At 42.4% G+C, this 144,179-nt stretch overlaps 1 long non-coding RNA gene across 1 annotated transcript; it reads right to left on the reverse strand.

Annotated features, from left to right (window-relative positions):
• Nucleotides 1–3,517: 3,517 nt before the first annotated feature.
• On the reverse strand, nt 3,518–110,406 carry LOC122172848 (uncharacterized). The gene is made up of 3 exons (XR_006173404.2): nt 110,296–110,406; nt 46,807–46,878; nt 3,518–3,648 (listed from the first exon to the last, which is right to left on the reverse strand). It is a non-coding gene; the product is annotated as an uncharacterized LOC122172848 (long non-coding RNA).
• Between the last annotated feature and the right edge of the window lie 33,773 nt (nt 110,407–144,179).

Here is a 144,179-nt window from a genome sequence, read left to right on the forward strand (position 1 = left end):
GACACATCATTGTGAAGATCTGTGTTTCTAATGTGACTAATGTGGTGAGAGATAGTAGGTGAGCACATAGTAGCAGAAAAATGCCCAAAGCAAAATATCATAAAACAGGCACAAAGTCCCGCTTAATCTCATAGTTTGCAGCTTCTCAGGTCTCTCAGTGGAAAACACAGAGCAAATGCCATTAAAAGGCCAGTCAGAACTGAGGAAATTCCATGCAGTGGCACTTGGAGGAATTAAATTTAAAAAGTTACATTACCAAAGAGTCAGTCATAGCGGCTGCCTTACCACTCAGCCTGGTCACTTCAGAACAGGATCTGAATTTAAAACATCCCAGTCTCCACTCTACAGGGCAGAATAAAATGAGAGAGAGAGAGATTCCATGCAGTGGCACTTGGAGGAATTAAATTTAAAAATTGATTTGCTGCAATCCTCTATGCAGTCAATAGAAAATAGGCTGCTAGCGACAAAGAACAGGCTGGAGAATGTGACAGTTAAATTACTAATCTGGGAAGCAGGACAGTAAAAAAACAGAACTGATGCAAATGATATTAAAGCAAAAGTTCAAGAACGTGAGAGTATCAGCATTTGCAAAAGCCAAACCCTTCTTTCTGAAAATGACACTGCTGTGGGGTGGTGTTCACAGATAGTGGAGATGAAATTGATATCCTATATTCCATGCATGACTGGCCTCTTATTGAGTAAAGAACCCACATCCTTTTGTTAAAAGTCTCAGGTTACACAGAAAACAACTTTCAGATGAGATATGTTTCAATGTAGAAATTCTTAAACAGAGAGATTAAAGACTAAAACCCAAGATATCTTCAGTTATCACTTATCATATAAAACAAAGTAACTATGAAGTATTACAAGTTACATTTTTTTCCTTAGGACAAAGCAAAATGTCCTCATTCAAGTTCCATTTTTGGGACTGTCACAGGAATTGCTAGTAGAAAATCTATATCCTCAGGACATCAGACGATTGTACTGTTCCCGTCTGACCTTAAACTCCTTGAAATCAAAATTATTCTCTGGTGCCATCTAACGACACTGAGAGGTTCACATGAGAACCAAGCTCCCAGAGCTTTCACAGTAATTCTATTTTTTCTCCACAATAGTGTAGTGGAAGTTTGCTATACATAGTAACACTTATAGGTGTGGTTTTTTTACAAATATCCTCCTCCTTAAAACACACTTCTTCCAGAAGGCCTGTAAAACTCAAACCTTTCCCTGCAGAGAAGTATTAATATACTTAACTGATACAAATACTTACAAAAGTTGAGAAAAATTAGGAATCCACAAGATATACCTTAAATGTATCTGTCAGACACTTCTGTTGGGTACCTGTGATATTGTGCAATATCTCTGACTGCAGGCAGGCTCAGAACCCCCTTTAGCATATAAAATATGACTTTGCAGTTGGAAGGCTGTCTGGGTGCCTATGGTGCAAGCAGGGGCGGTGGGTATAATTGGCCAGAGGAGACTAAGTCTCCCTGAACAGGAAGCGGTGCACCTCCCTTTGGAGGCATGCCGGACGGCTGCCTTTAGAGCGCTGCCTCTGAAAGGGCGCTCGGGCCCTAGCTCTGTCCACCCTGCTTCCCTTCCTACCCCTCCTCTGCCTCTTCCCCTGAGGCCCCACCCTCGCTCCCCCTCTTCCCATCCCCACTCCTCCTCTTCCTCCAAGGCCCCCCCACCTACTGCTCATGCCTCTCCATCCCTGGCGGGCGGAAGGGACCTCAGAGGAGGGCACGAAGAGGCGTGAGCAGTGGGGAGCCGCCCTCAGGAGAAGGGGCAGAGAGAGGTAGGTGGGGGGGGAACTTTGGGGGAGGGGGCGAAGAGAAGAGCCCTGTGTGGATATAAATTGGTATCTGCGGAGCTACAGGGCTCTACCAGGAACCGCAGTGCTGAAAGCAGCAGCATGTTGGGCCACCGCTTCCAGGAGCCAGTGCCTGGGACTGGCAGCTCCTCCAGCGTGGCTGTAAAGTGGGGGTCCACACCCTGTGCTCCACCCCAAGGCCTGCCCCTGCTTGGCCTCCTTCCCAAGGCCCCGCCCTGAGGCCCGCTCCACCCCCACCTCCAAGACCCCCCCACCTCTCGCACCTCTTCGCTAGAGCCTTGCACAGATACAAAATTTATATCCATGGATATAAATCAATATCTGCGGAGCTGCAGGCTCTACGGGGAAACACAGTGGCAAAAGCAGCAGCATTTCAGGCCACTGCTTCCAGGAGCCAGCATCCCCCGCCGGCAGCTCCTCTGGCATGGCTGTACTGCCTCCAGCCCCACCCACTGGGAGAGCTGCCAGTGAGCCTGGTGCCCACCCTAGTGGGCATGGGTGTTTCACTGACAGCATCGTAGGATAGTTTGGAAAGGTGCATGACACACACATCTTCAGGAATACTGGCCTGTACAGAAAGCTGCAAGCAGGGACTTCCTTTCCAAACCAGAAGATTCCAGAGGGGGGCGTTGAAATGCCCATAGTGATCTCGGGAGACCCAGTATACCCCTTACTCCCATGACTCATGAAGCCTTACACAGGAAACCTGGACAGCAGCAAGAATCGCTTCGACAATAGGCTGGGCAGTGCAGAATGACCGTGGAATATGCCTTTGGCAGATGAAAAGTGCACTGTCACTTTCTTTATGGCAGGTAGGGTGACCAGATGTCCCAATTTTATAGGGACAGTCCTGATATTCGGGGCTTTGTCTTATATAGATGCCTATTATCCTCCACCTCCCGTTCTGATTTTTCACACTTGCTATCTGGTCACCCTAATGGCAGGTTAGACCAAAATGAGGAAAGCATTCCCATGGTAATAGCAGACTGCTGGGCACTCCATAATATTTATGAGGCTAAAGGTGAAGTGTACAGCGGGTGACGGGGGTGGGGAGGCTTTGAGGCAGCATTTTGACAATGAGCACTAGTAATGTGTCTTCCTATACAGCACTCTGCCATGCTTCGTTAACTTGCCACCTTGCATGAAAATTTTGATGATTCCTGACCGTGATTTGTAGTCAGCAAATGATCAAATTGCCACTGTATATTAATTCCAGCAGCAACAACCGTGTGCAGGAGACAAATAAAGATTGGTTATCTTTCAGAAAGTTTGTTTTTATTAAATAACAATTAACAACACACACACAAGAGTTCGTGGGAAGGGAGATAACAGTGAAGGGCAGTGTAGGCTCTCATAGCTGTGTGTAAGTCCAGCTATCATTTTGGAAGCAGTCTGAAGGGGTGGAGTGAACAGGGTACAGAGATGTACCAGGAAGTTGTAAGGAGTGTGTGAGAGGAGTTTGGGGAGGGCTTAGAAAGCAGTTCTGTATCGGCTGCGGGGTGGAATGGGGGGCGAGCACGCATGTGTTCTGTCTGGAGTGTGATTAGGGACTTCAACATCTGTGTTTGCTCCTCCATCACTTTTATCATCTGCTCCTGGTCCTTTAAAATGCACTCCTCACTCTCCTTTCTGTCCTGCCTTTCTATTTTAAAATTTCTCCTTGAGGGTCTCTCTCCACTCCCTGCATTCTCTTTTTTCAGCTTCTGAGGATTGGAACACCTCTTTGAACATGCCCTCCTTGCTTCGCTTTGGTCGCTTCCTTATCTGGCAGAGGCACTCTGCTGGTGTGTAGTGGGTTCCCCTGAAGGCCACATCTGCAGAAGCACAAGAAACAATACACAGAAGTATGATTGTTAGTTCATACATAGCATTGAATCATAGTAAAATACACCTCTTGTAACATACCAATCACTTTCTCACTGTCCCTTGGCAAGCACACATCTCTGCGAACACCCTAAACATGGTGAGTTCGGCCCCGGTGAGAGTTGGGTATTCAAGATGAGGCAAAGGGTCTAGTTGATTTTTTAAGTGGATCATTGCAGGCAACTAGGGACAATACTGTAAATTCTGCCACCATTTTCCATAGGCAAAGGTCACTGAGGCCAATATCTCATTCCTGAGGGTAAGTGTGCAGCTTCAGACCCTGTCCCTATGTTGCTCACCTGTGTGCCACACAAGTGATTGCTGAGTTGTGAGGGAAAGTTTCCTACGATGAGGGAAGGAACAAAGCAGTTCTGCCAAGGAAACTCTGACAGAGGATTGCTGAATACCTGCAGGAAAGTTTCCTAGAGATCTCTCTGGAGGATTCCTGTGAAATCTTGGTGTGCATTAACACACTGTTCCACCGTACTGCTTAGCTGTAGAGGGGAATTTGGAGCACACTCAAACAGTTAGTCTTGCACATTTCTATGCCTTCACCCACTTCTACAATATACAGATCAAAGGACAGCTGTATCCTGTTTCCTGTATCGTCATATAACCGAGCAGCATCAACTCAAAAAGATCACTTACCAGGGCTCTCCTCTTCTGCATCATATGCCAGAGACAGGCTGCTGGGACTGGCTAGACCATTCCAGAGTGGAAAGAGGTCCTGACTTACCACACCACCAGACAGCCCTGCTGTGTGCTCCACATTGTCCTTCAACTCAAACTCCTTGTCCACAACTTTGTCCTCAGGGTTAGCTCCATTGTCCACTGCCTCCAGCCTCGCCAAAGTATCCATGGGGTTCTTGCCAGTGGAGGTGGGGTCGCTGCCAAGGATGGCATCCAGAAGTGGCAGGTCTTTGGCGCAGCACCAGAGCAACTGTTTGCCTTCCTTGCCTTCTGGTATGCCTGCCTCAGCGCCCTTATCTTCTCACAACACTGCATTGTGTCCTGTTCATAGCCCTTTTCCAGAAAGCCACGAGAAATCTGCCTGTAGGTACTGAAGTTCCTATAGCTGGAGCAGAGCTAGGACTGCACAGCCTCCTCTCCCCACAGATCCAACAACTCAGCTGTGGTCCTAGTGGGAGAGCATTTGCCAGGTGGAGCTGTAATGGTCAGTTGGGAAGATGCAATGTGAGCACTCCACGCGGCACAAACAGGAAGTGGAATTTCAAAAATTCCCGGGCCTTTAAAGGGGGAGGAGGGAATGCCAGTGTACCTGGGTGCAGGTGCAGGGCAGTGGAGTTTGAACAACTGACCAGAGCAGTTAGGATGGGCATTGTGTGATATCTCCTGAAGGCCATTTACAGTGACAAAACCAAGTACGGTGTCTACACTGACACTCTGTCAATCTAACTTTGCCACAAAAAGCTCTACGCCTCTCTTCGAGGTGGTTTTATTTTGTCAGCAAAGCAGGAGAGTTTTGCTGGCAGGAGGAGCATTGTAATGCGTACACCTCCACTGTTTTGTTGACAAAAGCTGCCTTTTGCTGACAAAACTCTGTAGTATAGACAAGGCTTGAGATGCTGTAGTATTCCCCTACGTGCTGGGTTGTCCACCCCACACAGGAGTGGAAGGGGTTAATGGAGGCTAGATGGGTCAATTAACTGGTAAACTGAAGGCTAAGGGGAAAGCCCTAATTAAAGGAACAGGCTCACCTGTGCAGGAACAGGTGGGGCCTGTATAAAGCCAGGCAGCTGGCTGCAGACAGGGGCTGCGGGGAAGTAGACTGAAGTCACCCCCTCAGTGGAGGGAGTTGGTAGGCTGTCAAACCTGGGGGAGGAGCCAAATAGGTAGGAAGTAGCTCAGGAAAACAGCAGCAAAGGGTAGGACAGTACAGAGAGCTTGGATGCTTGTTATAAGGTCCTTGGGCTGGAACCCTGTGTAGAGGGCAGGCCTGGGTTCCCCTACCAATCACTGGAGATGCCTGCCTGCCAGCAGGTCTGGAAAGACTGTGAATTCCCCATAAGGGGGGGACCTTAGTGACCTGGCCTAAGGTCCAAGACATGAAGAGGAGACCGCAGTCCCTAGAGTGAGAGGGGCAGCATGGCAAGACAGGATGGGGGAAGACATCACCAGAGGGGGAGCGCAAGTCTGGCAGAGCTAATTCCCAGGATGGCCAGCACTGCTAGGGGTGAGTGAACCCCATGACACCCTATAATCAGGAATGGATCACAGAATCTCTATAGAACCTATAGAAAACTAAGAACAACTGTAGTACAGCTAAACTGCTAAGTAACCACACTACAATGGGTGCCATTAAAAAAGCCTAACAACAACAAACATTGACCACCGGGTGATAATTGTTGGTCAATGTTTGTTGTTGTTAGGCTTTTTTAATGGCACCCATTGTAGTGTGGTTACTTAGCAGTTTAGCTGTACTACAGTTGTTCTTAGTTTTCTATAGGTTTACAAAACATTTTGAAATGTCTTCCTTTAAGCTATCCCTTATGCATTTGTGAGAAGAGTCCTGAGAAAAGTAGTGCTAATGAAAATCAGAGGATGTTAGGGACAACTCTGTAGATCTGTGCAGGCCTGTGGCCCATTGAAGTCAGAGTTCTGTGCGGGTACCATGTTCCACCCCAGAGTTGGCTGTGTTTCATAGGTAAGTGAGAGTGATCCTTGTATTTCTATAGATATACACATCTGTAAAGCATTAGCTGATTCTCTTGGTGAAAAGAGCTATATAGTAAGGTACTTGCTCTCTGTGACCCATAAGGTACCTCATATTCAAATGTGCTCCCAATATTTTGCTTAATTGGTTTTGTGGAATTTGACAGTGCAAATATCGCTGATGGGATTGCTCTGAAAATCTATCTTAAGTCAAATAGCCCACCTACACAGAGGTAAATAATTATTTCTTTAGATAACCACATCACACAATATGTCAGAATCATTATTTCATGTTCATAGATAACTTCAGCACTTTGAGGCAGCTAGCCTTGCAAATGAAGAAAATAAAGAATATGTAATCTTGATTTTTCTAATGGCATTCTATTCCAGTTGACTGAATTCAAGTTCACCCTGAAAAGTGACTATGTAAATCTGGAAACTTCTTTTTCAACAGACCTGATTCTTATATGTATTCAGAGCCTTATCTGCTTACTCTAATAGCAAAAATAAACCTTCATTACTTCAGTATTTACTTCAGTTAGCGCTACAGAGCTGGCGCCATTAAGATACAGACTCCTACTCATTCTTCCATCTTGTACAACATCAACAGAACTGTAAACTAAGTTCCAATTGCTTTCAGGTGGATTAACTTTTTGAAGGCAATAGAGATGCATCAATTCAACTGGGGAACAGTGGATTCCTGTGGTGTAATTAATAGCCTAAATTGACCTACAGCTCGTTTATTACTAGTGATAAACAAGAAGGAAAGATTTAGAATCCAGCTTGAGATTGTAGTGCCAACACATAGGAGAAATTGAGCACATTTTATATGGAAATAATTGAGATAACTATGTTTTATAGACTCCCTGTTAGGAGTAGAACAGTACTTTTAGGGCAAGGAATATTTACATGGGTATTTTCACACACACAATGGAACCTAGATAGGCACAAAGGCGATTGCTAAGAAATAGCATGAGTAGAGCTGCAGGAAATTTTTGGTTGAAATGTTATTTTCACTGAAATGCAGATTTGGGTCAACTAAAACATTTGGCAAATTTGGGTTGAGTTTGTTGAAGTGTTTAAGTTAGGGGGAAAAACAGAAAACATTTGAAATGTTTCATTTTCACATGATCATAATAAAATGTTTCAGTTTTTCAATTTGAAATGACTTTTCACTTCAAAAATTTCTTCGATTTTTATTTTTTTAAAGCATCTAAAAACCTCAAAAAAGTTATCATATTTTACTTTTCAGTTTGCTGAAAACTGGTTGTTTTGGGTCAACCCCATATGATTTTTTTGCTATTTATTTTGCATAGCCCAATGAATTAAAAAAGTCTGTTATTTGCATAACGCTAGGCATAAGAAAACCTATAGTGGTTGCCATTTAAAAATTCAGCATTTGCTACAGTTCTCTCTGAGGTATCTGAAATAATAATTTTCCTTAGAATAACAAATTATTGTAATTGAGGGTATGTGCTAATTGCAATCTAAGCCCAGGTTTAGTGGGACTCAAACTGTTTTAGGGAACCCTGGGCTTGAGCATCTACCTTGTATTTTAACTCTATGGGCTTGTCCACACTGGGGCAGGGGATCAACCTAGGAAATGCAACTTCAGCTACGAGAATAGCGTAGCTGAAGTTGACATTTCCTAGTTCGAACTAAGTTTTACTTACTGCAGGTCCACGTGGCGCAGGCAAGCTCCCCTGTCGACAGCACTTCCTCCTCTCGGCGAGCAGGAGTTCCGCAGTCGACGGGGGAGCGCTTCTGGGATCGATCTCTACCCGCCGAATCGGGCGGGTAGTGTGGACCTAGCCTGTGTTAACACTTTTCTAACCTGTGCTAAAACCTAGGGCTCTGGCATCCACATTGCAGTGCACAACAGACCTGAATCAAAGTAACCATATCTCAGGGTCCCTATCATGCACCCTCCCCAACATATGGTAACTCTAGCCCTAGGGCTGTGGTGCACTGTGGGAAAACTTTACTCCTTGCTCTGCACATTAGCAGGAAGTAGCTTGCTTTGCAAAAGGCTTAATTATTTCACTCTCCATTCCAAACCCAGGAGGCCTTGGATTATGAAATGAAAGCTGGCACAAGTGTGTTAGTTGTGCTTTCCGCATCCTGTGTGCTTGCTTTTTAGCTAGTAATTGCTGGAGATGACCTGTGAAATCCTGTTACTTTCCCCATTTTTCTTTGAATATCAGCCAATATTATGGTAGTCATGAAGAAGAGAGAAACTGTAATTCCAGATGATGCTATTACATAAAGTTGTCAGTGGTTATTAATTTATAGTTCACTAGTAAGGCAAATGGAAAGGCCAGATAAGCTTCATTTCCTTTGGCATATTGTGTTTTTTTCCCCCACTGGCATAGAAATGCTGCTAATCACCAATTAAAACTGCCCATGCGTTTTCACTCATTTGTAATCATTTTTTAAAATTAGATATTATATTAGTAAGACACAATCAAATGTGATGACATCCCAGTTGAGCATTAGAGGACTCAAAATAACATCCCTGTGATCTTCGGGTATCAGGAGTTCTATTTTGGATGTAAAAAGGGAATAGGGGAATTTCTAAAGGGATCTTTTCTGGAATGAGATTCTAAAAGGATTAAAAATTGCATCTTGTACCTAAAGTGAATCCTCATTTCCACAACAGTTGTTGTTTCAGCCTTGCCATCCAACAGTTATGATAGTAAATACTATGCCTTAGGGTGGCATCTAATTAAACCAAGCAATGCAACTAACAGTGTTCATTTAGAAGTTGTATCACTTGCAACAGACCTTGTTAATTCAAGGTAAATTACTTTTAATTTATGGATTTAATTTTGGATTCTCTCACTTCACATTTCAAGTGTGTGCTGGGTCCTATGAGGTTTATACAAGTTTATTTCATGAACATGGGCAGTTCAAAGCTCACCAAGCTTGAAATTTAGTTAGTTACTTGTAATTGAATTTTCCCTGGTCTGGGTGCCACAGAAATGATCCTTGTAATTACACCTGGCCCACAAGAATAGAAGAATAAGAAGATGACACATGTAGAGAGCTACTTTTATACTGGAAATGGAACTGACTTTTCAACAGAAGGAGGCTGAATTCTGTCTGTAGCCATGTGATGCATGATCAGACATTTCTCCATCCCCTTTCACTGAATTCAGAATCATCATCATGAAACAAACTAATTGGAATATAATATAATATAAACTGGTCTTTGAAGTGGGAGTGGGAGGAGTCTAAAATGGAACAGAATGAAGACGACGCCGTTATGTTATCGTAAGTGATGCTTCATCAAAAACAAGTACTTACAATGAGTTTTCATAGGGCCCTAGCTTTTGTTTATGATCCCTCCCCACCCATGTTCACCCCTACCCCAATGGCTCCATTTGCCAACTCCTGACTACTTGGAACCTCTTTGCTCTCACCCTCACATACAAGCTCTGATCACCCCTTCCTGGCTTTGATACTCTGTGTCCTCTGGTGAGCCTTTTTCCATGCAAGCAACATGGGAGGGGAAGTGAGCCCTGCACAGCTTCTCTGTTGTGATAAGGTTACAGCCCTAGGTAAAGACCAGGTACAATGTTCCTGAAAGCCAGGGGGCGCCATGCTCTCTGCACCATTTTGATCTTACTAAACACGTATAAAAAGTTCACCATATAATAATAATAATTAATTAATAAATAAATAAATAAATAAAAACTTGCTCTTATACAGGGCCGGCTCCAGGCACCAGCTTCTCAAGCAGGTGCTTGGGGCGGCTGTTCCGGACAGGGGCGGCAGTTCCAGGTATTCGGCGGCAAATCAGCGGACGGTCCCTCACTCCGCCTGGGAGTGAAGGACCTCCCGCCGAATTGCTGCCGCAGATCGCGATCGCGGCTTTTTTGTTTTTTGTTTTTGGTTTTGGCTGCTTGGGGCGGCCAAAACCCTGGAGCCGGCCCTGCTCTTATATAGCAGTTTTCATCAGTAGATCTTCAAGTGCTTCATGAAGAAAGTTGGCATCATTATCCCCGTTTTACAGATGGGAAAACTGAGTCATAGAGAGGTGACATGACTTGCCCAAATCACCCAGCAGGCAGTTTAGATGTAAAATAATTAATTAGCTCCCTAAAAAAGATTTAAAGGGGAATAATGAAGTGACCCTGTGGAATTTTATGGGAGGCCTTTCCTATGCATAAAGAGCACCATAGGAGAAACCATGAAGGTATCTGTGGTAAAATTTGACTACTGGACAATCAAGTTTGGAAGCATACGCAAAGCAGAGATGGAGTGGGGAGGCGATAACTCACTAACATAGAGAGAATCTGCAAGGTAGGGCTAAGCCTTAAAAGTGAAGAAAGGGAATTTGATGAGGTGGAAAATGCGGAGCCACTGGAGGGCAGGAAGGAGGAGGTGACCTGGTGGAAGCAGTAAACCTGGATGTTGAATTTTGCCACAGCGTTTTGAATGGATTTACGTAAGGCAAGGCTGACTTTTGTCAGGGCCAGAAAGGAGGAGATTGCAGTAGTTGAGCCATGAGATAATGAGGCCCTGGATGATGTGTGGAAAGAATGGAAAGGCTAGATCTTAGATATTCAGGAAAAAATTGTGGGGCATGGGCTACAATTCCGAAAGATTTTCTTATGGTACTTTCATATATACAACAAAACCACAGAAAAATGTAATATAAGGAATCCCCCTGCACTGGCAGAAAGATGGATTGGATGACCTATCAGGTCATTTCATCTCTCATTTCTAATTTTTTACTCAGAAAAGTAATCCCATTGGAGTCTCATTACTTAGGGCAGGTCTACTGTACCGCTTAAGTTGATCTAACTTACGTCACTCAGGGGTGTGAAACCCCCCTCTAACCCCCAAGCCATGCAAGTTCGTGCTGTCCACACCAGTGCTCTCCCGCTGACTTAGCTTCCACTTCTCACCAAGATGGAGTAATTATGCCCGTGGGATAGTGGGTCTTCACCAGACTCTCTACAGGACCACAGCTTCATCAGTGTAGCTGCACCGATGTAGCACTATCGTGTAGGTTTGCCCTTAGTTGCTCCTAACATGCCACAAACCCCAAATAAAATATTCCAACTTTTTAAGTTGCAAAAAGAGGCACTAATTTAGATACTTAACTGAGCAGCACAAATCTCTTCTTTTCAGTTGCTTTTAGGGGTATCAGTGGCACCTCTGAAAATAATTATATTTCTTTATCTATGCAGTTTGGCATGTCGTCATGCATGAAAATCAAGCCCTTAAAGATCAGATCAATGTTTTGATTTGATTTAGTTCTCTTTGTAGCTTGCAGAGTAGGGTTATAAATATACTGTTTTCCCCATCTATTAGAGCATCTTCAGGGTCTTTCATTACACTTTCTTCATCAGATTACTATTTTTTGTAGTAGCACCAAAACGTGCAAATCACGATCGGGCCGAACAGCGCCAGGCACTGTACTGACATAGTGGCCCCTGTCCACGGGGGCTTAAAATATACCTTGAAACAAGACATAACAAGTGCACAGAGGCTTAGTCATGTTGCTTCTCTACTTATCAAACTACATTGTGTGGATAAATCCTCATGCACCATTTTGTGAACAAATCCCTTACACTGCAGATCCCAACCAACACCTAAAAGTCCAAGTACATATTATATGAAAAATATTCTTACAATTACTTTTGTTTGTCTCCCCCCTGCTTGTTTTCTTCTTCCTTTCTAATACTCCTCTATACAACATTTCTTATTGGGTAAGTAAAAAAAAATCCAGGTAATGAATCTGGGAAATGAGCTGTGCAACTTCTTCATACATAAGAAATGCTCCTAAACGGTAATCAATAACATCAGCAGATGAAGAGCTAAGTAGGCAGAACAGCGTCAAAAAGTCCATGGGATTGCACAGGATAGATGACTAAGTTCTGTCAGAGAGATGAAGAGGTTTCAAAAGTAAGGAACATTCTTCTTGATTTTCAAATTAGAAACAATTAGTTCAGGAATATGCCTTCCATTTAACAGCATGCCCAATTACAGTAGGATGCAGAGTCCATTATACAGTAAGGTTCTTAGTATTTTAGCCAACCTGCTTTTTTTTCTGATAAGAAATGCCAACAAGAACATGGCTCAGATTCTTTCACAGGCTGTGGGTATTACATATTAATCCACTAACTGCCAGTCTTTTGGGTTAGCTGTGCTGTGCTGCTGCTTCTGCTGCTAGCACTAGAGCTGTGAGAATTACTGAATTTTTGGTTCCCCGGAAGTTCTGAAAAATTGGGGAAAAAATTGTTTCGGGTGAATCTGTGAACTGCAACCACTGGGAGCTGTGGGGGGCCATTCCTGCGGATGTTCAACGTCTGCAAAATGTCTCACAGCCCGCAATCAGCTTACCCTGAAGGGCCGCATGTGGCCAGCGGGCCGCAGGTTGCCCACCACTGGTCTAGATAATACTTAGTCCTGCCATGAGTGCAGGGGACTGGACTAGATGACTTCTCGAGGTCCCTTCCAGTCCTATGATTCTATGAAATATTAATGAGGTCAATGTATTTTTTTTTTTCAAATAAGTGTCAAAAGGAAAAATGTTAATAATACGTCATACCCAACTAACTTGACTGAGGGGAAAAAATACTTGATCATTGAAACTGCTCAAAGTTTTGCAATATGGCTACCTTTTTCTCTTTGTCTTATTGACAGATTGTGTGACAGTGTAAATGTATTCTCTATCCTAACTGTGCTACCTACTGTACCAATTTTTCCACTCTAATGAGATAGTAAACAATACCTTACTTACATCCAGTGGTTTTATTTGCCCAACTCTATACCCTCTGTCTTTCTCTTCTTTACCTATAAAAATAGTTGCACTTGGGAAGAATGATGTTGGAAAGATTAATAGCCCTTAAAATTCACAAATCTCCACAGACATCAAAACAGAGAAATATTTGATGAATGCCGACAAGATTCCTTTCAAAACTCCCTTGGTCCAGAGCAGGCAATGCCAGGAAGGAATCAGGCTGCAATAGTTATAATCTTGAAGAGACAGGGCCCTGGGAATACTATTTCATGCTGAGATACTGGAATGCTAGATCTTCAGTACCATAATGCCTGTATCTTCATTACAATGTAGAGTAAAATGTGGGTGATCAATCACTGATAAAATAATAATAATTAGCTGGTGAAGGCTTTAATGAGGCAATATCAGTGATTAATCACTTTTTTGTTTATTCAGCCCAAACGTGGCAAACCCAAATGTGCCTACTGAATAGCAACGCTTATTACAGTATTTCAGTATAAATGGTCTGCATTTTAAATCACATAGGCCCACCTTTAAGTAATTATTATTCACATGAATAACTTCAGTGATATTACTCATGTAAGTAACGGTTGCAGGATCAGACCCTTAATATAAAACGATACTTGTATGCCCCTGTATTTATTGCCAAAAGGGAGCTTTGTGCTATCTCCTCATTTTTCGATCGTAACCTAGCAGTAAATATCATCATGCCAAAGGTGAGCTAGGCTGAGGCTCTGCGGGATGCAATAAGGAAAAGAGCGGGATAGCCATGGATTTGTACATTTCTGATGATGGCTTCAGAAGCAAAATCTATTCTCATTCCAAAAAAGAGGCATATGATTATATGACTCTCATTTATAAATTTACTGGTCCTGATTCTCCTCTGATTTCTGCTGATGTAAAGGTGGAGTATCTCAGCTGAAATTAGTGAAGTAACATCACTGTGCATGATTCTTTATGTACCTTAGGAAGACAAGGTTCCTGCAAAACAGAGAATCGAGCCCTTAGATTTTAAGCTCTACCTCTGCCTAATTCCCCCAAAGAGTCCATTCAATTTGTCATCGGTTCTTCCTCATAGTGCCCCTGTGTTAATGATCTCATACTCTCGTAAATGTTTGGTAACAGAATTCATCTGACCAGGCCACTGTCCATGGTTTTGACACTTGGGGACAGGGCTTTGATGGCAAAGAGTGATATCAAGTCAGTCTTTTACTTATTTGGGTCATAGATACATAGAAAGGCCAGAAGGAACCTTTGTGATCATCTAATCTGAGCTCTTGTATCACACAGGCCATAGAAACTCCCCATAATAATTCCTAGAGCAGATCTTATAGGAAAAAAACTCACCCAATCTTGATTTTAAAATTCTCAGTGATAGAGAATCCACCACGACCCTTGGTAAATTGTCCCAATAGGTGAATTACTCTCACAGTTAAATATTATGCCTTATTTCCAGTCTGAATTTCTCTAGCTTCAACTTCCAGCCATTGGTATACCTTCCTCTGCTAGATTGAAGAGGCCATTGTTAAATATTTGTTACCTGTGTTCCTACATATAAACTCTAATGAAGTCTGGTTCTGCTTCAAAGGTTTTGAAGTTGGACATACAAGTGCCTATGGCCTATGTAGTATCCTTATGATGTCCTGCTTGGAGAACCCAGAACTTTGAGCCATTGTTACCCCTTTCAGCCTCAGCAAGTGAGAGCTTTGCTGCTGCTAAGCAGTGTGTCACACCAGTCTGTCTGCCTTGCCTCTTCAGGACTCTGCCAGTCCAAACTTTGCCTTGCAGGTAATAATCATTGAACCTAATTCCTGAGTTCTCCAGAGGCATTTCTCTGTAGTGTCTAGGCCCTCTCACTGGACCAGTGGTGCTGGAACACTTTTTATAGTGGGGGTGCTTCGCCCCCACCCCTTACACCGTCTGCACCCCCTGCTGTCCCCTAGAGCTGGGGCTGGGAGTAGGGCTGTGCCTCCGGGAGGGGGGGACTCGGACTGGGGTAAGGGGGCCGAGGCTGGGGCCATACTGGGATCAAGCGTGGAGCCCCGGGTGCAGAGCCGGCAGCCGGGATCCTGTGCATGCGGCCAGCAGCTGGGACTCCAGTCCAGCAGCTGGGACCCCGCATGCGGGGCCAGGAGCAGAGCCCCAGGCGTGGACTGGCAGCCGGAACCCTGGGGTGCAGGGCCTGGAGCAGAGCCTCGGGTGTGGGGCCAGTAGCAGAGCCCCATGTAAAACCTGGGAGTGCTGCAGCACTCCCCACACTTGTAGTTCCCACGCCTATGCACTGGACAGTCACAGAAGATATTTACATTTGTTGCCTCCAAAGAGACAGGGCACTCATCAGCCTGTTGGTTTAGCTGAAGACCCACACTTTACTTTAATCCACAGCCCTGAGATGGTTTTCTAATAAAATAAGAGTAAGTTTATTAAGACAGAACAGAGATTAAATTGTTGATAATTAAGAATAAAAGAAATAAATATGGTTAAAGTAAAACAAAACAAACATGCTTTCTAGTGACTAAAACTTAATTTCAGAAATTTTCATTGTCTAAGCAGGTTTCTTACCTATAGTCAGTTTCCAGCTACTCTTGCCTTCCAGGCCTAGAGGACCCAACTTTCATAGGCTCCGAGGGCAGTGGCTTTTTGCTTGTCTTTATATTCCCCAAAGGTCAGGGTCTCTGTCGCAAAAGCCAGGATGGCTTCCTGGGGTGCAAAGTCTGTCCCCGGTCGTGATTATTAAGAGGTCTTTTTGCCCTTGCTTGTTAGCTTGATGGCTTTTTCTCCCTTATATGTAAATGTACTTGCATTGTCCTCTGCCTGTGTTCGAGCTGGTCAGATAAATAAATACACATTCCTTTGTCTCAGGCTGACTGGGCATATGCACTGCTGGCCAAACGCATTTTAAGGACATGTTTCCAGCACACCTTTATAACATTGTATATACACCAATACATACACCGCACAATGGTTTTTGGGACCAGCATGTTACCAGTTTGCATATGACACCTTACACTGTATCTAAAAGGTGTCATGTATGACAATGGTGTGTTGGGGCAATGAATGTGTCAGGCCTGATGTGAGTTACAGTATGGTGTGCCCCTGCCAGAGGGTATTGAGGGGCTCCCAGGGTCACAGTCCTGCCATCTGTATGTTTAGTAGGCCCCTGGAGAGGGCACTGGAATGGGAAACTAGTTTGGTGTCTGAGGTCTATTTCACTGCAAATTGTTGTTGTCTTGTCTCATGGTAATCATATCAGGTCAGGAAATTTGAGAATGAATTCAGCAACTCGTACAGGGTCCTTGGTAAGGACTTGATCAAGGTGTCCAATCTGAAAAGCTTCCCTTTCCTTACATTATTACATTCCAAAATGTAAGCAGATGTTAAAGTCTGCTCTTGACACATCCTGCAGAATGAATTGATTAGTTTCCTATCTCTATTGATTTTCCTGCAGTGTGCCGACTGCAGTCTCATGATAGTGGATGTTATTTTCTGAGATGCTTCGATATCAATCAGATGATCTTTCATCCTTTGACCATTTATTTCAGCCAATATTTTCCTTGATAGGGTGTTGCTATCCTGAACCATTGTCACTCCAACCTGAGTTTGCAATCTTCCAATTTTGGCCAGGTCATCAGCTTCCTCACTCCTGCATATGCCAGCATGTGATTGAATTCACTGAATAGCTAATTTATTGCCTCACTTTCTGAGCCTCATTATAAATTGTATTGTTGGTAGTACTGTAGTGGAATCTCTTTATTATGAAAGTGCAACTTACATATTTAGATTTTTTTTGTTACAAAACTGCATTTAAAAACAAAATGTAAAACTTTAGAGTCTACAAGTTGAAGCATGAAGAGGCATATGAATGTTTCACATATCTGGCAGGTAAATATCTTGCAATACCGGCTATAACAGTGCTATGCGAACGCCTGTTTTTACTTTCAGGTGACCTTGTAAATAAGAAGTGGGCAGCATTATCTCCCATAAATGTAAACAAACTTGTTTGTTTGTCTTAGCAATTGGCTGAACAAGAAGTAGGGCTCTGTGGACTTGTATGAGGTGAATTGAAAAACACCACTTCTTTTGTTTGTTTTACAGTGCAAATATTTGTCATCAAAAATAATATAAAGTGAGCACTGCACACTTTGTATTCTGTGTTGTAACTGAAATCAATATATTTGAAAACATCCAAAATATTAGAAACATATTAGAAAAACATCCAAAATATTTATAATAAATTTAACTTGGTATTCTATTATTGTGCAATTAAAACTGCAATTAATTGCAACTATTTTTTAAATCTAGTTCATTTGTTTTGCGTTAATCACATGCATTAACTTCAATTGAGAGCCCTAATTAAAATCTCCACAAACAGTAGGTTGGCAGCAATTTCCCAATGCTGTTGCAATATTCTCTTTAGCTGTCATCAGGCTGTCAATTGGGCTGTCATCAGGATGATAGACATTGACAACTCTTAACTCCTGATCCCTAAACCTGATAATGATACAGTCTGTGTCCCCTTTGGCTAGACTGAATTTGATCGGTCACAGAACTGGAAATAGAATGCATATCTGACTTCAGTCCTGTGCTTTAATTATAAGACCATCCTTCTTTTCTTCCTCTGCATGCATTTATCCAGTAGACACAGCACTTCCCTAAATTCTTCCTCTTAGATGCAAGCTAAACACCTCTTTTATAATCTTTATTTTCTCCAGTCACATTCAGAGTCTCTTGATAAGGTCACAGCAATGCTGTGATCATAATCACATTCTAGCTTTTCTCTGCTCAACAAAGTTTTCCATGTTCTTGATTAAAAACTGATCTCTCACTGTCAATAATAATAACCTCTTATAGCTAAGCTCATTTGTGACATTAAATAGCAAGCCTTGTTATAGGCATGCTGATTTATGAGAGGTGTGTGTTTACCACTTTTATTTTCTGGCACAGAGCATGAAATTTATTAAAAATGCAAAGCAGCAAGATGAAGACTAACAGTCTTGACAGTGTAGACTGGTTAGATATACTTTGGTGTTATACCGCTAGTTTATATCACTCTGATTCAAGTGGTTTACAGAGAATTTATGCTTGGTTCACTTCATCGGTCTCAGAAAATAGTGTTAATTTTCACACCAGAACAATATTAAACAGCCACAATGCTTATGGGTGTGTGGTATTTTTATGAATGTATTTGTTTATTTCCGTGGTTATTATTACATCTATTAATTAATAATTGTTATAACTGCCTGATGCTCTCTGTGTTGGAAAAGTTGTAGCATATATTGTCATGGGGTTTTTATCCCATACGTGCCTGGAAAGGGGTGAATATGGATTGAGAAGGGGGCTAATGAACCCAGCAGGCCACAGCATTGGCCTGCTAAACCGAGGGTTGAGAGTTCAATCCTTGAGGGGGCCATTTAGGGATCTGGGGCAAAAATCTGTCTGGGGATTGGTCCTGCTTTGAACAAGGGGTTGGACTAGATGACCTCCTGAGGTCCCTTCCAACCCTGATATTCTATGATTCTATGATTCTAGCAGATGGCTAAGTAATCCCCTGACTGAATGAGAGAGCCCAACTGAAGAGGAAGAAGTTGGGCTAGATTTATAAAGAGAGGAAATTGGTAGCAGAAGGGGTTGCTGGGAAATGGATTGCAGTGACTACCTGGGAGGCGTGTTTGGAGCTACAGAGATGAGTAGTCTGTAATTGCAACCTGGGAGTGGTGATGCTAGTGCATCCTAGTGAACCCAGAGGTGGAAGAGTGCCTGATGGTAAGGAAAGGGCTCAAGGAAAGGCAGTAAGGTCCAGGAGGGAACAGACCTTGACTCCTGGCTAGACGGTCCCTGAGCTGGAACCTGAAATAGAAGGTTGGCTTGGGTTGCCCTGCCAGCCACTGAGGGAGTGGCACTATGTGGCTGTGAATGAGAACTTCCCAGCATTGCTAAAGGAAGACCTTTGGTTCCCCAGAAGAGGAAAATGTGTGTAGTGACTGGGCCAGGAGGCTGAGTCACCAAGAGGCAGCAGCAGCTTCTGGACCGAAAGAGGGACTGCAGACTGAGATGAAGAGATGGTGTGCAACTGTGGGAAGGGGTGTTGCCCTCTTGAAGCTAATCCCCACAGTAACCAGGAGGAGATGCCATCTGCAGTGAGTAGAGCACCCTGTGACACACACCTTAGAAGATCTGACAACTACAGGATCTTTACCCCTTCTATATGTGTATTAAACTCTAATTAACACTAATGACAATTACACATGCTCATCAAGGGAAGGCAAGATTCTTAAGTGATGTTTACATCTGAACGGTCAAATGTTAAACATTCAGTATTAGACATGAATATTTAATATTTATGCTTTTTTCTTTAACCACATTAAGTTTTTAGCACTTGGGACTGTGAAACCTTTCAGTTACTAATGATCAAATTTAAATATTGATCCTCTATGAGAGGCTAAAGATAATACTCACTTAGGACAAAAAATTTTGCCCTGTGTGCATGGGTGTATGGAGATCAGGAGGAGAGGCACAGAGAGAACAAAGTCAAAGATTCTGCTCTGGGTCAGAGTTTTGATTTGGGCCCATCTCTAGTTCAAAAGAAAAAGTAGCAGCTACTAACCAATGCCATTTCCTGCAGCAGTCATGTATCCTCCTAGGTCATTCATCTAAAGACTGAGCCTAGTGTATAACATGTGATGCGGTGGCAGTCTGAGCTTGTATGCAAAATGCTGGGCAAACTTTAACCAAACGGAACAAAAAGGGGAAAGAACAGTTCTAATCAAATCATTTATATGTGGGGCAATATGCATTTAATTACTTGGGTATAATTTATAAAGTTGTTTGAAAAATGGTAATTATGTTTTGTGGTGGGGTAAATTTCCACAAATGGCTTATGAAATTTTTCACTTACAAAAATGATTTTTCCACCTTTTCTACCTTCCTGTCCCTACTTTTCAGTGAGGAAAAAGCGGGGAGGGAGAAAGTGAAGCAGAGAAGGTAAGATGAAAAACCAAAAGGTGTCAGATTTTGAGTCTATTTGTCAAAAATTAGAATAGCTACAAAAATGAGAATGTTTTAATAGGCCAAATTTTGAAAGAAAAACTTTGGACGGGTCAAATAATTTGTTTCAAGTTTATATGTTCAAGGATTTATATGTTCCCTGAAATACCTACTTGATTCTTTATTCTCTAAATATTTTTGATTCTTTTCCCTCATGAATATCTAAGAGGTGTCTAGCAGATGTCTTTGCTAGCTGGCATAACGGTCCTTATGTAAACGTTTTCCTCTCTGTCTCAAGTAATGCCAATGGCAAGCTGTACTGTAGGCTGGAGGAGTCCTTTCTTCACTTTATTAGAAGCAAGTCATCATTACTCACTCAAGCTGTATTTGGCGGAGAGAATAATCTCTCCTCTGCTTTGACTGGTTGGAGCTATTTTGCTCTGTTTCTTGCACATATTGCATTGTGGCAACACCCCACACTTCATAATTTTTTTGTATGACCCATTGTTAATTATGATCATTAGAGTAAATGTGGGTCTTAGCAAAGGCTTAAGCACTGTACAATGCAGCCTCAGCATGCATTCCAGTCAAACAGCTGCTATCTCTAGACATGTGTGGGTGTTATACTACGTGGTATTTTCTGCGTACTACTTCTCTGTAGATGCCATCTATGCTCATATGCATGGAATCATAAGCAAGAGCTTGGAAACACAGATTAACATTCATGATGGTTCAAGATGCCATTCGTTATTTGAATTCATAATTAAGGCTGGATTTCTACAGGATTCTCTAAGGGGAAAGTCTAACTTTTTCCATAAAGTTACAAAACATTCTGGATGATTAATCATTTTGGGGGCATTTCTTAATTCTTCATTATGTGTAGTTTGACAGGCAGGAAAAATGTTATATGCTGCTGGCTGTTATTGACTCTGTAATAATACAATAATTAGACCTGCTCTGAGGCCACCACCAGCCATCACCATAAGGGCTCACAACATTATTGTTAGCAGAAGGGTTGACCTGGAGCAAGTGAGAAGACTGTCCTGCCATGCCTAACACCAGACAGTGCCTCTGGGTCCCAAGGTTGGCCTAGGAGTCACTTCAGTCTTTGTTTTCCCTGCATTCCAGGGCTACCTTAATCACTCTCCATTTACCCTCTATTTCAGGGAGTAGGGCTGTGCTCAGTGCTGCTTTCTCAGAACTGAAAGAAAAGCATTCACTAGTATTTATTCAAACCAAAATGCCAATGAGCTTTGGTGTCTCCAACTCCTTTTCTCCCTTTCACAAACATTCACACCAGTGAATTTCTGCTGACAAATGCATTTGTCAGAAATCTCATGAATATGTGTGTATATATGTAGCCATCTTGAAAATGTTGGGTGTTTGAGAATTATTTCTACTCAGACTGAATGATGATGTGTGATTTAGGTGACCAATCACAGGACACAGAGAATTACTGATTGTAAATACTCCAAGTTGCGGTGAGTTTTTTTGGGAGGCTGATACATGTTTGTATAAACCCTTCATCAAATTTTGAAAAATGAACAGATCAGTCTGTGGATAATTTGTGAACAGGGATAAGAGCTAAATTAATGGAATAAACTGTTGGCTATGACTGATATGCCTGGATCTCTTCTCCATTAATTGGAAGGGGCAGGGTGCTCATAGAGTGAAGTTTTGTGGCTAGCTGCCAGCCTCCCAAGACACTCTCAACATGTTAGATCCAGAAACTAAAGAAGGGGACCCAAGATTATTCTGGAACAAAGACTCTTGCATGGCAGTGCAAAGCATTAGTGCCAAGCTGGTGGGGTCCTCTGTCACTTTTTAAACAAGGGTTGGAATTACTAATGGGGTTAAATTATTCTGTGCATTTTGTCATGCTGAGCTGAACAAAAGTGTCATTGTCTGCATGTTTCAAAAGCAAACATGAACAATACAGTAAGAAAATAGTGTTTCATTGTTCAGTGCTGGCCTGATGTCTTTTTTTGTATTTCGATTCATCATCCTAGTTCACGAATGGAAAGAGCTGAAATTCTTCTCTTGCGGGTGGGGGTCGGGGGGAGGGGGGCAATCCAGTCCCCGTGAAGTCAGCAGCAAAGCTCTCACAGGGCTCCAATGGGAGCTGTCTCAATCCTTGCATACTAATGCATGGCTCTTGATGACTTAAATATGAGCCCCGCACATGTGTCATAGGGCACAAATTGAGCCAAACAGTGGAGGAGAGTAGGGGTCAGAGATGAATTTTTTTTGCTGCTTCTGTTAGGATTATATTAATCCTGTGAATTTTGTAAATGTAATTATTTTTCTTTTTAATCATTTAACAGTGCTTCAAATGGTAGGAAATGCCAACCTACCTTTGAATGAGCTGCCTTTTGATAAGGTCACCTCAGGGCTCAGATAGCAGTGAGTGAGGAGCTACAGAATTCTAATTAGCTAATGTATGTGAAATGGATTGCTGCCATTCTGATTAGCCTCTTTAGTCAAAATAATATTGTCACTATTCCCATCTGTTGAACAGGTGCTGCTTGTTCCATTCTGTAGAGAGCAGAAGTGGAGGAGGAGGAGGCAGCTTTGAAACCCATATCCTGTGGAAATGCCATTGCAATTTCCAGTGCTATACAGAAGATTTTTATGCTTCCTAGTACTTAACTTCAAGGGATTTTCAGGGCTTGTTTAACTTATTTTCTTTAACTGTGGTGGGTCCTTCCCCCCTTCCCCCCATCACCAGCAAGGCTAGTGAATTCCCCCAATTAGTCATGCTCTGCACTTAGGGAGGGGAACAGCTAAGTGGCTCCCAGAGGAGGTAGGTCTCTCTGTCAGAAAGAAGCCCAGGTGGATAAAGCAAGGTGTAGAAGCAAGGTAGGCTCCTACAGAGGAAGCCCTGAGATAAGGTTTTGCAAGTTGAAAGAGAAGAGTTCAATAGCCCAAGGAGGCAGAAGAGTTATTCAAATTTATTTGGACTTGTTCATGATACCTGGAAAGGAGTTTGAACTTTGTGATTTTGCCACTGGCTCCAGACCTCCAGTTAACAGCCAGCAGGAGGGACTGGAGCCAAAGATACCAGTGACATTGCACTCAGGCACAAAGGGGCACTTCCAGGATGAGGGTGCCCCACTACAGTAATATTATTCCCAAAATGATCTTTAGCAAGCAGGTAAATTAAAGTTAGTGGAGAATTTTACACACCGGGTTATAGTGTGTGAAGCGTGGTGGTGATACTATTAATTATAATGATAGATCAGCTGGAACCAAGCTTAGACATCAGTGATAAGTTTGTGTTTTCATTAAGACCGGACAAAGGATAGGGACCAGACAACAGTCTATTGGTGGCATAGACCGGGCTGTCTGGCCTGCTAACCTGTCATGGCCAACTGTAGCCCTAAGGATTAATCTGCTTGTCTGTATAAATATATCTTTCTTATAAAATGAGTATTTGATGTATTGGATTTATATTAAAAGTAAGTTTAGCTGTAATGCAAGAGACCTACCTACAGGTTAAACTCTGTATGTTAAAGCTAATGCGTAGTTAACACCTTTTTGAGACCCTTCCCAGGAAAAAGTGAAATTAGGCCAAACACCCACGCGGATGTCTAGAGACCTTTACCTAAACCAATAGTAAAATGGGGTGGAAAATGAGGGGTTTTGCCCATATTCTAACGTATTTACCACAAGTGCGTACATACCTGTCATTCATACGCACATGCATACTAGCCTATGGGTAAGTGTACCCTAACATTTCCATGGGGGAAGAATGAAATATGGGCACAGGAGGGGGGATTTCCGATTAAATACCTTATAAAAAGGCAGGCAGTTTGCCATTAGACAGGCAATCTACCCATCTACATACTCCTGTCTACTCTTCATTGTCTCCACCTTTCAACTACGTATTGATACTACTCATCTTCCACACGACTATTAACTATTGATAGGTCATTCTTCATTCTTTTCAAGACTGTAAGTTAAAAAGGGATTTAATCTCATTTACATTTTTAATTTAGATAAGGCATATAGAGTTAATTTAAAAAGCAAGTCACTTTGCAATAGCTTCCTTTACAAGAAGTGTAAAAAACGCCCAAGGTATTGCTAGCACCAGATTATTATCAAGAACGGGGTGTGGGTATTAATCCATTTTGCAGTGTATAGCCTTATATTCTCTTAAAGAACTGTGATACAAGTGTAACTCTGTAATTACTTAATATCTTCATTGATTTTAATAACAAGTCTTTATGATTACATCTGTTTCTGTGTAAACTTCCTGTCACGACCCCGAATTTCCTTTTATAAACTCTGTGAAGCCTGATTCAGGACGAACTCTATCTTCTGATTAAACAAATTGGTGAGCCAAATACCCATACTAATTAATATTTACAATAATTATTAAACGATTAAGCATTAATAAAAATGATTAATTAATTAAAGAGAAATAAAATTAAGTGGATAAATAAAATCAACACTACTAACCTACCGCAAATCAGGCTACACAACGGACTTCAGTGGAGCAGCTGCCTTTTGCTTCAGTCTTACAGAGGCATTAGCAAACAAGTTTTGGCACTGCTGCACAGTGGTCACTTTGGCCTTCAATGGGTTCTGCATGCATTTGTCTCAGTTGTTTCACCTGCCCCATTTGCACGCAGGCAGTATGAGAATTTTGGCTGTTCATCATTGATTCGAGTGACATCAGCGTCTGTATCCTTCTCATGCGACAGAACAACCCTCTTTAGGGATAGCTCTGTCCTCCCTAAAATGGGGAAGGGGTAGAAAAGAATTCCTAAACATCGCCCACTTCATTATCGACTTGCTAGTATGCTGTATCTAGCTGGTCATCCAACTGTGCGGTAAAAAGCAACATCACACACAAAACACTGAATTTTGCATCCTAGTATATCCACACTCTCTCCAATAATCAAAGTAGTAGTATACTACCACAAGAGTAGCTCCTATTGCAACATTTGGATAATTCTGTTTCTTTTCCAGGTGGAAGCTAGGCAATGTAGAAGCACATGCATGCACGCACGCATTAACTTAACTTTTTCTGCTCTCAAAGTTTCAGGGCTCAGTTCAGTTAAACTTTTTAGATGGAGGTTCCTGTTAGTTCTTGTTTTATCTAAGCTAGTTAAACCTAATGATTATTTCAGGAACATAATCAATCAGCAGCAGATGCACCCTTAAGGAACAGATGAAGACCGCAAGGGTGAGGGGGGGAACATCTCTTCCACAAATGTGCTACGTGGTCTCCGACAAGTCACAGTTCTCCATTTCAAGTTCCCATTTCTACTGTTGATAAATTGTATAGTCAATTCCTTGATCACATTTTGGTATGTAATGAAATTGTAGTCAAGAGACCAAATAACCAATCTCAGTCAGGTTTATTGCTAAAAGCCCATCAGAATATAGTACACCTCTACCCCAATATAACACGACCCGATATAACACGAATTCTGATATAACGCAGTAAAGCAGTGCTCCGGGGAGGCGGGGCTGCGCACTCCGGCGGATCAAAGCAAGTTCGATATAACGCGGTTTCACCTATAACACGGTAAGATTTGTTTTGGCTCCCAAGGACAGCATTATATCGAGGTGTATAGGAAAAAGGTTCAGTAAGATACCTGTCTGTGGGAAGCCATCATGTGCAGCGTTGTTAAATTCCCCTTACACAGACGGTGTGCGCCTATACAAGTAAATGGTACTGTATACAACATCTTAAACTAGGTATAATCAGCTTTCTACCTTGTTTTTCTGGTCCCATGGTGTACCCATGACCTCTTTATTCTGAACACATGTTTTCCAGGGGTGTGAAGGCACTTCCTAGGTTTGTACCAGGGCAGAATACACATCTCTTACCCTTGTCCTTCAGGACATTTCAGTACTGGTCTGCCCAAGTAACTCCCTTCTTGTTGCTATGTTAAAGCACTCATCTATCCTAGTCTTGACAACTTCCCTCTTTGCCTAGGCCAAAACTTACTTCAGTGGATGCAAGGGGTTATGGGATACTTATAAGTGATCAGGGTTCTACAAAAAGCATAAGCCAATTTAGGCTATATAACTGCTACTCTATTACTATTATATACATAGTACATACAAACGTGTAAAATGTGTTGGTATTGTAATCTATAGCTAAATATGCTAGTCCTGCATAAATTAGTCAATAATGCAGTTATTAAATACCTCGCTACCCATTTCAAAGGCATGCTGTGAGGATTAGCTAATTTATGTGTGCAGTGCTATGTTAAGTGACAAGCTGATCATGAAAATAGTCCTAATTGTTAAAAAAGGAGGGAATGATATCAGAGACCATAACATTGTTTTTGTAAATAATGCTTTTCAGAGGTGTCTATGAGGCATCTGCAGGTCTCTAACCAGGGTCGGCTCTAGGTTTTTTGCTGCCCCAAGCGTCAAAAGAAAAAAAAACCTCCAGGAGTGCGACTGCCGCCCCGGAATGCCGCCCCTGAAATTGTGCCGCCCCATGCACGTGCTTGGTTTGCTGGTTCCTGGAGCCGGCCCTGTCTCTAACTAATTTTAATGATAGATTGATCTGTTTCAGATGTGGTGACCTAGCTAACAGATAAGCATTACAATATTTTATAATGTAGGCCAAAAATAAAAAACCCCAACAAACCAACATTGCAGTGTCTCATTTGCAAGAGCTAGAGATTTCAATAGAAAGGAATTAATTGACTGACAAACTTCAGTGTTAAACTGAGTTTTTTCAATATGAAAAGAAATGGACAGTTGCAGAAAGCAATGGGTGAGGATGTTGCTATTCTTGGTAGGAACATTACTGTGGTCATTATATAATAAAAGCTGTTGTGTGTGCTGGGTAAAGATTAAAGGGGAAAGGGAGGATTAGAAACCTGATCACTTGGTTGAGCAGTAAATAGAAGAACACAGCAAAGGAAAGAGCTAAGGCTTCTAGGAAAACCAAATGGGCCATATGCTACAGTAATTTAAAACAGTGGCAAAAACATTGTCTCAGCGAGTAATTATACATGCAGAAAGAATCCACTGGCAGGACCAGTGTGGAAATATTGCTAAAGGTTTTTGGATGTAAAATGTTAGGAAGAATAACAATGTAAATGGCCAAAAAGGGACCAAGTTTAAATGGAAACCACACTCATTGTAGTCAGGGTAGTGTGTTGCAGGTTTCCTGTAGTAAGATGAGCTCCATGTACCATGTGTAAATTATCATTAGTTTCAACTGTCATTTTTAGCTAAAGTGGGGATTTCTGAGTCTCCTGCTAGTGGCAGCAATATTACAGAAATATGCTAACAGTCTGGTCCTGTGGCTATCTGAGGACTCCAATCAGTATCCAAGCTGGCATTAAAACAGAAGGTGTTCTGTGTTTCCAGAGCCTTGTTTAGTTAGTCCACTATAAACATTGCCTCTTTCAGTATTGAGCTCCTTGTGGGCAGAGGAGACGTTGGCTGCTCAGCAGAGAAGCTGGAGCAGCTAGCTGGTGTCTGAAAACCAAGAACTAATTAGGGGGAGTTGGTCAGGCTGTTATGTTGACCAGCTGGTATCCCACCCCAGGTCCACAAGGTTTCTGAATCCATGTTGCTTGCTGAAATAAATGTGATTCAGCAACTTAATACAGTTTAATAAATTTAAACACAAAATAAAGAAAAATCACAAAAGCTAAGCTGTTAATAATCAACATAATTAATAGAGCAATACTGTAACTAAACAATATCAAATAAAGGTCAAATCATCAAATTACCATCAATACTGGAATTAAGTAATCAAATTAGTTAAATCAGGACATTAATACAACAAAATCAATCTTTATCTCTTCTAAGAAGGTGGTTGTTTAGTTATGAATCCCCAACTAAAGAATTTTACTGAAGTTAATCAAATCTGTAACTTTAATCCTAATAGTTACACTAAATTTATCTAATGTCTAAACCACAACTTTCTTAGATTTCAATCCTAATAAGGTAGCTAACCCTTTCCCTGAGATTATAATATAGACTTCAACAGAGCACTCCTGGCTAAGCAGAGGTTTATCAACTCTTATTCACCAGAAATTACAGATGACAATTTCCATTCTTTCAGGGCTTTTCAATATAGAAGATACTTTAGAAGATGACAGGAACAATGTTGTGATCTACAAAGCCGAGTTACGTGCCTGGGCTCTCTAGACAATGAAAGGCAAGAGATGGCCATCTCAGAATGTGATTCACAAAAGCCAGCTTGCATGGCATAGAGCGGTCAAGCTAGCCAATGACTGATGTCCAGAAGAGGGGTATTTCCTATGCTCTGCCCATCTCTGCAATAAGCACCTAAGTCTGAGCTGCAGGGAGGTGCAAATTTCTACTTGGCTATCTATGAATGGGAGTCAGTCTTCTGGAGTTAGCTGTCTTAGGTGCCTAATTTGTTTCTTTCAGGAATGAGTTTGGTGTGGAGCAAGACAAGCGCCTAACTGAAGGAGAAGGTGGTGGTGCTTCTCCTGCCCACCTTATAATTTTTAGCCCAGTGATTGGAGCACTCACTTGAGATGTGGGAAACCCAAGTTCAATTCCCCTCTCTGCTAAAGAGGAAGCAAGGATTTGAACAGGAGTTTCCCACTTCTCAAGAGGGTGCGTTAAACACTGGGCTAAAAGTTATATGGTGAGTGATAGCCCCTGCACCACTACCACCACCATCTCCTCTTCCTCAGGCCAGATTTGAATGGGTCCCAATTGAGTAGGTGTGCACAGAGGCCATCTACCACATTGGGACAGAGTAGCTGCCCTTTTTGGGGAATTAAGACCTAGTTTGTCTGAGGCTAGGTCTACACTACGGGGGGGCGGGGGGGGGGTCGACCTAAGATACGCAACTTCAACTACGCAAATAGCATAGCTGAAGTTGCGTATTTTAGGTCAACTTACCTGGCTGTGAGGACGGCTGAGAGTCGACTGCTGCTGCTCCCCCGTCGACTCCGCTTCCACCTCTTGCTGCGGTGGAGTTCCGGAGTCGACAGCAGAGCGATCAGGGAATCGATTTTATCGCATCTACACTAGACACGATAAACCGATCCCCGATAGATTGATCGCTACCCGCCAATCTGGCGGGTAGTGAAGACATGCCCTGAGTGCCTTATGAAGGCCCACATGGAGGTAATTGTCTTGGTCCCAAGAAAGGTTCCCCAAGCTCCATTAGAGAGGAACTCCAAAGGGAGTCAAGAAGTTCCTATGGAGAGGAGCTCCAGAAGAGAACTTGAAGAGTAACTAGCTAAAGACACAAATTTAAAGCAAAAGAAAAAAAAAAGTTAAGTACATCGCAGCAGGAAGCTTGCCAAACTGTCAGTGGTGTTACTGCCTAAGTGAGGTGCTGGAGAAGTACTAAATGAAGTGTGGAGAAGCTAAATGAATTCTTTGCATTGGTCTTTGCTGCAGAGGATGTGGGGGAGATCCCTACACCCAAGCCATTCTTTTCAGGTGAGAAATCTGAGGAACCGTCCCAGATTGAGGCGTCAATAGAGGACAGTTTGGAACAAATTGATAAATTAAATGGTAAAACACCAGGACCAGATGGTATTCACCCAAGAGTTCTGAAGGAACTCAAGTATGAAATTGCAGACCTACTAACTTTAGTCTGTAACCTATCATTTAAATCAGCCTCTGTACCAGATGACTGGAGACTAGCTAATGTAACACTGATTTAAAAAAAAACCCACTGTCCCTTTAATTTCAGCACCAGGCAGATTGGTTGAAACTATAGTAAAGAACAGAATTATCAGATATATAGATGAACACAATGTTGTGGAAGAGTTAACAAGGCTTTTGTAAAGGGAAATTATGCTTTATCAACCTTTACTTGGAGTGTGTCAACAAGCATGGGGACAAGAGTGATTAAGCTGATATAGTGTATGTGGACTTTCACAAAGCTTTTGATGTGGTCTCACACCAAAGTCTCAAACAAAGTAAGCAGTCCTGGAAGTGAAGATAAACTGTAGATATACTTCTCACTTGATTTGCCATTGCAATATTATATCCTCTGGGGTAGAACTCTGCAGCTGTGTAGCAGTGCACAGCAGTACTGTACAATAATTAACAGCAGAGAGCAAAAAACATCATAGTCAGTTAAATATAGGCCAGGGGTCAGCAACCTATTGCATGCATGCCAAAGATGGCACGCGAGCCGATTTTTAATGGCACGCTGCTGCCTGCCGGGGTCCTGGCCGCCGGCCCCGCTCAGCCCGCTGCCGGCTGAGCGGGGCCGGCGGCCAGGACCCCGGCAGGCAGCAGCGTGCCATTAAAACTCCTGCCGGGCCCGGCCCGCTCTTCTCCGCCCCTCCTGATGGCATTTGCACATGCTTTGCTGACCTCTGTCACTTCCGGCGGGAGGTTGTGTTTCCGCGTTAGCGTGTCCAGGAAGTGGCCCTGCCGGCGGGGGCAAGAGGAGGGACCCGGCCCCACAGGAGTCGCAGCCCCCACAAGGCCTGTAAGTGGGGAAGGGTCTTGGGTCCCAGTTGCGCCTTGCGCCCGCCCACCCCGAGCACAGCCGGCCCTGCTCCCTGGACTCAGCCAGGCTGCCCCGGGGTTGGAGCCCCGGTGCCAGGATGAGCTCGGCTCTGTACTGGGGCAGGCCGCATCCCACAGCCCGAACCCAAGCCCGGGGGCTGCGGCTCGCCACCTGCTGGACTCTGGGAACACCTGGGTCACACCTCTTTCACCACCCCAGGTCACTGGACCCCACTCCCCTCCGGCACTGAGGGCAGAACCCAGGAGTCTGGAGCCATAGTCTCCATCTGCCCCCCCAGCCCCTTGAACAACTAGAGCCCAGCTGGAAACCTAGGAATCCAGAGTCCTCGTTCCCAGCACTCCTTCCCCGAGCGTCAGACACCAGCCCCTTCCCAGAGCCCAGGAGTCCCAACTCCACCCCGCTCCCTGCCCTACCCCTCCTCACACGCCCCCTGCCCTGACCCCTGCACCCCCCCACGATCCCAGCCCTGACTCCAGCACCCCCTCACACACCCCCAACCCTCTGTCCTGACTCCTGCACCCTCCTCACACACCCCCAGCACCCTGCCCTGACTCCTGCACTCCCCCACATACCCAGCCCCCACACACCCCATGCCCTGATTCTTGCACAACCCACCCCCACCCTGAACACCAAATGGGAGCTCCTGCACCCCCCCCCACATTCCCACCTGCACCCCTTGCACCAAATGGGAGCTGCCCAGGTAAGCACTCCACACCCAAACCTTCTGCCCCAACCCTGAGCCCCCTCCTTCATTCTATCTCCTGGCCAGACCCTACACCCCAACCCTCAGCCTGCTCCCCCAGTCCTGCGCTCAGTGCACTCCTCAGCTCAGTGCAGAGAGAGAGGAAGAAAATGGGCCAAAACCAGAGAGAAGGTAGGTACCCACTCTATGTGGGCAGGGCCGGGACCCCAGACCGGCAGCGGGCTGAGCAGCAGCAGGCTGAGCCGCTCAGCCCACTGCTGGTCTGGAGTCCCGGCCACTGGCCCCGCTCAGCCCGCGGCCGGTCTGGGGTTCTGGCTGCTGGCTCCTTGCCAGCCGGGGTCACGGCCGCCGGTCCCACTCAGCGCCTGCTACTGGCCTAGGTGAACGGAACCCCAGGCCGGCAGCGGGCTGGCGGCGTAAGCTCAGCATTTTAATTTTAATTGAAGCTTCTTAAACATTTTGAAAACCTTGTTTACTTTACATATGACAGTAGTTTAGTTATATAATATAGACAGAGAGAGACCTTCTAAAAAACATTCAGATGTATTACCGGCATGCGAAACCTTAAATTAGAGAGAATAAATGAAGACTCGGCACACCGCTTCTGAAAGGTTCCCGACCCCTGATATAGGCTATATTTAGAGAGACAGCAGCTATAACTGAGTCAGAATTTAGCAAAGAGGTGAATAGTGGTGTCTCCCAGGAATCTGTCTTGGACCAGCCCTGTTCAACACGTTCATGAATGATCTGAAAAAGGGGGTGAACAGCGAGGTGGCAAATTTTAAAGTTGATACAAAACTATTCAAGATAGCTGACTATGAAGAGTTACAACAGGATCTCACAAAACGGGGCGACGGGGTAACAAAATGGCAGATGAAATTCAATGCTAAGTGAAAAGTAATGTGCATTGGAAAATTTAATCCCAACTAGACATGCAAAATGGAGTCTAAATTACCTGTTACCACTCAAGAACGAGATTTTGGAGTCATTGGGGGTAGCTCTCTGAAAACATCTGCTCTGTGTGCCATGGCAGCCAAAAAAGCCAAGAGAATGTTAGGACTCATTAGGAAAGGAATAGCTAATAAGACAGTAAATATTATATTGCCACTATATAAATCCATGGTATGCCCACACCTTGAATACTGCATACAGTTCAGATCGCCCCATCTCAAAAAAGCTATATTCAAATTGGGAAAGGTACAGAGAAGGGTAACAAATGATTAGGGGTATTGAACAGCTTCTATATGAGAAGACATTAATAAGACTCAGAGGGGTAGCCGTGTTAGTCTGAATCTGTAAAAAGCAACAGAGGGTCCTGTGGCACCTTTGAGACTAACAGAAGTACTGGGAACATAAGCTTTCGTGGGTAAGAACCTCACTTCTTCAGATGCAAGAAGTGAGGTTCTTACCCACGAAAGCTTATGTTCCCAGTACTTCTGTTAGTCTCAAAGGTGCCACAGGACCCTCTGTTGCTTATTAATAAGACTGGGACTGGTCATCTTGGAAAAAAGAGATTGAGGCCTATAAAATCATGACTGGTGTGGAGAAAGTGAATAAAGAAGTGTTATTCACCCCTTCACATTATACAAGAACTAGGGCTCACCCAATGAAATTAATAGGCAGCTGGTTTAAAACAAAACAAGTACTTGTTCACACAACCTGTGGAATTCATTTGCAGGGCATGTTGTCAAAACCAAATGTATAACTGGATTCAAAAAAATAATTAGATAAGTTCATGGAGGAAGGGGCCATCAATGGCTGTTTGCCAAGATGGTCAGGGATACAACCCCATGTGCTGGGTGTCTCTAAATCTCTGACTGCCAGATGCGGGGACTGGCCAATTGGGGATGGATCACTCAATCAATTGCCCTGGTTGCTTTATTCCTTCTGAAGCATCTGGTGCCAGCCACTGTCAGAAGATAGGATACTGAGCTGGATGGAACATTGCTCTGACCCAGGATGGATGCTCTTATGTAAGAGGCATGAGTCAGAGAGCTGAGCAGGGAGCATACAGGGTGAGCTCTCTGGGAAACCCACCAGAATGCAGAGCCTGTAAGAGGTGCTCCTAGAGACGGCTGCAGTTAGCAGGCATCCAAAAGGGCCTGGCCTCACCCAGGGGTCTCTCAGACACTGGCTAGAAGCCAGTTCTAGAAAGGATCTCTTCTGTACTGGAGAAGAGTTGCAGTGGACAGATCTCTGTGGACCCCGATCCCAGAGAAGGATCTTATACTTGTAGGGGCAAGAGGCCTAACACAAGGGGCAGAGAGCCTGGAACTGGGAGAATCCCTGAGAAAGAGCCTGGGTAGAGGTGAGCATTGGACTCAGGTGGGGGACAGATGGACTAAGAATGACCTAGTCACCCAGCTGAGATGTTGGTGTGAAAAATTTGGATTAAAATTAGAATTTCTGGGGGAGGATTAGAAAGTGTTCAGGGTTTTTTTTGTGTGTGGAAAAACTGAAAAATCAAAAAACATAAGTTCTCATTCCTTTGCTGAAAATCACACAAAACAGTGTTTTGGTTTGTTTGTTACTGAAAACTTATTTCAGTTTTCCGATTTTCCATTTTTAATGAAAACACAAGAACTCAAAGAAAAATGTTGACTAACTTGAAAAACACTTTATTTTAATTGAAAGGGTTTTTTTTATGGTGGGAAAAACTTCCTGATCAGCTTTTTAATTAAAATTGTATTTATCTTATTTTGTTTAATGGACTTAAATCTACAGGTTATGCACAGTGCTAATCTATGTAACCACCTCAAGTAAGAAATGCATCAGCTCTGGAGCAGTTTGGCAGTCTGAGAGTTTGGATCACCCTTCCGCCAAGGTACAGTCTATATGCTGGAATGGGGACTTAGGCACTGTGACCAATTTGTGTCTGACTAATTCAGTCATTTAGTAAATGGGTGCATGAAGAATGTAGGATTGGGCCATTACAGATTGGAAAACAATAGTGTAAATTAATGTGTTCTAATTAACATTTGTTATTGTCTTTTATGTAATAGCCTGCACATTCTGAAGGCAAGAGAAATTACAGGCTCACTATTTTTTTAATAGAAGAAAATGTGAAAGTTAACAACTTCAGTCCACTAAGTGATATGTTGCATAAATAAATAGAACAATATTGTAGAAGGAATATCTTGAATAATAGCATCTTGAACTTGTTTGACATCTTTATCTTGTATAAGACCATATTAAACTTGCTTAGTAAAAACAGTTATTGAGGCTGAATCCTTCTCTGTATTCTAATCTCGATACCATTTAATTGATCGATGAATAGGTCTAATGTTTTGCAATAACAATTTATGCAAAACCACATCATCCCTATATACTTATTCTGTATGTAGAAAAACATTGCCTGAGGCTCAGGCTGCTGCCTGTATGAGATACCGTTAGAGAGAGAATTTATGCTAGAGTTTAATACAAACTATGCCAAAATCCAAGGAATACTAAACTGAATATATGGAAGTTTATTTCAAAAACTATTCTTGCCTACTTTATTCCATTTTTGGCCGTTTTAAATTCCATATTAAATTTTAGGTATTTAAATTTAAGTAAGATGGTCAACATAGACTTTTCTTGAAATTATTTAAAAAATATATGGAGAACATGATAGATAATTAGTGCTTGCTTACTTTCCAGAGAAACTGTTTATTTTTGGCATGTTTTCCTGCTGGAATAAAAGTAGCATCTTCTAAGCAACTCTCTAGTTCTTCTCCAAATCTTTAATAAGGGCCAAATTCTGGCATGATGGACTTTTCATTGTAGTCAATGAGAAGGTTGACAGTATAGTACAACTCAGCTCTGATGCATTCTTCCTGTTGTGGATGCCATCTTGAGTAGCAACATTTCTATTTACAAACACCAGCAGGGGTGCTGGAACAATTTGTACAGTGGGGGTGCTGAGAACCATTGAACCAAACTGTAAAACCTGTATATGATGGAAACCACTTCAAGTCAGGGGGTGCAGCAGCACCCCTAGTTCCAGCACTTATGAACACCAGATCTGGAAGGTTGTATGGTTTTATCCATAATGTCTTTCTGGGCAGACTTCCCTCACCACCTTTTGCTTTTTCTCCACTGCTTTTCAAGTTTTATAACCACCCATTGCAGTATCACCAATATCAAGTATTCTCTCTCTCTCTCTCTCTCTCTCTCACACACACACACACACACACACACACACACACACACACACACACACACTTGTAAGATTGCCTTAAAAACCATGAGATTTTTTTTTTTATCTTGTAGTGTTGAGCCTTTAGGAGGTCACATTTTGGCTTAAAAATCATGATTTTTTTAATGTGTGTGTGCCTTTTGGGTAGGACTCCTAGGTTGTGGTGGTTGTTTTTTTTTTTTTTTTTAATTACAATAGCGAAGTCCTCTTGAACCCAAGCAGGGTGTGGGTGTGAAAATATTTGCAGACGAAAATGTAACCTGAAATGAACACCGAATGCATGTGCGCACGCACATCCCTTCTGCTTCCTCTTGCCCCTCTCCCCAACAAACCCATACTCCAGCTTCACTTTGCCAGACCCTCTCCAGGAGACTTACCCAACCATGCTCTCTTTACTACCCCCCTTTAAAATAATGCTGTTACAAACTGAAATAACAGCAAGCAAAAGGCAAACCAAAGGAGAAGAGATCTGCTTTTAGATGAGATTTGATAAGCTGTGGAGAGGCAGAGAGATACAGGGAGGTCATTCCAGTTGGCATGAGTTCCAGCGAAGCCTCCCGCACGTAAAGTAAACAGCTTGTGTGAAGACACAGATTTGGATTGATTTCCAGCAAGAGGTTTGTTTATGAGCAAACATGTTCCATAGAAGTATGAGCTGGGGAAAAGAAGGCAAGAGTTCCCAATTTATTGTGATAATGAAAGGAACTGCTGCAAAATAATCAGGCTTTAAAAAAAAAAAAGAATTAACAATGAGTGTTTCAGTCTTCATCTTGGAAAGGTTGGACATGTTTCTCTCAAGAGACTCTTTAAGCTAGTTTGTCCCTAAAGGTTAGTAGTAGCCTGGGTCCAATCTCGAATTTATGATTGTGTGCAGGTGTAAATTGACATATAGCCCTGTGGTAATAAAAATGTGACTGCAGAAATGTATTGTAATAAAACCAGATGACAACTAGAGGGCTAATGACAAGTTGTTAGTGAGTAGGTCACCTCCAGAATAAATTTGTTTGGACAGGAAAATGGTTTCTGTACTGCTCCCTTGACAAGTGGAATTTCAATAGAAGTGTATATTTTTAAAATATATTTTAATAAAAATGATTGAAATCCAAGACATGACTTGGATTTCAATCATTTTTATTAAAATGATTGAAATCCAAGACATGACTAGCAAGGAGGGTTTGCCTCTGGTTTTAATTCCAGACAGTTATTAATCAGAAATGATCTGGGCAGATGTTGTTGTTGTTGTTGTTCAAATGGATTATATGTTCAGCCAAAAAAAAAGTTTTCCCCCAATACTGTTTCCTTTAAAGCACTGTGAGAACGATTCGTTCCAGCTGTGATGCTGCTGCACCAGGCATTTCTGGGGAATTAACACCCAGTAAAATGGCCATTTCAATTTCTCATTGTTTATAAATGTTTCCTCAGCAGCTGTATCATTCATTGTAATTAAAAGGGTTTTAATTGTCTATTATAACAGATGATAGACACATCTTTACCATATAAGGAAGAATAATAGTTCAAAAAAGCTTAGGATTGTCAAGAACTAGAAGAGACCAACAATACTGTTGTCGTCATGGTTCATGTAGTAGCATTCTTGCCTCTGAGATCACGAGGGTTCACCTGAACTCATACCCCATGCTGACATGGCAGTGCTGTGGCAATGTGGAACTGGCCAGAGGCTGGGAAAAATCATTCTGGGTTCCTTAAAACATTCTGGACGCAGTTCTGGTTCTCAGACACATCTGTGCATTGCCCACTGAAGTAGTTAATGCATAGCTGAGAAATGAATTTGACCCCTTTCTCTCAATGAAACGGGTTAAATTAGCGATAAGCGAACCAATTTAAATGAAAGAACAGATGCAGCTCTTTGCCCAAAGCTGGGATTCTGCATGCAGTTCAGTGTTGATATCAATTTAGTCCTACAAAAAAAAGGTGTGTAAGAAAGAAAAAAGCTAAGGTTGCATAAGTACACAGAAGGGCACAGTGGCCTTGCACTCAGGAGACGTGAGTTCTTTTCCTGGCTCTGTCATTGACATGCAATGAGACCTTAGGCAAGCCACTTCTCTCTCTGTGCCTCATTTTCCTCACCCAACCTTTTGTCAGTCTTGTCTATTTAAATTACAAGCTCTTTGAGGTAGGAAGTGTATCTTACTCTGGTTTTGCACATTGGCCAGATAACTTGCAAATGAGAAACGAGACTAAATTCATCAAACAGAATCTTCATAACAACCCATCCACCCAGTCTGTAACTCAGTAACCCTTTTTACTGGTGCAGACAGAACTTGTCTGAGTCACTGACATCACTGTACCTAAAATAGCCTCTACTTCATTCCTTCATTGATTACAAGTAGTCCCAGGGCTAGTCCTAGACCTACAGATATCAAATTAGGATTTCTCTCGAACAGTTATGTTTTGTCAGGAGCATCTATTTTACAACTTTTTCTATCATTATTTAAACTCCTTTTACAATTGTGTGCTAGTGATTGAGAACATCTGACTGCAGAGAGATTTCGTCCTCTGACACTATTTAATTAAAGAACAGAATGTATAAAGGAATATTTGTTCAACAGTAATTGCATTTTGATTGTTTCATATGGGGAGAGGTCTGTTTTACTGGAATATGGATATTTTAACATTCCATGTTAACAAAATGATGTTTGCTTGGTGCTTGGTTTTTCTATAAATAGGTTTTGATTCTTCTCCTCCCTCTCCCCCCCCTGCAAATAAAGGATGCAAGTACAAGAAATTATAAAGGGGTAACTGCTTATGACTACTTGTAACAGTAAACATTTTCTATTGAACTGTGGAAAATATACTTAGATTAGTTTTATATTTCTCTGTAAAATACACTAAGGATGTGTCTACACTGCAACTGGGAGTTCTGCCTAAGTTAGCTCTGCTTCAGTTAGCAGTGTAGTGAGTGATGGTTAGCATAGGAGACGGCTCAGGCTGGCTGGATGAGTATGTATGTTCTCAGGGGGTCTGGGTTGGTTTGTACTCTGGTGGCTAGCCTGAGCTGCTACCCCAGGCTATGCTGCTATTTTTAGCATACTAGAATGTGTCTGTCTACCGGAGCTGGGAAACACATTCCCAGCTCCAGAGCAGATGTACTCTGAAACCTCTATAATAATAGCCCTGCCCTTTGCTGCTATAGGTAATGCTAGGATTCGTGTTTTATAAGCCCTGATTTTCCAGAGGTTTATTTTAACTTGGTTTGATTTAGAAGGTCTGACCAGGAAGCTGAAATTGTAGATATTGGGCCTGAGTCTCCTATCTCTCCCACTGGTGAAAATCCAGAGCAATGAAATTGACAAGACAGCCAACGTTCCCAGCCTTATGATTGTACACAGCTATTAATAAGTTCTCAGACAAAGCTCTTGATTTACAGGTCACTCTACATCTCCATCCTCACCTATGGCCATGAACTTTGGGTAATGACCGAAAGGACGAGATTGTAGGTACAAATGGCAGAAATGAGGTTTCTCCACAGAGTGTCTGGGCTTTCCCTTTGAGATAGTGAGGAGCTCAGCTATTCAGGAGGGCGTCGGAGTAGAGCCGCTACTCCTCCAGATCGAGAGGAGCCAGTTGAGGTGGTTCAGACACCTGATAAGGATGCCCCCTCGGAGGCTTCCATTGTAATTATACTGGACATGTCCCACTGGGCGGAGGGCCCAAGGCTGACCCAGGACATGCTGGAGAGATTATAATCTCCTGGCTGGCCTGGGAATGCTGAGCAATCCCTCAGGAGGAGCTGGAATGTGTTGCAGAGAAAGGAGGTCTTGTCCTCCCAACTCTCCATGCTGCTGCCATGACCTTTACCAGGAAAAGTGGCATAAAGCAGAAAAGTTACAGACTTGGCCTTTAATCCAGTTACCAGTGAATTGTTTTACTTTCACATCATCCAAAATGTCATCAGCAATAAACTGTTTCAGTCTTCATTCAAGGGGAAAAGAATTCCAACTACTTCCTGGGCAAATCTGTCTTTTGCAGTCGACTCTGAAGACATTCATCTCTACTCTAGTCAGTCCAGCTTTCTCAAGATGATCTACAGAGTGCCCTGAGTAGAAAAAACTCTTGCTCAGTACGAAGAGGCATCAGAATTAAACAGTGCAAGAATATTAATAAAAAATTCACAGCCTCATGTAAGCTAAAGACTGAACATGTGGATGGTGATATCCAGGGGAGTGGAAGGGGGTGGACTTTGAATTAAAACTGTAGCTGGGAAGTATTCAAGATGCATGTTATAAAGTACTACTACCCAGGGGCATTCTCTAACATATATATGGGTTTCAAAGCATTGCTCTATACAACCAGCAGAATCCAATTTCAAAAGGTACTTCAGTGCCCAAAAGAGTAGTCTTTTAGGGTTTATCTGTTTGGTTTATTTAGAAGGCACAGCCTGAAGTCTTCTTTCACCAAACAGTGATAAAACTGCACCTGCTCCCAGCTGGGAAATTGAAATAAAGAAACAATTCTTTTAAACAATTATTGTGATGTTATGGAGAAAGGGGGCTCATCGGTTGTATTTTCTGTATTTATTTTTTACTCCCAGTTTAATATACTGTGATATTTACACAGCAGTGCTAGGAGTGACTCTGATTATCACTGCTCTGGCCTAGAGAGAAGTGGAGGTTGGCTTTGTGCCAGTTGTGCCTACCCACTTTCGCCTAAAGTAGCAGAGTCAGATTACAGCAGTGGGATTTTGCAATATAAAATAATACAATTTCCAGGGCAGTGTTCACATATTGGCTCCAGTTCTGTGCTGCAAAGTGGTTGCTTTGTGTTGTGCTGCTGGTGCATAGTGTCCCTAAAGCCAAGATAATCTTCCACAAGAGGATATGCAGAAAGCATAGGGGGTATAGCTAGGGTTTTATTGTACTCCAGCAATCCCTGGGTGCCACTATTGGCTCCTTGGGACTATTAGCAACTAGCTCAAGTGAGAACAACGCTCAGCTTCCTGTAATTTAGTCAGGGGACCAGCCTGATGCACTACTGGCCCAAGAGTTTTGCACTGCTTCATTTTGTACAGCTGGGTGATCTCTGTCATAGAGGAAGCTGAAGTTAAGTGAAGCACTAACCAGAACAGGACATGTTCCAAAGTTAGGGAAGGGCATAACAAGGGAGATGTGTTACATCCATGAGCAGCAGGCTGGATTTGTAGCTGGAAGGCAGCAGTTGGTTGCCACTGGTCAGGTAGGTGTTGGAGAAATTAGACGCACCAAAAAAGAAGAATAATTTATAGGCAGATGGAGAAAACGGCTTGTTCTGTCAGTATTCTTGTTTCTTTCTATTTTACCTGAAGAACAGAATTACAATCTCACAATCAAGAACACACAAATTAATTCCCACCTTCCCACAAAGAAAGAGATCATTAAAGGCAAAAGCATCTCCTTTAGGATGTATGCAATAGATGGGTCAGAAGATACCTGGAGAAGGCCCCTGGAGAACATAATTTGAGGTTTGCCACTGGCAATGTATGTGGGCGGGGTGGTGGTGGGGAAGAGGAGTGGGTGGGTGGTACGATTTCTCTATCTCCATCTTCCTTTCCAACCTTTTCCAGGCACCCACACTGGAGGACAAATAGATTGAAGTATCATTCAAATCGGAACTTCAGGCCATTAGGATAAATGAATGATCTTTATAAAGTCTGAAGAATACAAGAAATGAATTCTTGGCATCATTGAAGTAAATGGCAAAACTCCCTGTAACGAGGCGGTGGGATGCCCCATGGAGGGATGAGCCTCCCCTAGCACCAACGTGGGCGGAGCCAGTGGATCCTGCGCCTGCCCCCCAGAGGTCACGGCACAGGACAGGAAGTAGAAAAGCCCAACTGCAGAGCTCACTTGAAAGCCAGCCACTGAAGAGGCCAGATGCCTGTAGCCTAGCTCCAGGTTGGGAAATGCCAGCAGGCTGCAGCCAACCCGAGGACTGGCGGGGCCAGCCAAGCCTGCCCCTTGCCAGCTACCCCAAGGAGCAGCCGCGCCTACCCCTTGCCAGCTACCCTGAGGAGCCGCCGAGCCTACCCCTCGCCAGTTACCCGGAGGAACCGATGGTGCTGGGAACCTCCAAGGACACCGCCCTAACCCAGGTACCTTACGAGGGGGAGTCAGGAAGTAGCCCGGGGGCAGCGGACCCTGGTCTGGCCGCAGCACTGCCAGAACCAATGTCAGTGTGTTGCAGTCAGGATCTCCACTGACACAGCAGCAAGTCTTCTGCCGCTGCTAGGGCCCCGGGCTGGGACGCAGTGGAATGGGTGGGCCTGCGTCCCCCCCTGCCACCCCGCTCACGGGTGGCAGTCTCCCCCTCGCACCTGATGCTCAGAAGCCTGAGCTCCTGACTGTTTGTTTGCAGCCCCGCCCTGACTCAGGGCCTGGGCTTCTCTTGAACTATTGGCTCAGCCCCTGCCTAAGGGCCTGAGCTCCTACCTGTCTGTTTGCTGGCCCGCCCTGACCCAGGGCCTGGGCCCATTGCAAACTATTACGAAGCGGTGGGATACCCCACAGCCTCGCGGCGGGACGAGCCTCGGCCGAGCCCTTCTACACTCCCACTGACTTCCACAGGCCTGAGATTTTTCCTAAGGTAAATGACAACTGTTGGCCAAGGAAGAAGACACAAATGGCTTTAGATAGTTTTAGAGTTTTCTCCCTCTAATTCAACAGAAAACCTTATTAACACAGCATGTTGGCATTATCCAAAATAATCTGAATTACAGCAGGTGCAGTGGGTCAGAGCAAGGCCCTCTGCATCGTTCAAGCTTCTTGATGGGGCTGTGTGGTGTGTTGAGTGGCTACAGAGGGAGACCTCTGCATTACTTATGTGCCATGGAGGTCTCCACACACTCCCAGTAAGATGCACACAGCTATAGTACATGGACAATATAATGCCCTTGGAAGTCTAGGGTCGACCATACTACCTCACCTATGATGCAAGCATCAACTGTTGTCTAATACAGTGAAGTCCTTAGTGGATATTTTAAGTGACACAATTAGACCAAGAACTAAACTATTTTGTAATCATGGTGTGTTTCACTGTCTTTCTCTCCATTAAATTAACTTAATAGATTTCTTCAGAGACTCGGTTCAAATAAATACATTTCTTCTGATTATGTAATATCAATTTTTCTCTCCAGCAATGAGATTTGCAGTCATTAATATTTAGCGTCCTCCACCTGCCTTTGTAATGGTAATTCTTTATATGATAGTTGAGTGCCTTATAAAGCATCAAGACATTACACTTTAAACCTACTACATAGTTGCCAGCTTAAGACTTAAAGCAGTATTTTTCATACATTTTACTAAATTTGAAATATCTTTCATACAATATTGCTGCCAAGTCCCTTTGTGCTCTTACTCCTACATAAATTCCAGCAAAACATTTTTGTAATGATCAAAAGAAATGTCTTCCATTTTTGTAATACAAATATTGTGATATATTTGATTTGAGTAGCGTAAACAGCAGTTTATTTTCAAGTAGTATTTATATAATAATCTAATCCACTGTGTACTGTAAGCAGAATGGGTTGTGAAATCTCTTTAATATTTTTCCTGTAATGCATTGCTTATATATGTATGCAGTGTATACCTAAATAAAAGATCAGATGAATATACTATGGCAGAATTTACTCAAAGCCTAGGATTAAACATTGGTTGTAAACTGAGACATTTATCTTAATTTAGTATCAGTTACTTTTTTCTGAAGAACCTCTTCCCCAAATTGCTTTTCTTGCTTATGATGTTATAAATATTACATGTTTGCACAAATGGGTGGAATTTCTTAGACCAGCCCAGATGTTGTAGAAATTACGCCTAGAAGACTGTAAATGTCATTGAAGCAAAAAGGAAATACAGAAAAACAAGCCAGGAGGCATAGAGTGGAGGCAAGTATTTGTGAACTGTGGCACACCCTGTAAGTACAGATAGGAATTTTTAGATCAGTGAGAATCAACATTTCTGAGCTCAAATTCCAAAGGTGCATTTTTTGATGGTTGTCTGTAATGAGGCTTTTATTATTTTTAATTACAACTTTAATGGGGCTTCTATTTGATTTCCTTCCTTTTGTTCTGGCTCTCGTTCTCACGTGTTCACTTGTCCACCTTCAGAACTTTCATCAAAGTTGTTCCTCATCTAGCACTTGGTTGAATTAGTCTCCATTTGCCCCTTCTTCAGTGGCATCAGGCCATCTACTGATTTGGAGGATGTGGATGTGAAGTACCTCTTGAGCAGCTGGTGCTTTTTCAATTGCCTGGAACGCCACAGTTGTAAAAAGATCTATCACTATTCTCCTGTTTGTTCAAGGAACCTATTCTCTCTCTTTTCAGTACCTTATGATTGCCCTATTAGTAAGAGCTCTTAAAGGCCCCTCATATTCCACACTCTGTTCAGCACATGATAGACAACTGCTTGCTCTTAATGCTGGGTTTGCCTCTAGTTTTCATCCTAAATTGCAGCCATTCGAGGAGCAAACTGAAACAGACAATTGTATGCCTGTCTACTGCATTGGCCTATAACTAGTACTCATGGGGTTGAAAATGGATAACTTAATTTTGTAAAAATTAGATATATTAGAATATTTTTAGCCCCCACCTCATCCTTGAGTCTCCTCCCAATATTGCCAATCTAGGATTGGCAGGAAACTGGAATGGATGACTCCAGGAAAAGTATTTTCCATCTCTGACTTCTATGACATTATGTTCTTGCTCCCTTTGTTCACTGCAGTAGTAGATCTCATAACCGTCATTAAATTGACTTACTGTATCATACCTGGTTATATACAGTCCTACATTATTCACATTGACCAAGTGTGTAGTCAGGCACCCTCCCTTTTATTAAACAGCAATATTGGTTGTGTGTTTTAAAGCAGAGCTAAACCTGCCTGAACTTAGGGTTATGATGTAAGCTTCTCTTCTGTTATTTCTTTATACACAACAACGCCACAGCCAATAATTGCATCAAACTGAGCTAACATAGATCCTACAGAACTATAAACCCTCATAATCTGTACAACATTAAGATACCTAATATAGGTTTTGGTGCCAGGTGAGAGCAGATATCTATGTACTGGTAAAGGGATAATGAACTGCTACAATGTAATTATTATTTTGTTAATATTCTTTGTAGGTAGATATTACTTTACACAGCTGTAGCACCTTTCCTCTAAGTTCTTAGAGAGTTTTGCAAAATTCATGAGAACCTCACAATTATAGTTGTGCCTGCACTGCATGGAACATCAGAGTCCCCCTCACCCCCCGAATATTGGTGAGTTCAGATTCAGAGATGGAGCTGTACTTGGGATGGAGTTACAATCAGTTCTCACAGCATCCCTGCATATAAAGACCATAAACTGTAGATATACTTTTCAGTTAACTTGCCATTGAAATATTGTTTCCTCTGGGGTAGAACTCTGCAGGCGTGTAGCAGTGCACAGCAGTACTAGACAATTATGCCTATGGTGTTCTTTGCTCTCTGCTATTAGACTACATTTAGAGAGACAGCAGCTATAACTGAGTCAGAATATGGCACAAACACAAGGCATCTATTCTTCTAAAAAAACAAATGACATTGGATTTTTCTGATCACAAATGGACTTCGCTTTACATATTAGCAGAAACATACTGCATTACTTCAGTGCTGATCCAGAAGGAAGAATGTCTCCTTTAGAAACTAAAGGTTCCTGGGAGGTCTCCCATTCAGGTATTGAGTTGGTTTGTGAGATCTGACAGGAATGAGCACAAAAGAGCATGGCTGCACTCCTGAGCAAAACTTTTGTACTTTCCAGGAAACATTTGACTATTTTAGGTATGTTAATAAAATAGGATTTTTAAAGATTTTCTTTTACTTCAGGTATCTAAGTGATCTCTCTCATGACTTTTCCTGTCTTTGTGCTCCAGTTGTATGTATACAAGTTATATAAAGAGACTGTGAAACATATATGAATTTCAGTAGGTGTTTATCCCGCGGAATACTTTCTGAGCTGTGGAACGTTTGACTGGCGCCCCCTAGGGGAGCTGTAAGTGTAAAGATATACTACAAAAAATTTTAAAAATGAGGAATGTGGATTTACAAATAAGACAAAGTTTTCAGAAATGTTAGGTGCATAACTGAAACCAGCCACTAGGCAGAGGCCCAGTGTTCTCATTCACCTTGGCAGCATTGCTGGGAAGGTGTTTTTGAAAGGCTGGCCTCGTTTTGCAATGCTCATCTAGTATGCCAAAATATGTTTTCAGTAAATAAGCTTCTCTTCTTTGCCATGTCTTTTATTTTCCTCAAGCACATTTTCTAAGGCTAATACAAAGTAAATATCATCACACCACTTACAGCATCCTACGCCACTAATGGAGTGCAGGATCTTAGTTTATACACCCAGCCTAAATGACCTTCAGGGGAAACTTTCAGATTCTGGGTAAAATTATTTTTAGTATTTTGGGGAGAAAAACATAGGATACCAATACCATGAGTCCTCACTATAAGGAGAAACCAAGAGCAAGTACAGCAAGAGTGATAAGAGAGTGGGGAGAATTAGCTAGCCAAATTCTAAGATTCTATGACACATTCAGGGCCATACCTAACTACTAGAATTAACTAAAAGCCACTTAAGTCCCCCACCCTCCAAAAATGTTTTTCATTGTGGGAAACATAATTTTAGAATTAAGTTGAGGTTCCGCTGTGGTGCTTTGTCAACAATTCTTGGCCTGCTAACCTTAGAGCGAAGAACCATTCTAATAAAAACCACTCTGGCCAAGATCCATGGGAGTTAGGTGTCTAAATACCTTTGAGGATGTGGGCCTCTGTTCCTTTCCATAGCTTTAGGAGAGGCAAATATGTGATCAAGCACTTTCATAGCATACCTGGTAACAAAATTACACCCACGTTAAGAAAGGGGTACTAAATAGTCACCAAGGGAAGTTACGTTAAGGATGGCTACATATAGGGATCAATATGATGGTCATGGAACAATGCAAACACAATGATAGACCAATATCTACCCTAACTGAAGAATACTGACTAAAGCCACAAATATCCCCTGACCATAGTCTGATAGTGTATTGTAAATGCCTAGATAGGAAGATAACTAGAGCAGCTAGTTCTGGTTAAAACAGACTATAGAATCTCATCCTTATTGTAGGTTGTTTTGTGTGCATATTATGCATATTTCATGTGAAGTGACTACCACTGAAAACTAAATATAACAGTGACTATAGTATATGCCTATTCACTAACATCACATTTTTACAGTAGGTGTAAGAGAATAAAGAATTCAGATCAAGAGAGAAAAAAAACATAACATGCAGTCAACAAAAAGAAATGAGAATTGAGCTGGGCAATTAAACTTGTAAATAATGAGAGCCTTCTAAGCCACCTACTGTACGTAGTCATGTGCTTTTCTGCATACAGATATGTCACTCATCCACTATCTCCAGCAAGATGGGCTGCCCCTGGAGTTATAAGAGAGAGACAATTGCACTTCATTATTGTAATTGGACAATCATCATTATCACCACCTTTCACTTCTGAAGAGAAATTAGAAAAAGAACGGATATGTGTAAATCAGATAAGATTATAACATACAGTTCTTAATCACTTCTGAAGCAGAGAACAGACCCAATGTCATCTGATCTAGGTGCTTAGTTGCATATAGGGTGACCAGATGTCCTGATTTTATAGGGACAGTCCCAATTTTTGGGTCTTTTTCTTACGTAGGCTCCTACTACCACCCACCCCCATCCGGATTTTTCACATTTGCTGTCTGGTCACCCTCACTGCATAATTCAAATGAGTATATTCTGATTATCAAGTACATTCTCCTTGTGAATACCTGAATGAATGCTTGCGCAGAATAATCCATGACAAATCCATAGTCTGGATTGATCCACCTAAAGTATTCATTAAATGATCTTAAATATACAAATTCATAAAAAATTGTGCTCTGTTTAGAGACAATTCATAAACAGTAAAAAGAACTACATTTGGTGGCTATATTGTTTGCGGTCGACTGTTCTAGTGTCAGAGAGTAGTTTGCGTATTGATCGAAAAGACTGAATTTTTAGACTTGTGTGTTTTTGTTTGTGTCCTAACAATGCCAAGCTACCACTGGCCTGCATTTCCTGAAATATAAAGTTATGCTATAATGCTTTCATAAAGAATAATTAGTGACCCAAATCCATCTTTACAGAAAACTTGACTAATTATTCACTATGAAAGACAGAGGGATTATACCACGGGGAGCAGGTTTATAAATTGACAAATGACACTGTTAACTCCAATTACAATATGTCATTTGATCTGACATCTTGAGCCTTTGCAATTTACAATTTCCCTTGGAAAACTGCTGTATACTACTGATTCAAGCACCCAATGGAACATGTGCTAATAACAAGCATTATCTTGTCATGTTTTAAAATGAAATTGAATTTAAAACAAATTACTGTAGGCAGGCATGTGCCGCACATGACAGCATCATTTGGGTACAGGAAGAACTAATGGCATTTATGCTTTTAAATCCAATCCAATGATTGTTTACCAGGGAAAGGTCAAACCTAAGGTCACTTACAGCTACAATGAATCTATGCCATCCTTCACTTTCCAAGAGAAAAAGAGCACTACACACTAACTTTTAAGGGGCTTCCTTATAAAATATTTTAATAGTAAATGGGGATTTCTTTCTGATACAAAATATAACATCTATTACAGCGTTGTATGCACACAAACATTTAACAGCATTCTTTCCAGTCTTTTCTACATTACTACAAAGGCTTGTTGAAAAGACATTTTTTCCCTTAGATAAATAACATTTCTAATAGGCAATATGGTTTTGTTGATGGAAATAATACAGTTACAAGATTTTATTTTGTTATATTGACAAGGTTTTTGTCACTGCATATATTCAGTGGGACTTGTAGGTGTTCAGTGAAATTATACCTTATTTAGATGCCAAACTTTAGGAACAAAAATTTGAAGATTTAAATCCAGGCATCTCACCTTTATCAGCTATAGAAAGAAGACTAGTTTAATACATTTACATTTCTAAAAAGGATCGGAAATAGTTTTTTTTTTAATAATGCAAATGTCACATTTTTAAAGACTACTATCTTGGGATGTTTCACAGCAAGAAGCAATTTCTCTGTCCTATTTCAAAGCTAGGAAGTTCCTTTTTCCAGTGGTATAATTCTTCTTTTTCTAACTCTGCAAGATTGCAAGATAACAGACCTTCAGTCCATCACAGATCCACAGAATTGAATATTGTCTTCCCAGGCCATTGTAATTTTAATGAAGAAAATCAATATTTGAGGGAAGCAATTTGTTACAGATAGATTTCTTTTTTGCTTTAAGGAAAGTCCAGGCAGTGTTAGAATTAGTTTAGGGATAGATAGATCAGTGGGCAGAATGGAGGTAAATCGATGAAATGTGCATGATAAAGGCAATTTATCTTATGGGCATTGTCATTGAATATGTGTGTGTGTGTGTGTGTGTGTGTGTGTGTGTGTGTATAAATATGGAAAATGTGTAGGGAAACTAAATGGATCTTTTTTTCTTTTGTCTCTTTGAAAAACAGTTCAGACCAGAAAATGAACTGTCATGCAAAATAATAATGAAGTGTTCATCCATTAGGCAGGATTGGGATTTGAGTCAGACCCTCAGGTGCGGAGGAGCTAAGAGAAGATAGCATTAGTCACTAAACTACATCTACTGGACCCCAAGAAATGTCAGAGATTTTGATTTTCTAGAAGGTCAAAATAAGATTCAGTAAGTGATGAGACTCAAACTGATTTTGTTTTCTCTGAGGGGGCCACTCTTGGCAGATTCTGTGAGAGGGGAATGAACCATACACTGCTATCTTTAGTGTTCTGTAGTGCTTTTAGTGAGATCTATGTGGACCCTGAAATACCTTTAACCAAAGTAATCTTTGGTCACATACTTTCCAGAGGTGCAAAACGCTAAATATTTTGGATTAAATTTAACATAGATTTAGAGAGTAGAGGGCTTTGTTTGATGTATGATTGTTATTAAAAGATGTTAGCACTTTCCATTGGCTAAATGGCTTGACCCAAGAGTACAGGGCACCTTATCAGTGGAAACCCACACTTGCATTAGAAGAAACAGAGATGAACAAATTTCGGAATAAATATATTGGAGGAGATTTACAGAAGCATATATGGGATCTAGGAGAACAGGTCTCATTGAATGTCAGTGAAAATTTCCTCCTGGGATACCATCTTGAATGCAGCATGAATGGACATTGGTAAGCAACTATACAGTAATCTGGTTCAGTTTGCAATGGCAGTACATGGCACGCTATCTTGGGGTGGATAATGATTAACACACTAGTGTACCTCACACTCTTCTTTCCTATGTTAATGTCAAAGACTTCTCACCCAGTTGACTCATTCCCATGTCTGTTCAGGGGCTACGTGGCCTGAAAACTGTAATGAACATCCTAGGTCACTCCACAGCAGTGTAAGCTCTGTCACAACTCTAAAACAAGGGGTCCTGCTAAGTACCAGGGCTGTGATACATATATTCTCCTTGCATCCTGGATAATGAGAAGCAAACAGATCCAAGTATATTGAATGTGCAGGGGTAACATCGTCCAACAGCGATCTGAATCAATTCACTTAGTAAAACAGCAACAATGATGATAAATATAAGGCCAATTTCAGAACCACTGTAAACAACTCCAACTTCAGTTAAGTCTGTTTTAATCCTTTATATTATAATCCAGTTCTGGTGGATGTAACTCACTGGTTTTTAATCACAGCACCCATAGAACCTTCTTTCCCAAACTTTCCAGTATATATGCTTCTGATCACGCAGGTAAAGGAAGGCTGTGTAAAATAATTTACCCTTTCTGCTTAATTTTTCCCCTCTTTGCCCCCTGTTCTATTATGACCCTCCTATTTCATTGTCTTGAGCAAAACCCACTTGCAATTAAGTCAAAATTACATTCAGCCCATGTCTTGCTGTAGATGCAAACTGAAACCTTTCACAGAACTGTTCTTCCACTGTCATGTCGCTCTAGTCACAAAGCAACATATTGCTACTACGACTTAAAAAAAGAGATGGTTTATTTATCTAAAGAATTTTGCTCAGTAATATAAGCTCATGGGATGTAAATCTCATTTTCAGAAGGATCCCGGGGACACCACAATGGTTGTACTTCAGTACAAATTAAACTGTATATTTCTGGGCATCTGAGCTAAAATAACAAACAACACAAAACAGCCATAATTTCTTTTGATCTTACACTGACAAAAAACAAGAGTTCTGTTTCTTTCATTTAGAAAAGCACCAAATACTATAAACTTCTAGGCTGTGTGGTTTCCTGCCAATAGCTTCATAAATAACCAAAGAACATAATGATCCTGCTGCTTTGTGCTCTCTGAGCAAAAGCAGGTCTGAGTTTCACACCTAAAGCTTCTTTTCCCTTCCTCTGTAGGGTTAAAACATGTAGGTTCAAATTTGCTATCTGTCTGACTCATGAACTCAATTGAGCTACACCACTGATTAGTTTGTTCATGAATCTTTAAGAACCAGACATGACTACAGACCAAAATGATACACATTGGACCTGATCCAATGCTACTGGATTCAGTGGAAGTCTTTCTTCAGCGGGCATGAGATTAGGTCATTTCATTGTTTGCTGTCTAGATTAGATATCACATTAGAGAATACACTGAACATGAGCCAAATGCATCCATTGGGTTCAATGGAGTTATATCAGGAATGGCTTTTGGCACTTGTCTCAAGCACATGCAAGGATCCCTCTGGCTTGATTTTCCTCTCACTTACACTAGTTTTACACCAATTTAACTCCATCGACTTCAGTGGAACTACTTCCAATTTACACAGCTATGAGAGGAGAATCAGGCCCTCTAAATCTCTGAGTTACTTGCTAAGAACCACCTGAATGTTGCTGAACACACCTGGGCTATGGAAAATATATAATCTCAGATCCTTCCTCATGTATGGGAATGTCATTTTGACAATGCAAGGGTACAGCTGAATGCATCAAAGAAAGGGTTAGTGGGTCAGATCCTGGCCCTGCTCCTACTGCTATGTACTACTCCGACAATACAAGGCAACTGGAAAGCCAACAGATCTGTCCCCCTGTGAGAAATCCTCCTACAGGGAGACATGTCTGGGAGACAAGGTTAGTGGCTGGGATGTCCCTATTCCCCAGCAATCCCCTTTGGGGTCATAGGCAACAAAGCATAAATCTCACTCTTAAGCTGCCCTGTTTTTTTCTGGGGATCAATGTGGCCTCCAACCAGGAATCAGGTGTACCTTGGACATGACCCCTTCTGAGCTGTGTAGTTTGAGCACAACCCAGGATATGAAGGAATATTATTTTCAGTTTGTAAATGTTATTCAGTTTTCTTGCTATTAAAGAAGGAGAACTTCCTTTGTCTTCATGGATCTGTGTTAAATGGTCAACCAGACAGAGAAACTTACTCAGGCCTTGTCTACACTAAAGGGAAAAATCAATCTAAGCTATGCAATTTGAGTTACATAAATAGCGTAACTCAAATCGACATAGCTTAGATCTACTTACTGCGGGGTCCACACTATGCAGTGTCGACGGGGACACTCTCCCATTGACTCCACTTACTCTTCTCGATCCGGTGAAGTACAGGAATTGACGGGTGAGTGATCTGCAGTTGATTTAGTGGGTCTTCACCCACTAAATCAACCGCTGATGCATCCATCGCCACGCATCAATCCCCTGGTAAGTGTAGACAAGCCCTCAGTGTTCTACAAATGCACTGGGCCCTGAAGCAGAAACTACCAAATGATAACTGGTTATTTTAATCAGATGATAAGAGGTGGAATCATTCTGGCCTGATGCTAGATAGTAAATAATATGATATACCGTATGTTGGTCACCATTCATCATATACTCAAGTAAGACCAACTCTCTGAGAGAGGGGATTTTTCAGAAGTATAACAGCATCCTCTGAATTTTAGGAACTGTCTTGCCATGGTATCATACCCATAAATGTAACCTATGCCTAAATAACAACAATGGAGTTCCTTTTACAGGAAAACAACATCTTTTCACTGGCTTGAGAGAGTTCATTAATATGCCAGCAAACAAGTTTTGTATTGTAGAAATCAGATGAGGAATAGTTTTTATAGCCAACCACTAATCTACCAACTGTAGCTGTGTCTTTGCTTACCGAGTATTAAGAGAGCTTGCTCCAGAAGACAGGCGCTCATGTTGAAAACTGATTAGTGTAGGTTCCATGTTTCTGTTCTACATAATTAAATCATTGCTGGCTACATTCTGTGTTTCCACGGTTATGCTTTGGTATGGCTACAGAAAAGCAAATTGCATTGCTCTTTTAGAAAGAAAAATGCCACTTTCTGCTCTGCTTAATGCAAATGAAATACTCATCCTGAGCATAATGTCAACTATATTCTTAGCATTTGCTGGCACATAGAAAAAGGATGGTCAGTACAAGAAATCTGTCAGATTTAATTTGTCAGTCTTAATGCTAGGGAAGGAGTGTCCAAGTTTGATTTGGCTATCAAACTATCTATGTTCCTCCACCCAGAAACGTCTAATGAATTATATACAAAGCCAAAGTTAGTAGTAAGAAAGACTTTGCAACCATCTTAACTTTTTGAATGCTGGTATTTTCCTTGGGAGGACATAACTATAATGCAGTCTGCTCTCTTTAAAGGGTCAGTTTGTGAAAGGCCTTTAAGTAAGTATCCTGTGATTAGCTAAGAGGCAGGTCAGTCTAAAAGTGAGCTGTTGTCTTGTGGAATCTTCCAGCAGACCTTCTAGTTGGCTTTTGCTCTTGATCTTGTGCACTAGCTCCTTACGCTCTCTTTCCCACCCCCTCAATGTGTACCCACAAAAGGGCCAGGTGCTATGGTCTATGATGGGGTGTACAAATCCAACACTGGGGAACAGAGGAATAAGGAGTAGCTCTGGCCTCAGTGGGCTCCACCCAGCTGCAGCTGCTGAGCATGCTTGCAATGGAGGAGAAGCTTAAATGGGCTCAGCACAGCACATTTAAGGTGGTCAGTGCAAGGGAGCAGGCCTGGACTGATAGCTCCTGGAAGGATATAGCAAGAGTCCTGTACTGCCCAGAGCAGACCCCAAGATGGAGCTGCAGACTACTGCCAGAGAGACAGTGGAGTGCCAGCCAGTGAGTGAAGGGAAAGAACAGCCAGACCCCCACTGGGACTCTGGAGAGGCAAGGGAGGGAGGTGCAGTAGGAAATGACTCAGGAGGTGATACCATTGGCCAGGTGATGCACCTGAACTGCCAGCCCCAGGGTCCTGAGTTGGAACATGGAGGAATGGGAGAGCCTGAGTTCCCCTACTTCCCCTGCACAGTGTTGAACCATGAGGCACTTGTACCAATTGCAGATTTGAAGCCCAAGATGTTACTGCCAAACCACAGACTGGAGCCACAAGGTGGGAGTAGTGAGCTAATGCTCCAACCACTAGGGGCCAACCCTGTCCAATCACAGGGGCTGATCTAGCTCCAGTTGAATTAATGGGAGTCATTCCATTGATTTTAATGAGCTCTGCTCAGACTCTATTTGATTAATGCTGTCCTTTAAACTTACTAGCTCCAAAAGTGGTTCACTAGCGATGGAGGTGACCTACAGGAATGTATAAGAAACACCTGCAGAACCATGTGAGTACTGTATAATTTATTGGCATTTAACGAATTAAACACTGCACCATGCTGCTGCATCCGGTCACTAAAAAAGGTACTAATGGAAAGAATGTTAATGATCAGTTATATGACATGATTTTCAGTGAATCAAAACCAAACAAGGGACTTTATTTTACTCGATTTCCCATTCAATGTTATTTTATCTTCACATATGGATGTGAAAGCCAGAAATCCACCAAAGGTACAGACAGACACCTAATGCCCCCAAAAGCAAATGCCTTAGAAAAATACTAGGTATTAAATGTAATGAACTTATAACAAATGCCAAGATTCATCACAATTCCTTTTATCTAAAGTTATCCATAAAAAGAAGGTGGAAATATTTGGGACATGTTAAGAATGAAGTCAAAGTGTCTTGCAGAGGCATGCACAAGGGGGGCTGCCCCCAGTAATCATCTCCACCACTGCTCCAAGCTTCTGCCCTGGCTCCCTGCCGTGGGATTCCCTCCCCTGAGCCTGTCCTCCCCATTTTCTTCCAGTCAGGCTGAGCGCAACTGAAGGGATATGCCTGGGAAAGGCACTGCAACTAGCGCTCCCGCTGAACCCCACTAGATGTTGCTTGGAGCAGGGAAGCCAGGTTGGCAGCACAGCTCTGCTAGAGGGGGCACTGGTAAGCCTGCTGAGTCTCATCTCTTTCTTGCCCCCAGTCTCAAGTAAGTGTTTGGAGCCCATGTGGGTTGCGCAGAAGGGAGCTCGGGACAATGGGGCGGGTGAGGCAACAAGGCCCGGGAGCGCTGGGAGGATAGGTGGGGAGCTCAAGGAGACAGCAGAGGCTAGGGGGGTGGGGAAGGTAGTGGGGCACTGGGTGAGGAGCTGGTGTTTAAAGAGCCCCTCCAAAAATAATCACATTTAAATCCCCGTGCACGCCCCAGAGCGTCTGCCATGACATGCTTGCCATTCTGCAGTTGGGGGAACATTCAAAGGGGCTGACTAAAGGAATCTCTTTGTTGAACACTTCTCAAAGAGGGAATGCTTACAGGATGTAACATAAAGAACATGCAAAGAGTGGCCCAGTATAGACAAGGATGGTGCAGCCTCGTTGATGCCCTGCACAAAGTCTGGTAGCACAGGCAGGATTCAGAGTCCTTATTTAACTTTCACTTAATACAATGAATTTCCATATTTGTAAAAGTTAATACGACATCTGTTTGTTTATTTTTAAGTTACTGTTGACCTCAAGGAAGCCCTTTTTTGCTTCACAGCTTCCCACATATTCACTCTGAATATGAATTCAGGGATGAACTGTGACTTTTTAGAGAAGAAGAATGAGACATAATTGTCACTTACTGCAAACATTTAAGTCAATTAAAAAGTCATTTTTCCTTTTTGATAACAGCACCTTAAGAAATATTCTGAAGAGAATTAATGAGTCCCATATCCATGTAAATCTGGAGTAACAGAGATCAGAATTTTGCCCAGGGTATCTTTCTGTCGGTCATTCAGCCATTGAGAATAGTTACAGAAAAGAACTATTATTCATCATTAAAACATCCAGCTGAATAGTATTAACATAGCTATATCTGTGCAGTTACTCATACAATAAACAAACCAATACTCATGAGAATATACCAAGAAGTTTTCATATGGAGATAATAGTGAAGTTTGAGACCCTTCACTACCAAGTTTTATAGAGAAACACAAAATAAGACCAATTTTCTAATAATTAAACAAAACCTTGTTTGCAATGGGCATGTTAATAGTTCAGTTTTAAGGCTGGAGTTATTAGCTGAACTTCTTGCAAGAATATTTTAGAGGAGGAAGAGGATTGTGGAACATATTTAAAAAGCCGTTGCAAATTTTCCCATCATTAATGCTTGCCTTGGGGAAAATACCTTAAAATTACTTCTTAAAAATAATTCCTTAACAACAACACTGCTATGGGAATGAAAACAATAAATAAAAGTATTCAATAGTCTCACTCCTACCTAGGATACTGAATGCGTTTGCAAAGCTACATTCTGAATGAAATTTGACTACAAAATCTCCTACACACTTTAAAGAAACTTGAACAGTTATTATTGCTGTAGATGAAACTAAACATCTTCAATAACATTTCAACCAGTTTGGCTGCTTCAATGAAACCAATGTCAAAACAGGAGATGGACCAAGCCTACTTTCATATAGTTTAGTGTATAGAGGTTCCAGATGCTTTGGAGGAGATTTAGCTTATAACCTACAAGATGGACCCATGTCCCCCATGGTTTGTGAAAGTATGAGGAAAGATTGTCATTCCATTATTAATGGAGATTGCTAGTGCCACACTTTGTGATGGTAAAATGCCTGCCACTTTAATAAGTAAGTCTTTGGTTGAGAAGCCATCCTCTTGATATTAAGAATCAAATTTTTCACACCATGTGGCTAGATCCTCAGCCCCACTATGGCTGCTCTTTGGGTGACAGAGGGGAAAAGTGGGTGCAAAGAGAGCCGTATTGGGACTGGGTTTGAGCCAGGGTAGGGCATGGGCAACAGTAGAAGAAGGGAGGAAGCGGCTGCTTCTTCCCATGTCTGTGCCTCCACTAGCAACTGTAGGATTTTGCTGAGAGTTTTCCTCAGCTGATAAGTTGTAACCCAGCAGGCACCCTCTCACCACCCACGGGTGAGTTATACCATACCAGTGGAGCCATACCACAGAAGACTATTTTGATAAGCTTCAATTAGTGCAGAACTCGGCCACCAGTTTGCTTACTCGAATTGGCTCACCGGAGTATATTATACTTGTACTCCATGCCTTTATGCTTCCATGTGCAATTCCAGGTGTTCATCATTTTAAACTATAAGCCCCTTTATATTTTGTGACCTGGCTACTTTAGAGAGAGCTCCCCTCCCTCTGTGCCAATGAGAGGGCTGAGTTCGGTTGAGATGTTGTGTCCCAGATGTGCTCACTTGACAACTGGAAGCAGGATGTTCTGAGTGCTCCTTCCCCTCATGTGGTCCATCAAAGCCAAGATTTATTAGCTTACATAGCAATACAAATGTCTTCTTTTTAGTCAAGCCTTTCTGAATGAGTTTGAAATTAAGTTTCTCCCTTTTTTGACCACTGAACTATAATTGCACCAGAAACTATGAAGGCACTTCTGCAGTGGGATTTGATGTGCTCTGCGAGCCAAAAATCTTTCAGAACTTCTCCAAAGTGACCATAAATGGAGGTATTATTACCATTTAATATAAAGATCAGACACTACCCAAGATATTCACAGTAAGAAATTGCTGCTTACAGTAATCCATATAAATATAACCAATATGCTCAAAGAACATGAGAGCTGGTAGACAGTGGACTGAAACTGAATCTGGGAATGTTTGAATTAATTTGTACTCCAGATGCAGGCTTTGCACTCGTCCACTAAGTTATTGCCACTTTTATTGGATAGATAGAAACAACTCTGTTTCTACCATCTAAAAGACATGTATCTCTGGGGTTGCCAACTTTCTAATCTCACAAAACCGAACACACTTGTCTGCCCCAAGGCCCTGCCCCTGTCCTGCCCCTCCATTCCCCTTCCTCCATCGCTCACTCTCCCCCACCCTTACTCACTCACTCATTTTTCACTGGGCTGGGGCTGGGGGTTGGGGTGCAGGAGGGGGTGAGGGCTCCAGCTGGGGGAGCAGGCTCTGGGGTGCGGCCGGGGAAGAGGGGTTCAGAGTGTGGGAGGGATGAGAGGCTGGGCCAGGGGGTCGGGGCATGGTATGGGGATCAGGAGCACCGGTTCTGGGCGGTGCTTACCTCAGGCAGCTTCCGGGAAGTGGTGATATGTCCCTCTGCCTCCTAGGCAGAGGCGTGGCCAGGTGGTTCTGCACACTGTCCCTGCCTGCAGCGCGGCCCCTGCATCTCCCATTGGCCACGGTTCCCAGCCAATGGGAGCTGCAGAGCTGGCTCTCAGGGCAGTGGCAGCGCGCAGAGCCCCTGTGGCCACCCCTGTGTTTAGGAGTCAGAGGGACATGTTGCCGCTTCCTGAGAGCCACGCGGAGCTGGGTAGGGAGCCTGCCAGCCTTGCGCCAACCGGATTTAAATGGCCTGGTCAGCGGTGCTGACCGGAGCCACTAGGGTCCCTTTTCAACCAGGTGAATTTTGAGTCAGACAGAAAATTTCTGCACAGACTCTAACCTCACAGATCAGTGAGAAAATAAGAGAACTCTTGGACTACTATAGTATGGACTAATGACAATCAGCAACTATTTATAAAGGGGAGAAGTCATGCTTACAGAGTTTAATTGAAATCTTGGAGAAGCTAATGACAATGGCTTGGATGAAGCAATAGATTTCAAGAAGACTTTTAAAAGGAGTGATGTGAAGTACAGAAGACTGTTGTTTATGATAAGTGATTATGGTTTTGATGGTTTAGTGAAAATTCTATATTGAGTAAACAGTTTGCTAGGAATTCAAGGCTAGAGAGTGATAATGGCTCAGACAATAGGTCCCAAATCCTCAAAGGGTTTTAAGTGCCTTACACACATTGATTTCAATTGGAGATAGGTGCCTTAATACCCTGGAGGATCTATGCCAAAATGAAGAAAAATATCAGCCTCCATCATTTATTATTTATCAATAATATATTTATTTATTACATACACATCTCTAGGATGCACATTGATGTAGTATCTTGGTGCCAGTTATGTGGTTCTAAAGAAATGGTAGATTCTTGCAAGTTAGACTAACAATGTTTCTCTTTTATCGCATCATTAACATGGTGCTTATAAACTATTGGTATCCCAAGTGGAACTCACCACTGGAGAAATGCTGCCAGCCATTTTCATTAGAGGGCTTGCTGAAAAATGAATCTTCCATCTCACTGAAAGGTGGCAAGACTTGGGCTCAGCCTGTTCTTTGGGAATTATTGTGCTTCCTGAGTAAAGGCCCTTTGCTGGAAATACTCTGCCTCTGCCCTGGAAGTCCAAACTGAGGTTCATCAGTTCTGGAATCCACATTCAGCATAGTTGGCATGATAAAAGAAGCATTCCCTTGGGTAACTAGGTCCAAGACCATTTAGGACATTAAAGATAAGAATTAAGGCCTTTGAATAACATATTAACAATGATTTGCTCCATTTAGCAGATAGGTCACTGCATGCTCGATTAGTGTAATTTTCAGGTATCCTCCGTACATTAGACCTAGGTAAAGGACATAATAATTCATAGATTCATAGATTCTAGGACTGGAAGGGACCTCGAGAGGTCATCGAGTCCAGTCCCCTGCCTGCATGGCAGGACCAAATACTGTCTAGACCATCTCTGATAGACATTTATCTAACCTACTCTTAAATATCTCCAGAGATGGAGATTCCACAACCTCCCTAGGCAATTTATTCCAGTGTTTAACCACCCTGACAGTTAGGAACTTTTTCCTAATGTCCAACCTAGACCTCCCTTACTGCAGTTTAAGCCCATTGCTTCTTGTTCTATCCTTAGAGGTTAAGGTGAACAAGTTTTCTCCCTCCTCCTTATGACATCCTTTTAGATACCTGAAAACTGCTATCATGTCCCCTCTCAGTCTTCTCTTTTCCAAACTAAACAAACCCAATTCTTTCAGCCTTCCTTCATAGGTCATGTTCTCAAGACCTTTAATCATTTTTGTTGCTCTTCTCTGGATCCTCTCCAATTTCTCCACATCTTTCTTGAAATGCGGTGCCCAGAACTGGACTCAATACTCCAGCTGAGGTCTAACCAGCGCAGAGTAGAGCGGAAGAATGACTTCTCGTGTCTTGCTCACAACACACCTGTTAATACATCCCAGAATCACGTTTGCTTTTTTTGCAACAGCATCACACTGTTGACTCATATTTAGCTTGTGGTCCACTATAACCCCTAGATCCCTTTCTGCTGTACTCCTTCCTAGACAGTCTCTTCCCATTCTGTATGTGTGAAACTGATTTTTCCTTCCTAAGTGGAGCACTTTGCATTTGTCTTTGTTAAACTTCATCCTGTTTACCTCAGACCATTTCTCCAATTTGTCCAGATCATTTTGAATTATGACCCTGTCCTCCAAAGCAGTTGCAATCCCTCCCAGTTTGGTATCATCTGCAAACTTAATAAGTGTATTTTCTATGCCAATATCTAAGTCGTTAATGAGGATATTGAACAGAGCCGGTCCCAAAACAGACCCCTGTGGAATCCCACTTGTTATGCCTTTCCAGCAGGATTGGGAACCATTAATAACAACTCTCTGAGTACGGTTATCCAGCCAGTTATGCACCCACCTTATAGTAGCCCCATCTAAATTGTATTTGTCTAGTTTATCGATAAGAATATCATGCGAGACCATATCAAATGCCTTACTAAAGTCAAGGTATACCACATCCACAGCTTCTCCCTTATCCACAAGACTCATTATCTTATAAAAGAAAGCTATCAGATTGGTTTGACACGATTTGTTCTTTACAAATCCAGGTTGGCTATTCCCTATCACCTTACCACCTTCCAAGTGTTTGCAGATGATTTCCTTAATTACTTGCTCCATTATCTTCCCTGGCACAGAAGTTAAACTAACTTGTCTGTAGTTTCCTGGGTTGTTTTTATTTCCCTTTTTATAGATGGGCACTATATTTGCCCTTTTCCAGTCTTCTGGAATCTCTCCCATCTCCCATGATTTTCCAAAGATAATAGCTAGAGGCTCAGATACCTCCTCTATTAGCTCCTTGAGTATTCTAGGATGCATTTCATCAGGCCTTGGTGACTTGCAGGCATCTAACTTTTCTAAGTGATTTTTAACTTGTTCTTTTTTTATTTTATCTGCTAAACCTACCCCCTTCCCATTAGCATTCACTATGTTAGGCATTCTTTCAGACTTCTCGGTGAAGACCGAAACAATGAAGTCATTAAGCATCTCTGCCATTTCCAAGTTTCCTGTTACTTCAACATGCATGTGATCAAAACATGGTTTTCCATGACCAAATTCATCAGCTGATATGTAAGGACAATCTCTCCTGGTCAGCGTAAGCTGAAAGAAGGCAGTTCTGCTACAGCTGATATCTGGGCATCCATGATTAATAAGATGTCCAGGAGGACGCCAAGTTTGCACACCACTTTAATGATAGAACAGGGTACACTCTGCTGTAGGTGAAGTTTTGTCTACTACTAGTGCCTCTAACATATGTAGTTTGGTTGCATCAGGCACAGAGATGGAAATAACCTTGAGAAAGTTATCATGGAAAGAATGATGGAGGGTCATCGTAGTAGGGGACAAGCAGTGAGGAGATGGATAGATGGTGTGCGACAAGTCACTGGGAAGTCAGCTGAGGAGTGCTTGAAGCTAGTGATGGATCGAGAAGGCTTCCAAAAATTCTGCTATGATGACACCAATATTCAGACATAAATAAATGGATTTTACTTATTTAGTTCCTCTATTTGTTTCAATCTTTCAACCAATCTCACCTGTATTTTTACAGGATTGAGTATTAGCCAACAGCTGGACAAAAGGGCAATAGAACTGTCAATATTTGTTACCTAACAGATATTTGTGTAATTACCAATCCTTGTGAGTATGGTACCCTCTTCTTTTGAATGACATCAGAGTGGTGTAGGTGTGTTTCATTCTCACCCTCCCCCAGTCATGAAGGTTTTTATCTAATTTTTACTTTGTTTTTCATTCTTTGTATCCTTTCCTAAAAATTTCTCTATCATATTGGTTGTTGGTGAAATTTAAATCTAAAGAGAAAAAAGTGGTTTCAACTGTTCTGTCTGAATTATTGTGCTACTGGTTACATTCACATGCATGAGTAAGATTGCATTACTAAATGTCCCAACAAGCTTGTCTTCATTGCCAAATGATGAATTAATTCATTGGTGAATGCTGGAGTAAAAACTAAAACATGTTTGAGGGGTTTTTTTAAATTAGTTTCTTTGCTCTCACTGGAATAATGAAATCCATTTACAAACCAGTACAAGACAGAGAATGTTTTAGAGAGTCCATTTCCACTGCCCTGAAATAAAGAAACTAGGAGCTGTTTATAGTGATCAGCAGCAGCAGTAGCATGGGTTCAAATGGCAATTTAGACATCACAGTGAGAGGCAAAAGGAGTGGCAGTTCTAAACTACAAATAACATCCCTTTTGTGGAACTACTGAGATATTTTTAAAAGGTAAACCTCAATAACTAACATACTGAAAAATGATTCACTAAATTACAGGGCACCCATGCTTTAAAATCATGTCATTCTGATTACTGTCTTTCTTTTCTCCACTTCCGTTCGTTAGTGTCAGCAAAGTACTTTGAAAATGTAAAGTGCTATATAAATGCTAAGTATTTCTATTATTCACTGTTGGCATGATTTTAGCAGATAGCATCTCTGAAACCATTAGAGTTGAAGATTAATTCTTTCTGCTATTTGAAGGCTCAGACACCAAACTCTTAGATGGTATTTTTTTTATTCCTTTGTTCTTGACATAGTTGCGGGTAAAATGTAATTGGCTAATTAAGCTCTACAACAAGTTAATCTGGTAGCATGTGACAGAGTGTTGGTCGTAGTACCCTGGTCACTGAAGTTGCTTCATGGCTTCAGACTTAATTGGAATCAATCAACATGCTTCTGGTAGGGATAACTGACCTCTTGGTAGCAATTGTTGGGTTAATGAGGTAATTGGTTTAGCAATGGGGAGGATATAAAACTGAGAGGAACTAGCATTAAGGGGCAGAGTGTAGAGGATAAGCTGGGTGGAAGAGAAAAGCTGTGTGCATGCCCTGCTTTATACCTATGGTATGTCCTGCCATGTTTAAAAACTGAGTTACACAGGGTAAAAAAAGAAACAGACTATTTAGATTGTAATCTCTTTGGGGCAAGGGAGAGCCACTCCATATAGGTCCAGTGCACAATGGGACCCTGATCTTGGCTGTGGCCTTTAGGTGTTACTGCAATATAAATAATAAGTTAAAAGGGAAGGTATGACTTTATTTGCTCTTATGTTTATAATACCAGGCCTGCAGTTTCCACCCTCATTTCTTTTAGAGAAGGTCACCTCCTCTCAGGACAGAAAAGTATAGAAAGGAAACCATCTCTATACATAGAAAGACTTTAATTGTTATCCTAGGTGTGACAATCAGGGTCCAGACACCCCAAGGGGAGAACTGGGGGTCTGAACCCCAAAGAATAAGTAAATGAATCAACTTGTTGTGTACAATGTTATTGTGCATAAAAATGTCAAATAAGGTCTCTTACGAAAGCTTGTAAGGTTCTGGTCTTCATGGTAATGAGATGTGGATGGGTTATGGTACTGTGTGTGTGTGTGTAAAATAAATGTAACTAATGCAATATCAGCATTGCTTCACAAAAGGGTGATAACACAACCAGGCAATGTGGGGCTGCCTCCCCAGATAGATGAGAATCCAAGCACCTAGCATTTTACAGCCAGGAAGAGACAGATGATGGGCTTTTAGGGTTAATGGGAAAACACTGACAGCCTGGCTAGAATTTCCCCTCCCTAAGTAACCATGAGGCCCCATGCCAGGAGAGGGGCCGAGGGAAAGCCCTTTTAAAAGAAGTTTTGAAACTGAAAACTTTATCCAGAACTGTGGGACAGTCTCGAAGGTGAAGGCCTGTCTGTGAGGACTGGATCCATCTATGGCAGGGTTATTCTGGGAAAGAGTTCAAAGGCAATAGATAATTTCCTTTTCTAATACAAGTTGTCTAGAATGTAGAAGTGTAAAGCTTATGGTTGCATCATTATGTATGTTTCCTGTGCAACTTGTACATGGTTACGTCTCTTACTCTTTCATCTTTGAATCTGTGGGGTTTTTTTTCTATTAAATAAACTTTTGTTTATTTTTACCCCAGGCAGGTCTCTGGAGTGCAAACTGCGGAGTGTGTGTGCCAAAGTGAACTGACAACTGGGAGGCTGGTATCATATCTTTGGCGGTGACAAACCAGAGGGGAAAAGTCAGTGTCTGGTTGTTAAGAACCTGAAGGTTGGATCTGAGGAGATTTGGGACTGGACAGGCTGTTGGTGTCACCCTGCAAGGAGTAAACAAGCTGGTGGAAGCCAGGGTGAAACCTTGTGCTTGTGATCAGGCAACTGGTGTCAGGGATCTGAGCTGTAGAAGCACAGCATTACGGCGCCCCAAAGCTACAGGGCAGGCAGTGATAGGTCTGGGTGATCCCCAAAATGTCATACTAGGTGCGCTTATAAAAACTAACACTAAACATTGGCCAAACCGGACAGTCTCTATGCAATAGAATAAATGGACACAAATCAGACGTCAAGAATTATAACGTTCAAAAAACAGTCAGAGAACACTTCAACCTCCCTGGTCACTCGATTACAGACCTCAAAGTCGCAATACTCCAACTTCATTTTCATACCATCTCCAAAGCCCTCTCCAGCACATGACTGGTAACCCTCATTTAAAGACTGCAGGATTTGTCGGCATCATTTTCAGCATGGTACCTGTTAATACTGTGAATTCATGGTGCTGCTTCAATTATCCTCATTCTGGTTTCCCTAATTCCAACTGAAGAAAGCCCAAGATTTCAAACTGGGAATGGAATTTACTTCTCCAGCCAATGAATGTGGCTGGATCTGACAGATCTTTCCATCACTGCATGAATAGAGATGTGGGGTTGAGCAGATTTATAAAGCATAATCCACACTTTAAAAAAAGGATTAGCCTTTAAATGTAACAAAGGATTTATAGCAGCCTGGGGAGAACCGTATTGCCTAGAAGTCCTGGAGAAATAAAAATGCTATATATGGGCAAGTAAAGGGACAGTGAGATAAGGTAGGGGTAGCCTGCATGATATCAGCAACACTAAATTGCCAGTTAGAGGGGAGGGTGGCTGGTGGGGTTGAGTGGGAGTGCAGCAGAGAGAACAGAACAGTTTCAGTAAAGATGGTAAAGAAATTAAGCAGAGCAACAGAGCTGAGCTGTCAGAAGAGGAGGGGCAGAAAGGGAACGGACTGAGCAGAACGATGGAACTGATCTGCCAGTTGGGTGGGGGTAGATGGACCTAGATCAGGGATTGGCAACCTTTGGCACATGGCCCATCAGGGAAATTCTCTGACAGGCTGGGACAGGTTCGGCTGATTGCAGCTCCCACTGGCTGCAGCTCGCCATTCCAGGCCAATGGGGGCTGCGGGAAGCGGCGCGGGCTGAGGGATGTGCTGGCCGCCACTTCCTGCAGCCCCCGTTGGCCTGGAACGGTGAACCACGGCCAGTGGAAGCTGCAATTGGCCGAACCCGTGGATGCTGCAGGTAAACAAACTGTCCCGGCCCGCCAGCAGATTTCCCTGATGGGCCACATGCCAAAGGTTGCCAATCCCTGACCTAGATGATGCTGGCCACAGAACTAAGGCCTTTGGAGAAGGGGGTGAGACCAGGGAGACATAAAGCACTTAACCTCTCCGTCTCAGCTCCCCTTGTGTAGAGTTTGTTAGTATTACTTTCTTACTGCCTCAGAAAGATAAATTAGCTAAAGGTCGTATTACATTATAAAGACAAACACTCTCTAAATATTAGTAGAAATCCTTGCTTAGCATTAACATCTCCATAGATTATTTTAGCTGCCATACACTCTTATTCACAGGGTTTTCCTTCCATATTGCAGGGACTCAGTTGTTGATGTCTTAAGATGACACTACAGAGTATCTTCCATTGGCTTCCAAGACCTCCCAGCTTGAAGCTGACATATTCAGTCGCCAGCTTTGAGGTTTTCCACCATCTGCTTTTACAATCCATATGAAAGTTGAACTTTCTGCAAGGCACTTTGCACACCATCCCTTCTTTCTAAATCTTCCTTTTTTTAGACCTGTTCCATTTTTCAGTTTGTTGGATCTTTCTTCCTTTGGTTTGCATTTCTTATTACACTTTCCACTGACATTGCAGATATTTGGATTAGTTGCCAAACCTGCTTCTGAGAAAAAAATAAACTCTTATGAAATCAAATGCTATTCCAGTGATACTCTGGCACCACCTATGTGAGGGTTTTTCTACGTTTGAAGCAGAAGTTACAGCAATTTGGAGCTCTTGATTTGATTCTTAAGATTCAATCAATGGGTGAATCCCTGGGGATTTTTATGTATTCATAGTGAGTTTAGTAGCAGAGAAGACCTTCCTTTTTGGGAAGGTCACCTTCTGCATCCTATTTAATGTTCACCCTCTAAGATGCAGGGAGAATGCAGCTTGTTAGTAATTTTATCAGTGACAGTTGCTAACCTGAATTGCTTAATATTGTCATTGTTGTTAAGAGTTTGTCTTATTTTAATATTGAATGCATCCATTGAACTGTGGTAAACTAAACAAAAATAGAAGTTCACAAACAGGAATCATCCCCTACGTGCATCTTGTCTCTGTTGTAATCATCTTTGTAGAAGTTCATTTTGTGCAGAGAGACAGTGATCAGGAAGTGTCAAAGGGCCACCATCTATATTGTCTGAAACTTTCTGATTCAGGCCACACTAATGAAATGCTTTCATCCAGCTTTGTCAGGAAATTTGCCAAAATGTCAACACTGATTAATCTGTCTATTCATCTAACAGTAAAATTAGCACATTGTGAAGCCATCATTTCAAACTGGAGCTCATTGCTAGGAGAAGTCATTCTTATTCCAAGGTGTTAGCCTCCCGATTAAAATAAAAAGGAGCAGAACAAACTACGGGTTGGTGGGTGAATAAGTCCAAGCCCCCAGTTATCTCAGTAACAACAAATTTTAACATATGCACCTGGTGTTTATAAGATCCAGTGTTTAACAACTATAGAGCTGATGATCAACTCTAACTACCCCTCTAGAAGCACGAGAGCACCCTGAACCATCTGGAATTCTAACGGTGAGAAATAAGAGTTTAAAGAGCAAAAGCAGCTAGCAGGGATGGGAACTACAGAGTATCCCATGTGATTTGGCACATCCTATATTGGCTATAGGTATTACAGCACATGAGCCATACAACATCACATATTGAAGAAGACATGGTAACAGGCAAACCTCAAACAGTTAATAAATTTGGTTCCGTTTAGACCATTTGAATGCTTATATCAATATCTCATGTGCAGTAATTCCTCGTTTTCAGCCCAGCAGAAAGCACCTATGAACAGCTTCTCGAAGAGTATCTTAGTATTTCTACTTCTGGCACCAGTAAGAATCAGACAATGTAATCATGCATACATGTGTTAAATATAATCTAACTTTTCCAAACTTCAAGGGTTTGGATTTCTTTCTTTCTGAGTTTTGGATGAAGGTTCAGGTTGCATGTTATTTTCTCTAACCCATGCCACCTATCCCTAACCAAGTAATACTGTAATACTGGCACAATGACTCTTACACCTCCAAAAGTCTGTGCGGGTGGGTTGTGCTACCACTGGCTATAGGAACTAGGATGGAATTGTGAAACTTATTACTTCTGGACAAAGTTTAAAAGACTTTTACAAAGAGGAAATAACTCGAATCAGTCAATGGACTAGGATAATATGCAATTCAAATTCTTTTTGAAATCATTTAGTCTTCATTACTATGTTTTTCAAAGACCTTAAGCAAATCTCTCTCACTCAGTGCGTGGGTGTTTGTACTGTGTGGGCTGTAACTGCTGCTTTTTCTCAAGAGTCAGCTGTTGCCTAGAAGCAGTAGAGGAGAATGAAGCTTTGCTTGTTAAGGTATAATAATGCTTGAATCAAGAAGACAGCCCACACCTTTCATTCTAGAGCCAAAAACATGATTGTAGGGTTTGGGTAGGAAGGGAAAAAAGTTGAGAGAAATCATCTTTGCAAAATGATGATGATGGACTGGAACTGCTATATTAAACTTCACAGAAGAGCTACAAAGTAATGTATACTTGTATCAGGAAGCTTCCACATACACACATTTACAAAGATCCAAATCTTGGGAGCAGATGCAAAACATGAGATAGGGGCTGTACTGCAGGGATCAACGTGAGAGAAAGAACCTTTCCTACTCCGTCTGTAGCAATTGTGAAATATATTCAGCTGTGGTGAGGTTGCAGTAATCTTTTGCTGACTGCATCTGAGTCTGCAATGGGCAAAGGCAGGTGGATGTGTGTGTAGCAATAGTACTCTGTCTATGCCTGCATCTCTCTCCCAACCCCACACCTGAAAATCTCTTGTGTGCAGCCACACAGGGTGTCCTCGTTGGCCCCTGCGGAGCCAACCAGATCTTGTTCTCTGAACAGCAGAACCAAACTTGCTACAGAGTGATTATAGTCCCCCAAATGAAAATGTCCTGAAGCTTGCACCGGAGAGCAACTTTAAAATGCCATCGCTGAGTAATAACTAGTAATCAACCTGCTAGCTGTTTACAAACTATGGAGGCAATCCTTTTGTGCTTTAAACAACTTGTTCTTCCCTGTGTATGTAAATCACCTTTCCTTTTCTCTCTCCCGCATGGCTAAAACTGATTTTTAAAATTATTTTCTTAACTGTAGCTTTCCAGCAATAAGAGTTAGTTGCTCACTGAGTTTTTCCTGTGTCATAAGACTTTACAGAGTTTTCTTAAAGTTTGCAATATTAATACTGTAAGCAGAGTTTGAATGAGCTCTCCTCTGACATCTAGTGGTGAGCTGTGGAAAAAGACTTCAGGAGCTGATCTCGTTTGCATGGACACACCCACCCTGCCTAGGTGCTCAACATGATGGGACTGCTTGCCTAAATGATCACTTGTGGCTGGTGTTTGATCCCCAGTTTCCTTGTTATTGGGGCAGGAGTAATAAAGTGTTGTTATCCTTGTTGTGTGAACCTAGGGCAGCAGAACTTTACCTGGCATACCCCAACGGAGGGACTCACTTTCAACTGAACAGCACTCGCTAGGCAGGGGACATGGGTTCCAAAGCCCAATGAGTTGGGGGAGGACAGGAAATTGTATTTGGGCCTTATTTAAGGGTCCTAGGTATCATTTGACCTTCCCCCCTTGCTCTCTCTGTGGTATAATAAAAGAGCTAATTTAGATTCAACTGAGAGTCTTGTTACATGCTGCAGAGTGGAAACTGCTGATACCCAGGTCGAAGTATTAGACCTACTTTGTGACAGTGTCTCTATTGTAAGTAATGCCCAGTGTACACCAGCAGTGAGGCTCCCCTGCTAACAGCTGAAATCCCTGAGAGCTGTGTTAAGTGGGAGGCCCTGAAGATATCTTGGGTGGCTGGCAGAGAGGTGTGGCCAGTAGAGAGGCTGGTGGAGAGGTGTGGCAAGCATCCAGCAGGAGGTCTGGTGGAGAGGACCAGAGCAGAGCCCTGCAGAGAGGTGAGGCAATCAGCCATTGGGGCAAGGAGTGAGTGCCAGAGCAGTGGAGCATGTAAAGTACCTCCTTACACCCCCCACCCTTCCACACAGGGTGGGAGGTGAACTCTGTGGATGAACCTCTGAACTCTTGGGCTGCACTGGCTGAGGACAATAACTGTGAGTGGGGTACAGAGAAATGATGGGTACAATAAAGGGATGTTTGGGTTGCTGGACTTAAGAACCTGAGGGGAAAAGGACACTGCCCAACTTACTTGGGGGTGGGTCTTTTGCTCATGGTTAATGTTTATGAACCCTACTTGAGGTGTTTTCCCAAATTAATGCAGAGTTACTTCCCTCCTTTTATTAAAAGTTTTTGCTATACTCAGACTTTGTGCTTGCCAGAGCTTTAGAAAAGAAGGGGGAAAGGTCCTACTGACCAGCAGAAACAATATGGAAGGGAAATATATGAAATATTGGGCTCAGGCAGAGGGATTAGAGTGCCTACTCTGACAATGCAGTTACTCAGCATGTGTCTTTCTTTGCAAAGGCACTAGGTTGATGATCAAGTTATCGTCCCAAAGTTTTTCAGCAGCACTACATGTAGTTGAATATCTTCTTGAGTTTGTAAACTACCAATACAACAAGTTACCCTTTTCCTAGCAAGCAATTGATAATAAGTTCATCTGGTCCTTTCAGCAGTTTACATCAAAGGCTTATTTTTGTTTTTTGATGTAGGGGGAGGGCGAGAGTTACACACACCTTTTCAGCTGCAGGCCAAAGCATTTGCAAAATCATGAACTATCAAATGTTAAAAATATAATGCTCATTTTCTCTGGCTGTTTCTAAAGTCTCAGTACCTCTCTCCTATCATTTAGGCTATAGTTTGTTTAATGATCAATTTTAAGTAATGAATTAAGCCACATGAAAACAATGTTAAGGAAAACTGGTCAAGGGTAAATAAAGCACTCCCATGGGTTTTACTGAGCTAATTATCCCATTAACTAACAGGCAGTTAAAAAGCACTGGAAGGAAATGCAAAGGGGGAAGTCAGCAGACCTCTGAGGAAGCAAGATCTCAGGGTGGTGACTGAATTCTTTCCCTCCTCCCTGGAGAAAGGGCTGAGGACTAGGGAAAACTGCAGATAGAATTGCTGCATGGGACTGTGGTGGTGGGGGGCAGTATAAATAAAATCCACAGAGGTGCTAACAAAGTGTCCAAGGCTGCTTATGTGGGATCTCAGGCCAGGAGTGGAGCCTGCTCTGTTACAACGACTTATCCGAAATCTTGGATCCTGAACTTTGGGGCACAAGTCAGTCTCTAATCTTTACTACTGTGCATGGTCCAACAGTGACGTTTGATTACGGTGTTTTCATGAGCTCTACTCCGTTTCCCTGCTGCTTATAGCTAGCGGGAGCTAGGAAGTGTTTCTCCATTAAAGTCTGCCAGCTGATCTGAGATGTTACATCACTGTGGGGCCTCTCTACTGGAAGAATGCAGAGGTTTTTTTCAACATATTTAGTAATAGTTTTTCCACAATTATTCTGAGTAAACTACTACACATACAGCTTCAAAATGCTACCAAACACAAACAGGTAGGGAAGAGACTGAGAGCCAAATTCTTTGCCACTCCAACTGGTATGTCTTCAGGGATTCCACTGCAAATGTCATGCCAGCAGTAATATCAGGCGAAGATTGTGTTGCTTTTGTGAATGTGTGCACCTTAGGGGTAATAAAATGGAATGTGACTTATGCAGATAGCAGAAAGGAATAAAACAAGCACTTAAAAAGAATCAATACAGCCTGTGGAGAGCAAAGAAACAAATCCCACTAGTGCATGCAAAACACAACTCTAACACACAGGGAAGTAATAATTCATAATATAACTTGATCCAGCTAACTATATTAAATTGGACTCAGTTCACACCCTTAATTGACTATTTTAAGGAAAAGGTGTTTCAGCACAAACTAATTAGATGAGAAGCAATTAGAGTGTATAGAAGCTAAAGCAGTCTGTTAATGAAACAAACACTTTCAGCACAGTCGTGCAATAGGTCTAAACTCAGACTTCATCAGTCAGGACTGAAGAACTAGAAATGACCCCGAACTAGAACTTCAAATCCAACCCCCTGAATTTGTGCATATGGGGAGGAGGGGGGGAGGGAGCTTGGGGACTAAATCCCTAAATACAAACTTTAAAGATCCTGCTCAGATCCAAAACTGGAAAGGGAACCTATTTACAGTTCTGGTTAGAAAAAAAAAAATCTCATGAGACTTGATGGTCTCACAGCATTTCTGTCCTTTTCATTCAACATCTCAAAAGAACAGTCCTGTGCAATTTTATCAAGTCTAACCCTATACTCAAAGCTGAACTTTGAACATTTTCTTAAAACTAATCAGGATCCAAAAGTTAGCCCTTTAATCCATCTCATCATACAAAATCTCCATGACATTCTACATTAGTTTTGACCATGTTCATGGTAGCATTTTGTTTTAAAATTGAGTCAATAGGCCTCCTCTTATCATAAAAAGAATGATAGTTAAACCATTTACTGTCCATAAAACTGTAGCAGATTTCCATGGAGCGTTCTTAATGTCTAATATATAAATAAGTTGAAAAGATTGTTCCCAAGGACACCCTGAAGTAGCAATTAGAGAGGTAGGAGGAGATTCAGTATAGAACCAAGTCATGAAAGGAATGGGAGCACAAAATTTCAAGAAGATCATTGTTGACTGTGTCATAGGTAGCTGATAAGCCAAGGCGGAAGAGGACAGAGTACTGGTTCTAAGCTTTGGCTAAGAAGAGGTTATTAGAGACTTTGGCTAAAGCAGTTTCAGAAAAGTGCAAGGGGCTGAAAAGATTGGAGAGGATCTAAGATGGAATTGCAGGAGAGGAACAATTGTAAACTCAGCTTAGAAATACAAGGGAGGAGGGAGATGGGGTGGTATTTGGAGATGCAAGTGGAGTTGAGGATGTTTTTTTTAAGATGGTTCACCCAAAGTCACTATTGCACTTCTTGTTCAAAGGACAACTTCATTCTTCCAAATAAATAATCAAAAAGGTCTTCATATGAGAAAGGGACAAAAATGTCTGAGAAAAGCTGTACACAGCTCCTGATGGCTTAGTAAGAGTAAAGCTTTTGGTTCTTCAGGTATAAATGATGCTCCTGGTTTGAGTTTTAGCTATACTAGTGTTCAGGATGCATGACCAGTAAATTCAGACCACAGTATAAGAGACTTTACTGATTGCACAAGGCCAATCTACTGTGTGTAGCAGACTTATGCTCTGTGAAACAGGCACAAAGGGGGACCCTGTAATATGCACTAATCAGTGTGTAACATGGTGTCCCCTGAGTCCATGGCCTGGAGCAGTTAAAATCTCAGATGAGCCCACTGTCACATGATGGCCACCATATTGACTGAACCAGGGGCATGCAGAACTAAAATTATGCGCTGCTAGAGACTGAGCAAAAGAGACAAGGCCCCCAACGGGGGCTGTAATAGATCCTCATGTTCTGAGTCAATCCACAGAGGATATAACACACGCACACTCACCAGTGGGTTATGTAAGCACAACTAGTCAGTTTGTAATATGGAGAAGAGGATATTGCTGGTCTTGACTGACGATGCAGTTGTCTTCTCACAAAACATTCGGATATTCTACAACTGGTTGCTAAATGGAAAAAAAATTCTCAAATTTTCCAACCAGCTCTATTTTGTTACCAACTATTCCTCAATTCATTTGCTGCATCTATTCCCTTTTTATTATTATTATTATTTACTTATGGTCTATTTTAAAACTAATTTTTATCAGACCTCTAACTCATCTCTCTCTGACAGGTTAGGCAATGTAAGAGTCACTGATATTAATCTATATTGAAGAAGAATTGGGGTACAGTACAAGTTGGGAAGATGAGTTGTACATGCCTGAAATCTTAATTAAGGGTAATTTCAGGAAACATATTCAGCAACGTGCCAGATATGTTCATGCCGAGCTACTGTTTTGACTTGATAAACCAGAATGAACTGTAAAACTTAGAATAAAGAAGGGGCTGAGCACTGATGTTTTAGGTCCCATAGAACACTTGAAGCCTGTTCTGTTATGATAAGCTTTGTGTGTGTTTGGGGGGGGAGGGGAGAGGGAGCCTATCGTAAATGCACCATTTGGTAGAATTCACAGATGTACCAAAATGTATATTTCTTGTTTTACCTTTGAACTTAGTTTGTGATGCTGTTAGGGAGAAAAAATATTGTGCACTAACAGTCAAAATCAAGCCAGCATATAATGAATGCTTCTCTTTATTTTTGTAATCATAAATCAAACAAAATGATTTTGCTTAGAGGTATTCAACTGAGGTAAACCAGAATTAATAGTAACAGAAATGTTGATAATACTTTAATGGGAAAAATCTCTTCTACCTTTCATCTTGACTCTGAGTGTATCAACCAGTTTAAGTAGTTGCAACTTGCATTTGAATTTGGTGCACAGTTAATCATCATTAACATTTTCCTTTTCAATCACACTTTTCTGTACCCAGCTGCTAATAAGAATTTATGAGCCAATTCTGCCATGATTTAGTGTCAATGAAGTTACACAAGTCATGTCTCTTAGGAGAGCTCTTATTCTCCATTTTCATTGTGAATATTCCTCCTTATCTTCTGAAGATCCAATGGACCAGCAGGTTTGTTAGTCTCTCTGATTGGTTCTTGCTGCTGTTGACATCAAACGTTGCACTCCTCTAGGATATTTCTAATGGGAACCCCTCAAAGACTATGGCATGTCTCTGAGGGAAAAGCCCCTAGGCCTTTCAAATCTCAGGCCTTCTGGAGATTCACAGGTGCACTATGCATTCTCGGATCCGAATAACAGAACCTTCAGCATCTACTGGAATGTGCCAAGCCGGGTGCTATTTGTTCCAGCAACTGGTGTATGTGGACTGTGGGAGGGAGTACATTGCAAGGAGGCTAAAAGCCAGTTTGGAAGAAGGTCATAGGAAGGGAGAGAGCAGGGGATTGCTGGAGGATTGCGAGAATGAGGGGGTCTCACAGCGAAATCAAGGGCACTTCAAAAGATGATGCTTGAATAAGCATTGTGCCTGGCAAAAACTTGTCTGAAACAAATTGATCTTTGAAACTTTTCAGGTTCATTAAATGCTATTTTCTATTTTGGGCCATCTTTACTTGTGGTGGTGTCTTTTTTCCTCTTGCATACATCACTTTGGTCACCAGAGGTGAATTGTAATGTCAGTCACATGGAGTTCCTCCATTGTGTGACTATTCCTTACCTAAACTGTTGTTGTGACTTCTGCTGTCATTCCAACAAGTGAAGCATGATTTCTGTTAATTTCATTTTAACTCCACAAAAGTGTTCCTTTTCAAACACTGTAGTATATAAATAAAGTAAATCACTACAATAGTCTTCCTAACCGGACACAGCTGCAACAAATGCCCCACACTTGGACTTGTTCAGCATAGTCTAAGTGTGAAACCTGCAATAAATTAGCTCAGTTTGATGAATGCACAATATTGTAGAGGTAGGAGAGCATGATTAGAGTGCAGCCTTTAATATATAATTGTACTGTTTAACTCACCTAGAGTTCAACTGATGGTAACCTGAGTTTATCAAGGACATATTGTAGGTAAAAGAAGCTGGTGGTAAAAGTAAGGTGTAGCATTAATGGTATTGGTTAGAAAAGGTACCTTAATGCTTCATAAAAATGTCTATGTTGGAAATGTCAAAAAGTGGTTCAATAACAAGCTGATGAGACGCTATAGAACTGAAATAGTAAAACATAAATCTAAAGATGGGTTATTCAATTCTGTTAGTAAAAACTGCATCTTGAATTGTAGGATCTGATATTTCCCCAGTACAACACAAAAAAGACACACAAACTTGGAAGAGGAATAATGAGCCGAGCTGCACTACTACAAGGAAGGAGTGGCAAAAGGATAAGCCAAAAACATAGTCAAGAATCTACCTATTTCCTCTTGATGCATGTGCTCAGCTCCTGTAAATGCTATTGGTATTTACACATATTCATCTAGAGGCAGCTGTATCCCATAGACTAGAAAGCAGACGGTGAAGGGGTTATTTAATCAAAGTATCCTTTACCTCAAATGTACAGTAGACAAAATGTCAACTACATTACCCTTTTCTTAGGCCAGAACAGATTAAATGACAAAAACTCTGTCTGAGAATTAGAGAGAAATAAATTAAGAGCAGAAGTTAGGAAGCAAGGTTTTGCTCAGCGAATCTTCAATGAACTGAAAAGGTCACAGGCAAGTCATATCATTGGGCAAGAAAGTGGTACTATTAAAAAAGTAGACCAATGCCATTCTAAGAGGAATTGAGATCTGAATGGGAGGACCCTAAAAGAACTTTTGCCCAATAATCTTTGCTCAACTCTCATAAAAAATATTTCTTCAAATCTAGCTGCAGTTTTTTGTGACTGAAAGTCATGACCATCTGATGGCTGCTCAGAGGCCAGTGCAAAATGCCTTCATAGTCTCAGGTCACTTCCTAAACGACACCTTTCTGACACAAAAATATAGCTGTTTTTGAACAGACATTCTATGTGAAAACATTTTTAGCAGAAAAGTTTCATTTTAATCCAACATTTTAAATGCAATTTTAAAACCAAAAAGAAGGAAAATTTTGAAAAAAAAAATCATTTGGCAATTATTGGAGAAATGTCTTTTTTTTAAACTTCCTGCTTATTGTCCTTTTCCAATGAAAAAATGAGTGTGGGGGGGGGGATTTAAAGAGAATTAAAAAAAAATCACAAAACCTATGTATCTTTTTTCAGCCAGCTCCACACAAAATCCCTCCTCACAGGTTGGACTCTTATTTTCAGTTTTAGCAGAGATGTGAAGTACTGAAATGCCATAGACTGAACTATGTGTCTCCTGTAGACGTGGTCCTCAAGAACAGGATTGAAGCATGTTGGCTGGGCAGGTGTGAGAAGCTTGAACTTCTACATTCCTACCCTACTTTGTGGAGAAAGGACTTCAGTTTCCAGTGTATCAATTCAGCACCTTACGCATATGCACTAAATTCATTTTTAAATGGTTTTAAGCCATGGGGCAATGACACCAAACTGACTGTTTTATACTGTGTATTCTCATGATGCTAGCACATCGTTCAATTATGTGACTTCAGATATAGAACAATTATAAACAACCACAAGCAAATTTTTGTGGCATTTTGTCCAATAGGTAAGACTTGCTCTCACACAAGCCCCTGTGCTAATAATATGAATCTATATAAAATATGCAATTTTTCCTTCTATGGGCAGCTTGCCATAAAACAGTCAAGTGGCATTAATTGTCGAAAGCTCAGAGAGCTGATGATTTCTGAGAGCGCTGCAACTGCAGCAAGGGTTGGAGTGAAACCATATTGCCAAGTCAACTGTCTTTTCTGCCAGTTCAGCAGCGCCCTTCATTTAGTGACCCTCAACTCTGCACCTTAGGTTTAGGCAAAGAGCCTCTTTTGAGGATGACAGTGAATATAGCATCTGGCCTGACCATGTGGCCATGACCCCCCCATTCAGAGAGCCAACACGGGACTAGCATAAACTCACTGTTCATCAGCATGCCAGAAAGGGTCCCAACCTGGCCTCTGAACCTAAGTTTCCAACATGTCAATGTACAATGCTGCCTTCTGATTTTTCACACCCTTGAGCGACATAGTTATACCAACCTGATTTCCTAGTGTTGACCAGGCCTTAGTCTCTTTTTCCTTCCCTTGCATGCGCGTGCAAACACACACGCAAACCCAAGACTCAGCAAACCCCTTTCACCTACTCAGTCCAAAACTCCTGGCCCGGTTCACAACCCCTGTTTGTTTTAGGTGAGGGGCTTGTGATCAATTTATTCTGACAGTTGTTAACTGAAAGGTGTGTTCACACCTAGTGTCAGAGATTTGTGATCTAAGCAGTCACCAGCATCTCTCAGCATAATATTAGCATGGCTCTTGGCTCTGCTGCAGTGTTTGGCCCCAGCCTCGCTATGCATGGGTTAATGAATGTTGGGTTAATGCATGGGTTAATGAATTGATCTCCCCAGTGGCTTTACCATGTTGTTTGGATGTTTCAAGCACTGTCATCCTTTATGGTTTTACAGGGTCGTCTTAGATTTGTTTTCAATTTCAACTGGATCCTGGCAGGGAGATGCAATTGTGACTTTTAAATGATACTTGGTTGTGGGGTGGAGCTCAGGGAGAAGACCTTGTTGCTTCATAGCACCCTGTACAAAGTTGGCATGGGAAGAAAAACCAAAATCTTACTAGCCCTGCCTATACTATAGGTTTTTATCCAGGACCAGCAGAGGTTGAACAACCAGGTTTGCATTGCAAGATGGTCTTGTTAATCTGGCAACCAGTAATTTATACAACCTGCTCCTCTTTCCTGGATGTGGCTTTAGGTAAGTCGAACTAGGGAGCCCATAGCAAGGCCTGAGAGAGGTTAACTGGCTTCCAAGCATGCATCTCATGGCACTCTCACTTTACTTAGCACAGCTGGTATCAAGCAGGAGCTTTTGCTAGTCACTAGAGCTCACTGTGGAGCCTGGTTTCAGAAACACCCTGAGGAGGCCTAATTGCCTCTCCTCTGTGTGCTGCCCTAGCTGGATTCAAACAGAGAAGGAGCAGCGAGAGGAGCAGTGGTAGTAGTGGCAGCACTGTGTGGTCAATTGGTGGGGACATAAGATGAGGGGGCTCAATACTAACCACAGGCTCCCTCAGCTACATCAAAACCTCCTGATGCCCATTTAGCATTCCCCAGGCCAGACAGCAAATACTCAGCATCCACCCCAGTTCCTTGGGCAGACCCCACCTCCCTTCACATACAGCAACCTCACTCATACTCCAGCACTCCCAGACAGCATCCACTCATCCAGCCTTGGCACCTCCCAGCTCCTCCACATAGCTCAACTACCTCTAGATAGCACCCACTGACCCAACCATCCCAGCACCCATCCACCTACCTCAGCAATCCCTTCCAGCACCCCTCCACCTACCCCAGCACCCCTAAACTCACTCTTTCCTACCCACTCTCCTGATTGCTCCACACCCAGCTGCCAAATTTTGTGTGGCTCTGTGTCCCATCCCCATCACTGCTTGAAGTGGATGGTCACATTCAAATTAGCTCACTCATAGGCGTGCACAGCCCATTTCATTAGGGTGTGCACCCAGGGAGCCCCGCCCCTGCCCTAGTCCCACCCCCCATTCATTCCCTCCTACTTCCCGCCTCCTGAGTTCCCTCCCTCAGAACCCCCAACCCCCCCTGCTCCTTGTCCCCCCCCGCCTACCCGCTCATGGGACCCCTGCCCCTAACTGCCCCCCAGGACTCCACCCCCTACCTAAGCCTCCCTGCTCCTTGTCCCCTGACTGCTCCCCTAGGATCCTACCCCCACCTGTCCCTTGAGTGCCCCGACCCTTATCCACACCCCCACCCAGAGACAGACCCCCGGGACTCCCACGCCTATTCAACTGCTCCCCACCCCCTGACAGGATCCCCAGAACTCCCAACCCATACAACCCCCCCTGCTCCCTGCCTCCCCCAACCTCTCCACACCCCTGCCTCCTGACAGCCCCCCCCCCAGAACTCCTGACTCATCCAACCCCCCCAGCTTCTTGTCCCCTGACCCCCCCTCCAGAACCCAGCCCCCCAGGACCCTCCTTGCTCCCTGTCCCCTGACTTCCCTGACCCCTATGTACCCCCCACCCCCTGAGAGACCCTGGGACTCCCATGCCCCATCCAATCCCTTCTTCTCCCTGATTGCCCCCTCTAGAAACCCCCCGCCCCTAACCACCACCACCCCCGGGGATCCCACCCCCTATCCCACCCACCCTGTCCCCTGACTGCCCCCACCCCTTATCCAACTCCCCTAGCCTCCCCAGGAAGCCAAACACTGCCCCGCGGGAGCGTGCAGCCCTGGCCCCCAGAGCGCTGTGTGCGCAGCAGCATGGCTCCAGGGGAGGGGCCGGCGGCTTGCTGCGCTCGGCTGGGCGCTCCGGCCAGGAGCGCTGACACCGTGGCTTGCCACGCCGAGGAGTGGAGCCATTTGCCCATGCCTGCATTAGGGTGTGCCTCGGCACACTTGGTGCACATGCCTATGAGCTCACTGAATAATTTGCAGAATGTTTCACCTCTAGCTGTATGAAACTTTGCTGCTTTTTCTGCTACGTTCAGGGACCCTGTTTCTTTTCTGATCATTGGCTGTTCTTAAAGACTGCCAAAAGCTCTCAGGAACGGTGAACTGCAGTGGTGCTAAGCTGCTTGTTCAGACAGAATTCCGGTGTAGTTCTACTGTGCCCTGTCCCCTCCCCTACATCCATCCACCTGCCCTGCATTATATTTGTTTCAATATAAACACAAATCAGCCTATCCTTGACTCTAATCACCAAGCAGTCCATTATAATTAAAATGTTTTTTTTAAATGCAGCAATTCCCCCCACACATGTGAGCACACACACACACCATGTCATTTGGCTGGAAATATTACAAAGCCATCTTCCCCACTCCTCAGGTTCCCAACCCAAATTCCCAGCGCCATGACTCTGGTGGTGTTCTTGTTTAACTTGTAAGGTTGTGACTCCTACATATTACACTTGAAATAATTTGATTTATGTAATGCATTACAATATTAATGTTTAATATTTGGGATTCAATATAAAATAACTTGTTGAGATGTACATAAAGCTACACCGACTTGCATGTTGTATTGCATGTCTCAGACTGGCAGTTGTGTGCCTAACTGAGCATTCAATAGTATGTGCATTCACTTTAATGCTCTCAATAGGAGATCATAGAAGAATCATAGAAGATTAGGGTTGGAAGAGACCTCAGGAGGTCATCTAGTCCAACCCTCTGCTCAAAGCAGGACCAACCCCAACTAAATCATCCCAGCCAGGGTTTTGTCAAGCCGGGCCTTAAAAACGTTGAAGGATGAAGCTCCCACCACCTCCCTAGGTAAAGCATTTCAGTGCTTCACCACCCTCCTAGTGAAATACTTTTTCCTAATATCCAACCTAGACCTCCCCCATTGCAACTTGACACCATTGCTCCTTCTTCTGTCATCTGCCACCACTGAGAACAGCCAAGCTCCATCCTCTTTGGAACCCCACTTCAGGTAGTTGAAAGCAGCTATCAAATCCCCCCTCACTCTTCTCTTCTGCAGACTAAATAAGCCCAGTTCCCTCAGCCTCTCCTCATAATCATGTGTCCTATACCCCTAATCATTTTTGTTGTCCTCTGCTGGACTCTCTCAAATTTGTCCACATCCTTTCTGTAGTGGGGGCCCCAAAACTGAACGCGATATTTAGCCTTCTTGGCAACAAGGGCATACTGTTGACTCATATCCAGCTTCTCCTCCACTGTAATCCTCAGGTCCTTTTCTGCAGAACTGCTGCTTAGCCAGTTGGTCCCCAACCTGTAGCAGTGCATAGGATTCTTCCATCCTAAGTGCAGGACTCTGCACTTGTCCTTGTTGAACCTCATCAGATTTCTTTTGGCTCAATCCTCCAATTGGTCTAGGTCACTCTGGACTCTAACCCTATCCTCCAGCATATCTATCTCTCCCCCAAGCTTAGTGTCATCCACAAACTTGCTGAGGGTGCAATCCATCCATCATCCAGATCATTAATGAAGATGTTAAACAAAACCAGCCCCAGGACCGACCCCTGAGGCAGTCTGCTTGATACCAGCTGCCAACTAGACATAGAGCCATTGATCACTACCTGTTGAGCCTGACGATCTAGCCAGCTTTCTGTCCACCTTATAGTCAGTTCATCCAATCCATACTTTTTTAACTTGCTGGCAAGAATATTGTGGGAAACCATATCAAAAGCTTTGCTAAAGTCAAGATATATCATGTCCACCACTTTCCCTATATCCACAGAGCCAGATATCTCATCATAGAAGGCAATCAGTTTGGTCAGGCATGACTTGCACTTGGTGAATCCATGTTGACTGTTCCTGATCACCTTCCTCTCCTCCAAATGCTTCAAAATGGATTCCTTGAGGACCTGCTCCATGATTTTTCCAGCGACTGAGGTGAGGCTCACCAGTCTGTAGTTCCCCGTATTCTCCTTCTTCCCTTTTTTAAAAGTGGGCACTATATTCGCCTTTTTTCAATCGTACAGGACCTCCCCTGATCACCACGAGTTTTCAAAGATAATGGCCAATGGCTCTGCAATCACATCAGCCAACTCCCTCAGATGCATTGAATCTGGCCCCATGGACTTGTGCAAGTCCAGCTTTTCTAAATAGTTCTTAACCTGTTCTTTCACCACTAAGGGCTGCTCACCTCCTCCCCATATTGTGCTGCCCAGTGCAGCAGTCTGGGAACTGACCTTGTCTGTGAAGACCGAGGCAAAAAAAACATTGAGTACTTCAGCTTTTTCCACATCATCTGTCACTAGGAGATGCTTAACGTGTTAGCCTAAAATGAAATGAAACAATAAGTAACTCGCAAAAAACGGAAAAACTTGGAAGGCTGAAAATGTTCACTTTTACCTAGGGGCACATGCTTGGATTCTAGTATTTTAGAGGGAAAAGGGAGGAAGCACAATTTTAAATAAAGCTGACTCTGTTTCCATAATAGGAATCCATTTTTGTATAAGAGTGCTTATATTTTTAAATGAGCATTGCTGTCAGTGTAGAATTGCTATTTCAGCACCAACAGCATAAGCTATACAAGAATTTTTCTTTGCTATAATGGCTTCATTAAGACCATTTGAGAAGCTGCTATAGTCCTGATTGCTCTTACCTACAGTGCCCCTGTTTGAGCAGGGCTGTTTCTGCTGTAATTATGAGTCCTGATATTTTGCTGATGCCTGGAGTCCGATTTCTAATGCTTTATTATAGACTATTTGGCTAAAACATCTGAGCACAAAGCGGATTGTGTGTGTAGATTTGCTATCTTAATTAAAGATTGGATTATTTGTGTGTCTCTTTCCATGCTAATTGCAATGACCAATGTCAGCAGGTCAATAGGATCTATGTAGCGTTTCTGGCTGATCCTTTCTTACAGGCTTTATTCTCTTCTCCTGTTTGGCGAACAATGTGTGTGGAAATTAGGCTGCAATAAACCTCAATAGGTTGCAATAAACTGGCCTCAGGCTTGAGTCTGTGAACTAAAATCAATGCGTGGGTGACTTTTTCCACAACAAATGGTATCTGTATTTTTTGATGGAGCCCAACATCAATACGAGTGTGTTTGTTTGGGTTGTGCATCAGCGACGACGACTTCCCAGACGCAGAAATAGCGTTTGCTAGTCTGAACAAATCCAGCAGAGGGAGCATAGCGGTCTTTGGTAAAATGTCCTATTTCGGTGTGTCTGACAAAAATAGCAAAGCCCTAGCTATTGTTCGTGTTTAAAAAAAAAAACACCTCAGAAATGAAAGGAAGATTGAAGTGTTAAATATTTGAAACATGAATAGAGGTGGCGATGATTTTAGGTTAATTATTTGGTGGGGTATTTGACATTCCCTTTAGGAAATAATCACAAAGCACCATCTACTCTTCAAGCCCCACTGTTGTCTCTGTAACCTGAGAACCTTTTACCAAACTATCAGCTGCTGAGATACTGTTTGATTTGAATTTCCCTCCCCCACCCCAAACTCTGCTACAGATTGAAAATTGAAAATGCATCATTATCATCTCTTGTCAAGCTGCTTACAGATTTTAGAGTGCTGAAGGCTGTTACTCATTCCAGCCTTTACTATCTCCAGCTGGTCCCTAGTCAAGCAGACACCATTTATTCTAGAACTGCTATTTATAATATTGTGAGGCTTTTTTATTTAACCATTTCAGTTACCAAGAGTATGCAACCTCACTCCCTGCTTTCTGCATTATCTGTATTGTTGCTAGGAAACCTCTGAATGGAAACCAATTTCTTCTTCATGTGTCTGTCATTATCTGGAAAAAGACACAAACTACCAGATCTTTTTAAAACAATAATCTCTATTTTTTTCTGATGCAAGAGATGCACCATGTACAATGAAGCTGGTTATTTGTATAACTAACGAGTCCCCAAAATTAGGAAAACAAACTGCATCAGACTGCAGTTTAGACTCGTGCAGGTCTGTTAACATTCTGCTAGCTCTTTACAATGAAAGCCTGATTTCTGAGAACAGGGTCAGCCCTTTTGAAAATCAAATATCTTTCCTGTATTCGAATTCCTAGATTTGGATGGACTGTGTATTTGTGTATTGAATGTTAGTACCTGTGAGTATTACTAGCATTTGTATTTATTATTACTGCAAAATAATATAATAACAACACAAAGGATACATCTACATTGCAATAAAACCCCCACAACACTGAGTCTCGGAGCCTGGGTCATTGACATGGGTTTGTGGGGCTCAGGCTGTGGAGCTAAAAATGGCAGTGTGGACACTAGGGCTCAGGTTGGAGTCTCTGAAACCCCACAATGGGGGTTAGCCTCAGAGTCTGGTGAACATGACATCTGACAACCATTGCTGCTTGTGTGTTGCATCCCTTCCAGTCCACCCTTTGTTTCCATTGTCTGAGAAACAAACTCCCTCCTCCCCCGCCCTCACGGGGTTTCAGAGTCTGGACTCCAACCCAAGCCCAAACATCTATACTGCAATGTTTAGCTCCACTGCCTGAGCCCCAGACTGAGTCAGGTGACCCGGGCTAGCTGCAGCCCTGCTACAGGTCTTTTACTGCAGTGTAGATGTACCCCTGGAGGCCCCAGTTGGGATCAGAGCTCCATTTTACTACATGCTGTACAAATATGTATGAGACAGTCCTTGCCCCGAAGAGTTTACAACCTACATAAGCAATATAGACAAAGGGTGGGGTCAAAGGGATGCAACACACAAGCAGCAATGGTTGGCAAATGTGTTAATTCCATGCCTTTCGGAGGGGAATAGCGGTGTTTTGGTTTTTGTGTATATACCCAATAAGCCAAATGGGGCTGGTGAGAAGGGAAGGCAAAAGGGGAGTAGTTAATACATTATGAAAGGTTTGAGGTTGATATTCCCTGCAGATCGGTGTTCTCTAACATAGATCGCTGCAGTGAAAACTTTTCTACATTGCTGCACCAATGTTCCTCAGCCCTGGGGCACTCAGATAACGGGTGATGGGCATGGTTTAAGAACCTAGATAACTGGGCTGGATTAGATTAGAATCCATCCTTGCAGGAGCCACTCATTCTGTATGACAGTCTTTGGCCTCTGTGTTAAGGCTGCCGAAAATGTCAACGGTGTATTGGTTTTATATCACGGATGCTGTCCACAACAAACTAGACTGAAGCTACAAACTAATTTCATACTTTTAAAATGTATTTGGTTGTAGTCTTTACATTTTTGGTACATGTGTTCTACAACATTGTGAAGAGCATATATTTATAAGCTGGTCAATATAAATTGTGTTTTTCTGATCTAATTTTTTTGGTAGTGTTCAAATGTATATCCTGGTTTGTAAAGCAACTAACTGCAACAATAGAACCATCCTCATCTGAATAGACATGTGGAGTAATGCCATGACACCAACCCTGTAAAACATTTTATTTTGAATGTTGGCCCCATAACAGATGGGAAAAATGAAATGATCATTTTAGCCTGACACTGAGTGAGAATGTTTTGTTCCAGCAGAATTTCACTGGGACTTCTAAGAGGTAGTTTCAGGAAAGTGGAATGGTGCCACCTATTGGTGCAATGATCAAACTGAGACATATGGAAGAGTTAGTTTCCTTTCAAAGCAGGGGAAATTAATCGGTTTTTGAAGTGTTCTACAATATCCTGACTTTGCCACTATGGAATCTGTTAGGACAAATCTTTAATTAAACAGACATGACACCAGAATTGGGAGCTAATGAAACTGAATCAGTTTTACAGAAATAAATTAGAACACTTAGAGAACTGTGTAGATTGGATCTGAGGTTTTACCTTATTTGGAGGCAAACTTAAATTAAAAGAAATTAAAAGAAAAAGGTGCCTTCACTTTCCAATTATCCTACTGCAATAGACCCAGAATTTTTAAAATCTAATTTAGTAGATAGACATATTAATATTCCCAGTGGATGTCCTTCTCTGTAGATTTTAGAAATTCTGTTTCCCTGTACTTGTCCTGTGGTGGTCACACATCTATAGAGCCTCTAAGATAAAAATTTCTAGATAATCACAGGTAGTGACTGGTGATATAATGTGCTGATTTTTTACCAAGATTACTATTTTCTTTCTTTTCTTTTGTACACCCATCACCATAGTATTTGTGCCATATACACAAATTAAAAATAGCATAAATTCCACCTGAAAGGACCATGTTCTCACCTCTACTGGCTGTGCCTCTTTACTTAAATGTGATGTATTTTCTATTGTTCCAAAAGAGATGTCACCAGCAATTCTGCAGTGCTGTTTAAGCTTGTGCATGGCTATGCATCTTACATTGCACTCTATGAGTATGTCTACACTGCAGGATTCTTTAAGCAGCATGTACTGTACATACACACATAGCCCCCATAGCATGGTGTAGTGGCCTCCCACTGAGCCAGAGGGGGAGGAACCAGGCTCTGAACCCAGGTGGGTGGAGCCAGGCTATGCTTGCCCCTCCCACTGGAAGTGTGTGTGGGGGGGCAGAACAGGAAGTATAAAGGGTGGGTCCTGGAACTCAGTTGTGCTGCAGCTGCCGGAGGAGACTGATGCCTCCTGCCCATTCCTAAACTGGGAGACAGTACCAGAGCCCCACCAAGCCTAGGACTAGCCAGGGCTGCTGGAGCCGCCCACTGACCCAGGCACTGAGTCATCGCCGGGACTGCCACTGGCCTTCTACCCCAAGGAAACGAACCCAGGGATCCAGGTACACCCCGAGGGGAGGATAGGAAGTGACCCAGGGGCAGCTGACCCCCATCTGGCTGCGTTGCTGCCGGAGACCCAGTCAGCATGTTGCAGCTGGATTCCCCGCTGACCCAGTGGTGGAACACTCTGCCACTGTTAGGGCCCTGGGTTGGGGCCTGGTGGAGTCGGGTGAGCCTGGGCCCTCCTACCCCCTGCCACCTCACCCCTGGGGTGGCAGCCTCCCCTCTCTAGGCCAAGAGGCCTGCGTTTGTAGGCTGTCCCCCGGAGCTAGTATGCCCACTACCCTTTTCTACTCTGTCTTGAGTACAGGCCAGAGCCATAGACCATTTACTGACCAATTTACTGACTGAGTTACCAGCTCTGTGGCAGGATCTCAACAGACTCCAGAAGACCATTGGGCTGCTCCATTTTGTTTGGGAAAAAATCAAATCAAAGGGAAAATGTTAAGGGATCATTCCAAGTCAGAACGAAACCTTTTTTCAAAACATCACAATTTCCCATGTAACAGAGAGTCTGAGTTTTGACCAGCTCCATTCTCAATTAACTACTAAGTGCCAATCAAGGCTGGGATTTTCAAAGGAGCTGAGGGAGTTAGGCCGATGAGAGTTGGAAATCCTAGCCCAAGTGTTTCATCAGATGATTACTTTAGAAACTCCTCGCTGGTTCGTAGGCATATCTCCAAGGCAGCCCTTCCCCCATGTCCTATAAAAACAGTGCTGATTACCTGGGATGCTTCTCCTGACTCTTCCACGGGTGATGCTAGGTGTGTGAGCAACAGGGCATTCAATGTGGAGGGCCCCCAGCTCTGGAATTTGCTTGCCATAGATCAAGCTTGGTATCTTTTTGGTGAGGGATCCTTCAAGTATTTTGAAGGATCAGCACTTAATAGAATCTCATGGACACCTCTCTGTCCATTAACAATTGCCCAGACTACACCCCTTCCCATTTGTGATGATATAACCTCCCTATGGCAACTACAGCAATTGTTTATAAGAAAAAGGAAATATTGGGAAACTACTTAAATTGTAACCTGGTATCTTAATGCAACTTACTATCTGGAAACAAAGAGGGTGATCCAGCATCATCTGACTAGTCATGTCCTTTTAGGTCACCAGCCAGTGGCCCACAGACCACAGTATGACAATAGCCATTCTACAGCAATGTGCCATATGTATCAGCTAAAGTGTATGTATTTTCATTGTGGGTGAGGTTTATGGTCTGCTTTTGTAGTCAATTGCTGGCCAGCATTACTGGTCGCCTTTAAGTTTTGTTGATGTTGTTTGTGGGAGATATAAATTATTGTGCATACAATAAGGGAACTGCCATAAATTTCAGATCCATATCCAAAGTTCCGGTATGTTCAAGTCCAAACCAAAAAATGCTGGATCTGATCTCTAACTATTGCCTAACAGCACAAGACACTGTTACATTTCTAACAAAAATCAGATACAACATGAGCTGTGACATCCAGCAACAAGACAGGAACACTTTTGCTCACCAGCTTCATGCTATTTCTATTTCACTATGTCAGTGGAGGCTGGTGATATCTGAAAGTGGGGAGGCAAAGCTGACATGTTAATGTACGGTAGGTTCAGGGGTCCTTTTATAGAGCCAGTTAAGAGCCATATGTAAGCAATATGTACATTAAAATTCTACCCTATACTAGATTACCATCCTTTGAAAAGACAGCATGTCCTTTTTTCTGCTGATGTTCTCATTAATGGATAGAAGGTCCTGTACAAAGTGCCCAAGGGTTATTTAATGTTCACATTTGAATATTAATGTGGATACTATTGTCATGTCAAGTAACTTAGAGGCCCTTACCAGTAGGGGTGAGCATTTACTGCAGAAAATGGATTGCGCTCTAAGCACTATTGTGAAAGACTTCCAGTTGTTCTGTCAGTCAACTGAAACAGCAGCCCTCACTACATAACCTCTAGAAAGAAGAATGTTTGTTTAATTAGGACTTGCAAGGACACGACAGTCTAAAGTGTATAATTAACTTGTCTGGCTTCTTGCAACCTGAATAACTTGCTGCTTTCATATTAATGTGTTTTATGAATTTGAACTAGTAGTAGGTATCTAAAAGTAGTCTGTTTTTTTAATTCCAGAGGTAATAAGCACCTACAACTGTAAATGAAGTCAACATGGATTGCATGGGTGTAAATGAAGTCAACATGGGTGGTCAGTTCCTCAGAAAATCAGGCCAGTGACATTCCACTCCATGGTTTCCCTGAGCACCCATAATTAACGTATAGGATGTAAGCCTAGGCAGAAACATAACCTCTGTGAAAAGATTGGGGTAAGCTTAAATCAATATCAGTTGTTTTATCCCATATGAAAAAATGTACATTTTAATTTAATCAATGTATTTGATCAAATATATTTGTGAAACAGATAACTCACACAAAATGAATAGCATGAAAAGCAACTATATAGTATTAAAGACATCAAGTACATTAGTATCCATATTAGTCTACATTAACATTCATTTAGCTGTATATATGTATTCCATAGCATACTAGTGCTGCTGAAACATTAAGGTTGTGAAACCAAGCAAAAGTTAGGAAATGCAGAGTTAAAGTTGAAAGCTCAATTTTAACTTTAAGGCCAGAAGGGATCACCATGGTCATCCAGTCCGACCTCCTGCAGATTGCAAACCACAGAACCTCACCCACTCACTTCAGTAATAGGCCCATATTCTCTGGCTGAGTTACTGAAGTTCTCAAATCTTGATTTAAGGACTTCAAGTTTCAGAGAATCCACCATTTACTGTAGTTCAAACCAGCAAGTGGCCTATGCTCCCTCTGCAGAGGAAGGTGAAAAAATCACACGGTCTCTGCTAATCTGACTTGGGGGGAAATTTCTTCCCGACCCCAACTATGGCGACCAGTTAGACCAGGGGTCGGCAACCTACGGCACGCGTGCCAAACACGGCACACGAGCCGATTCTGAGTGGCACTCAGCCCCTCTGCCCACTGCTCTCCCCTGCGGGGGGCAGGAGGCAGAAGCTTGGTTCTGCGACAGTCAAGCTTCCCCTCTCCCCCGCTTCTTCCCCCAGCGAGGTGCTTTCCTGCCCTTCCTCCCCTCCTTCCCTGCGCCAATCAGCTGATGGCCCTACTGAGGGGGAGGGGGAAGAGCGGCAGCATGCACACAGCTCCGTAGAGGATGCAGAGAGAGGTAGGGATGGAGCCTGGGGGAAGGGGGTGGAACAGGGCATATCCCTTCCAGCTGCTCAGGGCAGGGGGCTGGGAGCACCCCCACAAGCCGAGCACCCCAGCCTTCTGCCCTGCACCCCCACAGCCCCATCCCTCTGCCCTGAACCCCCCACACACACTCAGCCTTCTGCCCTGCACCCCCCATACCTCCCAGCCCTCTGCCCTGAACCCCCCACACCCCAATACACACCCAGCTTTCTGCCCTGCACCCCCCACACCCCCAGCCCTCTGCCCTGACCCTTGAACCCCCCCACACCCAGCCTTTTGTCCTCCACCCCCACACACCCTCAGCCCTCTGCCCTGACCCTTGAACCCCCCCACACCCAGCCTTCTGCCCTACACCCCCCACACACCCCAGCCCTCTGCCCTGATCCCTGAACCCCCCCCCCACACACACCAGCCTTCTGCCCTGAACCCCCTCCCCCAGCCCTCTGCTCTGACCCCTGAAACAACCCCCAGGTCTGGGGTCCCGGCCGCAGGCCCTGCTCAGCCCGCTGCTGGCCTAGGTGAACAGAACCCCAGGCTGGCAGCGAGCTGAGCAGGCTGGTGGCGTAAGATTAGCGTTTTAATTTAATTTTAAATGACACTTCTTAAACATTTTGAAAACCTTGTTTATTTTACATACAATAGTTTAGTTATATAATATAGACTTATAGAAAGAGACCTTATAAAAACGTTAAAATGTATTACTGGCACGCAAAACTTTAAATTAGAGTGAAAAAATGAAGACTTGGCACACCACTTTAGAAAGGTTGCCGACCCCTGAGTTAGACTCTGAGCCACCTGCCAGACACCTGGGAAAGAATTCTCTGCAGTTACTCAGTGTCCCATCTATGGCCGATCAATGACCGTTGGAAATAATTGCTAATAGCAATTATGGCTGGACCATATGCCATTGTAGAAATCTCATCATAACATCCCCATCATAAACTTATCACAGTCAGTCTTAAAAGAAGTTAGGTTCCCTCCCCTCACCCCTGCACTACTCTTCTTGGAAGGCTGTTCCAGAACTTCATTCCTCTGATAATTAGAAATCTGTCTAATGTCAAGCTTAAACTTATTGATGGTCAGTTTATATCCATTTGTTCTTGTGCCAACATTGGCTCTTAGCTTAAATAATTCCTTTCCCTCTCTAGGATTTATCCCTCTGATGTATTTATAGTGAACAATCATATCTTCCCTCAGCCTTTGTTAGGCTAAACAAGCCAAGCTCCTTAAATCTTCTCTCATAAGCTAGGTTCTCCATTCCTCCAGTCTTCCTAGTAGCCTTTCTCTGCACCTGTTCCAGTTTGAATTATCTTTCTGAAAGATGGGAGACCAGAACTGCACACAGTTTTCCAGATGAGGTCTCACCAGTGCCATGTACAATGGTAATAACACTTCCCTATCTCTAGTGGAAATACCTTGCCTAATGCGTCCTAGGACTGCATTAGCCTTTTTCAAAGCCACATCATGCTGGTGCTCATAGTTATTCTGTGCTTGACCAGTACACACAGGCTTTTCTCCTTCTCTGTTGCTTCCAACTGATATGTCACCAGCTTATAGCAAAAATTCTTCTTGTTAGTCTCTAAATTTATGACCTTGCACTTTGTACTATTACATTTCATCCCATTTCTATTACTCCAGTTTTCAAGGTTGTCCAAATCTTCTTGCATGATATTCCGGTCCTCCTCTATATTGGCAACACCTCCCAACTTTGCATCATCTACAAATGTTATTGGCACACTCACACTTGTTGTGCTTTGCTTTAAATACATTCCTTTTATATCATGACAGTTTTTTCCAGTTAATACATAATATACCATTTAATGACATTTCTCATTAAACATTATTATTTTATTTGATTAACCTTTGCATTCATTATTACAGTATGAATTGTCTGCAGACTTGGCTTGATATTTAAGACTTTTTCATTCTACTACAAAATAGACAGGTATGAAGAAAATTAATACTTTGAAAGTTATAAATGCATAAATGTGAATGATTTTAAAGATTAATTTGGGATGGTCACAAGTTTTAGATGACCCTTCCCATGTGAGAGAGCCTACAGAGAAAAATTATCCCAAGTTTTATACCCTCTTGAGTTGCAAATGGACCAGAGTTTGAGTAATCTGTTCTGAGATAGTCCAGAAATGAGAGAACCCAACATGCTAAACCACAGTAGCTTTAAATTCCTCTTAAAATGCAAGTGTTCAGCTTGCTGACATATAAATCCATGAATGTTAGTGAGATTTTCTTGGTTTGCCCTTAGCTGATACAAACTTTATTCTGAGAAACTCTTAGTTTTTAGGTGTCTCTATAATAAACTTCTTTACTTCCATGCTCCTTCTGTCTGATGAGTGCAAAGTGCTAAAACACCTGTAAGTCTTCTAGTCCACAGGGATGTAATTAAAAGTATTCTTTCCTTCCTCCAAATATCAGTAAAACTGAGCCTAATGTTTAAAGAGACTTGCCCAAGGTCACACCGCAAGTCATTGCAGAGTCAGGACCATGTTGCTTTTCCTCTAACCCCACACTCCAAGACATCCTGAACTCTGAGGCACTCAGCTGCTGCAAGTCAGACAAATTCAAAATTAAAGTGCTTAGCACTCTGTCCCGTCCCCCCCCCCCGCCCACACACACACACACACACACACACATACAAAAAAAGTTCCAAATCACTATAGAGGTGCCAGGGAGCTGTTTAGGGACACCAGTAGGAGAAACATAACCTGCTCTCAGCCTTGTGCTCCCCTGTTGATGCTTTCTAGCATGAGTGGAAAGGCAAGATCATAACATTGCCCAGCCCCTCCACCCAAACACATCCACATTAGCTAGCCCCTCTTCTCCATTTGTGTTCTCTGGCACTTGCAGTCAGATTATGCCTACCTCTACACAAGGGCACTGGGTGCGAAGAAGGAATTTTTTCTTCTCTCCAGCACATCTTTCCTCATCTTGGTCCTAAATTCATTCTGCTATGAAAACTTGTTTCTGTTCTCGAGAAACTGTTCTTCAGTCTTCTTTTTTTTTAACCTGTGGGATAAAAGGGAAAAAAAAGGGGGGGGGGGGGCTCTGACCTTTGCTCATCTCTACCTGAACCAAGATTTTAACTGTATGTATGCAGTGTGAAACCTTAGGGATGTTATCCTGGCACAGCTTATATGCTTGAGTAAGATAGCATGTTAGAGTAAAACTCTTTCTAAAGAATAGCAGCAGCAGCATTAAATAAACCCTGCAATTAATAATTCTGGTAGCAGCTTCCCTTAGAGCACATTGCTCTTAAACGGTGGAAAAACTCCTGCCAGTAGAGTGTGCTGTCCTTCCACTGGTCCAATATAAAACTGGTCCCAATCAACATGCCAACATAGCATGTGTATTTGTCTTCCCTTTACTCTAGATATTTGAAAGGGAGACTGATAAAACATATAAACTCTGACATTACACTTTTCAAATTTAGTATCTGATAAAATACTTATTTAATTCAGCACTAGAGGAATGCAGAAATGTATAGAAAGGGATTGGGCTTTGTATATGGGAAATATATTGAATTTGCTGATGTTGTTTTACAGTAGGTCATTTGAGCCTGAGAGAGTTCTAATGTCTGAACAATGCTGTTGACACTGGGAGGAATATAGATAACACACTATAAAACTGCAAAACTATGAAGTGAAACCAGCAGCATTTGCTTTACAACAGCACTAGAAAGGGGCCGACATTAATATGTAGAAATATTTGTAATTTTGTGCTTAGTGAAACTGAACACAGGCCACAATTTTCAGACTTAGATGCCTGAAGTTAGGTACTTAAGTAAGTGGCTGATTTCACAGGTGCTCAATGCCCACGGCTTCTATGGAAGTCACTGAATCACTCTCTGAAAAACAGACAATTTATTTAGGTGCCAACTGAAATATGGCTTTACATGCCTAATTTTAGGCACCCAGGTTTACAAACTTTGAATTGGATTTATTTGATTCAAAATAGTCTTCTGGGTTAAAGTTTTTACTCAGTGCGGCTGTGCCAATTTACAGCAGCAGAGAATTTGGTCATTTATCATCATTGGTTGTTGGGAATTTTCCATCAGAATGATTTGCAGAAAATTCATCTTCCGCAAAACTGAAATTTTCCATGGGGAAATTTTGATTTTGATGGAAGTTTTCAATTTTCCATTAGAATATTGTTCCCAGCTCTCTAGCTCCCCCACTCCATGATAGGCCAGGCTTCCAGACTCCATGGCAGCCTGCAAGGTGGTCTGTCACAGAACCAGGACTCCCAGGCGAGCCGCTGGGGACCCTGGGGAGCATATTTGTATCCAAAACAGTAAAATGTTTCTGCAGTGGGAACGTCTGGATGTTTCTGAAACAAAATATTGTGTGATTTCAGTTCTGTGCAAAATTTTGAGGTTTTTCTTTTTCATCCTAATTCAGGATGAAAAAAATTCTATACATTTTTTTTTTCATGGAATTGAAATTCTGTTTCCTGTCCAGCTCTAACTGTTACTATTTATTATTTGTATTCCAGTTGCCCAGACATAGACCAAGGCCATGCTGTCTTTAGCACTGTACAAACACATAACAAAAAGACATTATCTGCCCCAAAGAGCTTACGATGCTTTGTTTGGTTTTTTCCCCCCAACATCTCAGTTCAGAAGTGAAAGTAATACTGGGAAATTTGGGGTAATTGCTCATCCTGACCACTGAAGGCTTCCTTGTGGAGATCTATGTAGTTTTAATGCCTATCTAGTGCATGTGTGAAGCCGTTTTGAGAAAATGATGAGGAAGTTTGGACCGTGCTGCAGTCAGTATGCATCCAGACCGTACTTTGCTTCCCCAGCACCTGACAAACTTTGGACCTGCTAAGAAGTGGAATTAGCAGCTGAGAGGAGGTGATGGTTGGTTTGGAGAAGCATTAAGGAAGTATGGCAGAGATGAGGTCTGCCCATGAGTCAGTTTATCCATCCTTTGTTAATGAGGCTCCCAATCTTGGATTACTCTGGATCCCTCAGTTGTTCTTGGAGTCCCAGGTATTTGCTGGCTGATGGTGTTTTTTTAAATGTGTTTAGCCCAAAGATTGTGATGTGGCCCTTGCCACCATTATTCATGTCTGTCACCCCTAGATTAGATTACTGCAATGCTCTCTGCATACACCCAAAGGCTAACTGGAAGCTGCAGCAGATGCAGAATGCCAATGTATTAAGTGTTGCTAGCTGCAAAGTGTTGCTAGATACATAGGACTACCCGCAAAAACAGTCTTTGGAACACTGGAACGTTTAAGTTCCAGTGTTCCAAAGACTGCTTTTGGGGGTAGTCCTATGTATCTAAACACCTTAGCTACCAGAGACACAGCCTCTCTCTCTGTGTACTTCTACAATCACTGGTTTACTCTCACTCCCATTCCCTGCACTAGTGCTGGAAGCAGGGTCGTCTTTTTTAAAATTTAAAAATACATAAATAAGACAAAATTGGATGTGCAAAGACAAATGGAAAATAACAAAGCAACTGAATTGCCTGAATTTTTAACTAAAATTCTTTAGTTGAGCATTGAATTCACAATGATTTCTTTTCTTATTATAATTGTCTGCACTAATAAATTCGTACCTCTCTAAAATTGAGCATTCAACGGCAGATTTGATGTGTGGGTGGCTGTATAAATAATTCATGTTTGCCAAGTGATTTCCTTGAAACTTTGTGCTCCAGTTATTGGAGGGGAGCCCCTGAAGACTGAGCAGTGCAAGGAGGAAGAAAATTCACTCTCTTTGGTTTAATTCAATGGAAAAATTGCTCTTCTACCGTTTACACTACAAAAGTAATTATTTTGCTATTATCAACTTATGCAGCTCTAACAACCCTTAAACCAATCTGTAGGCTTGAACCTGCAACCTTTACCATATGATTAGTCCTACTAAAGACAATGATCCTACCCACATGAGTAAGTGCTAGAGGTTCAAGGCCAGTTTCCTTTCTCTCTTTTTTTTTTTTTGGCTTGTCTGTTAATTGCTCGTGCATCTAAGGCTGTTTGCAGTTCTCTAATAAATGGTGGTCAAACTGCTCATTCAAAAGACCTTGTCCTTTAAGTGGTCATGATATATGTTTTGTGGTAGGAAAAGAGCAATTCCCTTTGGATTTGGCTATGCTAATTAGTAGCTAACTGGTATTTTTAAGTGCTAGATGGGGTGGGAGCTTCCCATGTCCTGGTCAGAGTGTAAAAGTAACCCTTTCATAGAGAGAAAACCCTGGATTCAAACACACATGAACTCTGAAGGGTTAAAATCCAAACTGTGACCCAGATCCAGATTTTGTAATGGCACCAATTTCTTATAATGGGCTGAAGCAAAACTCCAGCTCAGCCATGCCAAGGTTTATAGTATTGAAAAGCTGCATCTGAATTTTGAGACTAGAGCCCATTTCCACTTTCAGCACAGTAGTTGGTTGCTAGAACTGCTACTGTAACAAATTCTCTCAGTAGAACTCCAACCATAGTCTACTCCCCAAAGGCAAAATATTGGCACAAGAGTCATGCCTAGGTTTGAAGGGTTCCTGTAAGAATAGGCTGCAGTTTATTCAAGCTAAATTCCACCCTTCTACAAATAGGTGGCACTCCACCAAAGTCAATGTAGTTGCTCCTGCTTTCACCAGGGCTGAATTTGGCCTTTCGTTCCCACAACTACTCTCAGCCATGACTCTTAAGAATACTATTATTAATTTATTTATATTGTAATCTTTGATCCCAAGTCCCAAGACACTTTGAATGCAGGTTTCCTCCTTCCATAGTATATATATTTCCAATTAAATATTCTCCTAAAAAATGTGGGCCAAAGAAGTTCTAAATATCTTTCAATATTCCTTTTAAATAATATTTGAACATAGTACTTTCTTGTTAAACACAGTGGGCCAAGTACTGACCTATTTTGCCTTATTAACCAATTGATGCAACAGTGGACAGAATTTATCCCATCATGCCTCTGGAATAGATGTAGCAAAAGTTTGCATTTCACTAGTTGTTCCATTTGAGGGGTTTGCAGATTTCCTATAGTTATTCTACAGAGAAATCTAGAAATTCGCATTGCTCAAAAAGTGTGTCTGTTACCTTGAGGTGGTAGGGCTTTCAGACACAAAATCTAGTTTAATAACCAAATAAATAATTGTACAGCCCTCATCACAATAGAATCCGAATACCTCAAAACCATTGTAATGTTTTATCCTCACATCAGGTAGGAAAGTATTATTATCATTTCACAGGGGGGGAGCTGAGGCAGAGATAAGCGGCTTGTCCAAGGTCACATACAAAGTCTGTGGCATTGCAGGAATTCCAACCCAGAACTCGATTCCTTGTGCAGTGCCTTAACCCAGCAGTTTTCAAACTTTTTGAGATGAGCCCCCCCATTTGAGTTACAGTTTTTGGTTGCACCCCCTCCCCAGCCCAGACAAAAATGGAAACAATACCTGCCCCTCCCCCTTGGATTTTCAGGGTGGCGGAAGGCGTGTGTGATGGTCTTTGGGGGCGGAACCAGCACTGGGAGTGGACACTGCCGGGAGTGAAATTTGGCGCAGCTGCAACAGATGTTGACACTGACCCACAGGCTGGGTGGCCCGCTGAGGGGAGTCAGGGTGAAGGTGGTTGTCCCTCCCTGAGCCCCATCACACAGGGCTGGTCCGAGCCATCTGGCATCGCCGCTTGCCCCCCTCAAATGTTCCGCCACGCCTTCCTAAGGGGGTGCACCCCACAGTTTGAAAACCTCTGCCTTCACCAAAAGACCATCCTTCCTCCAACCCCAGGAAATATTAAGGAAGAGAAAAAAGCTTGTACTGATCTTTCCAAATATTCCTAAATTACATCATTTGGGAATATTAGAGTGCAAAGCATACGGGCCCAGATTTTTTAAGGTATTTAGGCATTATTCTGCTCAGCAACACCTGAATACCATTAAAAATCTGGGACATGGCAACTAGTTATTATTAAAACAAAGAAGGAGCGTGCTTAGAATTGTCCCATTTTCTGTATCCTAATTAATGATTAAAGATGTTTTTAATCAGCAATCAAACTTTATTTAAGAAGGATAAGCAAAACACCAGTCCTCCAAGACTCTCTGCTGAGCTACTCCGTATGACACTAGATTGTCTGCTGAATATTTAAGGTCAGGTAAAGGTGACGGCTCAGAAGCTCTGCAGCAGCCTGCTGTAGGAAAGGAAGCCCCTTTGGTGAATGAACTGATGATCTCAGGTCCCCAAATTAGCATTGTTTCATAGAATAAAGTGGCTAAAATATTCCATTCCTGTTCCTACATTGCTGTATCGTACTGCTGTGTGCTGCTAAATAGTTGCAGTGTTTCACCCCAGAGCTAATCTCTGTGTTTAATTTGATTTGCGCTCTTAAACTGAGATACAGTTTTATGATATGATTATATGAGCACCTGGTTAATGCTGCTGATGTGCTTAGTCTCTGAGGAACAATGTAGACCACCGCACTATTACATTACAATTCAGGGTCTCCTAGCTGAATCCTGGCTCACCACTGCTGTCTCACTAGTTTGACTGGTGCCAGTACCTGGAGGAAACTAATAACAAAATAAGGGAATGGGGAAAGACCCATCTGAGGAGATGCCTCCTATTGTAAAATGTGATGGAGCCTCTGACTGAGGCTACATCTACACTAGGGGGGGGGGGGTCGATTTAAGATACGCAAATTCAGCTACGCGAATAGCGTAGCTGAATTCGACGTATCGCAGCCGACTTACCCCGCTATAGGGACGGCGGCAAAATCGACCTCTGCGGCTTCCCATTGATGGCGCTTACTCCCACCTCTGCTGGTGGAGTAAGAGCGTCGATTCGGGGATCGATTGTCGCGTCCCAACGGGACGCGATAAATCAATCCCCGAGAGGGCGATTTCTATCCGCCAATTCAGGCGGGTAGTGTAGACCCAGCCTGATTTACTGTAAAACAGAAATTATAAGACAAGTTATTGACCCATGTATGTTAACCACTGCATGATAAATCTTGCAGTACAGGCAAAATTCTTATTGGTGTTATTGGGAATTTCACTTGAGTAAGGACTGGAGGATTTAATCCTGTAAGAATTCTCAGTGTTGTCCTAGTTTTTAACTAGGATTCTTCTGGTTTTTTGGTACTGATAATTGTTGAAGCTATTCTGTTTGTGTTATCCTTTTAGGATGCCGATATCATTTCTTCAGCTGCTTTGGGGATAGTGAAATCAGTGCTGCCATGATGTAGGGAACAGTGTAGAAGATGACACGCTAGAAGTTCCTTCTTAGCCATGATTCTTTGATTTAAAATGTCCATTTGATGCATTTAATTAATGGTAAGCAGTAAAAAAATATTTATTGCTTGTGATATACATCTGTTTATCTTCCTTCTTTCAACTCCAAACAAATGTGGTTGGGTTTCTGCAAAAATCCCTCTGTTAGAAGTGTCAAGTTTAATTTTTATATGATTTCTTTTCTTTGACACTATAGACACCATGTGGTACCTAAGATAACTACACAAACTAGATAATATCACTTTGCCGTGATACAACAGTACTAGAATTAAGGTCACTAAAAGTGTGTGTGTGTGGGGGGGGGAGAATACTCTCTCTATATACACAAATATGAGCTGGATTCTCTCCAGTGGAGCTGTGCTCAGTGCAGAACTAGAGGGGAGAGTCAAAGGTGACTTTTCATCACCTTTGTGTTCCCAAGAATCAAAGACAAGCTCAGACTCCCGTGCAACTTAGTTGCCCTTATGTTGCTGTATCGTGGGAATTATAGTGGATCACAAACTGAATATGAGTCAATAGTATAAAAAAGCCTATTATCTTTCTGGGTGTGTTAACATGAGTTTTGCAGGTCAGGCTATGTCTGCACTGGGAGCTAGGGGTATGGCTCCCTGGCTTGTGTACACAATTTGCACTCACTCGTGGAGCTAGTCTGAGTACAAATAGCAGTGTAGTTGCAGTAGCACAGATAGTGGCAGCATAGGCGTGGCTTACCTGGGCCAAGTACAAACCCGCCTGAAACCTGTGGGTATGTACCCAGCATGGCTAAGCCATGCCTCTCAGCTGCTATCTGGGCTACCACAGCTATGTATCTGTGCTAGCTCTATGAGGGCTGGTGCAAGGATGTGTACATGAACAGGAAAATCACACCCGAGTTCATAGTGCAGATGTAGCCTAAGACCCAAGAGTTAATTGTCCCACTCTACTCAGCACTGGTGAGGCCTCGGCTGGAGTCATGTGTCCAGTTCTGGGTGCTACGCTTTAAGAATGATGTGGACTAACTGGAGAAAGGCATATATTCCCCAAGAACATCTATTTAAAAACAGAGCGGGGGGAGGATGCAATGCCATAGAAAGCCTTATTTGCACTTACTAGATAGAAAGGACAGGTGCTGGCCCTGCTTTTTAATAATTAGCTGTCACCACATCCAGTTTTAAATTATTTTTAGTGTATTTGGTGCTTGTGAAAGGTGTTTGATTGGCAGTTCTAGAGAGTGAAGTTCTCTCTTTATCCATGTTCTCCTCTAAAGTGCCTCAGCTTGACCTGCAGTGACAATCACTAAGAGCCAGATTTAGAGGCGATGTAAATGACAGTGTAAGACATCAGTCACAGAGCATGAGTACATTGATGTAAGGGGGTGGAGTTTAAATGCTGAGAGGCAGGGATTGCAGCAACATTAAAAATCAGCAGGAGGAGTTTTATTTTACATCATTCTCGCTAGCCCTTCCTTCCTCTTCCTAACACACCAGATCCTTCACCCATTCTCTGGTTACCCAGCAGACCCTCTGAGTTCCCTCATTTCCTCCCCACAAAAAAGCCACCTGCACCCTTTAACTGGCCCAATGGCCTCCCTCTCCATGACCACAACAGGCTTCAAGTCTTTGACACAACACTGGGGACAGTTCCAAGGTCTGGGCTCTGACTGAGTGCTCTGAGTATAGTTTTCCTTAAAATAAAAATAGATGTTGGCATACACTGGCCATAATATATTTTCTCCAGAAGGGTAAAGCAGCCTAAAAATTGGGTTAAGGGGAATTCACTGGCAGGAGGCCAGAGTAGCGACTCCTATGCCACCCTTGTGTAGGTGGTATAGTGAGGGTTTTGTGTGCCCCAGTAATCTTCCAGCTGCTGAAATAGCCCCTTAGCCTCATAGATAGCCAAGTATAAACTGGAGCAGCCCTGAAGCTGCGCTCACTCATGACAATTGCTGGGCTGGCTCTCCAAGAATCAGAGTAGTGTAAGGTGGCCGAAAGCTACGTTTGATTTCCTCTCCCCTAGTGCCGTACTGTGCAGAGCTTGGCTGGAACAAAGGATCTGGGTCCAGATCTCTGAGTTTACAGTGGCATAGTTCATTGCAGAGTTTGACCTCAAGTAAGGACTACAGGGTTTGGTCCCATTTTGCGCTACAATAAAAAATACTACATAAGGTGGATTCATTTTTAGTGTATACAGTCAGACACTATTGTATAAAATGACTTCATATTTTAGTGCGGCTACTTTAGTTTAACGTGGTACTCCCTGTCAGAACAATGAGCTTAGAACGCAAACATTTTCCCTTGGACTCAAGCCTAGTCATTGATCTTAATTAAGACTTTTTTTTTTCAATTGATGAGCATGTACTTGCATGGTGAAAGTTCAGAAAAGTTCATGTATCATATACCTTAAAAAAAAACACTTTGAATATTCCTTTGAAATTATAAGCCCTCAGCCAAATACTCTAGCAAACTAATTACACTGGGCCTGCCGACTGCCTACGATAGTAAAACCTGCAGGAGATATGGTGTGAAAGGTCCTTTACAGAGTTCCTCCCTTATTATTGTTTCAGGAGGAGGGGTTTTCTCTTCTGCACACAGTCAAGGGGCCTCTCCCCAAACCTTCCCCCAAGAATCTTTGCTCGTTTTTGGATGTGAATTACAACAAAATCTTTCTAAGGTTCTGAAATATTCACAGAACTTTTATGTGCATCTTAGCCTTCTAGGTTCTGGGCAGGATTAGCTGAAGAAGTGCTGATACATGGTAAGAGAAGCTGTTTTTGCAGTATTTCTTGCTGGGACCAGAAACATAAGTGCTGGAAATCTCCTTGGAAAACCTGTTCTCAGACAGGAAATCTCCTTGGAAAACCAGTCCAGTTTTGCAGAGTCAACAGCCTGATGTTCAGTACTGTAGTAGACATACATGTACTGTAAGGCCCAGCAGGTCTCTCACCCAGCCCTGGGGAGCTGCTAGGTAGCAAACACCGCCCAGCAGTAGCAATAGCCAACTCGCACACCATGGTCCAACGCAAACACAGGCCATATGTAGCCCCACCTCAACAGATCCAATAGGCAGTAGCCTCATGGTTTCTTATTGGCTCCCCACCCTATATAAACCCCAGTGGTATTCCAGTAAGTGTTAGGTAACAATGGGCATCTTCTGTAGCTGCCATGGCCATTCCTACACTCTGCTCTTGAACTTCTGGATTCAACCTTGCCTTGATTTTTGTCCTCACCTCCTTACCCGGACCCTGAAACCTGACTTGAGCCCTAGCTGTGAGTCAGGTGGGACCACCACCAGAGTTGATCACAGCACGGCCCTCCAACTACAGCAACTATGGTAAATTCTTTGAGAAGAACATTGATATTCTGCCATGACACTGGGATTATGACTGCCTGATCAAGCTGCAACCAGGGGCCAAGCTGCCCTTTGGCCAGATATAAGCTATGTAGGAGCCTGAACTACCCTGCATTCCTGTCTCCAGGAGCATCTGAACTAGGGTTTCATCCAGTCATCTACCTCTCCCACTGGGATCCCGGTTCTCTTCATTAAAAAGAAAGATGGAACGCTGCATTTATGCGAGGATTACCAGGCCCTCAGTCAGGTTACCATCAGGAATCGGTACCTTCTTCATCTCATTCCTAGAACTACTGGACCACAGAACTACTCGGCCAAGGCATTCACGAAACTCAGCCTGGGGGGTGCCTACAACCTGGTTTGGATCCAGGCCAGGGACAGCTCTTTGAACCTGGTACAACCACTATGAATAGCTGATAATGCCATTTGGTCTCATGAACACCCTTGCAATGTGCCAGCACTTTGTGAACCATGTCTTCTATGACATCCTAGACCAGTAATCATAGTCTATCCTGATAATATCCTAATTTTCTCCAAGGATCCTGAGCAACACACCCAGAACATCTGGTCAGTCCTGGAACAGCTCCACCAACACGGCCTGTATCAAAGGTGGAAAAATGCAGCTTTGACCAGCACTCCTTGAAGCTGCTGGGCTACATCCTGTCCCCTGAGGGCTTCCGAATGGCCCACAAGATGGTGAAGGCAGTACAGACCTGGGCACCCCCCTCGACACTCACCAAAACATCAAAGAGCTACAACTGTTCCTGGGGTTCATTAACTTTTATAGGCACTTCATCTCCGGGTTTTCAGGCCACGTCGTCCCACTGACCATTGTTCGTGACCAAAATACCATCTTCACCCGGTCTCCAGAAGCACAACAAGCATTCAGCTGTCTCAAGGTTACTCTACCAGTGCCCTCCCTAATCGTGGCCCATCTCAACCGCGCATGACCCTTTACTGTTGAGACCAATACCTCCAGTATGATAATTGGGGCCATACTCTTTCAAAGATGTGGTCCCCAAAAGCACCTCTTCCCTTGCACCTCACAAAGATCATTCCACTGCAACAGAATTATGAAATTACCTAGCCTTACAGATTACTTCTAGCCATCAAAGTGGTTTTTGAAGAATGGTACCACTATATGGAGGGTGCTCAGTACCACTACATACCTACATAGATTATAAAAACTTAAAATACTTCTGCCAAGCCAAGACATTGAACAGCTTCACAGGGACCTGTTCTTCACATGCTTCCATTTCACCATCAGGTATCTCCCAGGAGCCCAGAAAAAGACTGCTGATACCTTGTCCCAAAAGGGGAATATCTTGCCAGTCAAAACTTCCTGGATGTCACAATTCCCCAAGACCTCATGTCACTGATCTGCTCAGCTGCAGGAAATGAACCTCCTTCCAAGGAACTTGAGGCAACAAGCCAGGGGCAACACCAGGTCCAGGTTGGCTTGCTCCACATCAAGGGCCGCTTAGCCATTCCACTGGGACCTCCTCAGTGTGAGGTACTATGGCTCTGTCACAACTTTAACAGGCAATCTGGGTTACCTCAAGACTGTCCGTTTGGCTGCCTGCTCCGGTCCCCACATGCACACAATGATCCACTCATATGTTGATTCCTGTAAGACATGCACACACACTAAGACCCCATGCTTGAAACCCTCAGCCCCTAACACCTTCTGAGACCCCTTCCAGGCCACAGGGCCCATCCAAACAAACCTGGGCAGGAATGTAAGGCCCAGTAGGTCTCAAACCCAGGCCTGCACAGCTGCTAGGCAGCAAACACATCCATGCTGCCATGCTGCCATGCAGCAGCAGCGGTAGCCTGATTGGCCTCCAATATCCACGACCCACTGTGGACATGGACCCCTTGAGGTGGGAATTCCCGTGGTCCAACAGGCAGTAGCCTCATGGTTCCTGATTGGCTCCCTGTCCTATATAAACCCAAAGGGTGTTCAAGGAAGTGTCCAGGCAACAGTGTGGATCTTCTGTAGCTGCCATGGCCACTCCTGCTTTTGAACTCCTGGCTTCAACCTCAGTTTGATTTGGACCCTGCTGACTTGGACCCGAAGCCTGACTCAGATGCTGATCGTTGGCACCAGCCCCGGCCTGGAACTTGACTGTGAACTCCTCCACTAACTCTGACTCCACTTTGACCCTGCTTTGACCATTGGTCCTGATTATGCTTGTCAGGATCCTGACATTACCAGATGCACAACTACTTTGCACATGTGCAACCTGGTGAGTGCAAGCAAATCCCCAGTTTGCGCAGACGTGGCTAGATGAGTGTCTTGTTTAGGTTTGTGTGTGTGTTAGTCATGGACTTGTGAATGGACACAAATGTGTGTGTGTGTGTGTGTGTGTGTACAAAGGAGGCACGTGTCTGTGCATGAAAATGCAGCCGTACCTGGATATTGAAAACCAGGCCCACAGATACTTCAGATAAAGTTTGGATAAGCATTCCACAGTTTAGATGCTTATCTAAAATACAAACTTTGAAGTTTGCTCAAATGCTTCAATTGTTACCCCTCCACACTGGGCATCATTCCTACTTTAGTTTACAAAAATATGTACATGGGTAGCAATGGATTCCTTGTAAATACATTGAAATCCTAGCCTTAAGTTTGGGGGAGTTTTGGGGCACCTAACAAATCCCAGTCTATATAACTTTTTTTTTTTTTTTTTTGCTTTATGGACTAAAATCCTTGAAACCTTATCCCAGCGACCTAGAGTATCCATAGATTCATGTTTAGCAGTATTGATATTTTTCTTCTTCTTTTTCTTTTAAAAGCTATATTGTTTTATTGTTAAGCTCAAAGGGGAAAAACATGAACTTAAAAGTAGAGATGATTTAACCAGCAGGCTACTGTGCATTCACATCTTTATTATCCAGATAATAGTAATTGTTGCGAAGAATGCACCATTAAGAACACTAGATGGTCCCTGTGATTCAGTTTTCCATTTTAGAAAGATCTACTGTAGATATAGCCAAGCACAATTATGGATGTCTTTACAGCAGGGGAAAAAAAATAATATTGGCAAACAGAAGTTACCACCCAGAACCACATCAAGAACTGCAAAAGCAACCAGAATGTCTTTCTCAGCCTTTAAAACTAAAGATCGACGTGGCATTCTCAGTCGCAGTAACTGAGCAGTGCAGTCCTTTGGAAAGTTGCTTAAAAACAACTGGCTACAGATTCTTCTGAATTGGGATACACCCTGTAATATGGAAAGGTTGATTTACCAAAAAAGTCTAGATGAAAAAGAGTTAAAAATAAAATACACCGGTTTTGAACATGGGAGGAGGGGAGGGGTGTCTCTTTTTCAAATGAATAAGTCTAAGTGAGTGTTTCACAAACTAAGTGTGTATTTTAAGAGGCCAGAAATAATTGTTCATCTCATTTTTAAAGATGAATGTATGGAATTCATGAAATAATTAATTGAGACCAATTTAATATGTAAATAAAGGTCAGTCCCATTTTTGTGGGATCAGGCTCATTTGTGGAGGCAGTTTGCGGTCAAACTCAAGCCTCAATCAAGCAGTTTGTAGGATCTCATCAGGTTCTTACAATACGGAGAATAAAAAGTAGGTATTTATTTTTCAAAATAATAGTCTAATAGCCTTCCAGATCCCTTTTACATAATTTCAAAGTCATCAGCTAACTGAAAGTTTTCATGTTCATGTAACTTCCACTTTAAATATAAAAAGAAGCGTATCATAATTCAACTCTTATTGCATTTTTTTGGCATGAAGAGCTTGACTGGTAAGGCCAGAACTATGGCCTGTCAAAGCTAATTGGGACACCACCAAAAGAAGTGGGATGGGAGGAGCTAAAAGCTGATGGCTGTCTATTGAGGAACCAAAAGCATTCTTTCAGTGGTGATAAATCACAGAAAGAATCAGTTCACATTGTCCATAAGAGAATCCACCTATAAAAGCAAGTCAACCCATAACTTGCATGAGATAGGGTGTGAGCTGAAAGTTTTCTTCACAGAACGGTGCTAATGCCTTTGCCTTGTAGCTGAGTGATTCATTCCACACAGTCTGTCCCTCCCTTCCTCCTTCCCTCCCTCCCTGCACCCCCCTCCTATGCAAAAATAGAAAAATGAAACCAGCTTCCACGCATCATGAAACTTGCCAGCATTCCCTTTCCTTAAAAGGGATGTAAATTGTACATTGGCCAGCAGATCTGGCTCCAGATGTGTGTGCATGCATGTGTGTGGTTTTTTTTCTTTTAGTCAACGTGGATGAGTGCTATGCAACTCCGAGGGTTCAAAGAAAACTATGCCCGATAAATCCAGGAAACTTCTGCAGGATATTAACTCCCTAAATTTAAAAAAAAAAAAAGATAAATTCAAAGAACTCAATCTTGAAACGTACCAACCACCTCCTGCAAAGATACTTTTGGACTTTAATGCCAGCTCAGTATGCTTGGCCCCTGAAGTGGGCAGTGGGAAGCTGAGGAGAGACAGCTGATAAATTACCTACTTAACATCCACTATTATAGCAGCAAGTAGGGGCCAGGAGGATGAACTGCCAGGGAAACCCTGCTTCATCCATGCAGCCTTGATGGTACAGTGTTGGCAACCCTATCCTCAGCCTTCCTTCTGTATTTCTGTGTAGCCCCTACAGCTGCCTCCTGTTCCCCCAGTGCCCTGCACTCCATTCATCCCATCCACTGTTCAGTGTCTCTGTTGCTCATCACATCGCGTGCCCTGTCTAACCCCCTGAACCATGGAGTGGCAGCCATTTTGCCTGTGGGCATGGCTTCAGTCTCTTTGAAAACAGTGAGCGGTGGGAACCAAATTTTCTAAGGGCAGGCTCACTCCCACATGGAGGTAGACTGTGGGGTAATGGGGGCCATCTTGCAGGCATCAGTCCCATTGACAGTGAGACCAGATAGTGGTCATTTTGCATAAGGGAAATGTGTGTGAGTTGGCAACCTTTCATCGTGTTTTCTTGACACAGGTGAAAAAACACCCCCAAATCACTGGAGTTACAATAAAATCACAAGAGCTGGCAATCCTGGTGTTATCAAATGGCTGATACTTAGTAGATATGGTATATACACATGCACATTTTTATGCCCTGAGGCTATACTCACTGCATATAAGCCCTGCAGTTTGCTGAGTGGTAAGACACATACATATGCTACAGTACAGGTGGGCTCTGTCAGAGGTGACTTACAAAGCTCGTGTGCCTATTAATAGTGCTTATGAATATTCATTGAATTGTTTTACTTTATATAAATTGCTAGACTATGTTCAAGTATAATCTTTGCCTGTAGAGCTTTATCTTTAGAGTTATTTAGCATCCACACTGGGAGCTGTAGCTGCTCAGAATGGGCTTGACATTCAGAGCTGCTCAGTTCTCTCTGTGTGCCTTCCTTGCGTGCATTTGCACGCACAAAACATCTCAAACCTATAGCGAGTATGTTAGAAAGCCAAATATTTTGAGTAACACCCTCTGGGTTCCATTGGCGAGTTGGGACTCCAGATTTCCCTTTAAATAGCTTTTAATGTTCTGCTGAGTAAATCTAATATCACAAGTTGTATCAGAGCGTATTCACATGGAAGAATGTAACTGTTTTAAGGGTCTATCAGATAAATAATCAGGCCTTAGTGACACACAGGCTATGGGACTGAACAACTAATGGACCAGCGCTTAACTGCTGTTTTCACAGAAAGGTGGACTAGAGGGCTACCCCAGGTGCTAGGCCTCAGGAATTAAATGGGTCACGATACCCTGGTACAATTCCCTCGGACAGTCTCTCTGAGCTCAGTTAGGAACTGTTGTGTTGATCTTTTGTTGCAGCTGTTCCAGTTATTGTGCCTACAGTGTTCTCAGCCTTCCCTTTTTGCCAGCCCTAGTAAATAATCTGTTTGGAGCTGTACATGTGAGTGTTAATGGAAACCCACCTAGCACTGCAGGACCCAGTGGCTGAAGCACCTGTATTGCTTGTCTGAGTCACAGTATACATCAGGGGTAGTCAACAGGTGGACCATGGGCCAAATCCGGACTGCCAGATGCTTTTGAACAGACCCCAAAATCTTTTTATTTACTTACTATCATCACTATTATTTTTAAATTTTCTTCTCTGGAGTCTGGACCATGACTACAGCTTGACTAAGAAATTTGGACCTGGACAAAAATAACTGACTACCCCGGTTTACATGGTGCCACCACACATCTGAAAGGATCTGGTGTACCACAGCATGCTGGCAACCCCATCAGGTGGGGGGCTGTGATGGGGTGTATAAATCCCACATGGACAAGCAAGGTGCCAGAGAGGCCCTGGTAGTAGGGCTAGCCCTGCCCCTCCAGCCCTGTATATCTTGTGTGATAGGGAGGCGGCCTTTGAAAGGGAGGAAGCTGCAGACAGCAGGGCCAGGGGAGGAGCAGGATTGCTCTAAGCAGTACACTGCAGGAGTGACTCCTGACGCTTTGGAGAGAACTCCTAACCAGGGGACCGCCACCCTGACCCTGAGGAGAGTACAGCTGATGTTCAGGGTATGATGGACGTTGAATCTGATTCAGAGGCCCAGTCAGAGTGATTTCTCCAACCCAGCCCTCCCATGTTGGTGCTGGATTGTTGGACGCACCGTGAGATCAGAGTTTATTGAACAATCTCCATTACTGAGTTAGTCAAGTTAGAAACAATACACAGGAGACATTGAACTGAAAGAATGTAACCACTCCAATGGTCTAAGAGGTAAATAATATCTGAATGCATATTTGGATAACATTTACAATACAAGTGACCATAATGATGAAAAGAACCACTAAGGTTGTCATATCAACTGCTGTGAATGTAGGGGGTAATAATAAATAAAGTTTAAAAGGATTGGAAATTAAATCATAACAAAAACGTTCAGAAAAACATAACGTAATGATTGACTGATATTTTGCACTGCTGTAAAGAATGTGTAGTCCAATATCTTATGGCTCAGCCCCAAATTATAAGACTCCATCAGCCCACACCGAGATATTGAAGCCAGTAGTATTGTGTTAGATGTTTCATACTATCCTTTTGTGTTATACTGCTGAGGTGCTGTTCCTTTAAGACAGCAGTCAACTCCCGTTCGCTGAGCTAAGAGCTGTTAAACACTGTGAATCCAGAAATATTCTCTCTGAATTTTGGGCAAAGGTTCAGGTCACTCCTTATTTCAATAATGATTCTTTGCACATTATAGAGCATTTTCTTTCAAAGATCTCAAAGTGCTTTATGAAGGTACATAACTTTTCTGTGCCTTAGTTACCTCCATCTATAAAATAGGAAAATTAAAGGCCTAAATGTTCAGCTATTTGCTACTATTGGGTCCCTCAGTGATTTGGCGTCAAGTTTTGGACATCAAAAATTAATGGACATTTTGGGACTAGTCAATAATACAAGTTTTCTAATGTCAATAATAGGGCCCAGGTCTCTGTCAGCTCCATTTTCAATCAACTAGATGGATGTCTATAAAATCTGAACCAGTTCACCCATTCCTAAACCTCGTTGTATTTTTGTCTAATTTATTCATTCACATGCACTGAGAAGGTTCCCAGTCCTTGCAAACAAAATGCCTGCTGAGGTCAATGGGAGCTTTCTCCAGGTAATGACTGAAACTGTGGGCTGGAAACTAGACAGTAACTCAGGTGAGAGAAAACACAGCCCTGTTCAGAAGCCTAGAGAAAATGTAATCAAAGTAAATGAAAACTTTAAAACAAGGGAAATGATTTTGAAAGCAAGAAAGAAGAACTTCAGAAAATATCTGCTCTTTCAGACTGGTCTAGAAGCAAAATCAAATTTTAAAAAATTAAGTGCTTTTGGGTTTACAAAGGCCACCAAGGTATAACATTTTGTACTGATTTTGTGACCTATATAACCCTGGCAAAGAGCCCTGGAGGCTCATCCGAAAAGAAATCCAGACCCATCTCTCTCTCTCTCTCTCTCTCCATTCAATAACTTCCATTTCATTTGCAGTTCAGGAAAGCTCAATCCTTGCTTTCTAATTCAAGTGCAGAAAGTTAAATGTTATCACACCACTGATTAAGCCTGGTCCATTAACTAAATGCTGTGTAAGCCCTTAAAAGTGTTCTACAGTCAGAGAAAGGAGCAAAGAATCACATGAAGATAATCTGACTCGTCATGAACTGCGCTGTAGTGCAGCTGATCTCTCCCAATACTGGCCTCCGCATTCTTCCAATGCTTTCCCTTCCCTTCCCTCCCTCCCCGACTCCTTCACAATTTTCCCATCTGTTATCTCTATTACTCGCTTTTCTCTTGCATTTATTCCTGTATTATAGCCAGTGTAAACCAATTGCCCAGTGACTCTCTTCATGGCCCCTCTTAACCACATTGGGCTAGATTGCCCTGTGAGGAAATGTGCATGCAACAAACCCACCTTTTGTACATTGACTCCCTTCTATGTGGAAAGGGGATCAGCCACCTCCATAGAAATATTCCCACCAGACCCTGTGGAGAGCTCTCTGCAGCGTCCAGGAGTTGCTAATGGGGAGAGGAATGAGCTGGGGCCCCAGACAGGGCAGGGAAGACCCATAACATACTCTAGCCCAATAGGGAATCCTCTTAGAAAGTAATACAGCCCAGGCTAGTATGCACTTTCGAGCACAGCCCACTCCATGCCTTGAAGGACTGGCTCAAGGGATGGTAGCCAGCAGGGAAGCCATACCAGTATGGCTCCACTGTGCTTACAAGGCGACAGGGAGCCTTGAGATATAGGCCTGAGCCTCCAGCAATTCCTATTAGCTCTACTGGCTTTGGGGTCTGACCTTGATTCCATTTAAAGGTCAAAATGAGTCCCCAACAGAACAACCTGGAAAGAACTCCATTCAGGGAGCGCCGACACATTCCTCTCCCTGGCTTTGCTGCCTCCACAAGTTTTTACATGGGATTGAACAACCTGGCCCCATGGTTTCTGCAGAATTTTACTAAAGAGACCCTAGCTTGAGTGTTCTGCTGTTCACAACGGCAGGAGAATCACACAGGGACAGAGAAAACTCATCATAACTTATCTGAACCTTCTGAAGTGTCTTTCCCCGCCTTCTGCATGATTGTGCCCCTTCTCACAGGTTCCTAAAACCCACCACAGTTACCCAATAGTCTTTCTTTGGCTTCTGGTGACATTCCCAGAGTCTCACCAAAAAGCTTCTTGCAACCCATGGCACTTTAACTCTCCTAGCAGTTCCTCGCCATCCTACTGCTCTCCCTTTTTGTCAATCCCATAACTCCCCACCCCCATCATTCTATGCCTCATAATGAATACCCTGAAACTAATGGCTCCCAGTCTGACAAGCCCTCAGCAGTGCTTCCACACCACATCAAGAGGCTTTTGGCACTTCCCTCCCCCAGTACATTCAAGGCTCCGTAGTCCCCCCTCCAAGACATCCGTTATCTCCAAATACAAACTGTGTGCATGCTGAGCTTCCTGTATTGCAGAAGTATTGCATGCATTGCTCACTAGGGCATGCAACTTGTGCATATTTTGACTATACGCCTCATCTGAGTGCGCCAGCATTAGCAGCTAAAAATGCTGTATAGCAAACCCCCCACGAGTTAAACAACTCTTACAAAGGTTTAAGAGTGGTTCTGATTGGGCTGAAATTCAGGCTATTTCTTATGCTGGATGAACTGATTTACTCCTTCCTAGCCTGCAACCACTAATCAACAGAATCCATCCACACTGGGCCATGATCTGTGTTTCCTGAAGAGGGTGGTTTGTGGGGATGGGGCCAGACCACATTTGAAACAGCATGGAGACTAGCCAGTCAAATCAAGTCAAAACCATTTGAGTCTGAATGGTGGGGGAGTTGCTACAGCACTACTGTGATACGTTTTTACTGGGATCTTGTTTTTTGTATCTGAAGTCCCTCTCCCTCCTCCACCCTCAGCTGTGTGATGGACATGGTGCAAAATCACAGAAGAAGCGAAAATAGATTTATAAAGGGAGACAAAAGCAGTTACGTGGGATGGTCTTTCCCCTACCCGTTGCGTGTCACCCTGGCACTCCTCCATACAAAATCCACGCAGTCAGTGGGCGATACAGAACAAAGGGGCCTGAACAGGGGGAGGAGCTGCATTAGCAGTACAGTATGTATCTCCACCCTCTTCCAAGGACTGTGGAAAAAAATGCCATGAATGCTAATGCAGCATGAAGCAGCATTAATTCGGGTGCATGGTCTGTGATCCATGCACAAAGATGTCAAAGAGCCCAAAGGTGAGCCAGCATCCGGTGGCAGCATGGCGACTGGCCCATATGAGCTACCGTGGCTGCTGGTGACAGGACACATTAGGAGGAAATGCAAGGAAGAGTCTTTATAGCTGGCAGAGGATCTGCAAAAGTGAGGCTCTTTCCTATCGGCAGATCTCTGGTTTCTGCTGTCCTTGATTCCTAAGCCCAGCAGCTCCCTTCTCCTCAGACTAGGGGAAAACTGATACCGCAGCTCAGGTTTTTGTGTTAGTTTCCCCTCCCCACGTTTTTACGCAGGGGGACATATGGGGCATAATGATTATTTTAATGAAAAGAATAAACTCATGTCTCCACTGCCAGTAAATATTTTCACAGATGCTAAGCAAGCCCCTTTACAGTATGCAATGAAAATATTTGAGGAAGCAGAGTTCACACAGGTTCAATTTAATGAAAAGGTGCAAAAGGAAACTCTGGATAAATTCAGTTCTTGCTTTTCTTTTTCCGACTTGTACTCACTTGCAAATGATGAGACACTTGCAGCAAAGATATATATTTTAGTTGGGAAAAGTCCCAGCAGGCTGATTGGGTGGGCCCTTGTGCTTTGATTGAGTGCCAAGTCCTGCTGTCTGGGAAGGAGGAAACAAAAAAAAGTCTTTCCTGTTACAGGCCTAAAACAACAAAAACTTAAGCAGAAATCATGAGAGGCAAGTTGACTGAATTCAACAGTGGAGGGAAATTGTAGTTAAGGTCTTCTCTCCTCCTCCACATCCTCCCTCCTCACTCAACAGCCCTTCTTTGCCCCAAGAAAAGTCTAATCTGTTTTACAGGTGTTTGTGCAGGGCTGTTCTCCCTTTATAATAAGGCTGTCCCTGGGAGAAACATTCTAACTGCTTTGAAATGAGAGTCTGCTTTGGCTCAGGATGGTTGAGTATATGGGGCACACTGCCCTCTACAATTTGCCACAAAAGTAGCCCTCAGTTTTCTTTGGTCTGAGGATCTTGCCAAGGAAACTGGGAAAGTGAGGTAGGGGTGACACTTTAAGTAAACAAAGGAGAGACTCAGAAGGAAGAGACAAACCACATATACAACATGTGGTCAATTGCAGTACTTCCTTACAATGTGACTTGTAATTTAAAGCTTCATATTGTAATCTGATTTTAGACATTCCCTCAGCACAGAGAATGTACTGGCCCATCTAATAATCTCACTTGGGCCAGTTTCATTGTTTCAGCCTGTAACACTTTATTTAGTATTTGTCGCCTTTCTGAGTTTTAAATAATCAGTTCCGGATTTTGTTGGTGAACCTGTTCACTGTCTTCCTATGAAAGGGTGGTGGTGGTTGCTATGTAACTGTTATGCCATTTATTGCCTACATAATGCGCCTTTAAATCTCTGAGGACACTGAAACCTGGAGAGAAGCAGCCATTTTGTGTTCAGTTCAGTGTAGGCCCTCAAAGGATATGCACTCACACACAGGATGCACTCTCAAAGAAACTGTATTTCTTGTTTCAGTGTTCTTATCTAAAATAAGTCATTGTGACTGAAAGCATATGTTTGTTGTTTGAGTACGGAAAAATATAATAAAGGAAAATAATTGCACTATGTAATATGTAGGTGAAATTCAGTGGATCTGTGTAAGGTTCTACATCATTAAATGGTTGATTCCTCATTGGCTTGCAGCTGGAGTAGGAACTTAGGCCCATTTTGCACTGGTCTGAGTGTCTACACAAGGTGCAAGGCAATGGTGAGCCACGCTTTACAGAAATATAAAGAAGACGACAAAAACAACTCAGCTTCATGCTATATACATTAGAAATTACAAGCTCGGCAGAAGCAGGAGCATGTAACAGATCCACTGGTCTCTTCTGCGCCTTTTCTGGATTTCCACCAGCTTTAGTGTCCCTCTGCCAACAAAACTGAGAAGAGTATTCGTCCCTTAAAGCTTAACTTCCCTTACACTCAAACACTCTCTTTTTCCTCCATTGTCTTCCATCAATTTTTTAAGTTTGTATAGGTCTAAGCCCACATGAAACACTCCAACCATTAAAATTGTATGTTTAAAAGTTTGTAATTTATGTGCTGAATATGGGACGTGAGGGAGTTCTGGACAGAAAGCATATTTTCTGATCTTTAATAATGAATAGTTAGGTTTATGTCTTCTTCCTCTATCTTCTGCGAAGCAATATTTAGTAAGTCATTGAGAGGGGCCCCACTGATACTTTTGCAAATGACAAAACATGAGAGCAAGTAAAAGGCTCTTGGACCCACCCTGGCACAATACAGTCCACTCTCTTCAGGGTTAAAAAATATGAACTGACACAGAATTTGGGGGGATAACAGTATTTGAGACTAAGACCTAGTATTAAAACACGTGTTGTATGCACATGACTCTTCCCACCTTCTCTTATGCATGGAATTATGTACATATAAACAGTTAATTAAATAAAACAACAGCCCCTTTACCCAAATATGTAACAAACTCTACAGCTGAAGGGGTTTGAACAAAAGGTAACTGACCCCTCCCATATTTTTTGACCAGTCTAATTGCTATGCATAGTATTGTGGTTCTAGCGAAATTAGGTCTGACTTGCCAGGTCCATTTGGAAGCCAGCTATATCATTTAGAAGACCTTTATTTGGCCTGCAGAATTCGAGGCATGTACTCCTCTGGTTGAGTCTAAATAACTGGTGTTACTGACAGCCACGTCACCTCCTCCACCTCACTTGTTGGAATTTTTTTATTTCAGTTAATTCCCTGTCATCTTCATCCCATAGATCATTATCTTGCTTCAGCATTACGTGTATGAAATATTTTCCATGTGTAAATTAAACACAAGTCAAGGTTTTTTAAATAGTTTTTAGTTTCATTTTGCATTTGACCTTTGTCTCAGGTGCTGCAATTACTTCTAAACTAAAAACCTATAGTGCTGGCATTAAAGGAGATCAATTGCTCTTGAATAAGTACTATAGAACACAATCATGCTATACTTCTAATATAAGGGTATAAAGAATAGAGGGAAGCCTGATAATCTAGCTGAATAAAATCTAATTGATTTTTAGGAGTCTGTAAAATGTGAATCAGTTACATAGAGTTTTATATGCTGCTCTTGTGCATTCCTTTTTGTGAAAGGCTGAAAGTTCCAGGACCATAAAAAAAAGTCAGTTCTTGGCAGCATTATGGTTTCTACATTTCTGCCAATGGCTGAATTCAATTACAGCTGCATCTATGGAAATACTTGCCTAACTCAAGGGGCTATGTATGAATTTGATTAGTTTCATATAAAATGCAAAGAACACAGTCAAGGAACCTGCCCTGTGTAGAGAATGCTGGGAAGATTCAAATGTAAAGATGCGTGAATCAGCCTCTAGGTTTTATTTCTTTCCCTTTTGAGTTTGTGTGAATTTTAGTATACAAGAAAAGCGCAAGACTGGCAGTTGTGGAAACCAAAACTCTTCTTTCTATCTGCAACCTGGGGAACAGCATTGTAAGATTCTCCACCCCACCAATATGCTGCAACCCTATTCTAGATGAACTATTTCCAAGGCTGAGAAGGCACTGAAGTTTCCAAAAGCATCAAAGCTGAAGGTCATCCTCTTCACACAAAGCCCAAGTAAATAGGCTTTCTCCAAGGAACACAGAAAGGCACGGAGAGTGCCTCACTGATCCTGCCTCTCCTTAGTCCAAATACTTGCTGCACGATCTCGCTTCCTTTTCCTTTACAGAGTAGAATGGCTTGTGCAGAACTCGGCAGATACAGATAAGAAAGATGGGCTTATTACAAAAAGTTCATAGGTCAGCATCACACTGTGTGGACCTTCCATTATGCAACTTTTGACAGGCAATGTTTGGTAAAATGGCAAAATGTTTTTTTCCAGTTGAAGCTAGGGTGACCAGATGTCCCGATTTTATAGGAACAGTCCCGATATTTGGGGCTATATAGGCAACTATTATTCCCCACCTCATCCCGATTTTTCATACTTGCTGTCTGGCAGGGGTGAAAGTAGGCCGGTACGGACCGGTACAGCATACCAGTAAGAAGCTGGTACCGACTCACACACAGCCAACGTTAAAGTGCTGCCGCAGCAGTACTTTAACATCACTGCCCCTTTTGCCGCCCCATCGGTGGCCCTGCCGATAGGGTGCCTGCCCTGGGGCTGGTGATTTAAAAGGGCCCGGGGCTCCTGGCCACCACTACCATGGCAGTAGCCCCAAGCTCTTATAAATTGTCACTGGAGCCCAGGGTGGCACAGGCCAGGCAGCGTGGATGGGCTGGCGGGGGGAGGCTGACCCCCCCCATCCCCGCCCCTTCTGTCTGGGGCCCTGCCCCTTCTGAGGGCCTGGAGCCAGGCCCCTGTACTGGTAAGTGTTTCATATTACTTTCACCCCACTGTCTGGTCACCCTAGTTGAAACTAGACTTCCTAAATGCAGGCCCTTATATAATACTGTTCATGGCAAACCATTATAGAATAAAATGTCCTAAAATAGCCTTTGGATTGGATATCCATGATGAATTGCCATGTTGGAAGCATTCATGAGTGTGCTTATAAACTTTTAACAGCCTGCTACATATAGGCCTTCCCATAACTGTGTTCACAGCCTCTCTTAACAGGCACAATGACAAAGTTACCTCATGGTGAGGTGCACAAGCAGCTCCATATTGATCAAGTAATAATACTGCCATTAATAACATCACTTCAGTCGGTATTTCACTTGCAGATTTATCATTTCCAAATATAGCTATTTAGTGGTGAAGTCCTTGCTAAATTAATAGATTTCTGTGTGAACTCTTGACATGAGAGACCAAATTTTCTTGTCACTTACACCAGTCCAATCCCATTTACCTCAGTGGAGTTAAAGCAGACTTAGAACATAGTTGGACCCAAGATTTTCCATAGCAGCTTGAGTTATTTTGTTTAATTTTATTGTGTGCCAATTATCATTATTGGAGAGGCAACAGAAACAGCAAAGTACTATGGAACTGATCTAACGCCCAGTAGGACTTTTTCTATTGATTTCAATTGGGTTTTGAATCACACTCTGTGGTAGGAGCACAATTCTTACTAGACAGTATAGAACTCACTCACTTTGGGCCCAACCTAGCACAACCTATTCATTTTGGAAAAACACCTGGGGTGAGGACAAAAGTGTTTCCTTTTTTCACAAGCAGTGAGATTTTTTCTCAATATAACCCTACTATACATTACTGCTGTTAGAAATTACTTACAACAACTGACTACAGAAGTTTGTAAGCTACTGGTCTAAAGTATTAAAATTAGTGGATATGAAAACATATTAAGGTACAGTTAACACTGATAATATAAAATGACCATTGGCAACAAAATTCAAGACACATAACTGGTCACCTTCTGGAGAAATAATGTATGTGGGGAAAAAATCTATTGTCTGAATGAGTGTCATTACACATGAAGTGGGTAAAGTAGTTGCAAAAAAGCAGGGCAAAATACCCTGTAGATATATGAAATAGCAAAGTCTCTGGGACCAGAATGGAAGTAGGGATACCTTACCTGGTCTATTTTTATATTCAATTGATTGTTCCTATGAATTTTAACTTTTCAACATGCTGCAGATTTTTCTATTGACAACAAGTACCTGAACCACAAAGGCTGTCAAGAGGAAAGCTAAAGGTTTTGACAGGTTGCTAGGGGACACAGAGCTATTGCTATACAATAAAACATGGATATTGATTTTTGTATGCAGGATGCACTGGAGATTTAAATATTTGAGATGGTTTCATTTTCAAGTGGGCTGTAGTCCACGAAAGCTTATGCTCTAATAAATTTGTTAGTCTCTAAGGCCTAGTCTACACTTACCGGCTGGTCCGGAGGCACGCCATCGATGTTCTGGGATCGATTTATCGCGTCTGGTTAAGACGCGATAAATCGATCCCGGATCGATCCCGGAAGTGCTCACAATCGACGCCGGTACTCCAGCTCGCCGAGAGGAGTACGCGGCGTCGACGCGGGGAGACTTCCGGCCGCGTCTGGACCGCGGTAAGTCCGGACTAAGGTACTTCGAATTCAGCTACGTTATTAACGTAGCTGAATTTGCGTACCTTAGTCCGAAGTCCGGACTAAGTGTAGACCAGCCCTAAGGTGCCACAAGTACTCCTGTTCTTCATTTTCACTGTCACTCTCCATTTGAGCAGAAGTTGGGGAAGAGTGTTTGAAATTGATACACACATTGTTCCAGTATCCATCACTATATCCAACGATGGATAAGCACACTAGTCAGATGGTTTTCCAAGTCACATTTCTATTCCCAGAGTTTTACAATATATACTTGCTGTTCCCTTATTTCTTTTGCCACTACCCTTCAAATTCTGGAATAAATTCCATATTCATGGTAGTCAGCTGCTATCAAGTTCTACTACTATGCCTTCATTGTCTTCTCCTATCTTTCTCAGGAACAGGAAAATGTTAAGAAGACCATTCCCTCATGTGTGCACATGCTTATTTGCAAAAACTGAAGCAGAGCTAGTTCCAGTTTATTCAGTCAGAAAAAAAATCACCAGGTTTAAATATGGAGGCTTGAATGACACGTCAGCTTTCTCTAAGGATTCCACACACACCAAAAAAAACCTTAAAATATTCAAGGGTTGTTTAAAAAAATATTGAGCTGAGGGCAGATAGAACTGACACAACTGTTGGACTCATTTCATTTTGGCAGTTCAGAAATATAACTAAAAACAGAAGTCACAGCATCTGGAGAAAATGAAAAAAAAACGTGAAAAAAATGAAGAACTAAGCTGCACAAAGAAAATGCTTGAAATCAGCATGTTTTGAAGAGCCTAAATTTATTTTCAAGGTGTAACTTTATCAATAATACTGGCATTCATCTTCAAATGTCTGAAAAACAGTTGATTCTTTTCCCTCCCCAGATTCTCTTGTGCGTGATACTCCCTAATATAAAGTTTTGTCTTCTCAAATGATGACGCAGGAGTTTATAAACATTAAACCATTACCATTGGTTTTGGCTCCCAAAATTAGTGCTGAATGGCATACTGAAGTGTAAAAGGCCTCTAAAGTTAATAACTGTTACACAGTTTCTACAGACGTTTTAGTATGCACAAAATTTTGAATGCACCCATTAGAAAAATAAAATGAACCCCATGCCATTTCATAGACTTGCTGGAGGAAGTAAGGTAGGAAAGCATGAAAACCACCTATATGGGAATGGAAAAATTTACACGTTTAACTTCACAAAAACCCTTATTGTAGTTCACAGTTGGATTTAATGCAAGGCCATAAGGCAGCCTTTACTCTCATTGACTTCAGTAGAACTACACACTTGGGTAAAAATTGAAGGAATGGATTTTGTCCTTGATAGATGTTCAACATTTCTCCATTTTCAGAGCAAAATTGAAAAGGTGGCATAGACAAGTGTTTGCTCCCCTTTAAAAACTCCTTTTCATTTTTAAACACAAATGTAGAGAATGAAAAACTCTGTTAAATATTCAAGAGCCCTTCATTCAATTGTATTATTTCTTATTATATTGGTTTGATAGTGTGGTTTATTTCTCTTAAATCATATTAGAAATATGAATCGCTAATATGTTGGGGGAAAGGGAAATGACATTGAAGTAACAGTAACATTCTGACACTCTTGGAAGTTGCAGATAAATATAAATGTCTCCTGGAGCATTCACTTGTCTTGCAATACATAAAATGCCAGTACAGGAAGGGCTGTAATTGGACTTACCTGAATCTACAAAAGTGTGGCGACCCCTGAAATATGTAATGACAGTAGGATGGGTTGAGACTAGAGTTCTCTCTCTCTCAATGTCCTTGTTTTTGTGAATTTAAAATGAGTCTGAAAGCTTGATTTTTTTAGAGCTATAAATACTCTTCGCTGTGTATCTGTGAGGGATGTGGGGCAGGGCTGCAATAAATTATGAATACTTTATCTTGACCAGGTATTGTGTTATTTACTGAATACATATATTGCGTTAGCTCTCTGGCAGCTTTGTCAGGATATACACCCAGGAAGAGGAGTGGGTACTGATATTCACATCTCCTGGCAAACATTTCAAGGGATAAGAGACAATGCAAAGCCAACTACTTTGGAGTGCACCTCCGGACACCCTGCTGAGCTGCTGAACTGATACAAGGGAGTGTGCAAAGACCTTTGGCAGATTTTAAAAATGGAGACCCTGAAGGACGGGGTTGAGGGAGGAAAGGGAAGACCAAGGCAGAGGCTACTGGAGATCAGACTGACACCCAGACTCCAACAATTAAGATCTAGGGTATGATAGACCTAGCCAAGACCATAGGTAAGATAGTCATGCATTTTTATTGTGTTAAAATCATTTCCTCTAAAATTATGCTTAGTTCCTGCTCTTCAGCTTAAACAATACTTTGTTTTGAGAAAACTGGCTGGTCATCTGTGTTATCCACTAGTCACAGCTCCCAAAGAAAAGACTTGCAGATTCCAAATCCAGTCAGGCCTACTGAGTAATCACGGGTGGTTACAAGGGTGCTGTACCCTTGAGTCAGAGAATTATGACCTAACACTTGAAGGGGTGCATTCGAAGACCAGAAAGGGGTCAAGGGTACTGCTAGCACTGTAACCCTGACAGCATCCTTGCAGTTTCTGAGGGCCTTGTTGGTACTATATTTAATTTTGTTAATTATGTCTGTCCTCCATCCCTTCCCCCTATAGTATACTAGTGTGTGTTTGGATTTTTATTATATGTAGAATATATTTTTTGCTTCTCACCAGAGAAGGGTAGCTGAATTTAGGATTCGTCTTGGATTATAGGCTTCATGTCACGTGCAGGCTAGTGTACAGTACCTGACCTTTTTCTATGAAAATTGGGTAACCACATACAGTACACATGTTCATTATTATTATTTGTATTACCATAGTGCTGAGAAGCCCCAGTCATGGACCAGAACCCCATTTGCTTGGTGCTGTATAAACACAGAACAAAAGAGTTACAATCTAATTATAAAACAAGAAAAAAACAGGTGGATGCAAACCATTGGGGGAGTACAAGGAAACAATATTGGTCAGCATGATAGCTGTGGTCTAAGCATACCTGCAGGGTTTTTTCACTCAGGGGAGCAGAGAGTGTGAGCTTTAATATGCTTCCGATTGCATCAAAGCCCAAGCAATCAGTTGTGCTCATGGCATGCGAATAGGGTTTCCAGGTGTCTGGTTTTCGACCAGAACACCCAGTCGAAAACAGACCATGGCAGCTCTGGTCAGCATTGCTGACTGGGCCATTAAAAGTCCAGTTGGTGGCACTGCCAGTGCAGCCAGACTGGCAGGCTCCCTACCCGGCTCCGCTCAGCTCCTGGGAAGCAGCAACATGTCCCTCTGGCTCCTAGGCATAGGGGCGGCCACTGGGGCTCCTCACATTCCCCTCGCCCTGAGCGCTGACTCTGCAGCTCCCATTGGCCAGGAACCGCAGCCAATGGGGGCGGCGCCTGCAGGTGGGGGCAGTGCACAGAGCCCTGTGGCCACCCCTTCACCTAAGAGCTGGAGGGACATGCTGGCCACTTCCTGGAGCCACCTGAGGTAAGTGCCACCCGGAGCCCGCACCTTCTCCCACACCCCAACTCCCTGCCCCAGCCTGGAGACCCCTCCTGCACCCCAAACTCCTCATCTCTGGCCCCACCCCAGTGCCCACACCCCCAGCCAGAGTCCTCATCCCCTCCCACACCCCAAGTTCCAGCCCCAGCCAATTGAAAATGAGCGAGTGAGCGAAGGTGGGGGAGAGTGAGCAACGGAGGGAGGGGGGATGGAGTGAGCAGGTGCGGAGCCTTGGAGAAGGGGCAGGTGGGGGCAGGGCTTTGGGAAAGGGGCAGGAAAAGGGGCAGACCAAGGATGTTCAGTTTTCTGCAATTAGAAAGTTGACAGCCCTACATGGGAATTTCAGGTGAGCTGAGTGATCAACAAGACAGGCATGTGGAAACAAAATACTCATAGCCTGTTATTCAGGGATGAAAGCTATGTACTTTGCTTTATGCCGTGAAATCACCACAACACACCACTAAGTTAAGCACAAAAAAGATAGCATACCATTATTTGATTTACAGCCCATAGAAAGAAGCAAATGTGCACAGCTGGAAGCAGACATTAAGATTCGAAGCCTATAAATGCTTGTCAACAAAGCCAGGACCCTCTCTGTTTCCCTTTCAGGCCAATCAGCTAGGAAATGTTGCCAGGCTGCCTCAGAGCTCTCAGCCATGTGCTGAAGCTATTATAGAATCATAGGGTTAGATGGGACCACAAGGGTCATCTAGTCTAACCCCCTGCCAAGATGCGGGATTTCTTGTGTCTATACCATCCAAGACAGATGGCTATCCAGCCTCCTTTTGAAAACCTCCAGTGAAGGAGCTTCCACGACCTGCCTAGGCAGTCTGTTCCATTGTCCTACTGTTCTTACAGTTAGGAAGTTTTCCCTGAGGTTGAATCTAAATCTGCTATGCTGTAGTTTGAACCCACTGCCTTTTGTTCTGCCCTCTGTGGCAAGAAAGAACAACTTTTTTCCATCTTTTTTATGGAAGCCGTTCAAGTGTTTGAAGACTGTCATCATGTCCCTCTTCAATCTCCTCTTTTCAAAACTAAACATACCCAGTTCTTTCAGCCTTTGCTCTATGGCTTGCATTCCATCCCTTTGAGCATCTTTGTCACGCACCTCTGGATCCTTTCTAGTTTCTCTACATCCTTTCTATACATTGGTGACCAAAACTGGACCCAGCACTCCAGCTGAGGCCTAACCAGCACTGAGTAGAGTGGTATTATCATCTGCCATGAGTTGTATGCTATGCCTCTACTAATGCAATCTAAAATTGCATTTGCTTTTTTTGCAACAGCATTGCATTGCATTGCCTCATGTTGAGGTTGTGATCCACCACAACTCCCAGATCCTTCGGAGCAGTGCTGCTGCCAAGCCAGTTACTCCCCATTTTGTATGTGTGCATTTGGATTTTCTTCCCTAAATATCACCCTACATTTGACTTTGTTGAATTTTATTTTATTTTATTGTTGTCTAAAGCCTAGTTATCAAATTTATCAAGCTCCCTCTGAATTTTAGCTCTATCCTCCAAAGTGTTGGCAAAGTGCAAGCCTCCCCCACAGCTTTGTGTCATCTGCAAATTTGATCAGTATGCTCTCTATTCCTACATCCAGGTCTTTAATAAAGATGTTAACACTGGACCCAAAACAGATCCCTGTGGAACCCCGCTTCAGACCTCCTTCCAATCTGACATCATTCCATTAATCATTACTCTTTGTTTGCAGTTGTTTAACCAATTATGTATCCACTTAATGGTAATTTCACCAAGCCCACTTATTTCCCTAAGTGTACTCTCTCTGTTGGGTAAATCGTATATTGGCAATATGGTCTACCTTCACGCATCTGGGGAAGTGTTACATGTTACTCGATGCTAATTCGTTACCTATACCTAGAGCCTGAATGCTGCACAAAAGCATTCAAATTCACACAGAAGGCACATAATTTCTACTGGCATTTTAGGTTTGTAATAGTACTTTTACAAGTATTTTAATAATTGTATCAAGTTCTGATCTCACATGTGCAACAACTGATTTCATAAGCTATAAAAGCTCATGTATGAATTTTCAGGTTGGCATCTCTGGAGACCTTGTGTCCATTTTCTATTAATTTTTCACATGTTTCTATTAATGTCATCTGCTCCTGTCCCACTTTCTGTATTATTGTGTGAATTATTATGTTCCCATCTGTCACACTGTCTGGAATGTCTCACAACTGTCAATGTCAACCTCAGGGCAGACTATCAAAAAGCAGAGTCAACACCCCAAACTGGTGGTATGATCTATAATTAGATTTCACCAACCCAGTTACTAGTGTGAACTCCTAAAGCACTAGAGCATTCTTACCACGGAGTCACAGACAGTCCCTTTGTACACTCCGGTCTATCTTGCCACCTATAGCTGGTCACTTTACACCAAAAATCACAACAATATTCAGGTTACTCCCAGTCCCAAAGGACCATTCACTTATCCCAGGTCATTTGTACTCAGATCTCATGCCAAAGACAATGCCTATAGCCAGGGCCATCCCTGGGGTGCGGGGCCCAGGCGGAAGCGACGAATCTGTCACTTCCGGGACCGACCGCGCCAGCCAATCGCACCAGCCCGTGGGGCCCCCCAAAACTCAGGGCCTGGAGCGGTCACCCCGATTCGCAGTACCCAAGGGACAACTCTGCCTGTAGCTAGTCCTGTAATAAACGAACTAAAGATTTATTAACAAAGAAAAGAAGTGAGTTAGTTACAAGGTTAAAACAGGAAACACACAGACACACACAAATGAGTTACAGTCTTAGATTTAAAAAGTAATAGACGCTTCTGTAACAAGCAGCTCTATATGTCCATTAGGGCTGACCCATGCTGAGCAGCATAGGGATCTCTTGTTTATGTGTAGGCATCTTTGCCCCTCAAACTCTAAACAGCATAAAGATTCCAATCACTCCTTGTCAGGGATTTTTAGCCCCTTCTTGGAGAGAGTGAAGAATGCAATTAACAAGGTCTTTGTCCAGCATGTCCGGCAGTGGCTCCTGGGGGTGAGGCGGGGCGGGGCAGGTGGCTTCGCCATACGCTGCCCTTGCCCTTGGGTACCACCCCAGGGAATGGGGAACTGCAGCCAATGGGAGCTGCAGGGGGCAGTGCCTGCAGGTGAGGGCAGCGCACGGAGCCCTCTTCCCCCTCCTCCCAGGGGCCGCAGGGATGTGGTGCCAGCTGTTTCCGGGAGCAGCGCGAGGCCAGGGCAGGCAGGAGCCTGCTTTAACCCCACTGCACCACAGGGTTGGCAATCCCACAGGCCGGATTGAAAGCACTGATGGGCCGGATCCAGCCCTCGGGCCATAGTTTGCCCTCCCCTGCTCTGAGAGAACCTTGCTGGTGCCTAACTTAACATTTCTGGCCGATGTTCTAGAGTAAGTGTTGGTGGCATAACCACAGGAACACCCAGACAAAAATGGACATGTCAGATAAAAGCTAGTTTGGATTCAGGCAAGAACATAGTTCTGAGCCTTCCCTTATCTTAAAAGAGCTACTTAGCACAATGGATAAAGGAGGGTGCAGTTGCTATTCAACTCCCTGGGAGCCCCCAAGCAGAATTTTGACTGAGTCATCCAAAATTCCTCCTTTGGATTCCAGTTGCAGCTTAGCCATCTGGACCTCCTTCAGAATGCCTTTGCTTGTAAGAGAAAAGCCAGATTCAAGCCTTAAATTGGGACTTCAGATTCAGAACCTACCCCATGATTGTTGTTGATGAGCTGCTGCAGGAGGAGGTCTTTTTCTCTTTGGTAATATGGTTTTCCTATGGCAACGCATAGCTGTTTCTAGCATTGACTCTTGAACTTTAAAAATCAACAATTTGTTTAGTTTTAAGCACTGTCTTCCTCTTCTGCCAATAAGTCCCCTCTGCTCTCTTCTGTGAGGACCTGCTGTCACTTCCGTTGACCTCTTTCCCCATGTACTTAAAAGATCCCATGGAAGTGTGTCGAGTCCTGAGGGCTAAAACAGAAAGGTGTCTTCCTCAGACTATTCAAAGTGAACACCACAGCCTTCTGATTTTAGCTCTTTGGCTTCCTATTCCTCCCTAACATTTGTAAATTAAACTTCCATTTTCAGATTTCCAAATACTGTTCCAAGGTTTATGTGATTCCTTTAATTATGGCATGAAGTATAGGCACAGGCATTCCAAGAAACCAACAATTACCTGGAACGTGTTATTAGAGAGAGCATTACGGAGGCCTGCTGCATCCTTTGTGAAACATCATGAAAAGTAACTGAAGTTGAGAGTGCTGAAAATAGATAGTTTGCAATAATGAAGTTTGAAACATTTTGGGGGGCTCATATTGCAATGCAACAGTAACGTGATAGACTTAAGACTGAGATGCTCCTCAGATCACCTTTGAGTTACCTGAAGGTGCATAAAAAATGTTTTTTTCATCAGTTAAGTGAATACTGTACTTGAATAATCAGTTGCGGCTTACTTACCATAACAATGCTCTACAGCCAGAATGCTTCTGAAATAAATGTAGTCAAACTTTATTAATTCTGGGTCACTGAGAACAAAAATGATGCTTAAAATTGTTGATTGGCTTTAGTTTTCAAGATATGCTATTGGGTCAGTATATACGACCCTTGACTTGGGAATGGCGGAGGATAAGTGAGTTATAAAGGGAAGGGATCTCAATTTAAACCAGAAATGACTAAAATACATCTTTGACTGGATCTATGAATAAATCTATGACTGGGTTTGGACAGTACTTGCTTTTTAGGCAAAACAATGAATGATGCAATCTGAAGCTGGTATTGCGTCATACATGATATGAATTGCATCATGTTATTCCTAGAAGTCATGGATGATGCAATCATAACGAAGCTTACATCACTCTGCTGAACAAATTGCCCTATATCAGCTCTAGAAATCATACAGTGTCGTGCTCTCTTATTTGTCAGTGTTTGATTTTGCAAAGGGACACATTTCTGTTTAGCCAAAGTGAGCAGAGATGCCTCGTACTTGTGTGAACAGTGCAGATAACTTCTGCTATATTTGTGGTGAAGTGACTTTTGCATCACAAAAGCGCAGTATAACATGTTGCAACATGTCACTAAAGACACATTTTTTGCACTCTCATCTAGATGTTTTTCCACCGAACTGCGGAGCAGTGAGCGACGAGCACGGCGAGCGATTTCACCAGGACATTGCAATAATGGAGAAATGCTATCAGGGCAAATGGAGCCCATCAATGCTTGCGGACTATTGCTGGGCAGTGACAAGAGATGCTCCATTTAATGAATACAAGAGACAAGCCAAGAAGCACCGAGTAGACACTGAATAGGACTAAACTATGTACATAATAGTTTTTTGCCTTTTGTTTCATAATCAGTTTTATTTATATAACCCTTTTGCTGATTTTTGAAGTGTTACATAAACAGGACAGGTGATATATTATCATGTAAAGCAACCAAAAACACATGAAAAGACCTAGGTTTACAATTTATGATTAAAACTCTGCTATCTACACAATATACATAGACATAAAATGTAAAAACTTAAATATCTTAGAAACAGTAGCCAATCAGTTGTTTTAATTGTCATATTTGAATTCAGCACATCAAAATACATGATAAATAGCACATTTTATCTCTGAAGCAGACGACTTCTCAAAAATTATAGACCAGTGTAATTGGTGCATATTTTGTCCTCATGATGCACTAGAGATCTTGCCTTGTTTTGAGATATTTGATTTAGAAACAATGCAGTTACAGCTATTTGTAAATTCAGTACAGCACATGCTCATTAGTTTGCTTTCCTTAACCTATGTACATATTCAGAGCCCCATCTTTGCACATATAATTTTCTGACAATGGCAGGAGAGATAGTGTGATAGAGATGAATTAAACCTAGAAATCTTTTAGAACAGAAAAACTTTTTTATTATCAGAAAGAGAAAATATATATCCAAATCTCCAGTATTCAGCAGCAAAATGGCCCTCAATTCTGTAGCAAAATCTATCCAGTGACAACTGAACTTAGATTCTATGATGCTCTGCTTACATTTTAATTAGGCATACAGATCACAGGGTATTTTTCAGTTCCTTGCGTGTATGGCTATAACTCTTAGAATCAGGTTTGGAACTGTGAAGGGACCAGGAGTGTCTTGTCAGTAATATGTAATGTCTCCTTTCCTTTCTCCATCCTCATGGCTGGCCAATACTGTACAGAGCTATTAAAGGGTGACCTCCAGGATCGTTCATTGTGAGGGAAGGAGGGAAATAGAAACTTAGCAGCTTTACTACATATGTGAAACATGCCAGCTTGATGAACCAGGAGGTTGAAGTCCTCTATTTCTTCAAAAGAGTGGAATTATACAAACAATGAAAGTGCAAACTTTCCTACACTCTGTCCGTGTGCCTCTGCCCTGACACCTCTCGGGGACAGTGGGTAGTCCAGGATCCATTCCCACTCGGTCTACTCAGATTGCAAACCAAAGTGCCGGTTGTATTGGCGAATGGTTGGTTTTGCATATGATGTGGATATCTGCTGACTCAAAACTAGGCTGAGACCATTAACTCTGTTCACAAGGGCCACCAATTAGAAATCCACCTCATATATGGCATGTAGGACTAACAATGTCTGGTTGCAAAGATTGGAGAGAGAGCACAATAATGGAGAACACACCAAGGCTGTTGCAACATGTACAGTATTTATTCAGATTCCTTTGTGCCTTTCTGAAAGATCAGAGCATAAAGCACAGGAGCACACATTACTGATCACCAAGTCTTCCCAGCTATCATACTGTATCTGTTTTCCATTTGTGGTAACAAATCTGCTTGCCCTGCCTCCTTTGGGTCTGATAACTGAAATATATGGGAGGCAGGAGCTTCAGGCACAATGCAGTGAAAGTAACAGCTCAGAGGCAAGAGGAATGGAAGAAATGAAAAAGTGTGTTGGAAAAACAAAACACCTACAGTGTATGAACAATCCACAGTGAGCTAGGAACGGTTTATGGTTTTCCCTTTGAGCTTAGAAACTACAACAGCCCCACCCCCACCTCAAGCTGGAAACTCTTCTATTTCACTGTCTGGGAAACCTGGCAGTTTCCTGCTCCGCATTCCAGTGGTAATGCCTGATGCTGTTCTTGGATATTATACCACATTACTGCAAACCTCAGTATTCCTAGTCGTTATTTGGAGGACTTCTTAAGTCCTGTTTGACTATCACTACATCTATTTACCTGAGGTACTCTGGTTCCTACAAGGGTTACTTCCCTCACCTTTTTCTAATTTCAGCCCTAAGGGAGTTTAGTGCTTCGAGGTAACTTGGATGATCAGTGATGTCAGTGACAAAAAACAGAAATCCCAAACTACAGAGTGTGTGTACACAATGGTAGTAGGGCTCATTTTTTTTCAACCTTCATTGTGATCCCATGATCATTATATCCCAGTGTACTCTTCCATAAATTAATTCCTCCTGTAGATGGTGTGGGTCCTGCTTACTGTAAGCTAGTGCGGCATTGCCTGCAACATTTCGTCCCATCTTGAACCTTTCACAAAGCTCACAAATTCACAATGGCATATAACCCACTTTTTGAATACAATAGTCACACAATGGGGCTTTCTACATATCTAAATTGTCTGAAAATCTGGCCCATGCTTATTCATATTAAACTAAGAATAAGCCACAAGCTCCATTGTGTGACTTTTGTAGCCAAAATGTTTTCCTCGTTGGTAGATTAATCTGAATAAGGACCAACTGCTGTATGCTGTGCTCACATTAATGGTAGGATTCCCTCTGAGTGCTTTTCCACTTGGCTTATCCAGAACACCTTGTCCAGTTCTGGGAAAACACGTTATTCAGTTCTCTGGGATCCAAAAGAACTCAGCGTGACTCCAGATTTTGTCACTCAGGTGCCTTTATTTGACATACAGCAAAATTACACTGAGCTGACCAGGCTCAAGCACAGGGGGTTGGTATAGGGTGTACCACACATCCAAAGTTACACAGAAGACCTCTTCCTTTCTATACATTTACACATTACATTGCATTTACTATACGTTGCATCACTTGTTTTAGGATTAGCTTGGATAATTTTCAGGAACCAATCCCTGTGCAGTATGTTATGCCCATGCATATGCTTGCCCTACTCTTTACCTCATCTCTATATTCCTAATTTATCTTGTCCATTGTTAGTAAATGGTTCCCTGTCTGTTCTCCCTCTTATCTTAGCTGGCTCAGACCGTCTGTCTTTTTAGCCTACTGACCTCTTCACTTACCTTATTTAGCACAAGTATTCTGTTTTCTACCTAATGATCTGTTTACCTCCCTAGTTCTATCATCCAAGAAAGGAGACCTCCTTCCAGGTGTTCATTATTCATGTCAGGCCAGGCCTCAGCTACATTTAATAGCTCTATTGATTTCAATGAGACTATGCATAGAGTCATAGAAGTGTAGGTCTGGAAGGGACCTTGAGAGGTCGTCTAGCCCAGTCCCCTGCACTCAAGGCATATCAATAGGGAGTACAGTAGTTGGCCATGTATAAAGACTCCAGGGTCTGGCTCAACATTATCTGTGTTAGTTTTCTTAAACATGCTTTCAAGATTCTTACCATATTTTTCATGTGTTGCTCTCATTTTGGATCTTTGACCCACTTTGCATTCCACATTAGCACATTCCACATTATGAGCTACGTAGCAGAGGCAGAATCTTGTAAACTCCTTTCCTATTGCTGTCATAGATTTGTGATTATTTTTTATTAATCCTGTTGCTGCACCTGGCCTCAGGCAAACTCTCTCCAGTCCCGGACGGCTAATTTTTAAGGGTGTGTAGGAAGGAAGTAGTGGCTTGACAGCTGATTTAATAACCCTGTCATCACTATAAATGAGTAAAGCTGAGAAATGCCAAACACAGAGCTGAGAAAACATCAGGGGAGAAAAGTGAGGCTAAGCAACCCCAAAATTGCATTAAAAGAATAGCGAGTGGACTGTCTAGATCATACAGGTTAAAAGACATTGTGGAGCATCATAGGTTTAAAAAAAGTAATCTCTGAAACAGCCCTGGTTGGGGACCTAAAAGCCAGATTGAAGGAGACCCACATTAGAAATCTCTCCTATTGAAGTTTTTTTCATAGACTCTAGAACTGGAAGGGACCTCGAGAGATCATCGAGTCCAGTCCCCTGCCCTCATGCTTGTTCCACTTTAATTAAGTAATTAAATATTAACTGGGCCAGAGCAAGAGTTAGAATGACCCTATGGTGAGCACACTCCGCTGAGCAGTGGCAGAGCCCTGTTCATATCCCTTCTCCTCAACAGACAGAGCAGGGAATTGAACGAGGGTCTCCCCCATCCCAGCCCAGTACCCTAGCCACTAGGCTAAAGATTATATGAGAAGTCACTCACTTCTTCTCACCCATCCCTGTTTTATGTGGCATTAGGGGGGCCTCTGATTAGGCCCTGCACACAACTTAGGCAACTAAATGCCTATCACCCTCCTGTTTGTGAATCACATGCAGAGATAGGGACTGAACTCCGAGGCCAGGTTTTAGAACAAACCCTTTTCGTTGGCATCTCGCCTGGGCTAGCTTAAACGGCTCCCCACCTAGCATACTGGCATTATGGATCACATTCTAAGTAAGGCTCCTGTCTCTCCCCATTCGTCGTAGGGAGTCTAGGTATCTAACTCAGGCTTTGTGGATCACAAGTGTTGGTTCTGTGATTTTCTAGGCACCTAAAAGTTAGGCATTGTGATGCTCAGCAACACAATGCCTAAATCTCTTTTGTGAATCAGGGCCCAAGTGACTTGCCCAAATCAACATCACAAGTCAGTGATAGTGGCAGGAATAGAACTCAGTTGTTTCTTGCACCACTCTACTAATAAATCATACAACTTGCATTTATGTAGTGCTTTTCATGTAGTGCTCAAGGTCCTTTGTAATAGTGGGCAAAGAGCATTATCCCTATTTTATAGATGGAGAAACTGAAGCACAGAGGTCTAGCACTGAATTTCTGAACAGTGGAACTGGATGTAAGCATAGGAGTCCAAAGAGAGCCATTACTGCTGTCTCCCTTCAAACCTTGTGTGTTTTGCAGGTAGGGGAAGAATGGTTGGTGAGTTAGTTAGTTATCAGCCTGTTATGTTAAGCAACTTTAAGAATGCCTAGTGTGTGTGACTGGGATGAGGTGAAGTCACCTGGGTAACTACATATATCATTTATTAACAATTTCAGTTTGGAAGGCTTGTAATTGTGTTCTGCACTATATCTGATTCTGACGGTGTGGCAGAGTAGATTTTTCTTTGTAGACATTTTGAAAAGGATTTAAATTAGTTTGGTCCTCAGCAGAGTAATAAAGGATCAAGTTTCCAAGTCTCAGCATCATCAGACATGCTATGCAGAAGGAGGACATAGGAGAGGGTTGGAGGTAGTCAGAAAATCAGAGGAAAGTGGGAGTACCCCCGCATCATGTAGCTGGCTATTACCACTGCACTCGAGGCATTAATTGGCAGGCACTATTGGAAGGACACTGCAGCACTCTACCCCTCTACTGTTGGCTGCAGTGGGAAAGCAGTGTATCCACAGGGAAACTAATCTGAAGATTGAATAGGATCCAAAAGATTAGCATTGATTAGTAACCCAACTCTTGTAGTTACTGTCTCTTTTTAATGCTAAATTATAGCACCGTATCTTACTGTACAATGTAATCGCTAGCAAATGTTCTAGCTGTTGCTCTTTGAAGTTAGAGAGGAGCTAGAATTTTCCAGCTGTTACTGTGGAAAAATAACAGAGCAAAATAAAAGAAATTTGAACTCACAAAATATGGGGGCAAGAGAGCTGGGGCTTCTTTAGAGATGCAGTGGATGGGGGGCAGGGAGGAGATATTTCAGAAGAGATAGTTGGAATTGCCTTTGGGAGGTAAAGGGGTGGAATTATTTTCTTGCTTGCATATTCATAAGACCAACTCCAGTTTAGAAAAGCAGCATTTGATTGGCTTAGATATTGTAAAAAAAATAAAGCTGAAATTCCATCCTGCTTTAATCATTGTCCACTGCAAGTTTCTTTAATGACTTCCAGCTGCATTCTTTTTATGCTATTGTTTCAGCACAGCTTCCAGACAAAATTTGGATCTGTTAACATACAAAAAAGAATCCTTACTCTGCCCTCCACTCTCTTCTAACAGAAAACAGATTTCACTTTGGTTATATAAATATGTGATGAGCTGGAGAAATAAAATGTCCGCCGCTGACTTTCTTCAGTCTCCATGAAGCCTTTCGTTAGGGAGCAAAGAAAAATAAGAAAAACAAAGATAGGCACATGAATCTCTATGCTGGAAAAGTGTTTTTTTTTTCTCTATTTAAATTGAAATGTATTTCTAGGTACAACAGTACAGTAAAATTGAGTTTAAAAAAGCCCTCTCACTCTATGTAACTGCAACATGCCTTTGAATAATAAATACATTGATTTATGATGGGAAGCACTGGACTGGGACTCAAGCCTCAGTTCTCTTCCTGTCTCTGACACTGGATTTCTAGGTGACCTTGGGCAGGTCACTTCACTGTGCCTCAGTTTCCCCATCTGTCACAATATTTTGAAAAACACTTTTTTTACACTTAAAAGTCATTTTTCACAGCTGAGCTGGTTAGTGGGGCAGCAGGTTATATAGCACTAGTATATAAAATAGCCATGCCAGGTTGCTATGTAGTCTAAACCAGGGGTCGGCAACGTTTGGCACGCGGCTCGCCAGGGTAAGCACCCTAGCGGGCCGGGCCAGCATACCTCGCCCGCGCCACTTCCCGCCGCCCCCATTGGCCCAGGACAGTGAACCGCGGCCAGTGGGGGCCGCGATCAGCCGAACCTGCCACATCAGCAGGTAAATAAACTGGCCCGGCCCACTAGGGTGCTTACCCTGGCGAGCTGCGTGCCAAACGTTGCCGACCCCTGGTCTAAACCCATAGTATATGTAAGGTACCATGATTCCATTTAAGCATTAACTCTTTAAGAGAAAAAGAAGTTTGTCTTGGGGGAGGGCTGACTCTGATGCACAATTCCTCCTGGGGCTACTCTTTACATGATTCAGTTTATGCCCTGCCCCTCTGGGATCCTATCGCTGTGTAAATGTCTTTGTAGTTCACTAAATATCTATTCCATCATTTATCGCTAAACAAAAATATAAGTAATGTTATTTAGCTGTAACATGGGCTCAATCATGTACCCATTCCGAGTTTTGCCATTAACTTCAAGGGGGCACATTAACCTCAATGTAAATTCAAACAGAAAAAGAGGAAAATTCTAATTCTGCCTACTGAAGTGACTTGAAGGGCCTAATTTCTAAAAAGTGAGACCCATTTCAAAGTATGAAAAGCAAAACTGGTTCCAAAGGACAGGATGGCTTAAAAAAAATATGTATTGTAAATGTAGGCTACTCTCATATCAAAGGCTGGTTCACTTATAACTGATCTGATTTCTAGGTAAACACAACACATTCCTTCTTGGGAACATATCAGGCCAGGTCTACAGGATAAATTTAAATCGGTATCACTATGTCACTCAGGGGCGTGAAAAATCCACACCCCTGAGCGACGCAGTTACACCGACCTAACCCTGATGTAGACAGCGCTATGTCGATGGAAGAGCTTCTTTCAAAATCTCAAACTAATAAATGGAGTGTTTATAATTATACGCATTTGTTAACTTCATATATACCTGTGACCATCAGAAAATGAGAGTATGTACTTAAATAAACATACAGAAGTAGCTGTATTCAAAGCAGACTCCCATCTTTAAACATTTTATTTTCTGTCTAATTATAATTATGAGTGCTGTATTCACACAGTTCAGTCATATCTGCTAGTGATTGTCCAAATAAATTATAGGTCAGTGCTCTCTAATCATATTCTAGCTTAGGGATTAACAATTTTTCTCTATAGAGGGCCCCCTCTTTCCAGTTTTAAATCCTGAAATTAATTTTATATAAAACACAAAGTCAGAATATATATTGGGGCAAGGAGGAAATTCTCTTACAATGATGACGATGAATACATGGAGAGGGAGAGCAGGGAAAGGACGCTGCCTCTGAAGATTACAGTGTGCTCCAATGGGGCTGGGCTGAGCTGAGTGGCTCCATAGCCAGCTGCTATACCTGCAAAAGAAGCATTTATTAGAATGAGGCCAAGAGTCTTTTTTCAGTACCTATCCTGGGGATTCCCTTTTGAGTAGCCTCATCTGGGTGATGTACAACATAGAGAATCTACTTTTTGTCTCGATCGTTCATTCATTTTCACCATGTGGCATGATGAGGAAGTACTATGCTAATGAAGCACAGTGAGTGATTGCCAGCAGAGCAATAAAATCAGTGATAAGGAAAGCTTCTGCTGCTTGGCTTTTCTCCTCAGCCATTTCACTAGCCCATATAGTACTGATGAAGAAATGGTATGCCAGGTCTTATTAATTAAATAAATCCTGTAGTAATAAAAGCAAAACTAATATCACCTGCATATTGCTAATATGAGGGTTTCTAGACTGCTATAGTGAACCTCACAAATTCTAATCAGGAAGAAATAGGGAAGAAAGAAAGGCACCCTTCCCTTTGGTAAAGTTCCTTGTAATTGTCTGGGACTTAAATTTAATTCCAGATGATAGGCATAGATGCTCCCCTAGCCTAGAGCATGGCTTAATGATTACTTGAACCTCAGGTACAAAAAAAATTCATACTCTGAAATTGTATGATCCTGAAGCTATGTAGCACTCTGCTACAATCTTTTCAACTAATCCTATACAGTGAACATGTTCTTTTTGCCATTATTTGAAATAATGGCGCAGAATAGACAGGGACGTTAGAGCCTGGCTTGTGCCCTAAGCAGTGTTTCGGAGTGCAGGATTCAGATGTCTATTTGTTAGAGCAGAGGACTGCATCAGGAGATGTGGATTCTATTCCTAAGATTGTTTTAAAATGGTTAATAATTTTGGAGGTCTCAATTTTTTGGGGAGGACCAATTTGAAACACCTTACAGGGATCTGATTTTAATAGGGTAGATGCTCAGCATTCTCTGAAAATCAAGTCACTTTAGGTGTCTCAAGTTGGATACCCAAAATCTGGGGCACCAAAAATCACTGGTTAATTCTTCAGCTAACATTTTCAAAAATGTCCACTAATTTTGGGAACCTCAGGTGTTAACTTGGTTTGCAATTTCAGAGTTCCTGGGCACCCATAGCTTTTATTGATGTCAGTTGGAGTGGTGAATATTCAGCAAAATATCCAAGTTTTCTCAGATTTGGCACACGTTTAGTGGACACTTGAAAAAAGTGGACACATTGCAAAGTGCATTGATATGCTTGAGTGAATGTGGCTATGTAAGGTTAACCTGTTTCTTTTTGTATCAGAGACAGCCATGTTGCACACAGAGCAGAATCACATGGGTCTTATAAAAATTCTGAGGCAAATAAGCTTTTTAAAGCAAATGTAATTATCCCAGTAATTCCTACAAATGTTCCCTTAGAGTACAAATATCTGAAGTCTCTGGAAGTGAGTGGAGGAGGTATTGATCATGAACATATCATTTATGTTCAACTTCTTAGACTAAGTAGTATAAATAATACTAACAAAGGGGCCTGTTTCATTTTAAATGAAAAAGAGACTCAATGGCTCAATAGACTGGTCAAGGTCTATATGGCCTTTTCACCTCAGAGTTGCCAATTTAAATCCAGCACTGGTCTAATTTCTAGAATTTATCACCAACTGGTACCTGTTTAAAATCATGAGAATATTAATTGTTTTAAGTCCAATTCCTGCTGAACAGGAGTCTCCCCCCACGTCCCCCCACGTCCCACTACTTTCAATGGCAACCCCTGTCCAATGCAGAACTCAGCACCATGTGGATCCTCTGCATAGCATGTACACAGGGGATGAGGCTAAACGACCGAGGGCTAGATTCACAAAGGGACATGGGTGTTGTGATGCCTAACTGCTAGGCACCCAGCTGCCTGCCAGGATCTTCAGCCCTGGGTTAGGTGCCCAGACTCCTCACGCATTGCACGGGGAGAGTTAGCCACCTAAAGAAAGGGACCTTCAGAAGCCAGCAAGTTGACGAGGAATCACCTAAGCTACTCAAGTCAGCCCTTTCTTATGATCCCCCCACCACACACAACATTATAACCAATTGCCCTAACTACTGAGTTTACTGCAGAAGATCAATATTCAAATATCTGCACTGCAAATATCTGCACTGCCTGATTTGAGGAGAAACTTGAACCCAGGTTGCCCAAGAAAGCGCCTAACCACTAGGTTACTGGGCATTCTGGTGTGTATCTGGCTCAATCTCTCCTGTTGTAGCTGGTCCACTTTGATCCAGTTAATATTTAATCATTATATACGGGGTTTGAACCTGAATCACCCTTATCCTAGCTGAGTGCTCTAACCACTGGCCTATTTGGCATTCTGGATACATAAATGCACCTGAGACTGAAAAATTCTCAACCTGCTCACTCCCAGCTGCCTTTTGTGTGAGCCCCAATTTGGGAGGTGTGCTTTGAGAACACCTACTAGATTGTGTCCTGCTGGGTGATAAACAGGGGGAACCCCAAATCTGAGAGTCCCTCTGGGTCTTATGAATGAGCTAGACCTCTGAGCAGCTTGCTAGCTGTGGGGTGGTATCAGGATTTAAGCAGCTTTGTGCATGCCAACCGGGGGAAATGTAGGGGTCTACAAGATTAGGCAGCAGTTTTAAGAAAGTCAGTGGATTTTAAGAAAGTCAGTGACACCTAAATGTTGGACTTAGGTGCCTAAGTATCTTTGTGGATCTAGCCCCTGTTGCCTCACTGGTTCTTTTCTCCTGTGCCCTCCCCTCACATAAGGGCCCTAGGGAATCTACTCCAGCCATTGTTTTTCAATACATTCTCCAAAGCGTCTCTTCAGCCACATTGTGGGCTGGATGGAGGATTCCTCTGCACATCCTGACTCCCTGCTCATTTGCTCAGCCCCCAGCCTGGCTACTTGGGAGGGGCATGAGCAATGAGTTTCGATGCAATTGGAAACCTCAACAGAAAGGCCAAGAAAGCAATAGGCTTTCTCTCTCACTCCAGATCAGGACACTTCAGCAGGGCAGTGTGAGGAAACTTTATCCATAGCTGCCTGTGCTGTAGGGCATTTCAGTCTCTAGGCCTGCCAGATTTGTACCATTCATTGACACCTAGAGCTGGTCAAATTTTTTCACATAAAAAGCTGCTTAATAAAAAAAGGTCTTATTTTGAAAATGGAAATTTTTACAAAAAATTGTCAGTTTTATTGCAACTCTGTGTCTTGCAAAGTTTTCCATTATATTTTTGCAAACATTTTACTAAAATCCTTTAAAATCATTATAAATATGTTTCATTTACCAAAAACACATTTTCTTACTAAAAACCATACTTTTGAGAAATGAAAAATTTCAAAACCCTTTTTGATTTAAAAAAATCAAGGAAATTTAGCAAAATAAAATGGAAAATGGGTCTGATCCAAACCTTGCAAACAGAAACAAATTCGAAAATTTCAATTTTTTGGTGACATCATTTTCCAGGTTTTTGAGCAGCTCTACTGATAGCAAATCCATTTTTTTAAATTCCTCTTTTACTTTAAAGACTTCTAATTATTCAAACTGGTACATAACTGTAGCATATCTGAACAGCTCAAGTACAAGGGGATATTTAACAAAGGCTATCTCTGGATTTCATCCAGTCTTGAGCCATAGCAAGACCCCAATATACAGTATGATTTGCATCTTCTTGACACGTCACAAAATAAAACAAGAAGTTTTCTCTTGGCCAAGTTCCTACATGAGATTCCTTTTATCTTCGTCTGCACAGTGCGTCCAAGTCCCTGACTCTATCCTGGCTAAATCTGCATGTGTTTTCCAGATGAAAATTTTAACTGCACAGCAAAGTGAACCAAGCTCAGATTTTAAGTTAAAAAAAAAAAACTGCCACATATAGTGTTTGTATTGTGGCAAAGAGCGGGGAAACTTTTTTTTCCTGCTTTAAAAAAGCCAAACATTTGCTATTTATTAAAACTGCTCTTCCCAATCCTGCTTTACAGACTATTGCTCATGCTTATGTACCTTTTCTTCTTGGGGAAAAAATGCTCAGTTTTTCTCTAGCTGCAAAGCAGTGGTGCTAAATAAAAGTTTCTTTTTCAACCAAAACCAGGCAACTGAGCAAATATCCTTTCCTGTAGTTTTGTGTTATTTCCTTGTGAATGTTTAAAAAAACACTGTATCAAGCGTAGTTGTAGCCCTGTCTGTCCCAGGATGTTAGAGAGACAGGGTGGAAGAAGTAACTGAAACAACACTATAATCCAGGGGCAGTCAATTATTTTTTGTCAAGGTCCAAAGTTATTAGTCAAGGTATAGTCAAGATCCAGACTCCAGAGAAAATGATAAAAAAATGATGATGATAATAATAAGTAAATAAAAATATTTTTCAGTCCATTCAAAAACGTCTGGTGGGGTGGATTTGGCCCACAGTCCGCTTATTGACTTCCCCTGCTAGCCTAGGTGCTTTATATAACTTTGACCCCTGTATATCAATAAATTTGCATTTGTAAAGAGCTGAACACCTTGGAAATATTATAACTGATAAAGAATGAAAACCCTTTTGCAACTTGAGCTAAACTGAACAAATGAATGAAAAGGAATGTACAAATCTCCTGTTCCATTGTGAAAAAGAAAAGAGAACTATCTTTGGGCTCCAGACCAAACAATAGGAAAGAGAAATGCACTTGGAAAGAATGTTGGCAAAACGTGCCTATGTGCTAAAGTTGCAAACGTTTTAACAGAGTGCAAGAAAACCTGCAGGTTGAAAGGCTAAGGATTTTTTCCCCCCTCCTGAATCTCCATAACACCATTCCAAGGATTTGAGAGCTGCAGGATGACGTGGAGCAGGGGGTCATAAAATCCTGTTAGAAGAAAAGTGTTCCATAGCCTGGATTTACTCAGAGCAGGTCTAGGCACTTAAAATTAAAAGTCCCAGGGAGTGAGTCATTTTGCCTTGTAGACTTCCACCACTCTCCCTGAAAAAAGAAGCAGGCAGAACCTATGAAAAGGGAGTCAAAGATTTCCCTCCCTTGCAAATTTTGGGCCTGATCTTGCCGTCTTTATTCAGGAGCAGCAACAACTTAGTTTATGGATTTGAGGGGGACGAGGCAATAAATAACATAGTTTGTCAATCCTGAAGTCTAGCAATTCTAAGCATTCATAGGACAGACCTTACCATTTAGCAAAATCTGAAGAAATCTTGGTGATACATATTCTGTCTCTCTTTTTACACTGCTTTTAATTTGAATTGCTGAATCCCTTGGTGTTGTGTTTGTCACAAAAGACTTACAGCATGAATACTGTATAACTGGGAAGTGGTTCAGTCAGTTGCCACGTCTGTAGAGACCCAGTGCACAAAAGGGGAGGCGGAGGTAACAGAAATACCTTCTATTTGACAAACAAAAAAGAACTAACTAGGGCAGCTTGGAATTCCCAGTGCCACATCAGCAAGAGTGGAATCCTTGCAGCCCAGAGTTCTTAAAACAATACAGAATGTGGCATATACAGAAAAAAGATTAGTCACAGCATAAAGCTGTCATTTTTGTCTCCAAATTCCTGTGCATTGTGCCTCTCTGCCCACACCTTCCAACCCAAAATGTATAAGTAAAATTTCAAACTTCAAGCCTGAAAGCCTAAAAATAAGTCACCTAAACCCATGCATGAATAGCTTAGGTACACATATGGTCCCCATTATGAGAGTATCTGAGCACCTCACAATCTTTAATGTATTTTCCTCACAACACTCCTGTCAATTGGGAAGAACAGAGACATAGAGACTGGGTGACCTGTCCAATGTCACACAGTAAGTCTGTGGCAGAGCAGTCAATTGAACCTGGGTTCCAGGTGAGCCCTAACCCTGGCTCATCCTTCCTCTCTTTTATTTAGGAACATAAATGAAAATGGTCTGATTTTCAGATGTGCTGAGCCTCAACTAAAGTCAATGGGAGCTGTGGATACCTAGCACATCTGTAAATCGGGCCACTTTTATATAGATACTTACATATGGGTTTACGTGCCTACGTTTTGGCAACCAGATGTGAAAAATGTGGTCATTATATATATGTGAATTTTTTTAGGCTCTGGTTCCTATCTTCAGGATACTTCCTGCCCCCCACCCCGCACCCCCTGACTTAGTAAGCAAAATAAAAATTAGAAATGGATATTTCTGAATCATTTTTGATGAGAGAATAGATGTGCATTTCCTTTGAAATATTTGTATACACCTTCTTATGGTAGATGTTATAATACTATATTACTTATAAAATTTTACTATACTTTACCTCTTTTACATTTTACAGTGTTTTGATTTTTTAAAAATATTATTTAGTATTTACTGCAGTAGCATCCAAAATGTGCAGAATGCTTTCCAAAGACTCAGTCCCTGCCCCGCAGAGCATACAATCTAAATATACAGAAAGCCTAATTAGGACTTGTCTACACACAGTTTTTGCACCAATTTAACAATAGAGGTTTAGAAACTGTTAAAAAATCAATGCAATTCCCTAGTGTGGATGCATTTATGCCTTCATTAAGGTGTTTGTTATAGGGAGCAAAGTTAGCACTGCCTAAAGTTAAGGTTGCCCAGCACTTTCCACTATAAGGCCCTGTGTTTAGTTGTTTATAACTTTGTTAAACTTTAAATACTAGGGCTGAAATTTTCCATGACTCAGGCTTAATTTTTCTGGAACGTTTCAGTTAAAATGGTTGAGTTGTTTCTGAAAAAAAGATTAGGGAAAAATACATTGTTTTGCCCATGTTAACAAACTGGTTGTAAGACTTTTTTTTAGATAATACATAATAGGTGATCATGTAATTAAAAACTATATCATAATGAATACACACAAGGGAGTGAATTAAGGTTACACAGGCAACCTTAAGTCCAGCATTTCCTAAGTTTTGAGTGCTTGATTTAGCAACTTAACATTCCTTTAACATTGTTTTTTGGATGTAATATCAGTAGTACTTGTTTCAGTAAATTTTCTAAACCAATACAAGTAAATCAGTGCAAAAACTATGTGTAGATGAGGGCAATGGTTTGAGGAAATTATATAGAACAGGTGAGCAAAGAGATCAGGGCAGTGAAGAACACTCGTCTTGTTAGTTACATGCCGTTGAGTTTAGGCATGCTAAATTCCCATCCTTGTATCATTCAAACCCTCTTCTTCCCCCCTCATACCACAGTAATCTCCAGCCACAACTGTAGTATCTTTATGCCTCTCCCTCTCAACATTCATTCTTTTCCCTCTACATAAATGAGCAGTACACTCAGAAAATAATTAACTAATTAGATTAATTAGGTAGCTAATTTCTTGTACACGTTGCAGAAGCAGTGTGTCACCTGGAATGACGGTAACTGAGGAAAGGGTTTGAGGATCATCTTGTGAAGGACAGTGTGAGAGAATGCACTGAGAAGGCTGTAGGGAAAGCTGATGTCATACATGGAAAGAAGAGTAACTTGATATGAGACAAAGTCAGATTAGTAGGGAGGAGCAAAGTTAAGTAGGCACTTGAAAGCAATCACAAGAAGAAGGGGTGGAGAGATTCAAAGGGAGGAATGACATGGACAAGGACAATTGTTTAGTGGTTACATTTTGTATGGATTGGAGCTGATTAGTTTGGAAGGTCATTGTGCATTGTTGCTTGTTTGGAAGGTTATTGTGCAGGAAGTTAAAATGCTATTGGTTGAATTATTCAAAAATATTGACAAATGTGGTAGTGCTATCAGTTATTTGATGTTTTCTGGCATAGTCTATGTCTATATGTTGGTTATTTAGGAAACAGAAGTAAATATAAGCAAAATATATACTTCCCCTAGCTAGTAAACGATGATGTCATTCACCAGCTTCCCTCAGTCTTGCTAGTTTGGACAAGAAGATATTACCCGCAAATTAACTGTCCTCTACTGAATCACTCATGGTGTGAGCAAAGGTGGCAAGGATTGGAGTGGTCAAATGGGACAAATCTGCCTCAAAATAGAGAGAGAGAGCAATAGTTTTCACGTTATTTATCACCTCGTTGGTTTAATACAATGGTCTTTTTCAGTGTGATGAGGTGTGTTTTCCTCCCCAGCTCTGAAAGGGATAATGTGGGCCTGGCGGGTAGGCCAGCCATAATTAAAGATGAAGCCCAGAGGAGAAAGGAGCTTAGAGATGACCATAAAAGCAGGAAGTCTGGAGCAGCAGAGAGATGCAAAGAGAGAGGAAAGAACTCTGCACCCACCATCTGGGATTAAAGAGTGGAGAGTCTGGTAGGGTCAAGGAGGAAGCCCAGGGAGAAAATAAACCCTGGGACCCTCTCTGAAGTAGGGAAGTCTGGGAAGAGACCAGGCGTGACATGCAACAGCTACTGGGGTGGAGTAGGCTCTAGTAGTGATCCCTGATAAAAGGGGCAGGATCTGAACATCGAGGGTGTTCACCTGAGTAAGTGTGTAAAGAAAACTTAAGAGGGATGACAGGTCAAGTCTGAGGAGGGCAGAAGTTGGGTTAAATTACACTTCTAGTCTGAGATTTAATGGGGGAATCTAGGGGAGTGCCCTGTGAGTCCCAGCCCTGTGAGAAGGGTGAACTTGGAGAGGTCAGCTGACAGACTATGGCAGGGAGGCAGCATCAAGGAATCTGAAGGAGCAGACCTTGGCTGCTGGTTATAGGTCCCTGGACTGGAACCCAGTTTGGGAGAGTGGGCCTTCCTTCAGCAAAGAAAGCTTCGGTGTATTCAGCTCCATCTTTTTTCACTTCTTTAGATCAATGACCAACCTCACTATTCTCATAGATATACGGTCAAATTTTTTTCAGTAAATAGCACCTCGGGGTCCTTGGTGAAACACGTGAGTCCCCTTTTGCACGTCATTTCCATGATTGTGTGTGAACTGGAAAATTGTGCATGTGCATGGCCATTTAGATGTATGAAAACTGTTTACACACAAAAGTACTGATTTGTGTGTGCAGTTGCATGATGAACTCTGGCAATTATATTTAAAAATATAGCCCCAATTTCCATTATATTTTATTTTACTTTATTGTAAAAAGAAACTTGAGGTGGTGTGGTATCCTACTGTATTGTGTTAATACCACTCCTCATTTCTGGATGGGAATTGCAGGACTTAGATGCCATGTTAAAGGACTTTTTTTTTCTCTTGCATCAACAGCTGGCTCCTTGCTGAGCTCTACAGGAGTTAGTTTCAGTGGTTTCTTGAACTCTTATGTGGTTAGAGTTCTGTATGGCTAGTTTAAACTGACTCAGTCAGCCTGGCACTGTTTTCTTTGGACTTATTGATGCCATGGGATTTGTGTACCTTCATGATTTTAAGGTCTCACTGAAACCACGCCTGAAGTGTGTACTTAAAGCCAGCTACCATTAAAGAGAAAAAAGTTGATTGATTTATTTTCTTAATCTACATGCTTTTTTTAACATGAGGGGACACCAACTGATTAGCTTCAGTTTGTCATTTTTATAGACATTTTTGTTCTTAATGCTGTTTTAGCATGTTTTTTTGTGTGCAGC

Source organism: Chrysemys picta, chromosome 2 (assembly GCF_011386835.1).
Source record: "Chrysemys picta bellii isolate R12L10 chromosome 2, ASM1138683v2, whole genome shotgun sequence".
Classification (NCBI taxonomy): Eukaryota; Metazoa; Chordata; order Testudines; family Emydidae; genus Chrysemys; species Chrysemys picta.